Here is a 144,179-nt window from a genome sequence, read left to right as displayed (position 1 = left end):
TCTGAAAAGGAAAGTGACCCCTTTATTCTGGTCATTAGTTGAAGCCGAGGCTGCATGCGCTCGGGGCTCTGAATTCAAAGCGCGCAAAGACACTTCTGCACTGGAGACTTCGATGCGGATGCAGGTTCCTTTTTGCGGGATCGGTTGTTCAATTTGCTGTTATTCATTTAGTCTACCACATCGTAATTAAAGAGAAATATTTCTCTTTGTGGAAATACAAAATAAAAGAAAAATGATTTTAGAATTTATTACACGATTGAATACATAAAAAATGAAGGCGAATACGGTAAATAATCAATAATTAAAATGCTTCCATTCAGCGTTGAAAATAGACAAGAGAGCCAATCAGCGCAGTATAACACAGAGTTAGCGATTATGAAGACAGGCAAGGATTGCAAAAAATAAAGAAAAGATATGAAGGTTTCAGTGAAAAACAAGCCTAAAGAGGACCCAGTGCACATACACTCATTTTAGTTTCTTACACAAACTACACGCCACACTCCAACATAACTTATGCCCACACAGTTATGAATACCCTTCAACATACCATACCACCTCGGTGTGCCAACTCACCATCGCAGTCCCTCCATCCCCGCCTTTCCGGCTCAAAGGGAAGTGCTACTCTGCAGTTCCAAACAGGATGACCAACGCAATATAGTAGATTGTGCCAGGCGGGCGGCAGCCACTGCTGGAGCTCTGGACTGATGAGCCCTCCGGTACGTTTCAGGACTTCTTGTTAGAGTAAAACAAATGTTTTGTATTTTCATAAAAAAAATCAACAAAAGATCAATGCATAAGAAAAGAAGCGATTAATGAAGATCGAGGCGGACGGTAAAAATAAGAGATTTATGTGAAGCTTTGGCGACGGTAAGCTGTTTCATCCCAGTTACTCTACTTGGAAAGAAAAAGAACCCGTAAATCACGTATTATTCCAGAGAAAAGTGTTAATTTTCCGGCACGGGAAAGAAGGCGCAGGTTTCGGTACTAATTTTTACAGCGGCTCATCCAGTTATATGCTGCAGAGTTTGTAGTGGAAGGAGTGGCAGGCAACCGTTGTCCCAATCGTCGAGGGTTTGTGATTACAGTTATTGTTTTACGGCATCATTTATCTCCAAGACTTTCTTCTGACGTAACATGATAGGATGGCAACGGGTTTGTAGCAGCACTGACAAGACTCACCGAAAAAAAATTTAGTATAACATTCAGCACAATTAAATGCGCAGAGAGTGAGAGAAACGGTGGACGAGAAAGAAGAACAGAGGACAAGCATTGTACAAAGTCGACTACTCGAAACATGTGAAATAAAGGCCCATTCAGTCAAAGTACTTCATTTTGTGCAGTACGAAACAGTATCCTGTATCCTGTGTTGAAAAGCGAATGCCATTCCTGATGTGGCCAAAATACCGCGCGGGTCACGCAGGTAAGTAGCCGAGCAATTTCTCTAGTTTGGTTGAAATACCTGCCTGCAAACAGGTCGACTCTATCAGGAAGGTTTGCAGGGATCGATTTGCTAAGTTCATCACCCATTGCTGGTTTAACTTATGCTTAGAGCGCAGCAACTTGAATGTAAACAAAGGCCTGGTGTAGCGACATGAGCCTGTAGAATACAACGTATAAAAAGCAGCGTAGTATAAATTACATACAGCTTCGAATACATAACAAACTTCATGCTACACTTCTTGGTTCGTATTGGTTGGCTGCGTTTTCGGAGCGCTAGGAGTCGACACACTTGACAGAAGAGAAGGCTCGGTGTCCTGTAAGCGCTTTCCAGCCAACTGTTCTGCTTGTATAGCCCCGTTAGGCTGAAAAAGGCTTTCTCCCTGTAATGCCATTATTGAAAACTTGTCTGATCTTTTTGTCCAGTTGATGGCGTAGTGGCCATGCACTGCCGTGGAAAAGATAATAACCATGAAAACCCAAAATAACGGATAAATGAAGCGAATGTTAAAATAAAAACCGTTCCTGATGTCATTTAGTGCGTTGGAAAGGCTGTCTTTATGGACAAGGACACTTTTTTGCGTGAACTACACGCTCGGGCGCCCGATGTGCCATCAAGCACGTTAGGGGAAGTCAGTGGGTACCCTTAGTATTCCATTTAGGTACACCAATAAAGGAGGAAGGAACAGGTCAAAGACATTTAAAAAACTGGCAATGTTTACGTTTGCTCTCGCCAAGACTGGAGACTTGGGCAGCGTAGCGTAAGAATAATTAGTTCCTCTTTTTTTTGGATTGAGTTTCGCTCAAGACACCTCCATCCAGCTTGTCTGCATGAACATGGTTTGGCAAAGGGAACACCTGCTGAATTTGTGTCTTGAGAATGTTTTACAAACAGCATCGTTAAAAAGAATGACTTGGGTTTTTACGACTTGACAACGGACTGCTACATTTCTTCATTCGACATTAAGCAAATGGTCTGAGGGCAGCGTGATATGGGCAGCTTCCGTTCTTGGTCATAGCGAATCGACCGGTGGCGGCAACAGAACGCCAGCGGCGAGAAGTTTTCGAGAGGGACGAAGCAGCGCTGGTTACCTATTTTAAAAAACCGTGCATTTGTGTGTTATTTGGCAGCCGTAATAAAACTGTTTGCTCAACTTCATTCATTTTGACAGAAAAGAAAATGTCAAAGCGCTGCAGAATGACACGCCATGAAACGACAGGCCGGCGCTTCAATAATCAATGACGTGGCGTTTTTTTTTTACTCTGGGTGGTTGATCAGTTAGTTTCCATATTTTCCAAACGATAGTTCGGCTAATGACTGTCGGCAAAGCCGCACATTCATTGTTTCAAATTTTTATCTGAACAATGCCAACCAATCTTCACTTGCAGAATAAAAGTAGGAAATTTTGTGTGGAGTCTTTCCGGACGTTTTTTTTAATGGAGTAATGTATTAAAGGCACTGTTTCAGACGCTCCTAATATGTATGAATGCTTTGCAAATGAGTGGCGCTTTATACTTTGACCGAAACTTACTTTAGTTAGAGGAAATTAGTATTTGAGGTCCAGTCTTGGTGCTGCTTGTTTGGGCGCTCAACAATTTGGATTAAGTGAAAAAACTTTGTTCACTGTAACAGTTCTGTTCGCGCCCTCGTGTATCAGTCGAATTCTCTAAAAAAAAAGAAAATGTTCCCGAACAAAACAACGCTTTTGCAAACACAATCGTGCCATCCTCGCTTGGTAATTCAAAGCATCGCGACTTCTGAAAATTTGCCGAACAAAGGTCCAAAACACCCGTAAGATCGGCATTTTCGGCGCACGTTGCATGCTGAGGTCATTTAAATTCAAGGCCCTCATAATTCCTAGCCTGCATAGGCCCACTGCAGTACGAAGCACTCTCCGACACCCCTCCAAGGAATCGTGTACTGCGACAGCTATGGATCAACCTTCTCCCTTCAAGCTCAGTCTCATCTGGGCACCTACACTGCCACCTACTGTTACCCTTGCCTTCAGGTAAGATTGACGGTGTTAGCTCAGGGACCATGACTTATTATCTGTTCGTATTACATGACCGACTCAGGCCCATTTTTTCTTCCCGATTTTCATTCTAGGATACCATTAAAACAGGCTTCTTCTTGGAATCACTCTAATCTCTCCGTGTGTTTCGACGTTACAGCTATCATTTTCTTTTCAAAGAATGTTAATGGAAAGCAGCCATGCGAGAATGCACACAATCAACGAAAAACAAACCCAATCTTCCATCTTCCAAATCCTAGCAATATAAGCAAGCAAGTACGCAACGCACCAACTATGCAAACAAAATAATGTCACTAGAAAATACACCCTTCATCACAGATAAGGTATGATAGCTGTTACAAAAGATTTAACAGAAGGTGTATCTGCAACTTCATGCGGTGAGGCGTTGCACTTGGCTATAGCTACTTACTATAGGTAAGAGCTCGGATATAGATATGCATGTAATTTAGTTCTTCTAATGGGTCTAAATTATTTCGAAGCAGTCCATTGCAGCCTTTCTCTCTCACCTGAGCCTTTCACTTGCTGCGTCTTGTCATCCCTCAACCGCGCTATTGAGGGGTTCGCTTAGAGTGAATGGCTACTGTGCTGCTTTGAGCATAATGTATTCCTTTCTTTGTCGGGCACCTCTGTGCTCGCTTCCTTGACGTTGTTGTTTCGGCGGGGTGGCCGGGCCGTCGTACACGGATGATTTATCGTTGTCCTACCGCTCAGCGCCACTAGAGCAGACTCATGCCAAAAGGATAGCTGCTTTCCCGCAGCCAATTTAGTCGCTTGGATGCACGTGATGGCTTTAACGCGCACATCTTCTCAACTCTTTATTTTCATAATTGTTTTCACTCCCTCCAGTTCGCACGCAGCAGTGATAGTGGCCCACTTGATGCCAGTCCATAAGCGCGAGCACGTTTCCCTTCTTTGAGCTAGCTGCTCGACATGTCAGCAGTACCCCATTTACTCATGAGAGGATGCTCAGGAAGGCCAACCAAGCAACCCAAGTCCCACCGAATGCATGCCGTGCACAGAAAAGAAGTAATTAATTCCTTGACCGCTGCACCACTGCGTCAAGAGTGGCTGGAAGTCTCCCAAGTATCTATGAATGGAGAGAATAACCAATTACGTATATATGGAGACTAACCAATTATCGCTATCCAAACAACTGCCATCCGTAAACCCTGGATCTGAACACTGGAACCGAATGGGAAGCCCCAACTTCTAGCGCACATAATTCACATTCTACCTAATTACTCAAGCCGACCATAATATTTTGTCATATGCCAGAAAGCTGTGACGCAGAAATTTGGTGTGTTTTGGGGCATCGAAGTTTTGCTAATGCAGATACTCGTTCAAGCGTTAGCAGAGCTACTTGAGGGTCTGCCTCAGCTGCTTCCTCAGCAGACACATGTGGGACTGGCAACGACAGCAAAACGACCCTTTCTAACGCTCTGCTAAAGAGATAGAGGCGTATCGTGTGGTTACCGAAGCACCTAAACACTCCGAGCAGCGCAAACCGCACACAGCGCTCAGCTGCCCGACATGAAGATGCTGGTTCTTTGGCTAAGCCTGGCCATTTTATCTGGCTTCCTTGGAAGCAGCTCCGGACAAGGAAATGGGTGCGTTTTATTTCGCGCGTTTTCTGTTGGAAAACCTGGTACGACGTATTCGTTTTGACTGCGTTATTCATGTTCAATTTTTCTTTTCGCGGTGGCCAGTTTACGTGAATAAGAAGCAGATAAGTTCCTTTCCGGTCTCTATTGAACAAAATATTCAAACGTTGCAGATATTTTGTTGTGTAAGTTCTTTTGCAGTTCAGCCTAATGGTTGCTTATCCGGGTCATGTGCATAAGGAGTGAACGTTCTCCGTGCAGTGCCATTTTCAGTAAGAAAAAGAAATTTAACGTGTAGATAGGAACCAGACATACATCCTTACGGGTGAACACCACTCAAGAAACAGGGCAATTTTTTTCAGATTGTCCAAAGATTTTCTCACGGCGTTCATTATCAGTTTGCTGTGAATAAACATAACGAAAGTGCGTAAACAGACAGGCGAATATCAAAGGAAACATGAATCTCTGTCGCAAGAATCACTTCTTCATAAAGTACTCACGTGTAAACACATATTCCTTGCAATAGTATATTTAGGCGGACTAGCCAACAGTTATAAGGAGCTGCCCTATCTTGGTCTATGCCAGACCAAGACAGGCTCTTTACCGATGTTTTTCTCTAAAGTTAGCTATTTTAGATGATTGACTTAACAATATGCTCTGTAGGGGTGCGTTTATTAGGCGTCCTCAAGAGACGTATCCGCCGTGCAGGATCTGGCAGCGTAGACGGGCGTAGCCAGCACCAAGAGAGCGGGGGCAACTTCGTCGTCGTCAGGCTCAGCGTAGAGTCGGCGCATGGCGTAATGGAACCTGTCACAGTTGGCACACTATAGTTTCCCCCGGGTGAAAAGGAGCCAGCCTGGCGTCTTAAGGGGAAGGAAGAACAGAGGGGTCGTAGTACGGCTTCAGTCGGTTGACGTGGACGGTTTCGCGGCCACAGCGACGCAAGTCCGCAGCGGGTGCAACGGGCTCAACAATATAATTGACCGGGGAGGTTTGCTGGAGAACCCGGTAGGGACCATGATACCGATGCAGCAGTTTCCACGAAAGGCCGGGAGTTGTGGTAGGCTCCACAGAGCCACACAAGGGAGTCGGCAGGGTAGGTGGTAGAGGCCGCAGAAGTGTCGTGGTCATGTTTTTGCTGCCACTGGGTCTGTGTGGTAAACGAGCGAGCAAGCTGACGGCATTCTTCGGCGTACCTGGCAGCGTCGGAGAGTGGCGTGGACTCGGAAATGTCGGGCCGGTAGCGAAGAAGAATATCCATCGTGCAGGGGGGCTCGCGGGCGTACAGAAGAAAAAAGGGAGAGAATCCGGTGGTGGCTTGTGTCGCAGTGTTATATGCGTAGGTGACGAAGGGAAGAACTTGGCCCCAGTTGGAGTGGTTGGCGTCGACGTACATGGACAGCGCGTCACTGAGGGTTCGGTTGAAACGCTCGGTCAGGCCGTTGGTCTGAGGGTGGTAAGACGAAGCGGTTCGATGGATAGTGCGGCATTCCTTGAGGAGCGCCTGAAGAATACGCGTCTACGGTCGCTGAGCAGTTCTTGAGGAGCACCATGGCGAAGAATCAGGTTCTTTAGAAGAAAGGAAGCCACGTCGCGGGCAGACGCAGATGGTAGTGGAGACGTTTCAGCCTAACGTGTGAGATGATCCACGGCCACGATAATCCAGCGGTGACCAGCGGGAGTGGGAGGGAGGGGGCCGTAGAGGTCTATGCCAACGCGGTCAAACGGGCGGGCAGGGCAGGGTAACGGCTGCAGTGGAGCAGGCGAGGTGTGAGGCGGACATTTACGCCGTTGACAGGATGGGCAAGATCGCACAAAGTGGCGAACAAAGCGGTACATGCCACGCCAGTAGAATCGGAGACGCAGACGCGTGTAGGTTTTCAACACGCCGCCGTGGGCACACTGTGGGTCCGCATGAAAAGCGGCGCAAATGTCGGTGCGTAGAGGGCGGGGGATCACTAGGAGCCATTTGCGTCCGTCGAACAGGTAATTGCGACGATAGAAGAGACCGTCCCGAATAGAAAAGTGACGGGCTTGACGTAAGAGAGAACGGCACGAATTATCAGTCGTAGGACTCGAAAGGAAGTTAATAAAAGTGGCGATCCAAGGGTCTTTCTGCTGCGCGGTTGACATGTCGGCAGTGGCAAGCGAGGACAAGTCATAAGCAGACACAGGAGCAGGCGATGAAGCACTAGGAAGCGGCGAGCGGTAAAGAGCGTCCGCGTCATTATGCTTGAGGCCGGAGCGGTAAATGACATGAATGTCATACTCCTGCAATCGCAGAGCCCAGCGAGCTAGGCGGCCTGACGGGTCTTTGAGAGAGGCCAGCCAGCACAGGGCATGGTGGTCGGTTACTATACAGAACGGGCGACCGTAGACATAGGGACGAAATTTTCCAATGGCCCAAAGGATGGCCAAACATTCTCGTTCGGTAACAGAATAGTTGGCCTCCGCTTTGCTCAAGGTCCGACTGGCGTAGGCGACCACATATTCACGGAAGCCAGGTTTGCGTTGGGTGAGAACGGCACCCAGTCCAATACCGCTGGCGTCAGTGTGGATCTCAGTAGGCGCAGTCGGGTCAAAGTGGCGCAGGATAGGAGGCGAAACCAAAAGGCGGCGCAAGGTGTCGAAGGCGTCATCGCAAGCAGGCGTCCAAGCGGAGAGGCTGGAGCTGCCTGCGAGTAGCTGGGTCAGAGGAGCGATGGTCGAGGCGAAATTCAAGATGAAGCGACGGAAGTACGAGCAAAGGCCAACGAAGCTACGGAGCTGCTTCGGTGAGGTGGGCTTCGGAAATTCGGCAACTGCACGAAGTTTGGCGAGGTCCGGAAGAATGCCGTCTTTAGAGACTACATCTCCTAAAATGGTGAGTTGTCGGGCAGCAAAGCGGCACTTTTTCAAATTCATCTGGAGCCCAGCGTCAGTAAGACAAGTCAGAACGCGCTCCAGGCGGGTGAGATGAGAAGAAAAGTCCTCAGAAAAGACGACGATGTCATCGAGATAGCAAAGACAACTCTCCCACTCGCGTCCACTAAGGATAGTGTCCATCAGGCGTTCGAAAGTTGCCGGGGCGTTGCAAAGGCCAAATGGCATGACGTTGAACTCATATAAGCCGCCAGGTGTTATCAAGGCAGTTTTTGAGCGATCAGTGTCAGCCATGGGCACCTGCCAGTAACCTTACCTCAAATCCAGCGAGGAGAAATACTCAGCTCCCTGCAAGCAGTCCATCGATTCGTGGCAGGGGATAGACGTCCTTGCGTGTGATGTTGGACCGGCGGTAATCAACACAGAACCTGATGGAACCATCTTTCTTTTTTACCAACACAACAGGAGACGCCCAGGGATTGTGAGAGGGCTGTATGACACCCCGACGGAGCATGTCGTCCACGTGATTAGAAATGACGCAGCGTTCAGAAGCCGAGACACGATAGGGGCGCTGGCGAAGAGGGGCGTGTGTACCGGTGTCGATGGTGTGCGCAACGACAGACGTACGGCCCAAGGCAGTCTGAGGAAGATCGAAAGAAGACCTGAAGCGCTGGAGGAGGGCGACGAATTGATCACGTAGCGCGGGTGGAAGGTCAGCGTCAATGGCACGGTGGAAGACGTCGGAGGGCGGTGGATCATTCTTAACATCACAAGAGCTGAGCACATCGACATGGAAGGAAGCGGTGGTATCAAGAATAGGGTAGGGAAGGCAGGAATCAAGTTCTTCAATACGCCCGAGGCATTCACCTCGGAGCACTGCTGACGGGCACGAAGATGGGTTCGAGACGTAAATTGCACTTTGTCCATAGTCGATCGGCAGAACAGCAAAGAGAAGCAGGGATGGCGGCAAGCGGTTTCAGAAGGCGTGAAGAAAACAGTTGAATGAGTGACGCCGGCACAGGAGAGGGGTACGAGGGCAGCAGAAAACGGAGGAATGTCGGTATCAGTCGCGACTACAAGTTTGGTAGACTGCATAGGTACGTCGCAAAAGGGAGCGTCACACAGCGGAGAAAAGGCGATTTCAGCTCGAGCGCAGTCAATAACGGCACGATTGGTCGAAAGGAAGTCACATCCCAGGATGATGTCGTGTGAACAGTGAGACAGCACAATAAACTCGATGGTGTACAAAACATCTTGAATGAGGACACGGGCCGTACATGCGGCTGAGGGATGAATGCGCTGTGATGAGGCGGTGCGAAGCGAAAAGTCAGAAAGTGGGGTAGTCACTTTGCGGAGTCGGCGGCAGAGAGCTTCACTTATAACAGATACTGCAGCGCCCGTGTCGACGAGGGCGAGAACCTTGGCACCTTCCACGAACACTACGATTACATTAGCGGGACGGCACGGAGGACTTGAGTTCGAAACAAGCGCAGTTCTTGCCCCCGGAACTGCGGCTGTTAGTTTCCCTAAAGTGTGGAGCTAGAACGTCGCAGCATCGGAGAAGGGGAACGGCGTCTAGGGGAAGGCGATCGGCGAGTGGTGTAAATTTGGCGATCAGGGGAAACAAAGGGGGGACCAGGTGGCCTTCTCGGCGAGGACAGTTCGGCATCGTACGGGTAGGAGCGCAGATCAGGTCGAGAAGGCAGAAGGCGCTGGCGGCAAAGCCACGCGACATGGCAGGGCAGACCACAGGCGTAACAGATGGGTCGGTTGTCCGCAGTACGCCAGGGATTCGTAGGATGTGGGCGAACTCTTGAGAACGGAGCTTGAGACAGGGGCTCAGACGGCGGCGGAGGACGGAAAGAAGGGGCGGCCTGGTAGGAATCGGGTGCCGGCGTATGTCGTGGCCTGGCCACTGCTTGGGCGTACGTCAGGGGTGCTGTCACAGGCGGGAGCACAGGGCTTGACGGTAGCAGATCAGCGTCTTGGTCTTGCACGACACGGCGAATGGTAGGAGCCAAAGACGGGGTCGAGTCAGGAACTTGGCGGGCGGGGTCTTGAAAATTTGATATGAGGGACAGCTGGCGAGCGACCTCTTCACGAACGAAGGCTTTGATTTGGTTGAGAAGAGGGGAGTCCTCAGGAGTAGTACCGCCCAGGGCCAGTGTAGAGAGGGCCTCGTCGCAGACACCAGCACGCCGTGTAGAAGCGCGCTGCTTGCGGAGCTCGTCGTAGCTCTGGCAAAGCTTAATAACCTCACTGACGGTGGTAGGATTTTTCGCGAGGAGCATGTGAAATGCGCCGTCAGCGATGCCTTTGAGGATTTGGTGAATCTTGTCCGCTTCTGGCATGGCGGCGTTGACACGTTTGCAGAGGTCAACGATGTCCTCAATGTAACTTGCGAAGGTCTCGTCGGTGTGTTGAGCGCGGTCCCGTAAGCGCTATTCGGCACGGAGCTTGCGCACCGCAGGGCGGCCGAACACTTCCGCAAAACTCTTCATAAATACGGGCCAAGTGGGTAGGTCCGCCTCATGGTTTCGAAATCAGAGGTTCGCCACGTCCGTGAGATAAAAGATGACGTTACTCAGCTTGATAGTGTCATCCCACTTGTTGTAGCTGCTCACTCGCTCATACGATGACAAGCAGTCGTCAACATCTTGGTCGGCAGTGCCACTGAAGAGGGCAGCGTCAAGCTGCCGGATAGCGCCAGAACAAATGACGGTGGTTGAACTGGCCGCCGGTGTTGGGGCAGTCTCATCTGGCATGGTTGACACAGGCGGCAGCGTACGGCTCCGGAGTTCCAGGTTGGTAGGGGACGAACCGAGCACCTCCACCAATTGTAGGGGTGCGTTTATTAGGCGCCGTGCAGGATCTGGCAGCTAGACGGGCGTAGCCAGCCCCAAGAGAGCGGGGGCAACTTCGTCGTCGTCAGGCTGAGCGTAGAGTCGGCGCATGGCGGTAGCGGAACCTGTCACAGTTGGCACACTACAGCTCCTTTAAATTAATTGCGCCTGCGAAGCATGAATTTTAATCTTTAGACGTGAATGCGTTTTGTCACGGGCAGCTATGTATATATTTTATCGGATGTTGGAAACAGGTAAACAATGTTTTATTTCATTTCAAAATTTATTTCATTTCTAGTTTACTCTGCTCCGTATGGATTTAAGAAACCGTTTTATTCTGGTACTATAATTACGGAAAAAATATAATCACTAAAGTCTAACTATGCTATCAATTAGAGACTTCTTTCTGAGTTTATATGCTACATGTTACACAAATCAAAATTTTAAATAATTCCAAGCTTAGTTAGACCGGCGACAAACACTATTTAACGCCTTTGGCAAACACGACTTTAGGCCTCCTGAGGGGTGATAAATGAAACACAAAGCAGCGTTAACAAATTGGTATGTATGTTACGTATTAGGACGAAAGATGAATACGCAGACATAGTTTGGGCGCCACACATTTTAAAGCTGAAAAGGTAGCGGCGTGCAGTGAAATTTATTTTGAAATAAATTACGAAGTACTGGCTGTGCGTCAGATAGGATGGCAGCCGATTAAATACAGCGCTCCTATATGAGGTGCAAAATTTCTCAAAAAATCTTTACTTAATCTCTGATTGATGGCGAATTAGGAACATCACCAGAGGCTTGCGTTATGCAGGAAGTAACTGGGAATACCCACAAGTATAATATATCTTGGGCCTATACGTTGCACAGTGAAATGAAATTAAATACCGATATTTCCCGCTATTACGCAATCGAACTGGTGCTTGCAAATGAAAATTTTGTAAATCTCTCCCCGACATTATATAATAGTCGCTTCCTCTTCATGCCCGTGTTACTCTGCTTATTCGCAGTTTTAAAGAGGAACCATCTACGGTAGCTCCCCTATTTGAATTGTTACTCGAATTGTTTCTCGGCGTTGAGAATATTATCCGTTCCTAATCTTTTACCCAGCCATCTGGGATCTTAAGAGATCTCTAGTGCAATGTCCATAAATAACTGAAATTTAAAATTAGTACCTTCGTTAGGATACAAGCGCCGCAGTACGGAGCATTATATACCAATGTTACAAAATATCTCCCTAGCAATGTGGAAGTACAGCATGGAAGTTGGAATGCAATTGTCGAAATTCCCCATATCTGTATCTTTACAGAAATTTTGTTGCGAGAGAACGCTCCCAAACAATCTCCGTGCCACTGGTGAACCACAAAAATGTGAGTAGTTATCTGTTGTAACACCAGCCAGCAGCTTCGTACCTAAACGTTTTGCGCAAACTCTTTGCCATCTTCTAATCTCAGAGGCGTTTGATCGCCTCGCAAAAATGCCTAGTTCCGTTAAGAGATGATTATCATATCTACGCACTCTCAGAAAGGGAGCCTCCACGGACGCATATTATTCAGACTGGTCAGCCCATGCAAAATGTCTCATATTGGAAACAAAAGAAAGGCGCTAAAGCACCCTTGCTTTGGAAAAAATATATATACATGTACAGGCGCGGACAAAAGTAAAAGGAGCACACAACTGTCTTCGAATATTTTTCACGCGTTACCTAATTGAAATTTCAAGCAGTGGTGCGCGCATGCTGGTAGCGGAGGTTGGTGGGCTTTGTAGTAGACAAACAACGCTTCTTCATTACCAATAGAGAAAGCGTGATTCCACTTGGAAATCATTAGCGTGCTCCGTTTACTTATGGCCGCGCCTGTACTAGGGGCCTTTCTTACCGTACAGGGAAAACTACGTAAAATATTTTCCTTTCGCGAAGCTTTTAGCCTCTGCGCTTCGAAACCCTAGAATCAGTAGGTATAAGGAGATGTGGAATCAGAAACCTAAAAACGGTGCCGTGAATTTTCCCTCCCTACATCATTACGTTGTGATGCCGTAAAGAGGGAGTTTGGTATAAAATAAAGACTTTCGAACTGGTGGGTGAGAATGAACCAAAAGCTCTTGTGAGGGAACCGTGCCTTCGTTTTTAACATAGCGCATAACCCTCGCAAAGTAGATATTATGCTGGCGCCTTCAGAAGCGATGATTCTGTCCTTGGATAATTCTTAAGGTCAATTATGTCAATCGAGTTAAAAAAGAACCTGCACCTTTTCAGAGAGAAATAGCAACACATTTTTAAAAATAAGACTTACCAGAGCAGACAAAACTGATATAATTACAATTTATTTCTCTTTCTACAATTGTTATTTCATATATTTTAATGGTTTTGCAGTACAGACCCACCAGCATCAACTATTTATATGCGCTGAATTGAAAATAATATCATTTCAGGCCGTGGCTTCTAGCAAAGGCTATTCAAACATTTCTGCCATTATTACTGTCAAGCATGTTACCCTTACTACCATTAATACTGCCATTTGAGAGAAGACCTGTTTATTTGGCATGAAGCAACTGAGCAACACCAGTACGTACTACGCTTGGCTGCAGGAAAAAGCTTGCCATAAGCAGTGTTCCCCGACGGCACATGGCCTCGGCGGATAACGGCAAGCAGTGTGTGCACACGGCGCCACAGCAACACCCCGATAGCAGTAAGGCCAAAGCAGTCGCATCAGCGGTTGCCATGTTTAGAAGCGCGTGGCTGCTTGAGCAAAGCTCGGCGGCTGCAGGGGCCGAACCCCTTTAATGTTGACTCCGTGAAATATGGGTTGCCCAGAATATGCTAAAAACATACAAAGCAGCCTGATGGCCATGAAGCTGAGATCGATGAGGACACTAGGCGTGTTGGCAAAGCTTTCAGTAACAGAAGCACGGGAAAACTGACCCGTAAGGCACATGTTCGCAAAGTGAACGGTTTGTTTTCTGGACATTGCCTTATGGAATAATATCAATGGCGTAATTCTGTTTGGTGCTTGAAAAAGTATGATATCGAATGCACCATAGGATTCAAACATCCACGATTGATTTAATAAGATTTCATTATGCTTGTATTGTTATTGAGATCCAGGAGTGGAATTAGACGGGCCAGTTTGTTCATGACTCATATAAATAACCGCGTGACAGACGGGACAACAACAATAGCGAGCGCTCTGGAAAAAGAGACTAGCCATGCTCTGGTTCAGGCTGTCACAGTGAGCTTGATGCAAATAGAAAAATCTTGAAGGGACCACGAAACAGATGAGCTTGATGTAGAAGAAAATAGAACCAAGAGTGGAATTAGCTGGGCAGTTGGTTCATGACACATCAAATAACAGCGCGACAGACGGGACCGTAAGGAAGAGACATAAAACACTAGCGCTCGATTCTTCTGCTTACATAAGCCTCATCGTCACAGGCACATATAGAGCACGGCTACTCTGTTTTTCCACAGCGCTCATGCTTTGTGTCTCTTCCTTATGGTCCGGTCTGCCGCGCTGTTTTTTATATGCGTTGTTTAGAAATCGCGGTTTTCTGCTGGGTACACCTGCGAGGAAGTGCTGGAGGCACCGGTCAGTAGCCCATGCTGTAGTTGTGCTTCTGCTGTCCTCTCCAGGTGACGTACACCACTGTGCTAAAGGTCGGTACGCCCCATCAAGTGTTTAATGTCATCCTCGACACGCTGGGTTCTACTTGGCTTATCGCTTACTATTGCGCCAGAGGCGAGCCTTGCTGTACGTATGTAGAACTTTCTACTTTTTTCCTAATTAAACTTCTAATTTTTTAGCTCCCATTTCCGGCTAACTGGAGCGACCATCGTCTGAAGTGGAAGCAGAGCGCCTCCCCATCCTTAACAGCCTAGAAAAAAAACGTGAAGTCCAACCTGAAAAAGACAGAGAGAAACTTTTTAAAGAAAAGCATAGAATTTAGCCGGCGTTTAAAAATCACTGGCATGCCACTCTGCATGAGAAAGGGAATTTGGGAGACAAAGCGGGGAGGGCAGCACTGCAGGAAAGGTGACATAAAACAAAAAAAATGGAGAAGACGAAATGTGGCCAAAGCTCAAGAACGCACCGAACATTTCAATTCGAATGTGGGGCATAAAAATTTGGCATATTTGTAGCTTAGCTCCGGATACAAAAAGCCAGCGGCGAAATTAGATCACTTTTGCTTCCCGCTACCTTACAAACTCGGATGTTTCCTTTATTTATTTTATGTTTTTGATTTTTATGATTGTCATGACGCATGTGCAGCAGAACAGTAATTGTCGCTATAACTGACGTGTTATGGGTAAAATTATTTCATTACCTGGAAGGATTAAATGCAAGCAGCCTCACTAACCATGTCTTCAACAGGAAGCCTCTCGCGCTGAGGTTTGGATATAGTCGTCAAAACCTTTCATCCATTCGTTCTGCGCCGCCTATGCTTGCTATGGCCGCTAAGATAATACGCAGATTTCAGGAAAGCAAAACAGCAGTAACTCTCCGCCGTCTTAGTGTACAGAGCTCGAAAGCACCATGGGGGATGGGATTAACTGTGCAGTCATTTGCAATAAGACGGTTTTTGACGTCGATGTGGTTTGTAAAATCACCTATGTGCAATGAGAACACACCGGAGGGGGGGGGGGGGGGGGGCAACGGAGCTTTGTACCACACCGTTCAAAACAAGAACAGTACCATAAACGTCGTTATTGTATTGCAAGTACCGGGAGTTGTTGCACAAGAAATCACGATCAAAAAAAGATGTCTATTTGCAAGTAGGGAAGAGAATCGAATGCTCTAGAAAACTTCACGGAAACCAGTTCTCTCTATAATCGGTCATTGATGTTTTGAGTCGTCATGAAGGGTTTACACCAGTTGGGTGACTGCTTATAGGCTGTTTCGGAAGCCGTGCTGATTTCGATGGAGTCGATTGTTTAATCGACGCTGTATCCGCTGGTAACAATTACACGCGACTTCGTCGTGAGCTAGAGCTACAATTAACTTGTTTCCTAGAATACGGATCCCACCTAAATATGGTATGTCAATTACATTGCAACCTTCCCCTCAGGCAGAACGCTGCTTTAGCGGATCGGGTTTAAGAAAATTAAGCAAAGAAACTAGCTTGCTGCTTCTGCATACCACTTCAAAAAGTGTTCGGGATTTCATCTAGACCATTACATGTTCTTTTATTCAAATTCAACAAGAGGAATAATACGCTAGCTTGTAATATCTCTGCTGCACGTAAAACACTTTCCTGACTGTGGCCAGGCGAATAAAGATTCCAAGAACCATAATCTGCGGTGTAAAAAAAAGATTGAAAATACCTTTCACAAGGGTAAGACTTTTTGTCATGTTCCAAAGCAGTCAGAGAGAGTACGTTAGAGTTCCGACTTCAGTAGGACAAGAGCTTTTAGGCGTTTTCGCGATAAAGCTCTGTAATGAAGTTTTCAGGAAAATTAGGATATGTTTGTAGGATTTAACACCCCAAAGCAACTCAGGCTATGAGGGAAGTCGTAGTAGAGGGCTCCGGATCCATTTTGGTGGTACCGTACTTCACTTTTCAACGACAGTTTTGTCAATCTTATTTTAAACTCAGCCTACAGACATAAAGTTTTATTTTACCAAGTCTCTTAATGTTTCGGTCTGCATGGACTATATCACGACACATCTAAGGATTATGTTCTCTTGGTGCCCTTTTAAACCGCGGTACGCAGGTGCATGTACTACGAATGTGAACTCAGCCTGCACCGCATCTCTAGATATGTAGGAGGGGAGAACAACCTGTGATATTTGTAAGCTAGTTCTATCATACGAACAGCGTCATCTGAATAATTGAAGGAGAGCATTGTTTTCGTAGGACCGAACATTCGTACACGATTGGGGAATTGTAGAACTCAGTTATCTTGAGATCATAAAAGCCTTCCGGAGGCTTAATGGCACCAGTATATTCAAGAGATACGAAAAGAGACGTATATCTCGTTGAAAATTGCTTTTAAGTGCGTAGAAAATCATCGTTAGAGGGCGAATATATGCTTTCCTATAAGATAGCTTTGGTAATATATGTTTATAAGTATATACGATTGCCATTACGAAGTAAAACACAAAAGACGAGAAATGTCTGTCACTTCTTGAGATGTAGAAAAGGGTCGCGTGATATGCGTGAAATAGCGGATTTTTATTGTCAACGGCAAGAAAGATAAAAAAAAGAAGCCAAGTTTTCGAGCAGAAGGCAATACTTGTCATGAAAAACGTAGAAAAGGAAGAATTTTGAATATTGTTTCGCGTAAGTGGGAAAAGGAAACAAATGAACAGAGAGCTCTGGCATTCTAGATCCTATCCTCCAATAGAGATTTGCCACTAGGACACTGCTACATTGGCCTTTGTATATTGTGTAGCTTATGAATAAGCCGTTATATCTTTTTCACTCTTACCTCGACGCACGGTAGAAATAGACGTTCAAGTTGAGGCTGTTAATTCGCAGAAAGATTCTTTAGGGCGTCTAGATTTTTGCTTATTAAACCTTTTTTCTTGCATTGCCAAATCGGTCTATTTGGCGCGGGTAGTGTGATCTAAACCTAGACACATTCTTTTCTAGATGGGCACAAGATGTTTCATTGGATGGAATCGACATCGTACAGCACCCAACATGTTCGTGGTTTGGTAGAGTTTGGCAGGTAAATATGTGAGCACAAAAAAACAGCAAACGCAAAGACATTGCGCCTCTTTTGAGGGCTTACAAAATTATGTTCAGATTCACTCCCGCATAACGTCAAATATCGATTGCTGCAATAACTTACAATGCACTTCTAATCATGAATTGGTACTCTGGTTATAATTTGTAGGATGATAGAGGATAAGAAGTTGTGTGAAACTGCTACACAATCCAATGAGGCTGTGCAAAGACCTAAGTGAAAAGCAGAAAGCACTGTCTGGGTGTTATGGTATTGCAGAATGGATACGAAATATATACCTTGCATTGTTAGCAAACACGATGAGAACACAGCGGCGTTCGCCTAACACACAAGAAAAGGCGAAAGGACGCAACGCCTCGAGTTCTTTAATTAGATGAATTTTCGGACGAGTTCACTCATGTCGATGTGAGCCAACTGTTCTCGATACTACGCTAACTCATGTACACAGTTTACCACAAGCTCTAGGAATAGCAGGGAAGCGTTACGTTATTAATAGCGTTCGCAGAGAGAAATAAGTTAAGGATCATAAAAACCTTCTTCTGCAAACGAGAGAACAGGGAGTAGACGTGGAAGAGCCGCAATGGTGACATTGCAAATATAATCGACTTCATACTTTTCGCTGACCCTTGTATTATGCAGGATGTGGAGGTCCTCGAGGGATGCGTCGTTGCTGCCGCACAATTGTAAGGTCTCAAACTAAAGTAGTCTAGACTATGGATTGGAAAAAAATAGTAAAGCGAAAGCCCATTAACGATTAAGCGCTAAGAGGGAAAGTAGAGGTATGCATGCTATCGCTGCAGAACGAATATTCGGCTTTACTGAGAAAGACGATAATGTTCAAACAAAGAACGACAACCTCACAGCATTATAACGGAATGCGATGTGGACGCAAGCGGTAGGATGGCTCGACAGGATGCCGGCGAACTATATCAGCAGACGAAAAATCTTATTGAGAAAAGCCAAAACTTGAAAACGTCTAACTATAATGGCAGAATTCAACTGGCCGAGCTATCAAGGCTAAATAAGAACTACGTATCTGATACCAAGAAGTGCAGCTTGGAGGGAATCAAGCATGCTCTACAGAATGGAGGTAGCCTAAAAGCAGTGAAGACGAAAGTAGGCATCAGTAAAAATCAAATATATGCTTTGAGAGACAATGCGGGCAATGCGAATACCAGTATGGAGAAGATAGTTAAAGAAGCCGAAGACTTCTGCACTAATCTACTTAGTAGCCAATATAATGAAAGCGGTAATAACAGAGGCAGTAGCGCACATCATTGTGATATGCCGCAATTAACGTTAGAGGAAGTCAAAAAGGCCTTGGAAGCAATGCGAAGGTAGAAAGCAGCTGCTGTGCATCATATAACTGCAGATTTGTTGAAGGATGGAGGAGAAATTGTGCGACAAAAAGTAGTCGCCCTGTATATGCAATGCCTTCTGACCTCGAGCGTACCAGAAGCTTGGAAGAACGCTTCCATTATCTTAGTTTATAAAAAAGGAGACGTCAAGGACATGAAGAATTACAGATCGATCTGCCTACTGTCTGTTTGCTACAAAGTACTTAATAACGTAATCGTTAAAAGCATCACGACAACTTTAGGCATTAATCAACCAAGTGATCAGGCAGGCTTTCATAAAGGATACTACTGTATTCACACTACCGATCAGGGGAAAGAAAAACGCTCAAAATATAACCAACCCCTACGTATAGCTCTCTTTGATTACAAGAAAGCATTCACCCAGTCGAAACCAGAACAGTCTTTCACGTATTGAGGAATCAGCGCGTAGAAGAGTCTTCTTTGGAAATACTGAAAGATATCTACAAAGAATGCACAGCTACCACAGTCTGCAATAAAGTCAGCAATATAAAAAAAATTCATGGGGGCCAGGGAGACACAGTCGCAAACAGCGAATCAAGCCAAGAGATAAGAAGCAGCAGAATCACAGTAAGGAAAGAAAAAAGCTATCGCTCCACCATCGGTGCAGCGGAGTTAAACCAATCTCATCTTTTTCGGAGTACTGATCAAACATTCCACACATTGGTATTCAATGGATCCTGGTACGTCCTTGCAGCGGCAACATCACCGGAGTCGAGTCCATGGACACGCAAGAACTAGGAGGCGTGGACATCGGGAAACAGTTTTTCCTTAATGGCAGACGCTTCCATGTGCCGAGCTTCGTAGACTATCCTTTCGACGGTGTTTGCGGACTGCGACTGGGCTCACATTCACCACTGAGAGAAATGGCTCTTTCTGGAGTAATAGGAAAGCCGTGGCTGGGCCTCTACTTCAGCACCAACGAGGATGTTCTCGGGGAAGCCTTGTTCGGTGGTGTCAACAAGCGCTACTATAGGGGCTCACTAGGGTTCGTAGAAGCATTCGGTGATGGCTTCCAGTTTGACATCGACGGGTAAGTAAAATATTCCCGAGCAAAGGTAACTCTTCTTTAAAAGATTTATTCCCGGCCTAACTAAAGTCCCCAAGAAAAACTACGCTTTCTTTCAAGTGAATGCTATGAAAAGGAACAAACTGTTTCACGTGAACCCCGAGACCATTTGCTTAGATGCTAGCGGAATGGTGCCACCTTGAAAATCTCCATCAAAAGCTCTCCTTAATCACAAAACATTTAAAAGTGTTACAAACAAAAAATCCAAGGAATCGAAAAGACAAACTGTTTAAACATTTGATTTTGTGTTTTGTGTCGCGTTGAAACTCTTCTTGGCTTTGTGTTTCAATGTTTAGCTTTATTAGAAACTCGTACTCTAAGCCAAAGTAAATTTCTGATTTTACTTCAACTCACAGCTTAATTTTATCGACATGAGATATGTTTAAACTCCTCGTGATCCTATGAACGTCATAAGAGTAGTATTGTATCAAAATACAATAGACAGAAACCTCCTATTTCTGTATGTTCCTGCAACCTTTGAAATCTCCCGCTCTCACAATACCTGAAAAAATGCGTGTTTCATAGTAAAACGGAAACGAAGTGTGGTAGGGCTTGCTGCCTAAGGTGATAGCAACTCAACGAGATTTAGTATTGGTCTCGATAATTTGCTGAAATTTTTACATCAAATGAGAATTACAAATCCAGGTACCAAGTGGGCACATTAAAGAGAACACTGCCTCCTGAAGACTCCAGGGCTCGGCTGGCTCTGACTGAGCCCTTCTTTGGAGGCCCGGCTGGTGACATTGAAGTAATCAACCATTCTCTTGGCGGGAGAAAGGTGGGAGGCGGGAGGGTAAGTACCACCGGACCAGTGCATGAATGCTAAACCATTATGATAATGAAGTGCACATTAGGATCTAATGCACAGTCTTTGTCAAAAGTTTAGAGCCCAGGGGGTTTGCTTCTAAGCCTCGCAGTGGGACTCCTGAAGCATTCGGGGCAGCCCTACCCATTGGAAGAGGCAGGACTAGAAATCATCTTACCGTCAGGAAATTTGTAGCGCTGGAGATGCATTACGAACCACACAGTGTGGCTCAGAAACAAAATCCCTGGCCTCCAAACTTTGGACAAAGGCTGTACAATAAGTTGTAATATTTTCGCGTGGAGTACAGCATCCTCAATGAAAATAATGCATACAAAACTACAGCAATTTTTTAGACCAAAAAATCAACCACTGGACCACCTACTCGCTCTTACTTTGGTTCAACACAGATTGAAACAACCCCCTTATCAAAGTCTCTTAGCGAGACATTCCAGTGTAATATGTCATTGCATGTGCATATCGACAGCCTTATTAAGAAACTTGCCAAATGTCCAGGTATGCTATAAAGGTATATTTTCTACTGCCCGTTAATATCAACATTTTACTTTACAGCTTTCCAATAATGTAAAATTTTTTCTATTCCCACTTTGCGTGGGTCACGACAATATCTTCAAACACGTACAGATTACAAAAATGCTGAAAAGGACCATCCGCATTATGGCGAATGTACCGTTTTATGATCACAACAAACCCCTTTTTTCATCGAGGAAACCTACGGAAACACCTACGGAACTCTACAGAGCCTTATTAAATTAACGGTATGAAAGAAGACGAAAAAGTCATGATTCCTTTTTGATCGCTCAGCTAACCTGCAATCAAGAAATAAATTTTACCTAACACGAAGCAGCTCCATCTCGCATACGCCATCTCTTACGATCAAATACGGCCCTCAAATGTTTCAAATTGCTTTTTTGAGGACAGGAAATGACACAGTAACTGTCTAACTTATCTCCATGGACACCGGAACCGCGTAGCAAAGGAAGAGATAAAGCAGGAAGTGAAAGAATAAAGGAAGAAAGAGGTGCGGTAGTGGAGGTCTCCGGTATAATTTTGCTTTCAAATTCCTAAATTTCTTAGTTCCTACTGTGAATCTCAAACTGTGGCATCGACCATGATGTGTTGAGAGCCTCCTTATATCAATTGCATGTTCCTGCTCCTTTCATCAGAATTTATGTTAATGTACTGTTCATTTTTTCTATCATTTGTGCCGTTTTCATGCTTGCGGCTTTTCTCTTCAAAAACATTTCTGCCCTAATATATGTCTAGGCAAGCTTGGTTACCTTTTGTTGTTGTCTGTACACTGTTGCGGACGCTGTTTACTGTAGGAAGGGGGCACACTCCTTTGTTAAGACAATCTAAGGCTTTTTGGTGCGCCTCCTAACATCACATGTTAAAATAAAGCCATTTTGTTGGTGCACTAAGTTTAAATAGCAATTCATCGAGCTAGTACTGCTTTCAGATATTCTCGCGAGCTATCCGTTATCATGCATCATGAAGTGAACAGTGCAATATGGGACACACACACACACACAAACAGTGAGACGAAGCGCTCTGTTCATTATCATTCTTCGTCTGACTTTTTGTCTGTCTCGCATTGCGCTTTTCGCTTCAAGATAACCGGCATTGTGCTGGCGCTTTTGCTTTTCCATGCGGCATTACGCCTAAGGCAAGCCACTCAATTCTATAAACCTCTCAACTGAGGGGCAACTTTTTTGTCCTAATGCTGAACTCGCCTATACTGTAACGATGCAGTTAACGCATTTATACTTCCGGAATGAAAAGAAATTGGTAACAATGGAATTTTTATAACTGTCAGGGGAGTGCTATATAATGCGTTATAAATTCCTTTCAACAAAAAAATCTACAGCTTTTACCACAGCCAAAAATCAGCAGGGAGATGAAGCTTACCAGGTATATCTGCAGCTGCTCTGAGCGGCAGGCTAAGAAAATGTTCGCGGTATGCATTGCTCTTGGGGGAAAGCGTGCGGAAATTTTGAGCAGAAAATATATTTGTGAGAGAGAGCTTCAGCGTAAAAGTGTCCATTTAGGATGACTTATTGGCAGTTCCACTGAATATGTCAGAGATAGTGGTCATGCCGAAAACTGAACCGCGACCAGTACGGCTCTTCACCATGAACAACAGAATAATACGAGGTCTGATAAAAACGTATTCGACCTTTGGCCGAAGAAAAAAAAAACTGGCATAACTGGAGCGTCGGAAACTTAATCACGTTCAAAGTAGTCTCCTTGGGACTCCACACACTTCTCGCAGCGGTGCTGCCATTGTTGGAAATATTTCGAAAAAGCCCCTTTCGGAAAGGAGTTCAGCACAGCTGTCGTTGCAGCCATAATGTCCTCCCTTGTCTTAAATCGCGCTCCTTTCAATGGCTTCTTGACTTTGGGAAACAGCCAGAAGTCGCAGGAGGCCATATCAGGAGAGTAAGGAGTCTGCTGAACTACAGGAGTCTGCTTTTTCGCCAAAAAAGTCTTAATCAAGTGCGAGGAATGTGCAGGGGCATGGACGTGATGGATGCGCCAATTTCCTGCTGACCTCAGCTCCGGTCTCTTGCGCCGCATAGCATGACGTAGGCGACGGAGGACATCCCTGTAGTGCTCTTTGGTCATTGTTTGACCTTGTGGAGTGCGTACTCGTGGTGTGCCAGACAGCGGGAGTCAAAGAAAGCAGTCAGCATGACTTTGACGTTGTTCCGCATTTTGCAGGCCTTCTGTGGTGTTGGTGACGTGGGATGCTTCCACGGTGACGACTGGGATTTGTTTTCCGGGTCGTACCCGTAAACCCAAGTCTCGTCACCAGTGATTATGGTGTTGATGATATCGGGGTCACTGTTTGTAGAATCCAGCATGTCCTGTGAGACTAACACGAAGCTGCTTCTGCTCCATCGTGAGCAGCTTCGGCACGAATTTCGCCGCCACTCTCTCCATGGCCAAATCTCCACCTCTTCCGCAATTTCTCGGATAGTCACGTGACGGTCCCGCATCACCACAACGTTCACTTCGGCAATGACCTGGTCATTTCGGCATGTTGATGGACGACCGGAGTGTGGCTCGCTCTCCGCCGATGTGAGGCCATCTTTAAACCAGTTGTACCACTGCTTAATCTGTGTGCTGCTCATAGCATCGTCACCGAAAGCCGTCTGAATATTCCGAATGATTTACACTTGGTTGTCGCCCAATTTCTGGGAAAATTTGATGCAGTAGCGCTCCTCCTGACGCTCCGCGATTTTCTTTGCAATAAAAAACCGACGAGAGCACTGCGCACTGCCTCACTCAAACGCTGCGTCCCAACGACTGACGCCATTTTCAGGCGGGAAAAAATTCGTGCCTGCGCACGAAGGTTCAAGGTCGGCTTATGCTAGCGCGCTTTTTTCATATTCATCGAGTGTTCGCAAAAAAAAAAATAGTCGGATACTTTTCTAACATACCTTGTATTTTCAATATGTTCTTGTCGCGACTGACAGAAGGAAGATAAAATTGCACGGGTCTGCCTACTAAATCTAGCTGAGCCACAACCGCTACCCTGCGCAGATAGAGGAGAGTTTAAAGATATAGGAGGAAAGAGTGTAGGACGCGCGTCGCAACAGCCACGTCCACCGCAGTGACGACGCGGCTGTAACGGATGCCCAGGGCCCGCTCCCTTATCGAGATCCGCTTCCTTGCACTAAGCAAATGCAAGCAGCCCGTAAACATTTGTAAAGACGCAGTAAATCAATATGGATTATGAAAAGAAACGAAACTCCATGCAGATAGAGAGCTAGCATTTACACTTTCGAGCGAAGTTGAAAAGACGGCTTCCGTGCATTCACGCTGACAATCTTTATATATAATTTTATCACCTTCTGCTTAATGGGCTTCTACATCTGGATTTATAGGCACAACAGTATATATCAGGTTTTCACAGGAAACACCCCATGTTTTTTCAATGCGTTGGCACTAAGGCTACCACTCCAACCAAAACCCGATTCATGAAGCAAATTTCAGCTTTCACCTTTGGAGCGCCGACTAAGGATAAGCGGAGGAAAACAGTCACGATAAGGAGGGGCCAATCAGAGGCGCGAGCTATACGTGACGTCGCAGGTAGTGCACCCAATCAGAGAGCGCTCGCGTCACAGGGGGCGTTACAGATGGCGTCACATGTTGGTCTGCCGTAGCTGGCGCACGGGGGTTTAAGATCCTAAAGCGACTCAGGATATGAGCGACGTCGCAGTGAAGGACTTCATAAATCCCCATCGCCTAGTGTTCTTTAAACATGCACTTGCCCCTACATTGCACACTGCAAGGGCAGCTAGCATTCTGTCTCCACCTAAATGCGACCACCATGGCCGAGACCACATAAAGGGAGAACTACTGTAGAATAGCATCAATAAAAACAAGTAATACTCTAACTGCAAGACAGATAATATACCACAAATAAAAGTAATGATGCTTTAACCGCACTGGCTTTAGAAGGAAATCTCGGCTCACTTCGCATTCGCAGCTAGGCGTGTTTGAACACGTTCGGCCGTGCCTCTGCTTCTCGTGTTAGCATAGCGGCTAACCAGGGGCCGTTCGAATTGTCTGAGGAAGAGTATTGTCGGGCTGGACGACGAGAAGAGCAGCGAATATGATATTGGAAGCGGAAACAAAAAAATTGGCAGTGGCTTAGCTCTGGTTAAGCCCGGATATACAAGAGAAAAGCTGCAGTTATGCTTTGGTTGACGTCATGGCTGTCGCAGTTCGCGCACATTGCACTGGGAGCACCAGGGTAACGGTGCAGGCAAGCGCGTTATATAGCCCTCCTTCCGCATGCGTAGTAACTGTGGTAAACACGCGGCTGCAAGTAGCGTCATACGAGGAAACCGAGCGCGCACCGGTGCACACTCCGTAAACACGCGCAGAGCGCGCGCACGACGGCGAAGGTCGACCGGCGGAGCCGCGCTCGGCGGCGGCTCCGCCGACCACGTGCGCCTCTCCAGTGACGTAGCGCGGTGAACTCGCGCATGCGTCGCTGTGGCTAAAATTGATCCCGGTGTTGACTAGCCTAGTGAAGCTTCTCGCTTCAAAATGATGCTAAAGTGCTCATTTACGTTAAACCTGTCTTACCATGCCAGATCGACTGTCAGATTTTTAAAGGGCATTTCGTGCCCTTTCATGCCTTAAGCCTGTTTCACATGCAAGCGAATATGCTAGCGAATCCTGCCGCCGCGACGGAAAAACCTGTTTTGAGTCGTCGCTGCGACGAGCGGCGTGGTTTCAACAAGTTGGAAATTTTCGCTGCGTCGCGCCGCTCAATCGCTCAGTCGCTTGCATGTGAACCAGCCTTTAGATGCGGTGTGAGAATCGCGCGAAGTAACTTAGCAATGCCCGTGAACCGCTGGCACCTTGCTGGAACCACGATGGCTGGAACGGTACCGTGGCCAGCGGTGTATGTCCATACTCCACGACACCCTTTTCTGGAAATGCTGCGGCAGCCATAACAGGAAACATGCCCAATCTTCCTAGGCCGCCAGACAATACTACCAGCTTGCACTTATTAATTTTAGCCTCACCAAAATATATGTGATCAATCACCGTTATTTAAGGCATATTTCAAACACAACTTCTAAGATTCATCAGTGTAATTGAAAGACAAACAGTTTTCTTCGCTAAAACAAATTTGCTAGGCATACCTAGTTACTGTCGTTTTTACATAGATGGCGCCAGCTGCCCCAACCACAGATTGCTGGTCACGCGCAGCACTGCGCAAGATGGTCAGTCGCACAGTCTTACGTCGGAACTGTTTGGCGGAATTGCCGTCACGGACACGCCACCCCTGGAGTTTTACCTTCAATACCTTAAACATTTGTTAACGAGTGTAGTAAAACATGTGTCTGTTGTGCCAAAACTCTAAAACTTTTCTTTATCCTTCGCCTGAAGAAGACAGGGAATTAGCGCCGAATAACTGTTTTTTTTTTGTTCTAATGCGAAAGCACTGTGTCCTCTTGGTACAAAAGCAGGAGTCCGTCGCCTTCCTTCGGCCGAAATTCCGCACTGACGTGAACGTGCTCTCGCATGACGTCAGCAATGGACCGTGAGATAATACATCAAAGAAGAAAAATGAATCATCTTCGATAGGTGCGGGGAATTGAACCAAGCACCTTCAGATTGTGAGGGCAGCACGCAGCCCTTAGGACCCGAAAACCGGGTTAATTCTTGGCGAGTAAAGGTAAACCTGTCTATGAACGTCCTTACGTCTGTATGGTAATCAGGACGTGTGTCATTAAAAAGAAAATAATCTTTAATGAATGAGCCAACAGAGCTTACGATCAGGCGCTACTTTCGCATTCAAAGCACGTAAGTAATATTAAGAGCCCTTGGCAGTTTTTCTGATCCGTTTCTTTAGTTGCCTTAATGATCCCGTCAAAAATCACAACACATCCTTCAAAAAACATATGTTACAATTTCAGGCCAATGGCAGCCAATGTATGAATTTCTTGCTGTTTTCTGAGAAAGATCTTTTATGAACTGTATTGTTCACGCTTTGTGCACTTTTTTTTCTATGCCGCCATGCAGTACGAAGTTGACTGCGACGTCGATGAACTCATGATTTTGATTATTGGGCCCAAGTATTTCCCTTTTGGGCCCGGAGACTACGTAATCAAGGTACGCCGCTAGCCCGTTCTGTGGCACCGTAAAGTTTGCATAAGAGCCTCTCTATGATAGTCTTAGTGGCTGTCACACGGCCACTTTCAAGCGCAATCGAGCTCGATCCTGCTTGACTCGATGCCGGCCCCTCAAGAGTGCTTGAGGTTCCAAGCACAATCGAAAGCACTTTCGCTCTCACGAAGCTATAAAAATAAAGACTAGTTAACAAAGCAAAACTACAACTGTTGTTGTTGTAATTGATTAAAATGCAAGACAGAACATTTTCAGACACTATGCCTGCTTATATGCAAACATATTTATATATAATCTCGACACCACGCTCCAAGCTTCGCCGTCAATGTAAACAACAAAGATGGCCTCCTCCTGCTCGTCGACGCACAAACTGTGGAGCGTGCGCGAGACAGCCGCTCTCATCGACTGCTGAAAAGACCGCCTGATAATTTGCGGCGCCAGAAGAGAAACGCCGTAGTCTACGCAAAAATCGCGGAGGCGTTGCGGACCCTCGGGTTCCATCGCAAAACAACAGAGGTACAGAGGTGCGTCGCACGTCTGGCTGCGGATTTGGCTGCCGCTGCTCCCGACTGCACAGTGTTGCCGGACATCACCTTGTTATGGCTGTTGGAGGAACATTTGGCGCCACCTAGCACACATGAGGGAATCTTCTCGAGGAGCATTGAAAATGCCCGTGTAGCACCGGATGTTTCAAGCGTGCTCGAAAATCTCGATGCAGATCGAGTTCAATGAGCATTGAAAGTGACCGTGTGACAGGGGTATTAGTGAAGTGAAAAACCAGTGACTCTCAACGAAACACAAGCTCCAGTACGCACAAGTGTTGGACTGAGACAGTTCGCATCTAAACACCGCTTTATACTTCCACAATGGCCGACTAGACAGTACGCGCCAAAAACAGATAAATTGCTTAAAACTATCATCCACAGAACAGACTACAGCGCGAAAAAATGAAGATTTAGTTGCGAACTTATAGTAATAAATAGCATATTTAAGAAGTTAGCCTATTCACAGACATACTAATTCCGGTATAATTCTCATCGAGACATTATATTCAATTCAACCTTTATACATGGAACACACGCTATCGCTGTCGCGCTCTTTCCGATCGGGTGTTCCTTATACTAGTCACTAAATATATTTGGCTACGCAATTCGTTACAGATTTGTGGCATTCGCTCTGTTTTTCAGGAGGAGGAGCCATCAGGCACAAAATGTTACAGTGGTTTCGTTGAAGCTGGCGAGATGCACAATGCGACCTGGCACTTGGGGCATGTCTTCCTCAGACGCGCCTACTCCGTCCTCGAGGCTCCCCTGGATCCGTCTGGGCGAGGACGAGTGGGCTTAGCGATCGCACGTTCGCCCAAGTGAAGTACATTCTGGATTATGGAAGCAGCTTTGGTTCTTGAAGCTTAACGTCATTGCTGAATAAATTGTCAACAGTTGCAAGTTGCGCGTCCACAGGAGCGGCCTGTGACTGTTCACTATTGGTAGCAAACAGTCACGCCGTACCAAGATTATGACGGGAATGCGAAGTTTTCCTCTGGTATTCTCTGCAGCGGATAAATTAGAGCGAATGTACGTCGGTGAATGAGATGCTTTAAAAAAGCCAATTTGCGCTGAAAAGAAATCTAGTAGTGTGTGGCCCGCATTGTCGGTATAGTGCATAGGATTCCAACTTTAGTGGAAAACTGTGCTTTCACCCTGGCATTGAAGTGGAGAAAAGCAGCTTCCATCACTATTTAACAACAATTCGAGTTCTCACTGCTGCAGGTCATTCGGCTGAACAGCTCTGTTGCACAAGCGATCTAGTTTTCAGCAGGACGTGAGGCCTAGAAATTCTTAGAACACGGTCCGTGGACTAAAACTTCGAGCTTTGTGAAATATTTGTTCTTCGCAACTTCGAAACCTTGTGTACAAATTACAGCATTGTAGAAAAAGATCTTAGATCCTCATGCTTGCTAGATAAATTGAATTAGTGCCTTTACTCTGATTTTTATCCAGCCTTCATTTTATACCTTCTGTCAACCTTTAACGTGTGTTTGACATCTTCAAATTTCTGATGCCTTGAGACGCCTGAAGTTTATGCGATTACCAAACTGTTGAATAACTTATGGACATCTTTCCGCTTAGCTGTCGGGATATTAGGCGCAAGCACAAAATATCTTTGCATGTTGAAGGCCCGGGTGCATTAATTGTAACTTGACTATCTGCACAATCGACTGGGTTGGCCATTTATGAGGGGTACCTAAATTATGCCTACATAAACCCTGCACAACACTGACGCCAACTGAGAACTCCAGGAAGCCGCACGGCATGGCTTTCTGGACAGCAAAATATTTCAAGACTGGATATTCGGGCTAGTTGGAGTATCATATTTATGCACAGCGCGCGACGTGGACGAGAGAACTGTGTCTGTCCTCTTCCTTCTCGTCGTGCCTTGCGCATTGCATAAACAAAATATCACTATTTATGACCCCGCAGTGTTTTCCCGAACTTCCTTGGATGTATGTGACAGTTTGTAAAGTTAACTAACCCCCACTGGCTTTGTATGGCCTCACTGTAAAATGTCTTCATAATCTGATCTGAAACGACTCTTTCCACTCGCTATAGTCGCGAGAAGCAAAACACAGGGCGCTGTGCCTAACTGCCGAGGACGGGTTGGCCTTTGAAGCTAACCTTCTAGACGACCCCGAGAAAGTCATCGTCGGTTGCTTGTCCTCCACAGCCTGTCGGCTATCTATGTGAGTGGTTCTCGAGTATTCCGAGAGCATGGCGAGATACTTCACTTCAGGGACATAGCAACACTGAATGTTTTGGCTGTCACTCTGTAAGCGGGTGAGGCAAGTTAATTCTTGTGCTTTAGCGCCTCTTCATAAGTTAACGTCACTTTATAGATGAGAGAAATGCATTCCCAGGATGTGGGATAATCCAAAAAGGAGGAGACGCTTGTGACAGAAGCCTGCGTGAAATGCCTCTCATTTTTCTGCTAGACGCCACTTAGGACTGACTGCTCCGCGGTGCTGAAATATAGTAGGCTGCTCGTGAGTGCGAAGAAAGAAACGGATGTAGGGACAGGCAAAAGGCTGCGAAGGTTTATTATGAGAGCGTTTTGCTAATTTCTACCTTTGTTGAGAGAGACGTTTAATTAATTCCTGCTTTCTTAAGTTATTGGACCAAAAAAAAGACAGTTTAAAAATATTTCCTTGTTGGTGTCATAGGCAGAACAAACAAAAAACACAAAATACAGATGCCAGAGGCTAAAGGTAATAAACGTCTTTGCTTGTGGTGTCGGAAGCAGGGAAGTTAAAGCTATGCGGATACCGGAAGCCAGATTAATATTACTGCCTGCCCTTAATAACGGCGCATTTTGGACATCAGTGGCAACAACGGGAAGCAAAAATGTCGAGATAGAAAATTCCAGAGTCATTTCAGAGTAACGCATTTGAATTCTGCCAATTGAAACTTTGTGCACTTCAGAAGGCAAAATTGATCAAACAACTCTCATAAACAGAAGCCAAAATTCCAATGAGATCTCCTTGTGCAGCCCTGTGAAAAGGATTTTAGCACTCGTCGAGATTAGGTGCACAAACAGTTTTGTCATGTCTCTTTTGGCTTTTCAAAGGAAAACTTGCCTGAATAATTTTAAATATATGGTATAAAGTAGCAATGTCTATTTTCGTTCCTTAGTGAGCTCTATATTCGCAACCATAGCTATTATGTTGTTGCTGTTTAAAAACTCAAAGAAAAAAAGGCAGAGTTTATAAAGGCTCTTGTCTTGGAACGGTACGGCCTCCCGGAAAGTGGATGATGCTCGTCTCTGCAGCCCATATCTTTGGTGGGTTTATTGGGGTATAATGTCACAGAGCGATTCTGGCTATGAGCGACGCCGTAGAGAAGGGCTCTGTCAATTTCAACCACTTGGGATTCTTTAACATGCACTGACATATCACAGTACACGGGCCTGTAGAACTTCGCCACCATCGAAATTCGGCCGCCGCGGCCGGGGCCAAACCCGCGTCTTTCGGCTGAACAGCCGAGGGCCATAACCACTGAGCCACCGCTGCGGCACCCATATCATTACGAATTGCACATAACGTTAATGCGCTGTAGCTGTGGAAGTGTACAATTGTTGAAAATCTTCGAATGTTGTCTCTTATTGTGGCCATGGCGGCGAAAATTGACTAAAGAAGGACATGAAAAGACGTGAAAATAAATATAGGCTGTCTGGTATCTTCGTGAACCGAGCCAATTTTTGCCTCGCCTACCTGCTCCGAGTGTCATGTAAAGGATGGCACTCGGGGCCTCGATTGGAGCTTCTGTGTGCTGCCTGTGCGGTCCATGCTGCTTGTAAATGCTTTCACAAGTGCTAAAAAGAAAGCCAGTAATTTATCTGATAAAGCCAGCCTTGTTTCTCAAACAAGGTTTTCAGAACATCGGAGGAAAACAGTTCGTAGAACTCCTCGTCATCCATCCTTTCAAGCCCTTACTCAATCACATACACATTCCTCCTCTCCATACCCCTTCCTGCCACTTTATTCTTCGTCCACACCCTTCTACGCCTCTAGATGAACCAGGCGTGCGGTTTCACTTATTACTTCACACGAGTGCAAATGGACAAATTTTTCAGCGCACCAGAAGAATTTGGAGCTTTCAGTTGCAAACGCAGCGTTGTCAAGTGGCCGGACCATCCGTCTCGCATTCGGAAGGGGCGTGGTTCGATCTGCAGTGCCGCCGGGAACCCACTGGTGATACAACGGACACAAGCTTTCCCCCAGCCTGATGCCCAGCTGATATGGGATAAATACTTAAAAATGGGTGTTATACCCCACATTTTGTAGACGAAAATACAATGTGTAATGGTGTTCTCTGACCAAAGCTACCCTTCCGCTAAACATTTATCATCATCAACTTCTTCACTATGGATTTACAGAATATTCGGTCTAACAATTCGGCAGCCTGTGGTTCCTGCCCGAAAATTTACGATACTGCCATCTCTAAATTAAATTGGAGTGGATCATATCAATTACTTCTCGTAATGTAAGCAGCTTTTATATATGTGTTATTTCATTCGGGGGCCTTTGACTTAGCTATCTAAAGCCTGTAAAGACGGTAGGGGCGCCTGTTATACAATTTGCAATGGTATGAAAACTGTTTGTTTCCCCTTGAATGTGATTTATGCTACAGTTAAGTCTAAAGTAAAAACAGGCTGAAATCTGAAATTCCCTTAGTGGTAACGCTGCATCGAAGGTCGTAGAGGAGTATTAAGTTCGCTCGTCATGTGCTATGTGCGGCTGCGGCTTTGAGCGCTGTTTAATCGTTGTTGGATATAGAGCAACAGCAGTTTAGTTAAATCATCTTTCCTTTATCTCTCTTTGTGCAATATTTGAAACCAAGAGACCATTAGGGATGTTATCTATTCACACACACACACGCGCGCGCACACACACACACACACGCACACACACACACACACACACACACACACGCACACGCACACGCGCACACACACACACACACACACACACACGCACACGCACACACACACAACACGCGCTCGCGCGCATTAAAGGTGGCGTGCTGATATGAAAAAAACGAGGGCCTGAGAATATTTGAAATTGGCTGAAAGCCCTCCGCCAATATTTATGCACGCTATTGCAGATAAGGAGGCGCGAGACTTCCACATTAAAAAAGATCACCTGAAGACGAAATTATATCAGCTGTTACGATAGATCTTTTCGCCGCATTCACAAGGGCTGAAGTAAACTTGGCAAATACATTTCAAGCGTGGCTGGTAGCGCAGATCTACATATTTTTTTTTTCTAGTGAACAAACAAATCGTGCTCGAATTTAAGCGGTCTATACTTCCGTTGACGAAAAGACAGCAGGCTCTTAAACCCAAAACACGTTCTGACCTTTGTATGAAGATGCTTCCACTAAGAATTCCTTCGGATACCTATGAACTTTTGGTACAATTTGAAATTGGAAAAAGTGTCGCCTTTTTCACCACCGTCTGCCTCCTTTCTGTTATAGAGTCCAAGGTACCAAAAACACTGAAATGCAGATTTGGCGTGCTTTCAAACTGCGATGTTTGTCTAGACAGATCGTCGTTCCGCTGCCAGCAGAGCAGCTCGAGTGACGACCTCGCCTGCTTCTTCACGTCGGACATATCGGGCTCTCAACGATAGCAAAACTAGTCCTTCTAACACTGCGCTCACAAGACACAGAGGTTTCGTATGGTTACAGAGGCACATAAACGCTCTAAGCAGAGCAAACGCCACAGACGGCTCAGTTGCCTGGCGTGAAGATGCGACTCGTTCTGCTAAGCCTCGCCGTTTTGCTCGGCTTCCTGGGATGCACCTCTGGAGAAAAAGATGAGTGCGTTGTATTTGGCGGGTTTTTTATAACAGCCGCCGTTTTCGTCGAACTTCTTAGGAATGATTTGGGCGTGCCTAATTTATAAATGTTTCAGCGGCTGGTTTTTGAGAAATAGATATGATGCTTTGTGGTTCTTTTAAAAAAAATATTTACAATGTTGCTTACTCCGCTGGTGCGCAAGCCGCTTTTCGGACAACATATAAGGCGATGGTCAAGGCAGTGTGCAAAAAAAAAAACAATAACTCCGTGCAGAGAATAAGCAAACGACCTGTGCTTCTCTGTGAAAAGTAAAAAAGTGCTGCCAAAAACCGTTTCTAGGTTTTCGAAACTCGCGTCACGCCGTTTATTAGAATTTGAAGGTACAAAGACCAGCAGCATATGACTACCGCTGGCTCACTGTCGCAGCTAACATATGCTGATTTTGGTCCTGTGCAAAAGTACTTGTTTCCTGGAATAAAATTCTTAGACTGAGTCAATGCCATTACTGTGCTCCTTCCGTGCCTTGGTCTAAACATACTGTTTTTTTCATATTCACTAATTTTTTAATGTCCGCTTCACTTTTAGCGTTATTTTATCTTTCAAGTGAAACAGATTCGTAGACTGTTATATTGCTGGAGCTATCAGAGAATGCATCTTAATAAGCACTAATGGGGGCGCCTTTCCACTGGTATATATGGGCTTCTTTAGGATGTAAAAAATGTTTAATAGATTTCACTTGAAGTAACTTTTAGTTCAATAATTATGTGCGTCTAAAGAAACAAGTTGATTTCAGCATAATATTTGAGGAAATTTTCTCTTTACCTTGGCCTTAGTTAGCACCTCTTGTTGCAAAACAACTACATGGCTCGAAGCTGTATTACGCCTATCTGAATAAGCCTACAAGATGTCGGAAAAATTGAATACCAACGGAAAATTGGACAAATCAGCCGCAATCCGCAGTATTATATAGCTTTGTTGCGCAATACCACTCATAGCTGCGGGGAAACTATGCGTTCATGTTAGAATGCCACTCGCGATATTCATCATATCTGTCTTTCAGCAGAGGTGTTGGCCCGGGCGAAAGCTCCAAAACAATCTCCGTGCCTTTGGTTAACCACAAAAATGTGAGTAGTATTACATTGCGCTAGCATAGCGGGACATTGCTTATGAAAGTTCTGCCCAAATGCACTTTCTATCTTATATGCTCCAGCTCCTTTTTTAATCACTTAGGCATCGTGTCTCTATCTGCAGCAGAAAGAAGACAAAATAACTTTATCTCTACACATCTGAGGACCATAGCAAATATTGCCTAATAAATCTATGAGCAATTGTGAGTGAAAATCGATTCTCTAAAAGAAATATCCGTCGGCTGATTTATTTTGGTGCAGCGATAAAAAGTAAAGTTTATTTCGAGAGACCTCTACTCTCCACTGCTCCACACTCATGTAATCAGTGATCTATGTAACCAATGTGCAATACAAATATTATTTGTGCACCACTTGTTTTCTTTGTGCAACATTGCGTTTACAATGCTGTAAAGTGGCAGTTGAGTACGAAGAATATGTGATAAGAGGGCGGGTGAGCACGGAAAACAGCGTTTCGACCGGAACTACTCCTCTGATTATGACGCAACATATAACAGCCAAAAATTAGGTCGCACAATGGCGTCCTCAGAAGCACGGTTTCGTTGCTTCTCCAATTCTTCAAATTAAAACACGGTGTTCACACTTTAGCAACCTGCACCTCTTTGAAAGAAAATAGTCACTTAATTAACATCTCCTACAATTGAATTTACGATTTTTTTTAACTTTTTGGCTTGAGTGTTGCTATTCCTAATAAGAAATTTTGTAGTACACACGGAACCACTATAAAGTATTTCTGCAAAACAATTTCAAATACGAATGTTTCGGACAGAGTAATGCAGCGAATGATGTTTTTGAGCATGCCCTAATGTAAGAAAGGAATGCCGTTTTCTTTTTCATTTCCCATGGAGGCAACTAAGCAATTCGAGTACGCACGCTTAGCGGGACGAAAACTGCTTGCGATAAGCAGCGTGCCCATACGAGACATGGCCGTGAGCGATAACGGCAAGCATCCCGTTGAAACGGCTCACAAAACTTCGTGATAAGCGTACCCTCAAAACATGGGCTGTCGCGAAGGTTTGTGCAGCGTGTGTGCTCGCTGCTACACTCCGTGACAGCTTTGCAATGAAGGGAATGCCACAAGGGCAGAGTGTGCTTAACTATATGTCATAGCGCGAGATAGTTCGGACAGACGGCTGTGACCCTGGCTGTGTGTCGCGTTGCTCATTCAGTGGCACCAGAATTCCGCCGAGAGTGCAGGTCGCGCCATCTGTGCGAGCTTGTTTATTACAAATGTGCCAGGAAAGTACTATGCAGTCGAGCGAGATGTTTTTTTTTTTCATTTCTGACGTCAGAAGTTGAGAGTTTATTGAGGGACACTCTTCATATAACAAATTTTGGCAATGTGATGCATTTTAAAGCAAACTAATTCCTACAAAACAGGACAATATTCCACTCCGTGCGCAGTGAGGGGATGTTTCAACTTTTGAGCTTCCGTTCCATTGCCTGAAAAACTCGATGAATGTGGGAGATGCACCGCGATGACAGGGTTCTCCGGTCGGGGAACGTCGGCTCTGCAGATAGTTCGGACGAGTTGCTCCAAGCACTTTTAGACGTGCGAATGAAACGGATACGGAACAGACCTTCGCTTAGAACAATATACATTATCAGGGTCGTAGTTACGTAGAGAAGTAAAACGAAATTGCTGGGCTAGCCGGTGCATACTGAATAAAGGAAAAGTTTCGCAGACAACAGGACCCGATGCATGTGAAAGAAACGGAGATGGAAAAGGAAGCCGGACGCTTTGTTTTAGCTTTGTATTAGTGAAGCGGGAAAAGAGCGGTCGTGAAAGACAACCACGCACAAAAGTGCATCCATAAGTTGTCTCGACGTTCTCTCGTGCGAAAGTTTCTTTTCTGTCTTTCTCTTCAACGGTTGCAAATGTAGGATGCTGAATTAACTGGAGGTTTGAAATAGGCGAGAGCAACTTGTCAAGATTTAAAGCAAATAATATTATTTTAATGATTGCAAGGGGCACTTAAGGATCGCCTTAATGGTAAGATGATATAGCGTTTTGGATTAATTCCCCGATATGCAGCTCATTCTCTAGTTTCCATATATAGATCCGTGGGAGTCATGATACCCCTGCTGGTGCAGTGGGCAGCAGTTAAGCGATGCGCCACAGCCCTGCAATGGCAGCGCTCCCAGCGGTGGACCTACTGCGGCCCAGGCTGCTCTTCCCGAGAGACCAATCATTAATTCATCTGCCACCTGCCGATGTGGTCATTTCGCTCCCCATCCGGTGGGCAGGTTGTAATGACGTCGCAAGGTCACGTGACCTAGGTGTCCCACCTGCCTCCTAGGTTGCTCTCTTGGCAGCACCTGCCAGAGTCATGCTCATGATTTTTCGCCCACAATGCCGACAGCTAGCGCTGACACAAGGTTTATTGGACAACGGAGCCTTTAACACTGTCCCGTTAAAAGCAGAGCTTTCTGTGGTGCCGACCTGTACATGACTGCCTGAGAGACGGGGAAAACGACAATCTCTGACATCGTCCTTGTTTTTCCCTACCCAGCTTACGTACACCACTGTGCTGAAGGTCGGCACACCCCGTCAAGAATTCAACGTCGTGCTCGACACGCTGGGGTCTACCTGGCTTGTCGCTTACTTCTGCGCCAAGGGAGATCCTTGCTGTGCGTATGAAAACTTTCTTCCTTTGTTGTTTATTAAGCTCCAATTTTTTTTTCGAGCTCATTCTCGGTAAACTCGGGACAACATTACCCGAAGCTGGAAGAGAACACGTACCGGACAGGGCGAAGACCGTTAAAAAGAACGCGGAGCCGAAAAAAAGTTTGAGGTGGCGTGAAACTTAAGGACGATTCATTTGTTCGGACGGGTCAAGCCTTTTTCTGGTTGCAATATGATGACCCTCTGTTAGGCTCAGGCGGCCTGATCTAAGCCTATTTTCATTTCTTTTCTAGATGGGCACAAGATGTTTCAGTGGACGGAGTCCAGCTCGTACAGCACCGAATGGGTCGATGGTGTGGTTGAATTCGGCAGGTAAATATGAACACGCGGATTTATTTGCAATGACGAAATAGAAACGGGAACGCCGTATCGCTCGCAAGGAGCCCTGATTCAAATAACCATATTAGTACTCCGTCGTTTAGGGTAGCCAAATGCATGTTAAGCTTAGTCCACAATTATGCCCATGAATTTTGCTGCAACAGCCCACAAAGAACTTCTATTCATAACCGGATACTCTTGCTATAATTTCACTCGAAGCAGTTAAGTGAAACTATGAGATTGCAATATTGCGGCGAGAGGACCGACAGAAAGCCCTTCACGAAACACTGGACGCAGCCTGAGCGTTACTTAATAATATAAGTATTACCATGTACAATCTTTCACTTGTTGCGAAAACACGATGGGATTGCAGCGCGTGGAGACGAGAACAGCAACCGATCCCAATGCGCTGTGGTATTTGCCAGAATGCGTCTTCGGTCGGGTTGGCGCATTTCGAGATCAGCCAGATTTCATGCACATTACTGATGATCATAAGGCAGACACCGGATGGGGCTGGCCCAAATTACTGCTTCAAGGTTGGGTCAATCCCGTCCTGTCTATTTGAGTTCCAGCTAATCATTACAACTTCGGCGATATCACGCAATCAGACAGTATTAGTACAAACAAGGATACCCTAGTCACGGAGTGAAACATGGCCCTTGAACGGTTGCCTAAAGGTGAGAAGAACATCTAAAAAGCAGCAGACGTAAGTACACTTCATGTAAGAGACAAACATAAGAAAAAGAAAAACTTATTGAATGCTAAAGACCAGGAATGCATCACACATCGAGTCCATAATCCTATTGATACAATGAACACGCTTACAATTCAATAGGAATCATGTATCGAAGCAGTGGCATGTGCAGGTACACAATAAAAGAAAAAATTCAATGCAACAAGCATATAATACAACGTATTACAGAAAAAAGTGGGTAACAATGAGAGAGAACGAAATGAATACGCTTCCTTCATTGAAGCGCTGAGTAATAGAAAATGTATATCATGAAATCGGTTCGTAAAATTTCAAATGAGAGCGATAATAAATAGAGCTTAATATCAGGTGCGAATGCATATGCGGCAGTGTTAGTGGAGTTGTATTAGGCCGTATTATATATTGTGGTGAAACTGCGTAAGAAAAAAATGTGACCGTCAATTTCGTGCAAAGGTCTCCTTACGTCAAAACTTCGAAGCGCAAAATATAAGACGCCGGTTCTCCATTGGAAGCCTAGCATTTAGCTAGTAACGACTTCAAATGAGCATCAAATCTAGTGCAATGCTGGATACAGGGTAACTTCGTGGAGACTTATCCATAAGAAAATTAGATAGTAAGTACCCTATGCAACAATATTTCCATGCTATACCTGAAAAAGTTCGTCATTGTTAGCGCGGGATTCTGCCGAATTAGCTGGCTGGCATTTAAGTGAATAGGACCGCATGTAATAATTCGCATTGTAAGCGTTGTAATAGTTGCGCCGATGGTAGGTAAAAACCGGTTGCGCTACCATACGCAGCGAGCCATAGGAGAAACGAAAATCTATGAAATCGAAGTACAATGAAACGAATCCATCTCCAGAAAAATATCAACGTGCTTTGATGAGTGATTTCAAGCCAAAGGCATTTTTTTTATTTTCGATTGGCAATATGCTGAAACACCTATACGTGGTTATGCAATTTTAGGTTAAGGAGTGCTACAAAATATGAGGTAATTTAAGACATCAAGAGTTATTTTAGGCGAACTAAAGAGAACAGCTGAGCCCACCTTAAGAGCATGATTTTATTTCCTCATCGTTTAAGAACTACATTATTAAAACCACATTCATGAAGTTCTGAATGGGCAATGCTTAACTCTGAAATTAAGGTAGAGGTTTGTCTTCCAAATAAACTGTAGAGCCAGCCGATTTTTCGGGAGTGCGCCAAGGTGTTATTTCAAATTAGGTTCTGGATTTCCCACTACCTAGCCATGCTACGCGCACAGAAATCCAGTATGTTTATGCTAACTTAGCGTGAGTTTGCAGAACCGGCTTGGAATAAATGCATCTCGAAGTTAGCGTAGGTTCAGGGATAGCTGCTCTGAATCGTCTCTCATATACCTTGAACAAAATGTTCACTTGCAGAATGCATCCTATGCAATAAATTTTGATACGTTTGACGAAATTTACACGAAATGCGCTGTGTTGCTGGGTAGGTTGAGGTCTCTATATGCATCCTGCTGAAACTTTGCGGACATATGCTTAGTGGGTCTCATTGTATTTGCGCAGCGGCAACGTCACTGGAGTCGAGTCCCTGGACACGCAGGAACTTGGAGGCGTGGACATCGGGAAACTATTTTTTCTTAATGGCATAGGATTTCATGTGCCGAGCTTCGTAGACGATCCCTTTGACGGTGTTTTCGGGTTGCGGCTGGGTCCGCATTCCCCGCTGAGCGAAATGGCTCGATTCGGAGTCATCGGCAAGCCTTGGCTGGGCCTCTACTTCAGCCCAGTTGAGAATGTTCAAGGAGAAGCGCTGTTCGGAGAAGCAAACAGGAGCCACTATGAAGGTTCGCTAGAATTCGTAGAAGCATTTGGCGATGCCTTCCAGTTTAATATTGACGGGTGAGTAATATTTACGAAACTGTATGGATAACTCTTCTGAAGAAAAAAAAATTATGGACTAACTAGGATCCTCTTGAAAATGCTGCGCTTTGCCTCAGTGAATAAAATTAAGGCTAGCAATGTCTTTACTAAATATTTCAAAATATTTGATAGAGAGATTGCTCCCTTATATTTGCTGGCAAGTATTTACCAATATTTCGGAAATGCTAGCGCAATGCTACCATCTTGGTAATCTTTATTAAAAGCTTCCTGTCATCAATAAGTGTTTAAACGAACTGTAGACCAGAAAAGTAACAAACTTCAAAGAATGAAATGTCTTTCTCTCTTGTCTTTTCTTTCCTGTCGCTATGTTAATCTTCACTGGGTCATTTTGTAATGCAAGTTCGTTTTATGGGTTTGCCTTGGCTTGATTATTATACTATTTATAAACTTTCTCTTCTCACTGATGAAATTTGGTATTTCTTTATTCAAATCACGGGTAAACTTTATTTACACGAAAAATAAAGTTTCAAAGCGCATTGTTCTGGTGATTGTCACAAGGAGATTTTCTTTAAGAAAAAAAAAACTCAAATCAGAACATCTTTCCAAACATTGCTCAATCGTTCTGCGCTGATATTTGTTCTAACAGCTGTAAATACTTGAGAAAAAAGGCGTCACAATCATGACGTGTGGCAGAACTAGTTCCTAACATTGACGAAAACACAACGAGAACTTTTATATGTGCCGCAAACCAGGCTCACCTTTCGATATCAAATGAGTGTGACACATGCAGGTACGAAGTGGGGCCACTGAAGAAAACTCTGGCCCCTGAAGATTCCAGGGCGCGGCTGGCTCTCAATGAGCCTTTCATCGGAGGTCCGGCCGGTGACATTCATTCACTGAACACCATGCTTGGCGGGCGCAAAGTGGAAGGAGGAAGGGTGAGAGGAACTGCACCACTGTATGCAAACAAAATTAGCTTGAGATCAAAAGGTTCAATAAGTTCCACCCCATCAAGCTCAACATGCCTGCGCTAGCAGTTTTGTGTTTCTATCATTTTATATTTGCTAGGTAAGCCACGCCGCTCTACGAGTTTCTGAGCCGAGGAGACACTTTTTTTTGTCGCGATGGGGAAACCTGCTGGGGCACTGTGATGCGATTCACGCATATATGCAATATGCATTCGCACTGCCAAAAACAGTCTGAAGGTTGCATATAATATATGTTTCGAGGAGGGGCCTGCATAAATCAATGTAACTCCATCTTTTTTTTAGAAATAACGCTATAACTCTCCCACTGTCATAACTCGGACAATAAGCTAAGCTTGCCAGATATATTTAGAACTGCTCTTTGAAAGAAGAAAAGAAGATGTTTGCGACATGTATATTTATTAGGAAAAATGTTCCGTTTTTTAAGGAGCATGAATTCCGATAGGAAGCGGCCCTTTGAGTGTCCGGGATTGTTTTATGCTGTCTTACTTGAAAATCTGCTTACTGCGTCAAAAATTATCAAAAAATAAACAAGGATCAGTACAGCTAATTTATACCACAAGTGAATCAGATTTTTCACGAAACATAAGCAAGCAGTCCTTAATCACTAGGAATGACAGCTCAAATCGCGGTATACTACTGAAGAGAAATGAAACGCCGCGCTGCTACAGAACGAGCATTTATGGATGCATAATTTCCAACGCATAATTTCGTTTATAATGTGAACGACTTATTTTTAAATTCAAATCTTACAAGTTCCTCAATTTGGTTGACTTGGTAGAAAGCGCGCATCACGTACTTGATAGCAACCACAATATCTACAGCTACTACTCGATTACTTCCACTCGCGGATTTCGTGACATAGCTTCAGGCAGATAGCTTATTATGCGCAGTGGCAGTTTCGCGCACGACCCACGAAATCAACATGAGCCACTGAAACATGGATACATCAGCACTCATGAAATGAAGATGGTGTCCGTTCTACTAATGTTCTTGCGTCTCGATGTGCTTCGTTATGCCTTGTCTGAAGTTGACCAGGAATTGGAGGTCGCACCCATTAGGTAGTACTCCTTTTGGGATTCTTCAGCTGATTTTGGTTGTCTCAGCAATCAATCCATGAATGATACCAACACGTGCTAGAGAGCGCTCATGGCATAATTTAATGCGAATGGGAGCCAATGTATCCATCCTTTGCGTGTCCCTGGAAACGACCTTTTCTAGACTATTTTTTCAAGCTTTATGCACTTTTGCCTATTGTTTAACGCAGTACGAACTTCGCTGCGAAGCCGACTCCCCACTCATGGTTTTGAAGATTGGGTCCAAGGAAATTGAATTTAACTCTGGAGACTATCTAATCAAGGTACGCCGCAATTCGATGCTCTATTTCGATTGGCCCTTGCATAAGAGGAAATCTATGAGAATGTCACTCAAACGCAACGCAGTTACGATCGCAACCGAAGCTGTGGTACCCAGAAATGTAATCCTGTCAAATAGCCGGGCCTACACTGCTGTTTAATTTTTCCTCAGTGGTCGACACGAAGGTCCAAGCTTAAGCGAGATAGATAGGTTATTAAAAATTTCCAAAGCACAAGAAAGATTACTGAACCTCAGAGCAAAGGTTTAATTTGTATACTTACGATAGAAATAAAAAGGTTTAAAAAACCGCCTATTCACAAGCACACGTGAGAGTATAATTTTCTTTGGTGTGCAGGTAAAATTCAGTCTTGTAATAAGCGGAAACCCTCTATAATGCTCGATTTCACAAGAAATTAATTAGTTAGAGCCCTTTCTCCGTGCATTTCTGTTCTCTTTAAGCTTAAGCTGTAGCTCTTATCTACAGGGCTACACGATATATTTAGCCTACATAAAAGTTGAGTGTAGTGGCTGGATTTGAAGTACATTTGAATAGCACCAGATAAATCTGAGCTACACGCTTCACGTGCGCACTTCTACCTTGCCTTCATTCCTGAAAGGGGAGACGCTTGAACTCAGTGCAGTGCTAGTGTTACCTTACTTGGACTCCACAGGAGCTTCTTAGGCACTCCATTGCTCCTGTGCACGAAGCGATATTTCTTACTATTCTATCTCGCTTCAGAATGCTAGACGGTGATATGCGCCATATCCTCCCCCCTCCCCTCCTCCCTCCTCCCCCCCCCCCCCTCCTCCCGTTTTTCAGGTCGACGAGCCATCAGGCACCAGATGCTACAGTGGTTTCATGGAAGCCGGCGAGATGCACAATGCAACCTGGCACTTGGGTCTCCTGTTCCTAAGACGCGCTTACACCGTGCTCGAGGCGCCACTTGATTCGTCCGGCAATGGAAGGGTGGGCTTTGCAAGCACCCGCTTACCCGTGTGATTCGCAGCACTTAGAACACGCGGGATGCCCAAGGCAGCTGAGCTTTTTGTAGCTTGCCTTCGTTGCTGAATAAATTGACATCATGCACAACGGTGACTTGGCTCTGTACGGCCGGTTCAACCATCGCAGCAAGTTGCACGTACACATCGGCGGTCTGTGGCTGGGCTAAAGTTATCCCAGCAATCGCACCGGCTCATGAAAGTGGCGGGAACATGAGGCGTTCTGATGGTATCTCTTACCGTGGATTAATCAGCACGAACGTGCCCGGCTATAGGCGATGCTATAAAGAACTGAGGCTAAAAACAGCGCTAACGGGGACGAAGCAGAGAGAGGGACACGACGCTGGTCCCTCTCTAGCGTCGTGTCCCTCTCTCTGCTTCGTCCCCGTTAGCGCTGTTTTTAGCCTCAGATCATGCACCAACCAGCCCAAATTTCCGCCCTTTTGAAGTTATAAAGAAGCCCATTTGTGGTGTGCTTCTGGTGCCTTTGTCTTGCAATGTACCCCCTTTACGAAAAGTAACCGAGCAACAGGTTTTGTTCCTCAACCGTACAACGGAAGTGTTACGGCACCCCTAAAGACAGAAAAGTGTCAAAACGTGAGAACAAGGGCTAATTTTAGTTTACACAGGACAAGATTTTAAGGGCTGCCATGAGTGCGTCGCTACGCGGCTAACAAACAAACCACCTGCGCCTGGTTACTTCTGGTAAAGACGGTACATGTAGTGCGCGGCATTCTGAACTGTGGATAATGTCATGTTCAACCCTAACGGATATTGTACAAAAGCCGCTTGCATTATTATTTCTCTCAGCAGTCCGAGCTCTCACTACTCAAGGACGTTCCGCTCACAAATATAATTGTTCATCTAATCCATCTTTCAGCAGGAAAATTTCTGATAAGTTGTCTAAAATTGAAACCTCCGAAGCATATCGCATAGATTGTTGGAAACACTTCGTAACTGTGACTTCTATGAACCCTTGCTGAAAGATATATATATATATTAGCTGAGATAATTTTCGGTCCTCATTTTCACCGTGTAAGGACAATCTCATACTTAATGTAATATTCATTCCAGACATAATTTGATATCTTTTATTTGAAAAGATGGGTTCTATTTTCAAGTGCTCTACCTCCACTCTCAGATCTTTTGGGCTGTTTTAGGTTTTATCTGTTTTCTGAAATGCATTAACTTTGAGTTTACCGCGGCCTGCTCTTTGTGGTCAGTTATGAAATTCCGTTTTGGCCATTTAGCACCAGTCGAATGTCTCGCAGCGTTAAAAGCAGCCACTCGGCCAGCGGTGTACAATCAGTATTGTTCGACATCGCTGGAGAGATTAGGCCCACCTTCTTCGCGCCAGCTTCTTAGGGCAATGAAACTGTTTCGGGTATTATGAAACCGCATTCTAAGTGTGCAAAAGAATACCCCTTCCGTCTAGATAAAAGGCTGGGCGAATGGGACAGGACAAGTGAAAGACGAACGAAAATGACATCGCAGGTGCAGGCTTCCTACTCCTTATTCAAAACCGAAATGCACATGCTATATGAGCGATGAACGCACGTGCATAACCAACTGTCATTTACACAAGACCTGATAAAAACTAGAACACAGTGATTAAACTTTTTGCGTCGCGGAAAGGCTGATACGCCATATAGCACTCAGTGACCAAGTGCCCAGAAACTTCATGTCAAGAAAACCTTTAAAAATCAAGTGAGGAACATAGCAATCAACCTCAGTCAAGATGCGGTGGAAAAATACTCGAAGTCACAGTGCAGGTGATGCAACAGACTCCAGGAGTAAAAAAATAAGACAGGAGAAAGTTTCAGACAGGAAGTCAGCCAATCACAGGCTGCTAAGCGATTCTCTAATACATGTTATATTAACTCATATTTCTTAGATCAAATTTTCCGCAAATGTTTCGACCATGATTCGACATTAGAATACAAATCAGAAAAGAACGCAACCCTTTAGAGGTCGTAAAGAAAGCTGAAAAAACTACTTAAAAATGTGCCCCTCACTAATCCCGATTAGTCGAGTCGCTGGCAGATTTTACTTAATGATGACAGAAATGATGTCAATGTATGTCAAGTAACAAATCAGTAAAAAAGCAACAAATGTATGTATATCTGTATTTGTTGTCAATGTATGTTGACTGACCCACGAAAAATATTCTTGCCAAGTTTCTTTCGTGTTCAAAGAATACCGATCCCTTCCTGAGTGATATCAAAGACATCAAAAATGCTTTGGCACTTTTATTCAGTTTCGTCTATTAATTTTCTTGGTCGGGCAGTCAAAGAGTCTGTTTTTGAAGAATATGCTCCGAACCATCACATTTAATCCAGAAATGCACGCAACTTCGCAAAAAACTTACCAAACAAAAATATGATGATTACGGATCTTTATGACTCAAGGGCACTGTGGCCAAAGAGCGTCATGGCACAACGTATACTTTCTTCTACTGACGGTGGGGTCAAAGGCCCATTTCCCAAGCATTTCACCCGAGAGAAGCCGAGCAGCAGACCTGAGAAACCTTGTACCTATTGTCTCACCGGTGGGTACCCGGTAACACAGGGGATCGAACCCCGATCCTCCCGCATGTGAGGCGGATGCTCAGACCACCAGGCCACGCTGCAGCATCGAAGAAAAATAAGCGCAAAGATTTTTGATGACGCACTAAAACGTCCAGGCACACTTGACCGTACGGCCCTTATTAAAAAAAGAAAAGAGCAGACGCTGCAGTAACCTACTAACCTCGTCCTAACTTATTCGGCATCAGAGCTCAATGGAAGAGATTTTTTTTAAAAACTATCAAAATATCCTAATGCAAAGTGAGCGGCTGAAGGATATATCCCGAGAACCAACTTGAGAAGTATACCGAAGTGCTAAGAAGTTACATAACCTTCGAACTTCTTCCAAAATTACCACTCACGTATTCAGCGGCTATTCGCTTGCAAGAAACCTCGGCGTAAAATTTGTTGACAAAAGACCACATGACAAGTACCGGTTAGCACTACTTCTGTTTGCACAGTTAAGATAAAAGGAAACTACACACGCGACACCCATAACGAATTCTATCTGCTTCTATGTTGCGTGGGCCGCCTTCGGTACATTGGAGAAACTGCGGCGCCTTTTAAGTTGTGCTTTAGTAATCACAAAGCTAATAGCACTAGTCTTCCTAAGTTGCCATTATCCAAACACACAGCCGTTTCCTGTCACTCATTCGTTAAACTAAAAGCTACAGTTTTGGAATATGGATTTCGATATCACTTCAACCGAGAAGTCAGGGACTCGTTTCTAATTCATAAATTCGAAGCTGCGTCGAGAGCCATAGACGAAAGCGCCGGAAAATTAACCTGCCTATCATTATGGCGTCATTTCTGATGGGTTTCTTAATACCAGTGTGGACGTTACAGGCGCCTTTTATTGAAGCGCGTAAAGACAGTGCCTTCGAACAAGTACATGATATATTTCTGTAAGGCGTCGCTCATATCCTGAGTCGCTATTGAACATTAAGCCCTAATAAACCATAGACCATATATTTCTGTAAGAAAGAATTTCATCTGTATTTGTTTATTACCTTGTAGTATTAGCGCATTGCACATGGCTGTATGTCATTCTACTTTTGCATGCATTTTTTGTTGTTTTACACTACTAGTGCGTGCTACATATCGCACTGAGCTACTTTTCCATTTCGCCACGTGGCTTTGCTTTCTTACTTTTTAACGCACCGCATTCTAAACAACTGAGAATGAAATTTTCACCTATATTCACTACATGTAATATTTGCTTGATTTGCGCATTGTAATCTATTTTGTCATTTCGCCGCGTGCCATTTCGCCATGCACTGCCCATTTTGCAGTGCGTCACCGAGCGATTACCACCAAGGTTTGAGTGAAGTGCTTGTGAAGTGCGATGTTCGTCGAGAGCGATCATCGTTCCTTTGTGGGCTGCAGTGCCAACCTCCTCTACTTCTTCCCGTCGCACATATCGGACACTGAACTACAGCAAAGGCAGCCCTATCGCTCCGGCACTCCGGCACAGGAGTATCGTATCGTCACGGTGGAACGTAAGAGCTCGAATAGCGCAAGCTTCACACACGCCTGATTTGCTAGGCATGACGATGCAGCTCCTTACGCTAAGCCTTATCGTTTTACACGGCTTCCTTGGATTCAGCGCTGGACAAAGAGAAGGGTGCGTTTTATTTCGCGCGTCTGCATGAACGAGAATTTCTTATCACTTAATTCTTGTAGTGTTAATTCTTGTAATTTCACCAACACTGTTCCCACTTCGAGTTATTGATCAATTCGTTCTCGCGCTACCATTCGTTCACATTCGTTCTCACAATTCGTTCTTGCCCTACCAGCTGCCTTCCCGGTTAGCTCAGTTGGTAGACCGACTGCTCCGGTGAAGCGTGGTCCCGGGTTCGAACACGGGAACAGGACGAATTTTTCTTTAACTTCCAAGTGTCTGAGAAAGCTGTACAGCTTTCCTCTGCAGCCGTAGGATGCGCTTGGGTGGATGTCAATGAGTAATTATTCCTTTATTATACCTTAATTATTTAAGCATAATTCTTCAATTTTGTCAGCAGACATCCCTTAGCGAAAACTAATGCCTTTGGAATGTACGGAGAGATATTTACATTGTATTTTAAACATGTTTTGTATTCGCGAATGCACTCCAAATATGTAGGCAATAGCTTCTTAGAATTTGATGCTTGGTATTCAAAATGTATTCTTCAAATTTCAGAAAAGTACCACTCTTAATGCATACTTTGAGCATGTTTCAAATACGTGAAAAAATATGCATGCGTTTTTAGCATCTTGTCAATGTATTAAAAGTGTACTTTCGTAAAAATGAAATTAATTCGTCTGAAGTATACTTCCACTCTAAAAAACCGGCAGTCCTTTCCTATGAATTTGCAGCACAATTCTAGCTGCCGCAGAACATTCTAGTGCTCGGAATCGTGTTTCGGGAAATGGCATTCTTGTGTTGGCAATGTATTCAGAGTTTATTTTCGTAAATACGCAGTAAATTCGTGCAAACTGTATCTAAATTTTAACAAATGGGCAATGCGAGTGAGCATATTTGCAGCACGCGTGAAGCCGCCGTTCAACAATCGAAAGCTCGAAATTGAGTCTGGGAAATCGCATTTGGATGTTGTCAATGTATGTTAAAGTGTACTTTCCTAAATAAGCCATTGATTCGTCCAAAGTATACTTAAATTCTAACAAATAGGCAGTCCACATGAACATATTTGCATCACACTTAAAACTACCTTGGAACAATCCAGGGCTCCAAAAGACGTCTGGGAAAGAAAAAGTGAGAACTCTCCCATTCCTGTCGTCCTTTCGTTACGGTAACTTCTGGCAAGAAGACAATCACAACTTTTTTGCGTTATGTCTAGAGAACATGGTGGGATTTTACCGGAAAAGGCGCCTTCGATACATCCGGGCCCGAACATGCCAGCGAAAAGGACCCCGACTGGCAAGGCCGACCGGCTCCCTTAGACGCCCGTGTATTAGTTGGTTGACAGTTCGACTCTTGACTTATGCCTGACGCAAGTTACGACTAGCAATTCGGTTCTAGACCCCCTCACATTCGAACGCTACCAGTACGGCACTTCTGCGACAATTTGGGGGCTCAGAGTCTTTGTGGAAAAAATGCCTCCTCGGACCAGATAATGCGTCGTCGCTCGGTGGGTATATACAGAGTGTTTCACCTAAGACTTTACATAATTTAAAAAAAAATAAGTTTTTTAAGTTAGAAGAGCGCTTTTTTTTCGCATAGCATTGTCAGCGGCATAATTCATCAGAATACAGCAGACATGCTAACTATAAGGTTGGTTAATTAATTTTAATCTTGAATAGTTAACTTTTAAACTAGCGCTGTTAGGCTGTTTAATTATATAGATGGGTGTAGCACATTGTAAGTAATATCCAAATCAGTTTTCAAAATTTCGAAAATGCTATTAATTTCGGTGGTGTGGCCAAACAAATTTGGTCTATTTCGGTGAGTTAATGCACTGTAGAGGTTTCTTTGTCTGCATGCTTCTCGAAAGGGCATGTATATAGGTGCGATACAGCCAAAATTTGAAGGGCCACATAGCCGATGGTAATCGGGTTCTCGAAATTCTAAAAACTGATATGAATATTACTTGTGGTTGGCTACATGCCTCTCAATAATCAAGGAGCCTAAATGCAATAGTTAAAAAATTTAACTATTCAGTATTAGTGGTGACCAGCGCACTGGTCACCACATCTTATCTGTATTCTGATGTACTACACCGCCGACAATGCTATGCCGAAAAAAGGCGTTCATATAACTAAAAACCCATTTTTAAAAATTGTGCAAAGTCTTAGCTGAAACACCCTGTATAAGGCAAGCCAAATATGAGACTTCTCGGAAAACTTCTTGTATGCTGCGTCACTTTCTCACCCTTCCAATTCCGTCACGCGACCTTGCAATGTTGTAGACCGCTTCATTGATGGTAACTACGCGTCTTCTCAGGATGGGCTCCTGATCGCTTATTGCCTAGTCAGTCATTAGTTCAGCTGCTGGCAACATTAACCCGTCTCATCTACTGAAGCCAACAAGTAGACCTTTTTTGAGCCGAAGTGAATATATTTTTACTGCATTAAATGTATACTTTTAGTCTATCTTTAATGTAATCTAATGTATTTAGTGTATGTATTAGTACATTTTAATGCTATATATACTAAGCGGGCGAAAGTGCATTTCTGACGTATTTTAAAGAACGTTCCAAACATTATTCCTAATATATTTAGAAATCATTCGTATTGCAGTTAAAGCATAGGGAGCATACAGTATGCCCTAGATGAAAATTTAGCACATCATTTTTCCGCTAAGGCCTGCAGTTGCCTTCCTGCTGCAGTACTGCAGTACTGCTGCTTTGCGTTGTCCAGGGGACGATATGTCCACACGCACACGCACACGCGCGCACGCACGCACACACACACACACACACACACACACGCACGCACGCACGCACGCACGCACGCGCGCGCACGCACGCACGCACGCACGCACGCACGCACGCGCACGCACGCACGCACACACGCACACACGCACACGCACGCACACACACACACACACACACACACACACACACACACACACACACACGCACACGCACGCATACGCACACATGAAGGTAATGCAGGTGGGTTTAAAAAGGGGGGGGCGTGCAAGAAAGATGAAAAAAGGGAGGGATGGGGGCTGAAAGCAGGGGAGAAGAGTATACATGAATGTGTGTGTGTGTGTGTGTGTGTGTGTGTGTGTGTGTGTGTGTGTGTGTGTGTGTGTGTGTGTGTGTGTGTGTGTGTGTGTGTGTGTGTGTGTGTGTGTGTGTGTGTGTGTTCATGTATATTTTTCTCCCCTGCTTTCAGCCTCCATCGCTCCCTTTATTCCTCTTTCTTGCCCCCCCCCCCCCCCCACTTTTAAACCCATGTGCAATACCTCCATACTCAGTCCTGATGAAGGCCAGCTTCTGGCCGAAACGTTGACCTAACAAATCTTTCGATATGAAGCGGTGTTCCTCCTTTTACTTAACTTATAAACAGCACTCGAGAAAGTTTTTCTTGGCAATATTTGAGCGCGCGCGTGTGTGTGTGCTTTCTTCTTTGTTATGCAATTTGCCCATCGCTCTCTTTAATGAATGGTGATTAGAGCCTAATGCACAGGGAACAATTATTCACCATGAAGTAGCGCTTTAGACAAGAAAAAGATTTGCCCTGCATATACGCAGAAGACATGCCTATGCTTGTCGGGGAGAATGAAACGAGCATTAGCCAAAAGCTTTAGATTTTTTAAACAGTCGTCACGCCGCTTATTCGAATTTCACGGAACAGTGTAATTAAGCACATGACTGCCGCTCGGTCAAATATGACAAATTTGTTACAACCAAAACCTATTCGGGTGTTCCCTGTTCAAAGTACTACTTATTTCCTGAAATAAAGTATATAAATTGGGGTAACGCTAATCGTTTGGTTATTGCATTTGTTGGTCTTCTCGCGTTGTGTTTAATATTCAGTTTTTTTTAAACAGTTTACTCATTGTCGGAACATTGCTTTTTTGCCTTTGCTTAGTCTTGCTTAGACTTTGCTTAGTCTTGAAAAATTCTGGAGATGTCAAAGCATACATTTTATTCAACTGCGGTAGAAGCCGTTACACAGGCGAATGTGAGTAAGTTTTAGTGTTGTTCAAGCGGGGAAGAATTTTCGCTAGGTTTTTCCTTCAACTAATTTTGGTAATGGAGCTCTGCGTGCCTTTAAGAAGTTTATAGTTTTCGGCGCTATGTTTTATGAAATTAACTTTATATACCGTAGCATTAAATGGCGGGTCCTATTTCACTCCAATCAGACAACTCTAAGATCTAGTTGCGGAATCTCGTTAAGAATGCAAGATATTGGAACTCAGAGAGGCGCCATGGTAAAATGGAATTCTAATACTAAGAGTGTCAGTAGTTCGCAAATTTGGCTTTTTGAGTTGCAAGTGCAAGTTCCTCGGCATAACACTGTCCGCTCTTTGATGCATCTGAATACAGCCAAAACTTCCTAAGAAACAAGCTGGTTAACTAATGATTAATAGTTGGTTTGTAGCAGCTAGTGCTGTTAGGCTAATTATTTATTGAGAGTCATGTGGCCCACTGTAAGCAATATCTGTGTCTTTTTTTTTTAATTTCGTCACCTACTGTAATATATGTAGATTTGTTGCAATTTCGTAAATGCCGCTGTTCTGAACGCTGCAGTGCAAAGAATTTTAGGACGCACATAGCCTAAAGCGAAACCGCGCAGCCAGGTAGAGCGCTAGCCGCGCCTCCAACAATGCGGCTGTCACGTGCACCTTTTGCAGCGCCCGTCTAGGAACAGAGAGCTGTCAGAGTGCGCGTCACAGGCGTCGAATGTGAGCCGCGCTTGGTGACATGACTAGGAATATTCTTGGTCGCGCTTTGTCGGTTTGGGCCGTGTGCTGCCCCCCAAGTACTGACACTGCGAAAAACTGACATCTACATGGTCTGTTCTGAAAGTAGTAGGAGTAATTTTTTTTAACTAAATATATTCAAGAGAATAGTACAAGCGATTACAATTTTTCAAGGTAGCACACTTCCGCACCAACACGCTGCTGCCAATGAGTTTCACAGCTTTCGTACGCCTCCAGGAACGCCTGGACCGGAATGCTGTTTAGCTCCCTCGTCATGGCCTGTTGAACCACCTGTACCGATCCGTGATGTTTCCCCGCGAGCGTCGATTTTATTCTCGGGAATAGAAAAAAGTCTGGCGGGGACAAGTCGTGGCTGTGGGGGGGCTGAGGCAGCGTTGCCGCCTTGTGCTGGGCAAAAAATTGGGGTCCTCATTCACATCATGAAGAAGATCCTACCGGTTGGCCTTTTCCTCCTCTGACAACACTCCCGGCACCAACTTCGCGCACGCTTTCCTCATGGATAAGTTTTCTGTCACGATCTCAAAAACTTGGGTTTGAGGAATGCTCAAGTCATCAGCAATTATTCTGATACTCATTCTACGATCACTGTTAAGTAAACGTTTCACTCGCTACACATTTTCGTTGGTCTTGCTGGTCGGAGGGTCGGTCGTCTTCCTCCACTCTTTCCTTACCTTCTCGGAACAGCTTGTGCCACTCAAAAAACACCTGATCTACCCATGGAAGCCTCACCGTAGGCCTCCTTAATCATGCTGTGAGTCTCTTTGCCGGTTTCACCAAGATTTACACAAAATTTGATCATGTATCGCTGATCCAGTAAACGCTCCATGATTCTGCGTGACGAGACGTTTCGCCAGGGGTTCACAGTACAAGCGACCTCCCCTTTTAAACAGCCGAGAGCCGACTGCCGATTTTCCCCAGCATTCCAAATATCCCCCTTCAACGATCCTGCACGCGCAGACAACCTCTTGTCGGCCCATTCGCCCAGAAAAAAACCAGTCCTACTACTTTCAGAACAGACCCTGTATATAACTTGCGATAGACTACGAGCCCTTATTAAAGAGCTGAACCGTAATAGTTAAAAGTTAACTACCGTATTTTCCGGTGTATAAGACGCACCCTTGTATAAGACGCACCCCCCATATATGCAGGCTGTCATTGAAAAAGTTATTATATAAGACGCACCCGTGTATAAGACGCATCCCAATTTACCAAGTTAGGCTAGTGAGGCTTAATTAAACATGCTTGTGCGACCATTGCAAAATGCACCTTACCTGTGAGAAGTTCTTAAGCACCGCTAAGTGATCGAGAAAGGCAACACTCACGCCATACCCACCCACGTTTTAGCAAAAAAAGAAAAAAAGAACGAAGGAACTCTCCTTATGTCCATAAGAACATTTTATATTAACTTAAAACCTTCGAAGTCTTGATCTTAAGATGTGCTATCAAAAAGCACGCCCATTTCTGGAGGCGACCCAGCTGAAACATTTTCTTCGCACTACGTACTACTACGTACACGGAGCAAACAAAGTTTCAAAGGGTGACTGAAAGAAACGCCGGCTTGTCTTGACAATGGCGAGAAACGCGATTGTCACCATCTTTTGGCATTTCACATTACTTTTGCTTGGGGCCTGCGAAACGGTCGCGGGTTTATGATTCCGGAAGTCGTCATCCCCACCGTTTAATAATAAAGTTGCTCTCGGTGGTCCCCGTATTGAAGTATTAACCGTGTTAAAACCGCGTTATTGGTAGTGATGTTTTTTCGATGAAAAAAGCTTGAACATGGACCTGAGTAATTTCTGAACTCGCCAAAAAAAAAAAAACAGAAAAAGTCGCATATAAGACGCACCCTTGTATAGGACGCACCAGCAAGATTTTTGAAAAAAAGCCGCGTCTTATATACCAGAAAATACGGTATACAGTACTGTAGTTAACTATTCAATTCAGGTTGGGCATCTTGCCTACCAACATTGCAAGACATATTTTAAAGCAGTGGGGAAGTTTGGGGATGTGGTTAAATTGGCAATTTAAAAGTTAACAATATGTGTATTTGACAGGAATGTCGGTTCACCAGCCGTCGGCCGAACAATCTCCGTGCCATTGATTAACCACAAAAATGTAAGTATTTGTCTACTGTCACAACGTTCTGGTCCTTGGTTATACTGAAAACCGTGCAAAATAAATTTTGACCACTTGGGGTTCGCTAACGTAAACTGATATCGAACAGTACATGGGCCTCTAGAATTCCGCCTCCACCGAAATTCGATAGCCGCGGCCGGGATGCAAGCCGCCATCATCATCAGCCTGACTACGGCCACTGAAAAACAAAGGCTCTCTCATGTCTGTCCAATTAACCCTGTCCATTGCCAACTGTGGCCACCATATCCCCGCAAATTTGTTAAATTCTTCCGCCCACCTAACTCTCTCCAGCACCCTGCTGCGCTTCCCTTCTCTTGGAATCCATTCCGCTACCCTTAAGGATCTCCAGTTATCTTACCTCGGCAGTACATGCCCTGCCAAAATCCACTGCGTCCTCTTTATTTCGACTACAATGTCATTAACACTCGTTGATTCCCTCACCCACTATGCCTGCTTCCGGTCTCTTAACGTTGCACCTGTCATTTTTCTGTCCATAGCTGGCTGCAATGTCTTTAACTTAAGCTGACCTCTTTTCGTTAGCATCCACGTTTTTCTGCCCCATAGGTGAGCACTGGCAAGATGCAGTTGTTGTACACTTTTCTCTTGAGGGATATTGGCAAACTACCATTCATGATCTGGGATAACCTGCCCAGTGCGCTCCACTCCAATCTTGTTCTAGTTATTTTCCTCTCATGATCCGTATAAGCGCTCACTACCTGCCTTAAGTAGACGGATTCCCTACCACTTCCAGCACCTTGCTAACGATTGGGAACGGCTGTTCCCTTGCGAGACTGTTGTACTTTACTTTGGTTTGCTGCAAGTTAATTTTTAGACCCACCGTTCTGCTCTGCCCGTCTAACTAATTGATCTTGCTTTGCAGTTCACCTCCTGAGATAGAAGCAACGTATTGGCACCCAAAATTACGTAGAGCCCTGGCATCGACAATTTAAATGCTGGTTTTAGTGTTTACAACTTTTACACGTTAGACCTTTGCCGTACGCAGGAAACCGACAGCAGTTATTTTCAAAAGTACATTTGAAATATCAATGTTTGTACAAAACGACCTAGGAATACTTTTGTAAAGATCTCTGGCAATACCATTTTCAAACAAGCCTGTCTTCAACGAAAAGTTATGCCTACTCCTATGTTTACATGCCAACACGGTAACTAGGCAACCCGAATGCACATGCTAGGCGGCGTGAAAAATTAGCCATCACTGCGGCGACCCGCATTCTCTATTTGTTGGTTAATAAACTTAATTACTGAATTATCGTAATTATATTATCATTTAATTAAAGATCGATTTATTTACTCTCAATATACCTCCTTTTATCTCAATCAAACATTTTGGTTTTTCAAATTTGGCGCCGTGGTTGCTTTCCCGTCCATTTACAATACCCCCCCCCCCCCCCCCGAACCTATTCAACTGTCCAATGGTTTTCCCTGATAATAAATTAACTAATTATTCTCTGCCAATAAAACTTTTTGTTCTATGAATTATGACTTATCAAACACATTTCAATTCATTACAAACTTTATTTTCACTCCTTTGCCTATTTGTCTACTGTTTTGCCGAACACGGCTGTTTTCGAGTCCACTCACAATATCTACAACCGCGTTATTTCGGCTTCTTTTTGAAAATCTTTTCTCTAATTAATAAACATAATCTTCTATCAACGGTGTGTTTTTTCCGCAGCATCCTCGCACCGTCCTTTATCGATCGCAACCATTCGTTCGATGCTACCTATTCTGAGAACGTCACAACTGCTGCGGACACGTTTTCCGAACGCGTTTTGCTGACACCTTTTGGGGACACGACCCCGCCGACAGAGCCTAGAAAGGCTTTCGCATTAAAAAGCTTGAGAAAAGCTCTGTATCCAGACGGTGCATGGCCACAGGCAACAGCGGAAGCTGTGCGTCAAAACGACTTCAACACCTCAGTAACCATGGGACCAGTAGACGAGCGGTCACCACGGTTGACGGTGGGTGGCCACTGCCTGTTATATTCGGAAATCCGGGAAATCCGGAGCCACAACATATACGCGAATTTCTACCGCGGGAAAGCTGGAAAGACGAGGCGTTCTTTTGGTTTGGCTGACGTTACATTAAAAACGTGAATTGTACCCCGAACAGGTAGGGGCGACGCAAGGCTCTCCTCTGTGGGCTGATGATTTATTTCGATACTGCATTCCTCACTTCTTGAATAGAGTGTACGCAAGTGAAAGTTCGGTATTAGGCTGGGATGCAAACTTTCAAAACATTTCCCACAGGTCTGCCACGGGAATAGTCGTATTCTTACGGTTGAATTCACGTTTATGCTCTAAAATAGACAAGCCAAGTAAGAAACATCTTATGTGTCATCTCTTCTGTGCATCGTCCGTTTTTTGCGCTGACTTCTTCACAACATGCATCACCAGCTAGCCCCGCAGCTTGCTCTTCTGAAAAAATCTTTTTTTGCCGGCAGTTCTGCGCATCTTCATGGTCTATGAAGTGTACCGCAGCAAGCTTTCCTACAGTTATATTAAAAACTCTACGCTCCACGGTACCTCCTTTGCGTCGGTGGTGTAGATGGCGCCATCTACTGAAGCTTCCTCTAACTAGTCGTGAATAGACAATTTCTTGCAATCGAGGGAAATGTTTTTCTCTTACATTTTTAACGTGAAACTTTCCTACATTGTATTTTAAGGGGAAACGAATAACTGCAAACGGTAACTATAATGCTCTGTGTATTAGGAAAGGGAGTCTTTAGACTCTGCAGCTCCGTCTCTATTGCCTGAAAAAGCCGCGAAATATAGGCGACGGAACGGAATGAGACGTTTCGCTAGCCGTGGAACGTCGACTACGCTAATTACTGGCTATAACCGTTTTCACGCCCTGATCACTTCGATATAGCGGATGTTTCCCTGGTTGAGATATATGTCATGTGAACGGGGCCGAATCACCAAGTGGAATTAAAATAGAACGTTTGTTGAGTGGCTGTTACTTACTACAGTTTATTGTTCGGAAAACAAGGGATAATAAAGCGGACACTGGTAAGAACAATGCACGCCCATTGTGATTGATCATCGGGATTGTAGTTCAAACGCAACTTACCCCCCCGCGCAAGTCAAAGATACTTAGTTAAAAATGAAAGCTGAGCACTCTGCTAAAACTTTGTTGCATGCCAAGAGCCAAAACAATGCACGAGGAAGACAAGTATGCACATAGTGCCTGAATTTGTTGTGTGGACGTCGTCTTGTATGCAAGTGAATTTATGTGTTCATCTTTCACGCTTGCAAAAATATGATTTCGATCTAACTGGACGAGCTTTGCATTAGGCGACATCATCATAAGAAGTTTCAGTTGTACTAATATCGTTACATAGAACCCATTGCTTTTTGTTGGGGAAATCTGCGCATGACTTCTGAACACACCAGTAATGAACGTACGCTGACATCGTGCTCTTTCCTTCCCTTCTAGCTCACGTACACCGCTGTGCTGAAGGTCGGTACGCCCGCTCAGGAGTTTAATGTCATCCTCAACACGGTGGAGTGCAGTTGGCTGATCGCTTACTACTGCGGCAAATGCGAGCCTTGCTGTACGTATGCAAGCCATTTCAGAGTTTGTTATGCATTGCGTTCGAATTGATTTTATCTTCCATTCTCGGCGAACTTTTGCACACATCGTCCGCAGCTGAAGGACATGTACCAGAACTAGAGGACAGAGCAAAAAATAAACCCACACCTGGAGAAGAACCCGCAGCGGGACTTACCCAAAACCCTTCGAAAATTCTCTTCCAAATTACATGCAGTAAACAAAGAATAGCGGGCGGTTTAGGATTGTTAAGCACGAAATATTGATGAACGTACAATTTTTTGCAGGTAGACACCAAAACCACGTACTACAGAGCACGATTGAGGTCTCCACAAATCCAGGGAGCCAGTCCTCAAAATCAACAGTCTGAGCCTTCCACTGGTTTTTAAAAAAACGAAAGGCGCATAACTGCCCCACTTTGTAGGTTGACGCTTCAGAATACTCACAGTGCGACTTGAGGTGTCCACTGACCCAGTGAGCCAAGTACACTTGCTACTAAGAAGCTTCACACACATACACAGACACACACACGGCTGAAACCCGGGGAGCGCGGCTACAAGTGCTTTCAGTAAAAAATACCCTTATTTTTATCGCCAGGATCGATGCGAACAGACCTCTTTCCGCTTGTCCAACAGTGGGCGTCAAGTGGATAACTCCTTCTTCACCACGTCTATTTAAAGCTTTGAAATTGAACGATGGTCAGGAATGGTCCGTTCTGCTCCATCAGGAGCGCTTCTGCAGGAATATCACTTTCCAATACGTTGGAAAAGACCTGTACCTTCATTTCTTCGTGAGCCTTGTGACAGTATTGTTAACTTCCCTCAAAACCTGTCAACACGAGGTGATTTTGACTAGCATAGAGTCCAAGATGACGTCGTAGCCTTTCACCGACCCTGCTGATCAGCGGCGGCGCTCATGAGTTTCAGAAGCATCGGCACTTTACTTTTTAGATGCAGGTGCAATTATGTGCGAAAAAAATGACGTTCTCGTCTTTTTTTACTTCGCACAGAGGTGACTGCACCGCCGAGGCTGGAAAATCATTAAGTGCTTATTTGTATAGCTTTCGCTTGCGCCGTTCCCGAAGAAATTCGCTCATTCAGAGCCTGTTTCAAGCGAACGGGCATGTTCTAAATGTTTCCGCCGTAGCAGCAGTGTAGCAGATTGAGTTTCGCCAAGAAAGCCGAAGGGTCAAGCTCTGTAATGCAGTGGCGAGTAGCACAAAGCTGTTGGCAAGAGAAATTAATTTTTTTACCGATTGTAAATGTTAGATGGAAGAGTTCTTAACTTTGCGTACAGGTTGCTGATATAATAGGGTATAAAAATAATTCTGAACAATATTAACAACATAATTAACAACAACTTTATTCATGGTAACTTTATTAATTACAGGCTGATTTGAATCTGACGATTTTTTTTCAGGAATATTTGAAGTAATTACGCACGTGTTATGATTTTTTGTGCTGAAAATACTCTCATAACAGAAATCAATACGATATTCTAAAACACCTATCCACGGAAACGCTACTGCTGCACATTAAGAAAAAATTATTGGGTAACATTGGCAACAAGCTGTACACAATATAAGTAATTCTCGACCTACGAAAGGCATTTCCCTTCATTCATACTGCCATTGATATCTTGTTGCAAAAGCTAATTGAGTATGGCATTAGAGGAACTATTTTTATCCTAGTAAAAAGCTGTTTTACAATGCGGCTACCGTGCAGAGACTTCAGCGATCCGTACCAGAAGAAATCAAATTCGGCGTCCCACAAGGTACATTCTTGGTCCGCTTCGTTTTCTCTGATACAAAAACGACATCACAAATGTGACTCTAACAACGAAGATCATCTCATATGCTAATGACACTAACGTATTTTATACTGGTCCACACATAAGCGCTCTTCAAAGGGAAGCAGTTGTTTGGCTCTGTAACCTTTTCTACGACTCAGAGTAAATAAATTAGAATTAAACACTAAAGGCGAAAATTAATTTGTTCTCGGCCTTGTAATAAGCGCATTGACTAAAACGGAGCGTTGAAATACCGCAATGAAGCGGTCGAATGCTCTGCAAGCAATTGTTGTTTTGTTGCAAAAAGATTTAAATTGATCTTATCACATCTACTGCGTGAAATCTAGCATTGCGAGATCCATTTGTGTTAATAATAAAATAAGAAACCTATTACCTTCTCGACATAAAAAGCAATTGCACTGTAGTGCATTCGCGCCTTCAGTACTGTCTGACTGTTTCCGGAGCCACGACGAAACCGAATATCGATAGCTTGAAACCTTTACAGAACCGCATTATACGAGTAATCCAGAACGCATCCTTTACTCACTTTTTTTCAAGACGAACAACGTATTAACAATACAAAACCATATTCTCAGAAAGAGCCATGGCTACCCTTCTTGAAATAAGGCTTAAAATATCTGCTTTTTTTTTCAAAATACCTTCCAAAGGAACACGCCTACAATACAGGCTACACAACTTACAGCAAGGACAAGCTATGCCCAAGCTATGGTATGCAAATGCATTCATATATTTTAGAAGATTTTCTGAATCACAATCTTGCTATCACCTCCTCTGTGAAAGAATTTTCATCCATAACAATCGTCAAAAAAAAGGTAAATGTGTATTTGTTGTCACTACAAACAAAAAATTATGTCGTTATCGCATCCTCTCACAGTGCCTGCCGCATTTTATTTACACTATTATCGCGTTTTGCTTTCAGCGCTTGTGTAATATGCATCGCTTTCCCTCCTGTTACAGTGTATTTTAATCATGTTTTTCTTACACTGTAGGTTTGGGTGTCGTGTTTTTTTAGGAAAAGAGGCCTAGCACTTGTTAGACATTCGTACCTTTTTGTCAGCCTTTAGACAGACCACCTCGTTCGTATTTTGTCTGTTTGTATAAACATTCATTCATTCATTCATTCATTCATTCATTCATTCATTCATTCATTCATTCATTCATTCATTCATTCATTCATTTTACAGATTTCATATTATCCTACGTTTGGACTCAATATATTTAATATTTCGGTGATTTTTTCGCGTCTCAGAAATTTTTAAATAATGTATTGGTTTTCTTCGTAACCAACGGTTATTTTATTGTTGCTTCACTGAAAACGGAGTCCTGTCAGGAATACAAGCTTGTATGCTGCAATAAAAAAATAATTTTAAGCACATCATGAAATGGCTCTGTTCTCGCGGTAAGCAATTATTTAAAGCGACAATATTTTTTATAGCGTTAGGTTTATGGAGTAATTATTTATAGGCGTACACGATTAGCGTTGCGTTAGTGCTGCAGATGGTGAAAGATAAAAGGACAAGAATGTTGGTCGCTTGTTCAGAGGTTCAAAGAGGTTACAAAAATACTTGCCAACGCACTGGTGTTTTTGTCATGCAAAAATAAACGCTAAAATACATTACAACTACGTACAGGAAGCGAAAAGCGACAGGAAGCGAAAAGCGAGAGAAAATCAGAAACAAAACTTCACAACTGATTGAGGAGCTCAGAAACAAGTAACCAGTCAGTCTGAGGTGACATCCTAATCTTTTTTTCGTGAGTGACGCAGCTTTTATTTGCGAATCGTAGGAAGCGGAGAATTCGGTCCTTTTAATTACATTGCGTATGTATACAAAGGAAACAAATCTCTAAATCGCACTAGCATATTGAATCCGAGCCTTCATTGCTTTTCACTTAGGCACCACTACATTTCCCTTCATATGCCATGTATTTTATAAATAACCCTATATACCTGCCTCATTGCTACCTCAATGTAAGCGATAATTGATCATGTAGTCTGGCGCCATTACATTTCAGCCAGACATATTTGTGAGACTTCACTTCGACTTGTTAAGCGTTCTGTTGTTTGGAATGTAAGTGTTCTCTCTTTGGCGCAGTTGGACTGACCTAAGCTAAATATAATTTATTTTGTAGATGGGCACAAGATGTTCCGGTGGACAGAGTCGACTTCTTACAGCTCCGCATGGGTCGATGGCATTGTTGACTTCGGAGGGTAAATATGACGACGAAGATATATTTTCAATGCCACAATGAACGCGGGCATCACATTCTCGATTCTCCACTACGTAGCACTACTATAACACTGGTGGGCAGTACGGAAGCTTGCCTATGACGAGTTTATAAACCAGCTTAGGTTTAGGCTTAGGTATATGGGGTTTAACGTCCCAAAGCGACTAAGGCTATGAGAGACGCCGTAGTGGAGGGCTCCGTAAATTTCGACCACCTGGGGTTCTTTAACGTGCACTGACACCGCACAGTACACGGGCCTCTAGAATTTCTCCTCCAAAGAAATTCAGCCGCCGCGGCCAGGATCGAACCCGCGTCTTTCGGGTCAGCAGCCGAGCACCATAACCACTGAGCCACCGCGGCGGCATAAACCAGCTTAGAATCGACGCAGCTGGCTGTTGGTTCAGTGAATGGAAACAGAATGCACCGAACTTCAGATAATACTATTTCTACCCAGCGTTCACTGGCAAAGTTGATAATGCGCAATTAAAAATTGACAGGGGGGGGGGGGGGGTGCAATTTATGCCAGAGTCGGGTTCATGCAGCAAAGAAGACATTTGGTCTAGTTGGTGTGAATTCATGGTGGAAAAAAACAGCGCAAACTTAGACAGAAAACACAGAAAAGAGGGGAGACACTACAAGCGCTGACTCGCAACTAAGGTTTATTAGAAAGAACAGAACACAATATATACAAAAACCACCCACGACTGCGAACGTCATAACAGCGTGCAAGCGTGCAAGATAATCTAAACAGAAGCATCGCGCGTGTGCACCCGGTTATTTAAGTACCTAAATTCCAATTCTGACAAGGCCACTGAAGGATCACTCACGCACCGTTTGCCGGTTTTTCGGATAAAGAACGCTTCCATCAGCTCCCGGGTCACCTTATCTTGGTGGAAAAAAAGCACGTCAGTTTTCGGGAAAAGGGGTGTGCATTTGCAAACCCGGCAGTATGTGGGAAGGTTGTCTCGCGAGTCACTGCCGAGTAGGTTTCGGTGCTCAAAGAGCCTTACATTTGCACAGCGCCCCGTTTGCCCGATGTGCACTTTACCGCAAGACAGTGGCAACCGATATACAACACCCTTTTTGCAAGGAATGAAAGGCGCCACATGTTTTGTTGTACAGGCCTTGCGATTCTTGTGGACACCAGCCGCCAGTTTTTTGTCCACTTGTGGGCAAATTGCAGCGAGCTTCTTAGGAGCCGAGAACACCACCCTAACATCGTACCTCTTTGCCACGCTCTTTAACCCATGGGAAAGCCTGTGAGCGTACGGAATGACGGCTGGCCTACGGCGCTCACTGTCAACACGGCCTCTTCCGTTAGCTCCTGTCTTAACCCACCTCAGAACTTTTTCTCCTGCCCTGGAGATGACGTGGTCGGGAAAACCGCTGCTTTTCAATCGTACCACTCGCTCTGACACACTTTCCGCAACACGGTGGTGGCACGACCTTAGTTGCGAGTCAGCGCTTGTAGTGTCTCCCCTCTTTTCTGTGTTTTCTGTCTAAGTTTGCGCTGTTTTTTTCCACCATGGGTTCATGCAGGACAGATTGATGTTTCGAGGTAGGCACTGCTTACACGTTGAACGCACATGGTGATAGTGAGTCCTATTACATCTTTGCAGTGGTAACATCAGCGGAATCAACTCCATGGACACGCACGAACTAGGAGGCGTGAACATCGGAAAGCACTTTTTCATCAACGGCATTCGGTTTCAAGTGCCATGCTTCGTAGAGGAGCCATTTGACGGCGTTTTCGGACTGCGGCTAGGGGGCCCGCTTTCGCCACTCATCGAAATGGCTGGTTCCGGAGTCATCAGCTCTCCATGGCTGGGTCTCTACTTCAGTCCTGCAGAGAATGTTCAAGGTGAAGCCTTGTTCGGAGGAGCTAACGGGAGCTACTTTCATGGCCCCCTACGCTTCGTAAATGCATCTGGCGATGGCTGGAAGTTTAATATTGATGGGTAAGCGGATTAGAACCAACTACGGGTTAGCTTTTCTTAACTAAAACGCTTCGGACTAACTGGCATCTTCTTTAAAATATTTACCTTTGTTCCAGTGAATAAAATTAAGGCAAGCAAACTGGCACTTGTAAATAAACCTTTAAGAGCTTGCTGGAGATTTAAGCTCAACTATACCCCTTTAATAATCTCTATCGGACTAACTCACATCTTTAAAATATTTCTCTTTGTTCCAGCGAATAAAAATAATGCAAGCAAACTGGCACCAATAAAACTTTAACAGTTTGCTGGAGATTTTAGTTCAACTATACCCCTTTAATAATCTTTATCGGACTAACTGGCATCTTCTTTAAAATATTTCCTTTTGTTCCAGTGAATAAAACTAAGGCAAGCAAACTCGCACAATTATACTTTTAACAGTTTGCTGGTGATTTTAGCTCAACTATACCCCTTGAATAATCTCTATCGGACTAACTGGCACCTTCTTTAAAATATTTCCCTTTGTTGCAGTGAAAAAAATTAAGGAAAGCAAACTGGCACAAGTAAACCTTAAACAGTTTGCTAGAGATTTTAGCTCAACTATACCGCTTTAATAATATCTATGTAAACTTCTCAGTAATAAGTAAGCGTTTTAATGAAGCGCGGATCGAAAAGCTAAACGAGCCCAGAATCTTGCTGATTGATTTTTTTTTGCATTATATTTTCGCCTACCAATAAAACTTCCGCTTTCTTTAGACATTTCAGCGGCAAAGTTTATTCAGAGGAAACCAATGCGAGATTATTTTCCAAATATGAGAGATAAAAACGCCTTTCGATTTGATCCTGTATTGCTTTACATCTCTCGATATCTGTCACAATACCCGAAAAAGGTTCGAGCGCAACGGCGCAACAATGACGTAGTGCGGTAGACCTAGGTAAATTAATTCATACTAACGCAACTAGACCTACTGTAAGCACCAAAAACCTTGCTGAAATTTTGGTATCAAAGAAGAATGGCACACGCAGGTACGAAGTTGGCCCACTGAATAAAACACTGCCCCCTGAAGACAGCTGGGCCCGTCTGGCTCTAACTGAGCCTTTCATTAAAGGCCCGGTCGTTCGCATTCAAGAAATCAACGCCTTGCTTGGTGGCAGGAAGGTGGTGGATGGGAGGGTAAGTGGAACCGCCATTCGGCATACTGAAACAACTAACCTGTGTAGGAAACGCATAATAAGTTTTAATAATACGAGTTCACCGAATTCACCTTGCTTGCGTTAGCACTTTTACATTTCCATCCTGCATTGCTTCCTAGGCAAGCCACTTCATTAAAACTTCCTGTTGGGCGAGTTGGTATTTCATCTTGAATTAGAAATGTTATGGCGCAAACAAAGACACGGACAAGAGAGACGAAACACACACACAAGCGCTTGTGTGTGTGTGTTTCGTCTCTCTTGTCCGTGGTTTTGTTTGCGCTATAACATTTCTAATTCAAGGTAAGCCACGCCGCACTAATTAGTTCTGAACCGAGGGGAGACTTTGTAATAGCGATGAATTCTCTCATGCCACACTATTGGGATTCTGCTATGTCTGCTATAGAAAAGAAGAAAAAATGGGTTTGAATGCACAGTATAAAATTCCGTTGGAGAAGGCCATATCTGTGTTTTAAATTATTTTCAATTTTGATTAAAGTAGCTTTTGAGTTGGCACAAAACACCACCTAAATTGAGCTTGCCAGATATATTTAGTATTCTGGAAGCAATTTAATAACATTTATGCGGAATACTTTATGGTTCAGCAAAATGTGCTGGACTTCGAATACATTTGGTCACGCCTCAAGTATCCCACACCGTTTTATGCTGCCTTATTTGCACTTCCGCTGAGTGTGCAAGAAATAGTAGTCACGCCGAAAAATAAACTAGGATCAGTAAGGCTCATCCTCAGAAACAGAGTATCATATTTTTCACGGCGCGAAACCGAGCAGACCGTAAATATTTTCTATGACAAACGTTTGTAGAAAACCACAATTTACTTATTCCCAATCAACATGGCTTCCGAAAAGGTTTGTCCACGACAACGCAATTAGTAGAAACTGTCCACGACCTAGCTATGACAATAGACAAAGGGGGGCAAATAGATATGGTATTCCTTGATTTCTCAAAAGCATTCGACCGGGTATCTCATTCTAAACTAACTACAAGCTAGTTCACTTTCTTGGAAACGGCTGAATAACTAATTGGATAAAAGCCTACTTAACTGATCGACATCAGTTTGTCGGTTTTGAAAACAGCCAGTCGGATTTAGCAGCAGTATTATCTGGCGTACCACAAGGGTCAGTGCTCGCCCCAATTCTTTTCCTTCTCTTTATTAATGATCTGTGCAAGAATATTGATGCAACAGTACGTATGTTTGCGGATGATTGTGTGATGTACAAAGAAATCAATAGCTCTGCCGACCAAATACTGCTTAACAAATCCCTGCTGTACATATCGGAATGGTGCGACAACTGGCAGATGGCCCTCAACCTGGAGAAAACCGTCTGCATGACCGTCACAAGAAAGAAACAACCATTAAACTTCACTTATGGAATTGAACAGAAGTCCCTTACAAAAGTAGAGCAATTCAAGTATCTTGGTGTGATTATTAGCTCCGATCTACGTTGGAACAAGCACGTGACACACATTGCCACAAAGGCACATTCCGCGCTTTATACCGTAAGACGTTCCCTTCGACTTGCTTCACCTGAAACAAAACTGTTAGCCTACATTTCACTTGTCCGCTCAGTTATAGAATACAGTATTATTGCCTGGTTGCCCTACACTAAACAATATATTGATAGATTAGAAAGTGTTCAGCGAAAAGCTGTCCGCTTCATTTATAACAAATACAGTCGCCATGACTCTCCCTCACTGCTTTTACAAAAAGCCGGCCTATCTACAATTCACACACGAGCTAGACTGTTGCGGCTTAAGTTCTTGTTCCTCCTCTTGAATAACGACAGAAAACTTGATAAAACTAGATACCTGCTTACGCCTAATACACGTGTCACAAGAACAAAACATGAAAAACATCTATCTGAATATAGATACCACAGTGATGCATTCAAATTTTCATACTTCCCGCATGTAATCCGTGAATGGAATATGTTGCCTTCTGAAATTGTAAGCCAGCTCACTCCTGAAGCATTCGTGTCGAAGGTAGCAAACCACTTTCAAAACGGTTAACATTGTCACCATGTGTCATTTACCATGTTTCTTTCTATGTGAGTGAAAAGTTCCTTCTCTGCAGTCTTTTATTGTCTACTTTTTCATGCATATGTGCACCCAATCCTGTTACGGCCTCAAAGAGAGGCCAACAGTATGTAATAAATAAAAAAATAAAAATAATAATGATACACTGTCGATGGTTAAGTAAAAACCTACGCCGCTACAGAACCAGCATTAAAACATTCGGGTCAAGCACAAAAGCTTTTTCCCAGGCAGCATAATTTTTATGATGATGTGGACGACTTAGTCTTCTGTCTTAAGCGTTTAGGCTCATAGATCGAGATGACGGGGCAGTAAATCCGCTTCTCCAATTGCACATGAACAACAGGTTTGCAAACCACTTCCGTTTTTCGTGAAATAGACTATCGCGCCCAGACTAATAAGTGTCACTGGGAGATTAGCAGTACCAATTGCGCCCCCCTCCTGGGCATGGCATATATCCCGCTGGCACATGCCTGATGCAATGAATGTACCATCATGTACGTCTTTACTGTTCTAAAACTGTTATTTATCACCACGTTATGGTATGCCTAGCCTCAGAATGACGAGACGCCGAGATGGCACTCGAAAATAACATATTCCTCCTGAGTTTTGAAATAATTTTGTCTGTCAGTGTGGAATCATCCATCGAAAATATCACGTCCTGCCAAACACACAAAACGCAACTTCGCGCGAATGACAGAGAACGTATGCGTCTTTCGCGCGCCCATCAAAATAATCACGCAGAAGGTTCGTTCATCCTTGTACATACACTTTTGTCTGTGGCGTAATGCAGTACGAACTCCCCTGTGAAGCCGACCCACCAGTTGTGGTTTTGAGGATTGGGCCCATGAAGTTCGGATTTAAGCCGGGAGACTACGTAATAAAGGTACGACGCATGCTCATGCTGTAGCCCGCGAGGGCTTTACATGGCGGTGCTCTTACCTCTGCCAGATTTACACTCAAGCGCACAACAAGCAAATCTGCAACAGCACGGTGGTTTGACGAGTTGCTTCCTGTCCATGGTGCAGAAACATTCATAGCACAAATGGAATGCAGACGCAAGAGCAGCACAGTCTTGATGTTTTTCTTCGTGCTCCCGCGTCTGCGTTTCATTTGTGCTGTGAAGTTTTCTACATCATGGACAAGCAAATCTCAATGGAACAAAGCCTGATTTAAGCACAAGTGTAAGCCTGCCATAGTGCCGGACCTGCGTACCGTTTCGTCCTTCCACAACGGACCACTAGACAGCGGATGCGTAATAGAGATAAATTGCTAAAAAAATGTCGACCTAAATGAAATAACTCAGTTAAGGACCGAATAATAATTTCCGATACTCATCACTGATTTTAATCATAGATTTTAAGAGTCCGCCGGCTGACAAACGCGCCTCGCTAGCTCAGTGGTTATGCCGCTCGGCTGCTGACCCGAAGAATGCGGGTTCTATCCGGGCCGCGGTGGTCGAATTTCGATGGACGCGAAATTCTAGAAGCCCGAGAACTGCGGCATGTCAGTGTACGTGAAAGAACCCCTGGTGGTCGAAATTTCCGGAGCCCTTCACCGCCGCGTCCCTCATTGCCTGAGTTGCTTTGGGAATTTAAACCCCAATAAACCATGAACCAGATGCCGATTGACAATCGTACGTTAGAACTGTAAATCTTATTCTTGTGCTTTGTGCAATGCACACTTTTTGGAGTGAAAATGTGCAGTTTGGAGAGATTGCATAAACTTACCAGTAAGAGTTACTTGTTCATGTCCTTTTTGTTTGTATTCTTTTCCCGCTGAGCTTCTCCTTCTCAGCCATTCCTCCTACCAGCGCTCACACAACCACTTCGTCTCTCTCCACCTTTCTGGCTCTCCCATTCCTGTCGTCACACAGTGCAAAGTTCTTGGCTTCCCTTTGCATGCGGCTAAGAATGTGCAATCCCTTCACCGCGCTGTCACCACCTGCCACTCTGTAACTCACCTCCTGCGGCGCGTGGTCACTCGACGCTCAGGTCTCCACGAGGCTCACGCGTGCCGAGTTGCCCACGCGCTGGCCCTCAACAAGGTCTTGTACTTTGCACCCTACGCTTCCTTCACTCAGACTCAACTTAACGCTCTCGAGACTGCTCTTGTGGGCCTCTACAAGGCAGCTCTCAACCTTCCTATCACTACCTCTACCACTAAGCTCTTTGCCACAGGCCTCTTCCATCCTCTTCGTTCTCTTCTCAGTCTCCATCGTGACTCGCAGCTTGCCCGGCTTTCCCTTACCCGTCAGGGTCAGTGGTTATTGACTCAAGCGGGTATCTCGCCCATTCCAATCTCCCCGTTTACCTCTCCTATTCCCACCCCCGCCCCCAATCTTCGTATCCTTCCCCTCCCGACCAACATGTCCCCCGTCCTGCACGCCTGACGTCGTCATGCGGCCGCACAGCACCATTCCCCTCTCTTTGATACCCAGGGTGTAGCTTACACGGATGCCTCCTTCGTGGCTCCTCGAGGTTCCTGCGGCTACGCCCTGTACCATCCACACCTCCCTGCTCCTGAAACCCACACCAGCGGGCCGTATCTACACCCTCCAGACGCATTGTCCCTCGAGGTCCTCGCCATTGCGCATGCCCTCCAGTCATTTTCCCTCCTTCCCTCTCTCCAAGAGTACACAGTCTATTCGGACTCACAAGCCGCTATACACCACATACAGAAACGCACCCTGACCCCTTCTCTCCAACAGGAGGTCGAACGAGCGGTCTCCGCACTGCAGCCTTCCATCGTTTTCCTCCGCTGGGTCCCTGGGCATTCAGGGATTGACGGCAATGAGCTGGCCCATCAGCTCGCCCGCGACACACTTTTCCGGGCACCGTTGATCCCCTGGCCCAAGCCCTCGGAGGACGGTGGGAGACTCACCCTTCGCCGCACCATAAAAGAGGTCTACCTTGAGCTCCGCCTCGACAAACGCCTTTACCCTCCCCCTCATCCATCACTCACGGTGCCGGAGTCTCGCCTTCTTCGGCACATTCAGATGAATGCAGTTATCACCCCGTCCCGCCTCTTCCTCTATCGCTATCGATCGGACCCTTCCTGTCCCAACTGCCCCTGTATCTATGCGGACCTGGCCCATTGCCTATTCTATTGCCCGGCTGCTCAGCAGTCGGGTTCCTTCCCCCCACCCTCTCTATCCATCACCACCTGGCTCGACTGGCTTGGCGCTGAAGGGGAAGAAGAACAGCGGCTTCTGGTCGCCCAGGCGGTCGAAATGCTCGGCCTGTAAATTATGGTTGATTAAAAGTCTTTTACTACTACTACTACTACTACTTTTCCCGCTGGAATTCGCTACTTGCTTACACCAAACTTTTAACCCAGTTATACGTTGACTGAAGCCATTTTTTGGGAGCAAACTTTCATAGCATTCCATAATTCTCAGCTGCATGCTTCACATGTGCGCTTCTGCATTGCGTCTGCGTCTATTCGAGGAGAAGCTTGATCTGATTGCTGGTATGTGTCATATCACTCTTGCTGTCAGCGCTTCATACGAACTCCATCATTCCTGCTCACCAGCCAATGTTAGTTGTAAATCTTTCTCACTTTGGAATATTTTTTAGTGATGTGTACGCACGCCCGTTTTTCAGGACGAAGAGCCAACAGGTACAAGGTGCTACAGTGGTTTCGTGGAAGCCAGCGAGATGCACAATGCGACCTGGCACTTGGGACTTGTATTCTTAAGGCGCGTCTACACCGTGCTCGTGGCTCATCCGGGGCCATCTGGCAATGGACGGGTGGGCTTTGCCAGCGCCCGAAGACCCTTGTGAAGCGGAGCAGAAAGTACACGCGGGATGCCCAGAGAAGCGTTGTTTTTGAACCTTACCTTCGTTTCTAAATAAATTGGCATCATGCACAGCGATGACTTGGCTGAACCCTGCGGGAACTATCCCAGCAAGTTGCACGTCCCCTGCAGCGACCTGTGGCTCAGCACAGTCTGTATCAACAGGAGCACCGCCTGAAGAAGGTGGTCTCCAGGGTGGCGCGTAACATGAGCCGGTCCAGTGGCAATCCCTGCCTCGGATAAATAAGCTTGAATGCACACCGTTGTAAGCAACGCCATTAAGAGGCCCACGTACACTTATAGGTATTCCAAGAGGTGCGATGCCTACAATTTCAGTCCAGTGTTCTGAGAAGTCTGCACAGTAGTCTGAGCTTCAGTTAAAAAAGTTTGTCACCCTACCATACACTGTAGAAAAATTTGCCTACAGTGTTATTTCATATCGGTTGGAGTTTGAACAGCAGTGCTCATTAGAGTCAGAAATGTAGTAGATGTTGCTTGTGGAAGCCATGTTTCAGGAGGACATGCGTCATGGGTGTTTTCTGAACGCGGTCTATAATAAAGAAATCCTAGATATACTGTATGGTTGTTGATCAGGTTGTGGTTATTGATAACAGGATATATCAAGTGCAGCGGTGGCCACAACGATGAATAAAGTACAGCGCTGTCATTTTATACAGTTGGTTTCTAGATTCCCTTTACACTTGCCTTGCAGTTGAATTTGTGTACACCTCACGTGGACATGTATGTTCTCAGACAAAAAATACGTTACCATTTGTTGTATGTCTACCTCCGTGAAATGCACCCTTTGTTTATCCGTTGTTTATCCTCTGCTGCGAGCGCTGAGCCACTGAAGTTAGAAATGTATTGCTTTTTTAACGAAATTTCTTCAGTGGGCTAAATAGACGGGCTTTGCATTGCCACAAAAAAAAAATAAAGCGATGCAAATATTTTATGCGGAATAAATTACTTTTCTAGGGCCTCTAGCAGACCTGTCTCGAAGAAAATGAGCACTTCACGTAAAGTAATCAAATCATTCATTTCGGTTGAAAAAGCAGAACAGTGTCGATAACTGAAAAAAGTTGGTAGTAAAACGCAAAATCGGCAATCTGCGGCACCAAAGCTATTTAATAGTTCGTGCGCCACTACAGCTCCTTACCTGCCAAGGTCGTCTCTTCCAGCACAAAATATCTTACAATGTTGAGTCCATCATAATGGTCCTTGCACAGCCTGCAAAACTTCGGAATAATGCGCACTTTAGCTGTATTCTTAACAGCTTGCAATGCACTCGTGGCATCGGGAAAAACACGCCGTCAAAAAATAAGTGCTCTCTCCATCAATACATCTTCACTGACGTGTCCATGGCTAAATGAGGCAGCAAATAAAAAAAAATGTTGGCGAAAGATGTCTTCGACAATCTCCTGCTTGACTTCTATGTGACATCTAACTTCTGCGTAACAAGCTGACGCAATGCCAAGAAAGTGTAAGATACTGCAAGCATGCAACTTTTCCCGCTGTGTCCGGGAAATTTCACCGCTGTGTCGTCCGTTTCCTTGTCTTTTGTGCTCGTCTTCGTTCGCGCTGTTCCATCAAGATGCATCTTTCCACTATTGTCCCATTCGCCGTCTTCATTTATATAAATTACCTAAGTTTGTTACGCTGTCATCATCTCTTTTTCACTGTGCTGATGACGTGTTAGTAGTTGCGGAAGCGTCGTACAAATCCGGCTTAGACAAAAATGTAAGTAGACTTAAATAACATCGTTTCTCTGATGACTGCGCACTATATTTGTTAAACCAAACTAAAACCCTGATTATGTGTATTGAAGCACACGCTAATAGATAAAACCTTACTGTAATCTCTTTCTTCGTAACAAATGTAGTGACAACTGCTCACTAACTCCACTCGGGATGACTTCAGCTGTTCAGTATTAGCATGACAGCGTTAATAACTAACGCGTTAGAGCAGGCTTCCTGAAACCACACGGAATGTGGCGATCGTGGAAAAAAAGAAGGTACAGCGAGAGCTTAAAAAGGCGGAACCCAACGGTGGTTTCAACGGGAATAATCCGCATTGTTACCGTGAAAGGAGATGGAAATGACAAGAGCGTAAGGCGCTAGCGGAGGTTGGCTGGTCCGGGAACCACCCGTATTATTGTGTTCCCGGAAAGCGGATAGTTACCGCGCAAGGAGCAGGGTTTCATGAGAGCGTAGGAATGCTTAACCGGACATCGTTACTCCGGGAACCACCCGGTATGTGGTTGCTGCGTTAGGAAGAGGAATAGTATGGCGAGAATGGAGAAACGTAGCACGATCCATCTGCGGCAGCTGCTGCGAAAGGAGCTACACGAGGAGAGGGTCGTCGGTGGCGCCGTGCACCCAGAGAGCGTATCCCTAACAGCTGCCGCTAATTTTTGCGCTACACATTGCTGACCGTCCAGTACATTTTTTTCTTGCATGGTTAGATCGTACTATTGAGTGCACTTTATGAACTTTGCACTGTGATCCTTTAATTTAAAATGTCACTCACGCCTCTGAACATATTGTCACGCGCTACGCACGCCCCCTGAGGAACAACGAAGAAATGCGCTCGCAGAAAAAGAGGATGGAGGCGAAATTCTAGAGGCCCGTGTGCTGTGCGATGTCAGTGCACGTTAAAGAACCCCAGGTGGTCGAAATTTCCGGAGCCCTCCACTACGGCGTCCCTCATAGCCTTAGTCGCTTTGGGACGTTAAACCCCATAAACCAAACCAAGTCCTGTATCCTGCCGCTGGCGCACCAGGCTCGGGTCGACCTGCCTTGTAAATAGCGTTTGTGAATAGAACCTTTAACAGTGTAGTGGAGGTGCGGAGCCAATCGCCACAGACCCCTCTCGACTTCCTGAAGCCGAAGAATTGCCAGATTGCCAACGTTGCCCGTGCAAATGCACAAGGAAGCCGAAGCATGGCTGTACAATATATTCGATCAGCGATCATAAAAAAGGGGTTGTTTTCTTTCATTACGCTGGGATGTTTTTTGTTGAAGAATGCACCGTGAAGAAAGCTGTACGGCGCAGATATGGAGAGTCTTTGAACTGCGATGTTTTCTCGGAACAGATCCCCTTTCCAGAGTCAGCACAGCTGTTTAAGTGGCGACCTCAACTGTTTCTTCACCTCGCACATATCGGACTCTCAAAAGTAGCAAAGCTAGACCTACTACCGTTCCGCTGACGAGATACAGGCATGTCCTGTGGTTACTGAGGCACACAAACGCTCGAAGCAGCGCGATCTTCACACACAGCTGTGTTGTCAGGCATGAAGATGCGTCTCCCTTCACTATGTCTCACTGTTTTCTTCGGTTTCCTGGGAAGCAGCGCTGGACAAAGAGATAGGGGCGTTTTAGAGCGCATGTTTTTTTTTATCTGTCTTTTCACAAATTGTCTGAGGGCTTCATTGTATGCGCCTATTTCTTCTACTCAGCAGTGGCCAGCTTTTCTAAGTACGAAACATGCATGTTACTGGAGGGTTTCCATCGAAGAATTTCGAAATGTTGCAGATGGCTTCCTCGCGTAAGTTACTGCTCAGCCCGCCTAAACAACTGCTTATCCATGCCGTGCTCATAGGACAAAAATATTCCCCAGCAGCGTTCTTTAAGAAAGGACAGGAAAGAAAAGAAAAATTTATCATAGAGAGAGGCGAGGACGGGTCTATGATTTTGGGGTGAAAAGTACACGATGGCCAGAAAAAAACTGTTTTTTTTTTCTAGAACATTATAATGTCTTTATTGAGATATCTGGGTTAATAAACTGCGCGAAAACTAAATTACACAGAGAGAAAGAGCCCATGACCACAGCTTAGAAACTTAAAATTTTGTCGCAGAAAACAAAATGACACGAAGCCTCTGGATATAAGTACGTGTTTTCTGCAAAAAAGTCTTTAGACAGCCTGCGAGAGGCACGTGCTTAATGCGTGGCTTAGTCCCATGCCGCTATTTAATTCATAATGAGTAATTTAGAAACGTCTACTTAACGCCTGGGAACTTTGTCTCATCCCTTTTAAGGGCTGCAAAGCGCTTCACTGCTTCTAAATATGTGGAATCGGCGGAACATGCATTGTAGTCAAACGAAGTTGGTATGTTATGTACTACGCAGTAAATATTTCTATTGTTAATTTCGAGGAGGCACAAATTACCTATTCAAAAAACTTCCTTAGGTTTACACCTTATGTAGTTTTTACTTACATACTTCTATGTGCATAACAAACCGCTGCATTTTGGCGCAATGGTTTTAAGAAAAATATTTTTCAATTAATCGCTTTGTGTTCCAGCTCATAATTAACTGCAACTACGTAGCTTTAATAAGGCCATCTGCTTAAGGATAAGTGTGGCATTGCTCAGACACGCCATAGAAAAATCGGCTTAGGAACCGCAGTCAGAGCATTAAAGGTGCACTCAAGTAGAATCTGAACTCGTATTTTTACCGCCGGAACTCTGTCTACACTTTCCAGGCGTTTTTAGAAACCTCGAATTTGCCCTGTGCGGCCGATTTCCCTAACTTAAATTCGATTAAACGTCCCGGCTCCCACCTTTTTTTTTAATTCCCCGCAGACGGTGGGAGGAGTAGACCAATCTTTCAACCAGTCCTGTGGCGGTTTGTCGCTCTATCATCGGTGGAGTTATCCGTAATGATCACCGAAAGCAAAGAGTACACGCATATTTTTATTTCTGTGGGCCTAATTTGCAGCTATGTAGTCTCTGACAAGATTTATTCATTCACGGAAATCTAAAAAACAAAATAAAAGCGAACGCAAAGCCGCCACACGACTGCCTGAAAGGCACTCCATGCGTTGGTCGACTTCTCCCATAGTCTGCGGCGAGTTCAAAAAAAAAAGGTGGAAGCCGGACGCTAATTCGATATTAATTAGGGAAATCGACCGCACAGTGCAATATTTGGAGGTTTCTAAGAATGCTCGGAATATGTAGATCGAGTTCCCGCGGCAAAGAGATGAGCTTAGATTCCTGTTCAGTGCACCTTCGAGAGTGGTCTTGGCTTTAGAAAGGCATTTTAGAAACGACACATTTCTCTGCTGACAGAACCATTGGCCCAGAAGAAGGCTTCAAAACAATCTCCGTGCCACTGGTTAACCACAAAAATGTGAGTAGCTTTATATTAAAACGATGGTACAGGATTTCCTTACAAAAGCTTTGTGCAACTGACGCTCTATTTTTCTGGGCTCCGGAGGTGGTACATTGCCACTTATGCATTGTTGCTCTCCATATCAACAGCGCGGAAAGCCGAGTTCAGTTCAACGACCGAATAAAATTGTCTATGCATATCTCTGAACCGGAACAGCAAGCTTATTATCCAGACAGGGCAGCCGTTGGAAAGGGTTTCCTGTCGAACAAATGAGCAATGGTACTTGAAATTGCAATTGAAAGATATTTCGAAATAAAAGAATGTTGCAAAGAGGCGAGGTAAAAAGCTATAAAAAGAGGCGGAGGAGACCTGACCGCCTTGCGCACACAACAGCCCAACAGCGAGCGAGGAAGGCGGTACACATGTCGAGATATATAAAGGCTAAGCTACATCACGTCACAGAGCGAGCGGAACGAAAAAACTGAGCAAGTGGAAAAAAGCAGACAAACAAAATTCTCAAATAAACATGGCGCTCCATTCTTTTGACGAGATTGTGGATATGTCATTGTCTCCATGATGATCTTATTTACAATCGTCAGTAAAAGTTATTCCAGCACCTGTTTTCTGTAGTTGGGCATAATTGTGACGTTGCATAGTTCCAAACAACGTAGGCTGTAAAAGGTGGATTTTTTCCGCTGTCCTGCGAAGTGCCTTAAACTACCATTACAATCAATTCTTAACGTTGGTATTAGGAAAGAAAGCGGTATATTGGGTATCTACATTGTTCTACGGCAATAGGCAGCAAAATCTTTAACACACTCTTTTGTCTATGTCCTTCAAAACACAAGTCCGCTGCACTCTGCCGCTGTAAAAAGATGGGCAAAATAAGAACACTACAGTTAGAGCCGAGATTTTTCTTTACTCTTAACAGCGCTAAGATCTCAATGCTGTTAAGTACCACTTTTATGGGAACAAGGACAATTAAGAATTGGAGAAAAAGTTCTACAGCGCTGAAGAAACACGAACGCACAGACAGGCAGCAGACAGGACTGCCATCTGTACTGTCGATTATTTATTTATGCGTGTCGATTATGTATATGTGTCTTCTTTCATCAGTGCTGTAGAACTCTTTGTAATGAATTTAGCAACTAGTTCAGCAAACTTGTTTTATTCAACTCCTAAGCGGGTATGTGAAAACGGAGCTACAACTTTTCTCGTCGAGACGTCACTCCACAGACCCAACAATTCTGGACAAAGGCATTTTTTAGCGAGAAGCCTTTATGAACGCAATTTTTTTCATAAAATAATTACCTATCAAACCAACAGATCTCCAGACCACTCGAAGAGAGTCCTGAATTTTGTTTTCTACTAATGTTTTGCCATCATCAAGAGCGTTCCCCATTGCTTTTCTGTAAGAGTCAAGTATTCGATGCACTTGTTGGAAGAACTTTAAAAGAAAGATTCCGATGGACTATTTCCTTCAATATTTCCTTAAAAGTATCTTACAGTTTTTGAATTTTCAATTTTTTTTCTGATTTTGATAAACATGTTTTGACAAAACGTCGAACACCTAGTAGAGCTGCTTTGCTCAGGTCCAACTCTAAACAATATATATGTATCACTATTCAGCAAATACTCATCTCTTTCTAAAAAGGTATAACAATTATAAAATAAGGCCTGTCAGAGCATTCAAGGCTATAAGTAAAGGCTATGAAATTGTGTTGTGGTTGTCCCATTGTTTGTAATTTGCAGTTTTGCAGGAGTGTCACATGCCACGCCAAGTCCTTCATGTCTAGCGCACTTTAAAATATCACTTTTCTGTACCAAGTCAGCATGTAATATCAATAATAATAAATTCTATTTTGAGGATGGAAATGGCGCAGTAACTGTCTCACATATCTCGATAGACACCTGAACGGCGTCGTTAGAGAAGGGAGGAAGGTGGAATTGAGAGAAGTGAGATAGAAAAAAAGGTGCCGCATTGCAGGTCTCCGGAATAATTTCGACCACCTCGGGACTTTAAACGTGCACTGACATCGCACAGCACACCGGCGGCTTTTGCGTTCCACCTCCATCGAAAGGCAGCCGCGGTGCTCTGGTTCGAACAGCATTTGTACCTTCCCAGTTTTTCCAAATTACTATTTTAAGGCGAAAGCCTGTAATGGCTCATTCTCCCGCCCGTCCGTCCGGCGTTACATCCAGCGCCTGGGGTGACTCATCGACGAGCGCAGCTGCCAAAAGGTGACGTCATCTTCGCCGACAGGTGGAGCTGTCGGCGCGGCGGCGTCGAGCGCTGCCGTGTCGTCAGTCGGTGGGCGGCAGCTAGTGGAGGAGGATGGCTCCCAAGCGGTGCAGCGATTCAGCGCCACACGTGGTTCTGCTCAGCAGAGGAAGGGCTGCTCTCCGAACACGAAACAGCGAAAGATCAACGAACCCATGCGTCGGCGGCTTTCGCCTAGCGCACTTTAGGCTGCCCAAGTGCCCTCATTGTTTTTGAACACGTTTCCTAGAATGAAAAATAAGCCCTTTGTGCCCAAGGTGGTGTGGGCGGCGCAATTTCCTTTCGCTTTTATTTTCTAGCCCAAAACAATATCCGTAAGAACAATTGCAAATTTCCGTATTTTATGATTTATAGTCTGTTGACTAAACATGTTTAATAGCTGACATTTGACATGGTACGTACCATCTATGGGTGTGGACATTAATTCTTTATCAGAAAAAGGCTGCCGTGGCTGTGTAAATAAAAAAGAAACAGGACCCCAAGTGGCGGCGAAATTTCCTCATTCTAAATCACACAGCAAAAACAGTTCCCATATGCCGTCAACTTCGATATGAAACCAAATGACACTGGATGTACAGGCGCGGCCAGAATAATACGGAGCACACGAAGGGTCGCGGAGCAGCGGAAACGTGCTTATGCGCGCTGCCTAGCAGTGGCGACAGGAACTATCTTAATTTGGACGCGGCGAGATGGCGCCGGTAGCACGGACCCACTATTTCCGCAGGCCTATCAACATCACAGCATATAGCATGCAATCCCTTGCTCAATGATCAACTGATCAGCTGACAGCGCTATGCGCTTCGTTGCCCCGTTTCTCGCATCGAGGAGCGGCGCGCGCTGTAAACGGGCGCAAGACGGCCGTTTTGGCATTACGTGTTATCTCCGCCCTTCAGTGATAACGGCAGGGTTGCAGCAAAGAGGGGGGCTCGGCGGCAGGCACTCTCGCTGCGCGCGGTTAGCCACGGGTGTCTTTGTTGCGCTGATAGGTTGCGCTTAGATGCAGTTTCTGCTAGCTTGGCCGCCTTTCGCGTGCTCCGTATTATTATGGCCGCACCTGTACTTAAGAGTGGCTGCTTTTCAGTGCTTGTTTGCGAGCCCATGAGAAGACCTTCGAGGAATAAGGCCAAAGGCGTCGTAGTCATACTTGAATCGTTTGCGATGGCTACGAAATGAAGAGCCTTTCCGCCGGCATTCATACTCTGTGTAGTGGAGCGTGCGCAAGCAGTAGGCTTAAACCGAGCAGGGGAGAAAGAATTTGAAGCTCATAAAAATAAATTCACGGAAGAAAATCTGGGCTGCTTCTGTTACACACTAGTTGGCAAGCGATAAAACTTTTCAGCCGAAGTTTGTCCCCGAGGAATATAGAACGGGTGCGGACTACCTGCGCAAAAATCTTTACCTTTGGCCAAAATTTTCCCCTCCGGGCTGTACACCGGGTTCGAACAACCTTCGCGAAAATACGGTATTGTGCAGCTAAGCTACGCGAGTGCGCACGTTGGGCAGCGAGCAAAGAGCCGGCGATAAGCGGCGTGCCCAGACGGTGGATGGCCATGGGCGGCAGCGGTAAGCATCGTGTGCACACGGCACCAGCATCAGCGCGAAAACATTGCGTGCAGTGCAGTCACATGAAGCGTAGCCACTGCTGCCGGCGTCTAGCCGCTCGCTACTAGGACGGAGGCGATGTGTACCTGGCTGCCGCTTCGCCAGCTCAGGATCGTCGGTTGAGCGGATTATTTAAGTATGAGAACACATTGAAGAAAAATGGTTTATTTGATAAATAAATTTTTTTATCGTTCTTAATTATTGGTCATACCATGTTGATGCCACCAATGAGTGTGAAGGTAAGAAAAATGTTTACTCTGGCTTTACTTATAACTTCTTACTTCAGAAAATGCTGAAGTCTCTTAAAGAAATCAAAAGAAGTGAAACTGACTTTGGCTATAGTTAGCGCTGAGCAGGAAACAGCTTTCTCTGTATTTCTTAAACAGTTTGAGTATGAGTTGGTGCACAAGTTATTTTTGAACAAATTACAGTGTGGCTCGGGCTTGTGAAAAAGGAGTACCTTAACCATTTGTGCATGCACGTTCGCACTGTCGGACGTTTAATGGGTTGAAATATAAGCAGGATTAAGTGGACCGAATCAATAGGTCATAATGAGAGTCGAAATAATTGCTGTACCTTAGAGCATTTTAATCTGCGAGAGACGAATGCGGAAGACATTCGCCAGGAAAATGAAAACTCATTTTATCGGTTATCCGTATACTAGTTATTGTCAAAGGAAGCAGTTCGATGCACATACAAAGAACAAAGTTTGAAATAAAGCCTGAGCACGTTGGTAAAACATCGTAGTGTTGGGAGTGCGATAGAGATGGACAGCAAAGATAAAAATGCACTAAGCGCACTGATTTTCTTTTGGCGAAAGTGTCCTTCGTGTCCGTGTTGTGCTATGAAATTGTGCGGAGGTTTGGATTAGGCGAGATTGAGTGACCAAGTACTCATTCTCCTGATATTGTTATTGATATTGCAGCGATTGGCTTTGTCACCTCATGATTTCACAAAAATCGTATGTGTATACCTCATGATCGATCGGTGAACTCTGCATTATTGCTGGAGCCACCGATTATTGACGTACCATGACGTCGTGCGCGTGCTGCTTTTACAGCTTACGTACACCACTGTGTTGAAGGTGGGCACGCCCCGTCAGGAGTTCAATCTAATGCTGGACACGGACGGGCCTACTTGGCTTATCGCTTACTTGTGCAGCGAGGGTGAGCCTTGCCGTAAGCTTGTGAAATTTCTCGCTTTGCTCTGTGTTCTGACCCGATTTTCTTCTGGCGGATTGTTTCTTCCTTCTGAGAGTGTATGTCTTCAAGCAGGCGTAATGCAATTTGAATCACGCGACAAAAATGTCTTTATTTCGCATATATTTGTGGCCAAATATATACTGAACGCAGCAGGCGCCAGAGTAAAATAGAACGACGTTCAAAAAGAGATTTCTTCAACTCGCCCACATGTACGTGCGAAGTACCGTAAACGAGGCCCTTTAGGGAATCTCTACTCGGCCATAAGGAACAACGTTATGTAATATGTACTTGCAAACGTACTTCCTTAAGGTTACGTTAGTGTTGCAGGTGGTGAAAGGCAAACGATGAGTGTGAGTTTTGTTTGTAGATATACTGAAAGGAGGTTGAAAACATGTACGTGAATTCGACAGTTTCTATATAACACAACAGTTAGTACAAGAAAAGACATTACGTCGTAGAGTGGGCGCCGAAAACTGCATAAACATATGAAAAACGCTCCACATCTACTCGAGAAGCTTGGTGGTCAGTATGAAGTTTGGGGGGCCATTCTACACATCTTGCGCGCAAATTGGTCATGCTCTGAGGTATTCTGACTGAACATTAATTTTGGAACCACAAGAGGTGGACGGTTAGGTGCTTTTCTATATTTCGTGCATGTAGGAAAACGAACCTAATTCTCAAATAACGCAAGTAGAGTGTCCTTTAAGCGCACTGAGCACCCTTACAAGCACCCTGATTTTTTCCCTCCTTTGTTCACTTTGTGGTTACCAAGAACCATCTGACCAACCTCTCTCTACAAGTACAGTGGATCCGAACGCCCCATATATACCAGGGGGGCACCATTGCGTTTCTCACTGTACACTGTGTAAATCATAAAAGACCCTATATGAAAGGCTGATTGTTACACAATGCACGGCACGCAGGAAAGGTCACTTACGTGCCTTTTAAACTTGCAATCATTTCTTTGAAAGCATCGCTTTCCGCTTGTTAAACCTTCTTCTTTTCATTATCATTGCTAGTGCCGTCTGTTCCGCACAGGCGGCCGTGTCTAAACTGGATTTCCTTTCTTTCCTAGATGGGCACAAGATGTTCGATTGGACGGAGTCGACTTCGTACAGCACCGACTGGGTCGATGGTGTTGCAGAGTTCGGCAGGTAAAGAGGAGCTTGGTGATCAAACGAGAACTGGCGCGATGCATCGCTCACCATATAATTAGGGTTGTTCGTTTTCGGGTAAAACCCAATTTTACCCTATTTTTGCACCCCGAACGTGTTCCTAAAATATCGGGTAAAACCCGATTTTTCCCGATTTCTGAAACAATTGTGCCCACGGAATTGCTGTGCCTCTAGTTGGCGCACAGGCGAGAGGCAGCCAAGGCGGCCGACAGACAGACAAGACAGCGCCGAAATCTCCACAAAATGGGACTGCTCATTGAAACGGAACGTCTCAGACAAAGAAGAAAACCAGTTGACATTATGGAAGCTCGGAGCCGTACTACAGTGGTGTAGCCGTACTCGATCCGTTCCAGAAGCGGCTGCTGAGTCAGTCGTTTGGTGACTACCGACCTCTCTTTATTTCCATGATGGACGATGTAGGCTCACTTCGCGAAGAGTTTAACCAGTACTTGCTGGAAGCAAGCCCGACAAATGAAGGTGTTGAAGTGGTGGACTATTGGAACGACGCAACTGTGCGTTACCCAAGGCTAGCAAATGCAGCGTTGTCATTGTGCCTAGCTAATGGCAGCTGTGACGTTGATAGATCGTTCTCTCAGCTAAGGTACCTGCAGAGACCAGACAGGTCTCGGATGGAAACCGAGATGTTGCGCATGCAGATGACTATGTATGGTAATAAGGACGTGTAGAACTTCGATGACCAGCCCTCGTGAATAAAATGTTTTTTTTTTCTCAAAACTGACCGTTGCCTCTCACTGCGAGTAATAATTAATTACCAAAGAAACGCCAAATTCTTCAATACTTTCTTCAAAGCAGCCCAAAATATAGTCCTAATTGTTACCCACCGGATAGAGCAAATCGAATAAATTATTAGTTTCCAAATTTAACCCGATAAAACCCGAATTTCGGAGTTTTTCCCCGAAAAACCCGATTTTTCCGCATTTATCAAGCCGAAAAATAACGACCGATTTTTACCCCCCGATTTTGAAAAAATATAAAACCCGAAAACGAATAACCCTACATATAATGGAGGGTTCGAATGTTTACTACATTTTTCTTAAGAGCCTACCAAAATATTAGGGAACACGCTTTGGAGTTCAAAATTTTCTCACGCCCTCCGTAGAGAAGATACGCTTTGTGCTTGGGTTCACAAGCGAGCATAAACGTGGCATCTGCTGTCATATGCACAGTTGAGGGAGAAGTAAGCCACCTCCCCCCCCTCCCACACCCCATTCCCCTGTTCCGAAGCTTGCCTACATGCGCGTTTTTCCGTGTGTGCTTTTTAAATTTCGCTACCTAATGCGTGATAAAAGCTTGATAGCCCAAGAGCGCTCCGTAATATTACGGCCAGGACTGTACAAAAGCATTTTAAGCTATGCCGACATTGTGTGTCAAGTATATATTACAGAAATAGTCTTCGGTCAGTTTATAATCACAGAGGGATACTCGAGCTCTAATTTTGATTCACGAAAAGCGAGAGAACGTTTGCTGAAATTCCTCCGTAGCTTAATAGGGCCGAACGCTAACCACATTATCGACGGAAGAACACTGCTTTAATTTTGTGGTGTCTAAGCACTAATATCCTTATGAAAGCCTTATGAGAGCACAGCGCGTTGACACTATAGTCATAATAATAGGGGACATGCCGCAGCGCATTGTGATGTTAAGCAATATGCGTGGAAAAGAGCTAGCGCATATTGAAATCTGTCGGTTAAGATATGTATATATATGTATATATATATATATATATATATATATATATATATAGCTTCGCCTTGTCCTCCCTTTGATTACCTCCAATACGAACTCCGGATAAGGTTCAGCGGTAGAATGCACCCTGCCTACATAAAAAAAAAAATATCAATAAGCACAGTTGTCCCCCAAGATCGATGTTATGCAGACAGTTTTTCTGAGACATTTGGCGCATATGTGGTTAGAGGGTCGTGTACATCTTCGCAGTGGCAACATAACCGGAGTCGAGTCCATGGACACGCACGAGCTTGGAGGCGTGGACATCGGAAAACTATTTTTCCTCAACGGCATAGGTTTCCATGGGCCGAGTTTCGTGCAAGATCCTTTTGACGGTGTTTTCGGGCTGCAGCTGGGCCCCCATTCGCCGCTCAATGAAACGGCTCGTTCCGGAGTCATCGACAAGCCGTGGCTCGGGCTGTACTTCAGCCCTGACGAGAATGTTCAAGGCGAAGCGTTGTTCGGAGGTGCCAACAAGAGCCACTATGATGGCTCGCTGGGATTTGTGGACGCATTTGGCGATGCCTTCCAGTTCAACATTGATGGGTAAGTAGAATAAACACAGGCTTAAGTTTGCTCTTCTGAACTAAACAAATTTTGGAACGATTTGCATCTGTTTCAGAAAGGGGCTGTTGGTGTATGTGAATAAAACAGAGGGGATGGCATCGGTTTAAATAAACTTTAAACAGTCCACTGGCGGTGCGCACAGATCGTTGTCACCTTAATAACCTCAATTCAAAGCTCTGAGCAGTGACTAAGGGCCTAAAAAATTCATGGACCAAACTCTCAAAACAGTCCAGTGCAGAAACTGTATGCCTTTTATTTTAACGGGTGTTTTAGGTTTATGCCATTTATTTTAGAATGTGCGAGAGCTGTGGTTACTCGGTCTGTTCAAAGGGGGACGTTATTTAAGCGGGGACTCTGAACTAAAAGGAGATTTCTTAAATATAATTGACTAAAAATTTTTTTTTTTGGGTGGAAGCTTATATTGCGGAATTGAAGTGCGTCAACGTCAAAGGCCCGCCCAGTTTATAAATTTACTTTATAAGCATTGTGGTTCTAAATATTCGACGCCAAAAAATACTCATCTGAACCTCGCAGAGCTCCCTTTCATGCTTTGCTAATTTATAAAATGATGGCGCTCTGCTTCTTCATGCAGCAAATGTTGACGCCATATGGGTATTTTATTGCGTAGCGACAGTAAGCGCCATTCACCATTGTACAAATATCCAACGCTGGAGAACCAACTCAGCCAGCTTTGAAATCCGTAATTTTCAAGTTCGATACACTTAATCTCCTCCTTACCGTACAAACAAGGTAAAGAGACCGCACTGAGGTATCCTTGATTGTTTTAAAAATAAAAATCCATGCACGCAAAACAAATCGCTGCGCATATTATCTGTCGGGCTCAAATCCTGAGAGCCTCATTTTACTATTCAAGGGCATTCTACATTTTTTTATTAGGTGATATTTATTGCTTTATTACTATATCTTCGTTTTCTGTTGAAGAAATTTGAGTTTTTCATTCAAATTTAATATAGAACTGCAGTAGGAGTAAAAGCTATGTTGAAACGCATTTTGCACCTCTGAAACATTCATGAGTGATAGTGTATCACAAAACTGAGAGAAAGAAACGTATTTACGTATATACCTTACGAACGTATTAGGGTTCTATCTCTATCTATGGTACAGTATCTGCAAAAATTCTGTAGGAAAACACGCGAAACTGTCATGAAGTGCGGTGAGGCTCGTTTCGTAAATTCGTATTAGTGCAACCAGACGTACTACAGGTGCCGTTAACTCTAAGAAATTTTGATATCAAAGAAAGTTTTACGCGCAGGTACAAAGTGGGCGCATTCAAGAAGACACTGCACTCTCAGGATTCCCGGGCTCGGCTGGCTCTGACTCAGCCTTTCATTGGAGGCCCAGCTGGTCATATACAGGCACTCAACACCTTGCTTGGCGGGCGTAAGGTAGACGGTGGCAGAGTAAGTGCAACCACGCTCCTGCATGAATTCAAAATCGGTCTGGAAGAAAAAAACCCCTTAAGTTCCAATACATACAAGCCGAGCAGTCACCCTAATCGAGCTTGTAGTTATGCTGAGCTTGTTAAACGTGTCAGTCGAGGCTGCTCTTTTTTGCTGCAGTTAAAAATCTGCAGCGGTGTAAGGAGTCGATGCAGTGCATTGGGTGGTTGAATGTATTATCTGCAACTCTCCCGGTGCATCCTATAACCAGTTAATTGTTGTAACAGAAATGCACTGAGTATTACAATCCCAAGACCACATAAGACTGGACGACGCGTATCCTTCAGTCCTGTCTCATGAAAAGGAAGCTAAAAAGAACTTCGCGGCATGCCTTATTGATGATCGAAGCCTTAAAGATTCTTAAGGATTAGTATATTTGTGACCTGGCGCCGTGAGTATTGAACTGGTTTTCATGATAGCTTATTTATATTTCCGCTGAGGTCCTAAAACAACAATGCGCAAGCAAAAAATAAACTAAGCACGGCTTATGGCCAGAAAAACAGATTTTTTTCCTGAAAGAAAAGCGTACAGTCCGTATGCAGTTTAAATGACGCCCCAAACGATGCTACACTACTGCAGCGAAGGTGGAACCCACGCCGAAGTAGACCCAGCACTTGAATATTCACTGGATGCAGAAAAGCGTCCTTCCATCTTCTATTCGTACGAACCCATTGCGGACGCCTAGTTTTTCCAGCCTCAGATTGTTAGCGTTCTCGGCCCGGACTTCGGTGCAAAGTATAATCGTGTATTTTGCAGGAACCATATGTTTTTTTAAACAACTCCGTGTTCTTGATCAACTTGTTCAAGTATATTTTGGTGCTCCAGCTGTAGTGTACCATCTGCAGATGCGCAGTGCCAGTTTCTCGCTCTAGCTCGTCCTGCACATGTGGCACTGATAAATCATGTCGTTGTGCCTTACCTGAAGATTACCAGACGAAGGGGTCGCGTCCGGGAAATAAATCCTTCCTCCTTTGTAAAATACTTTGTAGCCACTGTAATCTCTTGGTCAAGGATCACGACTTGTGGTCTCAAGCGCAGATGATAGAATTTCACACGAAACAGAGTCAATGTGTGCAGCTTTTGTGCGCAGCACAGAGCGATCTCTTCTGAACTGCTTTGCTCCCTTTTTGCGTACTTTTGCTTGTGGCGTAACGCAGTACGAACTTCGCTGCGAAGCCGACTCGCCACTCCTGGTTTTGAAGATTGGGTCCAAGTCGTTCCTGTTTAAGCCTGAAGACTACGTAATCAAGGTACGACTCATGGCTACGCTATAACGCCCTCCAGGTTTCGCATAACAGCATCACTTGCAGCGTCTTACTGAAAAGCAAAACAAACGGGTTTGAATAAAAACTAAGCTTCGCTAGGCGCAAGCGAAATCCTGCCCCAGTGCTGGATCTACACGCATGTGTAATCCTTCTACAGTGGTCGACTTAAAGAGAGATAATTTGTTTAATTACCAAGAATAAAAATCTTAACCTGAGGCCAGACATTACTTCCACAGCATGACACTAAATGGCTTATTTCAAACATACCCTGTTCTCAAGCGTAAATGTGTGACTGCAATTATATCTGTTATGTACACCACGTACACTTGTTCTCCGCTTGGGGGCTGCGCTAAATAGTTGACCTAATGATACATTTATCGAAGCGATTGTTTTGGACGTTAATTTACACAGCATCCATTAATTCTGAGCTACAAGTTCCACGTGGGTACCTCTACTTCGCTTCAGCTCCTCTACGAGGAGATGCTTTATCTCTACTGCAAGTGTTCGTCACTTCACTCCGGCTTTCAGAGCTTCATAGGCAATCCTTAATTCTTAAGCATCAACCCAACGGGGACTAACAATTATTAGTGACAAAACTGTCACGCTTTAGGGCCCTGCACATCAGTGAGCACGCTAGTATAGTTTTAAAGTGGCAGCACTAGAAGCCTCATCAGGTAAGCAGGACTGTCGTCGGTGACATAATTCCCACTATTGGAAGTGAAGTCAGCAGAGTGGAGGCGACCAGGATGCGTTTCGATTTATTTTTATTGCGTCCGTGCCGTAACGTCTGTACGCCTTCGGAGAACATTTAACCTCTTAATAGATGCCCAGTTATGTACAGCCTTTGCTAAAAGTAACCCGACACAGGTGGTCTGTTTCTTAGCCGCGTAGAGAAGCACTCATGGCAGCCCTTAAGCTCTGATTCTGTGTAAAGAAAGGCGAGACCTGGTGCTTACATTATGGCACTGTTCGGTCTTTAGGGCTGCTGTAAATGCTCCGTTATACGTTTGAGAAGCAAGAACCTGTTGCTCGGTTACTTTTGGCAAATGGGGCACATAGAAACGTATAGAGGCTCACAAGCAGAACTTTAAAAGGGTGACAGAAAACTTTATGTACGGGAATCAACCGCTTCTAGTAGCTTCTAATAGGTGTCATTGTGAATTATTTCAGGTCGACGAGCCATCAGGTACGAGGTGCTACAGCGGCTTCGTGGAAGCCGGCGAGATGCCCAATGCGACCTGGCACTTGGGGCTTGTCTTCCTAAGGCGCGTCTACACCGTGCTCGAGGCGCCGCAAGAACAGTCGGGCCATGGACGGGTGGGCTTTGCAAGCGCCCGCTTACCCGTGTGAATCCTGGCAATAAGTACACGTGAGATGCTGGGAGCAGCGATGCTGTTTGAAGTTCACACTCATTGCTGAATAAATTTACATCATTCACAACGACGACTTGGCTCAGTCCGGCGTGCGCATCTACAGGAGCGGATTGGGGCTGTGCGGCACACTAGTGGCAGCACACTACGAAGAATTCAAGAATATAAGGTTACCCTGCGGTATTCCTTCCACCGGATAAATAACCACGAGGGCAAGCCGCTATAAATGACTGCACAAAGGGGCACATTGCAACCAAAAGTCTCTTCAAGCGGGGTCTTGCTTGTAATGCCGATTTTGTGCATAGGACTCTGAACTTCAGCGGAAAAGGCGGTAGTCTCTCTACCGGATACGGTATAAAATGCCGCTTGTAGTTTTATTTCGTAACTTTTCTAGATACGACGGATGCACCACTGTCAGCTGACCATTATCGTTGCTACGTGTGGAAGCCAGCTCTCAGCATGCGTCTTGGGAATTGTCGCAGACAGGTTTACATAAACCACTTGTAGGTATATTGTATAGTTGGGCACAATAACTTTGTGAATGAGGCTTCGTTGAAGCTTTATATAAACGTATTTACCATATAAAACACAATCTTTGGTCCTTGTTCTTCACGCGTAAGCTGAATACCACACTTCGAAAACTCTGTCGGCGACTCTTCATTTCATTTTCCTTTTTAAGCCTTTATTTAATTTCGTCTTTCTGTCTTACTGCTTTCGTGGCTCTTCTGACCGCCTGATGTTTCGGCCGTTATTTGCAAGAAAGTAAATTTAAGTCAACATTCTCTGTCTTTGGGGGTCATCTTAGGCACTTCCTCGTTCTTTTCTATTACTTGTTTATATATCGCTGTGTTACAAGCAAGCACTCTCCTAGCTGTCTCTGATAATTCTTATTACATCGCTGGACAGCCTGAAGCGCACCATCGATCAGACGCTTCTTAGTGCAACATACGACTTTTCAGTTCTGCAGAGACGCATTCAAAGTGTGTTACAAAATATCTTTGCACTCGCGTTGTCTTCAGAGATGAATGAAACTACGTTGCTCTTTCTCTTGAAAAGTGGTTTTTCTGATTCTGTCTAGTCGTCTTGCTGGGTTTTGTTTTGTGCATAGTTCACGTGGCGAACTAAACACTGTTCGCAAAGCATAGGAAGGAAGATATACCTTTCCACTTGTGAAGACGAAGAGAACCTTCAATGTGAAGAAAAGGTGGCGTCCGGCGTTGTAGTATATTGTACACCACCTGCCACGACTCGCAGGTTTAAAAGTGGGGTGACGGTAATCGTACTCTTCATTTCCAGGGAAGAGGAGAGAGAGGCGGGAAGGTGGCGGCCTGTAAGAGCTGGAAGAACTCCCAGGGGGCTAGCGTGGAAGGTGAAAGGCCAACAATCCAATTCCAGGCAGCTTTCGCCGATTAATTTTCTTAGCTCTTCAAGCAAGGAAAATATATGATGCTAACGAAACCCTATCGCAGCATGTTAATTAGGCAGGCCAGTATTTTTTTAAAGGTCTACGTAATCGTTTTTCTCCGAACCGTTGAATTAGCTGCAGGAGGTGGTCTGTATTTTTCTTCTCATGGTTATACTTGCGTTTGTGACAATGCTCAGAGAAATTTAAAAATGACTAATAACTCCTCTTTGAAGCGTAACAAATATTTTCGGTATCTGCACTAACGGGAGCCCGTACTTTTGGTTAAGCCAGATTTGCGATAGGCGTTGTGAGCGGTCCAACGTCGAATATCTTATAATAGTATTTTGTGACCGCCGCACACGTAGTCTGCAGGCAACAAATGCGGACGGTTGCCTTTGGCCTACGTGTACAAAGTTTTCTTTTGTTCTTACATGCAAGCGAGGGACCTCACTGGATTGTTGCGCAAGTTTTCATGTGCGAAAATGAGGACAGGTTTTGCATATATAGTTGTTTTTGCAGCGATCGTCGTCCTATGAGAGCAGCAGTATACTGCCCGAATTTTTTTTTGATTACTGCACTGATGATGGGGCAGTATTCGATGCCACGTTCGCAGCCAGTCTGCTGTCAGTCGAAGGCTACTGCGGCACTGGCAGAATGAGGGCTGTCTAGCTGTTAGGCTGCTCCAGCTCTACCATGCACTGTCGCTTCTCTCCTATCTGTATTCAGCAGCGCAGAATGTAAGTGGCAGCCGTCACTGCCCTCCTAGATGACAAAAGCGTAGGGCGCAGGCGCTACATTCCATTTTTTTGTAGCGATAGCTACACTACGCAGACTCTTCACGAGGCCAGCGTGGCTGCGCGCTGAGCCGTGGCACCACCGCTCCGCCAGCTGAGCGCATGCGCGAAGTGACGTCATAGCCCGCAGCTGGTGTGCGCGCCGCGCGCCTCGCCACTGCGCCGACGGCGGAGCAGACGCCGCCCGCCTCGTTGTGCGCACCGCGCGCTTACAATATGCTAGCATTTCGGCCATCAGCGTGGCTCGCCGTGGCCATCATGACGGTGCCGTGGTCGGTCACGTGGTGTGCAGCAGCTGCCGGCAGCGCGGCTTGCCGGCGAAATTGAGTGGGGGGAGGAGTAGAGAGGGGGAGAAAGTGAATTTACGACCAGGGACGATCACGAAGAAGGTACGGCAAGTGAAACGCAACGTCGAAAGACTGAATTTACAATTCGACTGAGCGAGTTCCACTCGGCCAGCTGTAGCTGTCGCGTCACTCCAGGTTTAACCAGAGCTAAACCGCAGCCAATTTATTTTTTCACTTGTTTGTAAAAAAACCTGCAGAAACCGCTTGACTGCCTTCGATACCTGCGCCAGCAGGTGTCCACAGTTTCAGCGAATATTGGTTGGGCTTCAGTGGGAATCTCCAGAAACTTCCTAGATGGCTACCAATAAGTTTTGGGTTTCAAGACAAAAACTATATTTATTTTGACCCCCAGAAAAGTATCGTTTCTTTCAGAGAACAAAAACCGTAAATTCTGAACAATATATTGTTGCGGGAAAGAATATATTTACAGATATTTACAAATAGACAAGAACAGCTGCGAGCGGCACCGAGAACACAGTCCGAACTTCGTTGTCCTCTTCTACTCTTCCCACTCGTGCCATCGCTCTTTGTCGTCGTCGTCTACCCGCATCAGGACCCCCGGCTGCTGAAACGCCGTCTCGGCGTTAGGGCGGCGACGTATGGGCGTCGTGGTAAGGTTTAAGGCGACAGACGTGGACGATGTCGGTGGTGGCGCCAGAGGACGATGGCGAGGTTTCAAGGGGAGCAATTTCATAGTTCACGTCGGTAACACGGCGCACGACACGGTAAGGGCCACGGTAGTGCGAAAGGAGCTTCTCGGAGAGACCGACGCGGCGAGAGGGCGTCCAGAGAAGGACGAGTGATCCCGGGGTAAATTCGACGGCCTGGTGACGGCGGTCGTAGGCTGACTTCTGGGAAACTTGAGAGGCTTGGAGCCTACTACGTGCTATTTGGCGCGCCAGCGTGGCCTGGGAGATGGCGTTCCGAGCGTAAGCAGTGGCGGGGGCTGAAGAAGGCGGCAAGAGTGTGTCCAAAGGCAAGGTGGGATGCCTACCAAACAAAAGGTAGAAAGGAGAATAGCCTGTTCTGTCATGAAGTGAAGAGTTATATGCAAATGTCACATAAGGCAAGGCTGCGTCCCAATCTCGGTGGTCTGGCGATACGTACATGGCTAACATGTCGGTGAGCGTGCGGTTGAACCTTTCCGTAAGCCCATTGGTTTGTGGGTGGTAAGCTGTCGCGAGCTGGTGCTGCGTGTCACACGAACGAAGAATGTCGTGAACTACTCTGGATAGAAAATAACGACCGCGGTCGGTGAGCAGTTGACGAGGGGCGCCGTGATGAAGGATGACGTCTTGCAGAAGAAAATCGGCAACATCGGTAGCGCAGCTCGACGGCAAAGCACGCGTGATGGCGTACCGAGTCGTATAATCAGTTGCGACAGCGATCCACTTGTTGCCGGAGAGGGACGTCGGAAAAGGGCCAAGAAGGTCGAGGCCAACACGGTGAAAAGGTTCCGGAGGTATGTCGATGGGTTGCAGAAGACCGGCAGGCAAAGTGGAGGGCCTTTTCCGACGTTGACACAGGTCGCAAGCGGCCACGTAACGCTTGACGGAACGATAGAGACCAGGCCAAAAGAAGCGATCCCGCAACCGAGCGTACGTGCGGGACACGCCAAGGTGACCGGCTGTCGGTAGGTCGTGCAGTTCTTCAAGGACAGAAGAGCGTAGATGTTGGGGTATCACGAGCAGGAGCGGAGGGGCATCGGAGCGTAGGTTTCGGCGATACAAAATGCCGTTCTGGAGCACATAAAGGTTCAGAGACGGAGATCGGTTTGCAGAACGGATGCCATCAAAGATAGGACGTAAAGATGAGTCGTGGCGCTGTTCGTTGGCAATATCGGCAAGATCGGAGATAGCTAAGAGGCAGGGCAGGGTCTCAGCGTCCTCTAGGTCAGGTGGTTCCACAGGGTATCGGGATAAACAGTCAGCGTCCTGGTGATGGCGCCCTGACTTGTACACGACGGAGTATGAGTATTCTTGGAGGCGCAATGCCCAGCGACCAAGGCGACCGGTGGGATCTTTTAGTGAAGACAGCCAACAGAGAGCGTGGTGATCAGTAACAACAGCGAATGAACGGCCGAACAGGTAGGGTCTGAATTTAGCCACTGCCCAGACAAGGGCAAGACACTCGCGCTCAGTAATGGTGTAATTTTGCTCTGCGGCTGAAAGTAGGCGGCTGGCATAAGCGATGACTCGATCTTGACCCTGTTGACGTTGGGCAAGTACGGCGCCGATGCCATATCCGGAGGTGTCCGTGCGAACCTCTGTGGGAGACGACGGGTCAAAATGTGCTAATATGGGCGGAGTGGTCAGCAAATGGACGAGGGATGAAAATGTGTTCTCTTGAGCAGGGCCCCAGGTAAAGGGGGTGTCGTTCTTCAGAAGATCGGTGAGGGGCGAGTGATACCGGCGAAATCTTTGATAAAACGGCGAAAATACGAGCACAAGCCGACAAAGCTGCGCACATCTTTCGACGACCTTGGAACAGGAAAGTCCTTCACAGCTTGAATTTTGATGGGATCTGGGCGTACACCAGAAGCGTCAACGAGGTGTCCGAGAATAGTGAGTTGGCGACGACCGAACTTACATTTCGATGAATTCAGCTGAAGGCCGGCGTTACGAAACACTGTCAGAATATTGGAGAGGCGCTCGAGGTGCGTGGCAAAAGTAGGCGAGAAAACCACAACATCGTCTAGGTAACAGAGGCAAGTGGACCATTTAAAGCCACGAAGAAGGGAGTCCATCATTCGTTCGAAGGTAGCCGGGGCGTTACAGAGGCCGAACGGCATGACTTTAAACTGGTATAAGCCATCAGGCGTCACGAAGGCGGTCTTCTCGCGGTCCTCTTCATCAACGGCAATTTGCCAGTACCCCGATCGAAGATCAATTGAAGAGAAATATTTGGCGCCGTGGAGGCAGTCTAATGCATCATCGATCCTTGGGAGTGGATATACGTCTTTTTTTGTGATGCGGTTGAGGTGCCGATAATCAACGCAGAAGCGCCAGCTGCCGTCCTTCTTTTTCACCAGGACGACTGGTGAAGCCCAAGGACTTGACGAGGGCTCGATGATGTCTTTTGCGAGCATCTTGTCCACCTCTTGATTTATGACGGTGCGTTCGGCGCTGGACACTCGGTACGGGCGTCTGCGGAGAGGAGCGGAATCACCGGTGTTTATGTGATGCGTCACCACAGAGGTCCGAGCCAAAACACGGCTATCAAAGTCGAAGATGTCGCGGAAAGATGATAAGAGACACCTAAGATCGCGAGCTTGCATTGGCGGTAGGTCAGAAGCCATCATGGCGGCGTAGTCGTCGGTTGGGTTCTCAGTTGATGGGGCCGCAGGCAGCCGGCATTGCTGAGTGGAAGGTAAGCAGGTGTCCACCACTGATATCACACATTCGGCAGCAGGGCACAGCGTGGCGAGTGAGATGCCTTGCGGGAGCGGTTGGATGGATGAACCAAAGTTCAGGACCGGAAGGTACGCTCGGTTGGACGACATTGTAAATACAATGTGTGGAAGTGCAATGTTGCGCGTCAGGGCGACGTCAAGTTCCGGAGTGACTACGTAGTGACCATCAGGTACAGGGGGAACAGATGAGAAAGAAATGTAAGTTGCGGCTTGAGGCGGTAGACGGACAAAGTCGACAGCACAAAGACGGTGTATAACTGGGGACGGCGTCTCAGCAGAAAGAGGAAGGTCAAGCTGAACAACATTAGTGGCGCAGTCAATGAGGGCTGAATGCACAGACAGGAAGTCAAGGCCAAGAATGACTTCATGAGGGCACTGGTCCAGAACAGAGAACAGAACGGATGTATGGCGGCCGGATATGGTCACACGGGCTGTGCATAGTCCAACAGCATGAGGCGTTCCGCCGTCGGCAACGCGGAGAACGGCTTTGGGTGCAGGGGTCAGTACTTTTCGGAGGCGGCGTCGTAGGGCTGAACTCATGACGGATACGTGCGCGCCTGTATCGATCAGGGCTCGCACAGGCACTCCATCGACATGAATGGCGAGCAAATTATGGTGTGCGCGAAGGGCTAATCGAGGATTTTGGGACTGGGGCGGTACTGCAGCATCACCTCCAGACACTGCAGCGTCTAGTTTTCCGCTTGCGAGCGTCCGTAGGGGCCAGGAGAGGAGCGACGGCGTTGGGGCGAACGAGACTGTCGACGCAGGGGGGACGGGGAGCGGCTGGAGCGGGGAATCTGGCCGTCGACTGAAGCACTGTGCTGGGCTCGAGGGGGCGTGTAGTGGCTGGGCTGTTCGTCGTCGCGGTGGGAGCTGAGAGGACGGTATGTGCTGCGACGGGACCTATAATTTCGACAGTGGCGGGAGATGTGGCCAATGCGGTGGCAATGGAAACAAATGGGCCTGTCGTCGGTTGTCCGCCAATCGTTAGGGTTTCGCCGACGTGGAGTGAAGTACGAAGGTCGTCCAGGAGCAATCGCAGTGATTTCGGGTGGTGGTGAAGACCGTACAGGGCTGACGGGCTGGAAACCAAGGTTTGCAAACTCTTGGCGGACGACAGCTTGTACCAGAGAGATGGTAGGCAAGCGGTTGTCGCCATCATGTAGATGCAGGGGGGCAGGGGACATAGCTTCGAGCTCGCGTCGGATGATGCGGGTCACATTTTCTGGGGGCGCTCGAGTTTCCCGGTGTCGCAGGTCTTCACATGAAGAAGTCGCAGCCGTGTTGGGGAGGCGTGTGTACGGCTGGCTAATACGCCTGCTTTTGGCTTCCTCGAAGCGTCGACATTCCTTAATAATTCCGTCGACTGTAGTGCAGTTCTTGTATACGAGCAAGTTGAAGGCATCGTCGGCGATTCTCTTCAACATGTGGCCGACTTTGTCAGACTCGGGCATGTTGGCGTCAACTTTGTGACAGAGGGCCAGCACATCTTGAATGTACGACACATAGGACTGCGTAGATGTTTGAGCTCGGGAGGCGAGGTCCTTCTTAGCGGCAAGCGTTCGGCCGAGCGGCCGTCCAAACAATTCGCGGAGTTTCTCTTTGCACACGTCCCAGCTGGTCAGATGGTCTTCGTGCGTCTCATACCAGACCCGGGCGGTGTCTTTTAGATAGAATATTACATTTGCGAGCATGAGGGTCGGATCCCAGCGGTTGTAGGTACTCACTCGCTCGTACATGTTGATCCAGTCGTCGACGTCAGTGTTGTCGGTACCAGAAAAGGTCCCAGGGTCACGAGGGGGAGAAAGAACGAGTGATGTCATGGCCGGGGCTGAGGTTTGCTGGGCGGCGTCTTGGGTCATGATGAGTGAAGGCAACTGGCGGCCGCTGCGGAGCTCCGTCGTCGGTAGACGTAGGGGAAAGCCGCACCTCCACCAAATATGTTGCGGGAAAGAATATATTTACAGATATTTACAAATAGATAAGAACAGCTGCGAGCGGCACCGAGAACACAGTCCGAACTTCGTTGTCCTCTTCTACTCTTCCCACTCGTGGCATCGCTCTTTGTCGTCGTCGTCTACCCGCATCAATGTAGTTGCAGAAGTTAAGTCTGTCATGAAAAATCTCGTAAATCATGTTATCGCTCCGCCCTTATCGCTCCGCCGTCGCATTGCCAGCATGTCTTTATTTCACAAATTCTTCCACAGCCCTATGCACATCGCACCTTATATTCTTCCACCCGCACGCATATCTCACCGCACTAGCCATCACCTACAAGTTTCCCGTCCACGATCACGCACCGTCACTTTTTCTAATTCCTTCTTTCCTCGTGCAGCCGCAGACTGGAACGGCCTTCCAAACAACGTTGCCATCATCACCTGCCCACGACTTTTCACTGATAATGTAGAAACTTTCCTGTCATTGTGAATTTGTGCTTTTATTCTTTCCACCGCTTATGTAACACCCCTTTTAAGGGGCCTTTAAGGTAATAAAATGAAATGAAATGAAATTGCTCACTTACTGCAGCAGTTTTAATACCTAACTTAATGCTTAAAGCTACGTGCCCTGTTGTAATTGCAGACTTGTGGGTGGCCGTTACTATTAGCTGCACTACTTTTGAGGTTGAAAAGCGCATTCACGTTCAGTGCTGCGGCCGGACTTCTTTCTGTCGTGTTGCTCTTTTTAGAGATCGGAAGCAGGTGGAGTGCGCACAGCAACGCTCATCTGTAAACATCACTCGAAGGTGGATGTGTCATGTGACCTTCTACGTATGTGCCCCCAAGAAGCTCTACCTCTCCCCCTGCTGAGGATAGACACAGACGGTTGCGTTAGAGCTGTGCCTCCTAGTGGCTTCTACCGGTAAACGCGGTAGTTTGTGCCCTACTGTTGAGCGGCTTTCAAATTACGCACAGAGTGACAGAATTTTTCTCCTGCAGCACCGAGTGCAACCTCAATATACAGATGTATAACGCTCATTTTTCTTGTTTAAACCGGAGAACTTGTGACCGTAAGCGTTGTTCTCAATGCATTTCGCAACTGTGCATAGTTGGTCCCATGAATATAAATGCAAAATTTCGCCGCCATAGGTCCGATGGTTCTTATTTTATGAGCTTACTACACGCTCTCGCAAGGGCCTTTGCGCCTGAACAAACTTGCTGACAACGCTTTCTGAGGTGCATTTACTACACGCACGACACCGCGTGTAGGTAAATCGAAGTAGGAAAGTAATAGATAGTATGGGTGTCACATGATGTTCTTCAGAAGTATTTTGCGGCGGCGAGCGCACATCCTTTGAGGAAAATAACTCAACTTGGCCGGCTGTTCAGTGCGACCTTATTGCTACACGGTTATTTAAAAAGAGGGCTACAAGAATGTGCAGCAAGGAATGCCTGGCTTCCTATAGTTCATAGGGTGTCTAAGTGATGTTTTTTTTTAAATCCGCTAAAAGTCAAATGCGCATTCAGTGTACGGAGATTGTGGTGTGCTTGCAGCTATTACTAACGTCCAGGTAAAAGTATCCAACTGTACCCTGACACCAAACTTCAAGGGTAAGCATTTTAACAGAGTACATTTCGTTAACCGTCTTTCTAGTTAACCAGCTTTACGTGTGGCTTCACGTTTCCCACAGCTGCTACTACGCGGGCACAAATTCTGTTTTTGCATGAAAAAGTCAGTTTTTAAAAATTAGCACCGATATTTGCTGAAACAGACATTATATTGTTATGCTTTGAACGCGAAAAGTGACTGAGGGTTATTTACAAAGAAGATGCAGGTTTCAACTCCTTCTCTATCTCGAGATAAACCTTGTTTTTAAAAGTGTGCCTTCGTGTGTCTCCTATGTTATCTCGAAGGCAACAGTGGAGGCCAAGTGCCGACCTACTCAGCTAACTCTCTTGCTGTTTTCAGCAGATGCCCGAGACCGAAACAGAATATTCAAAACCAGCGTTGGAATGAGATAATCTCCTTTGAAATGCCTCGTTCTGCACAGTGTCTAGTATTCCACCCCGTAGACTTCAAGACGAGTGCTTGGTGGCGAAAAGATGAGGTTCCTTGCTTTTGGCCTCTTGCTGGGTGCCCTAGGGTGCTGCTTGGGTCTGAGGTACGGTTCCTTTTGGGTTTCAATCCAAACTTTGTAGGATGAATTTATGCCACTTCATAAGTACTAAGGATAGCAGAAGTATGAATGCAATGAAGAGTTTAAGTGAAGGTTGCATGCATGTTCCAATGATTAGTCGTCAGAGGAAAACTAGGTCATGTCTGTTGCCGAACTCAGTAACTGCTACGTATAATTTTGTTCTTAACAAAGGCTCATAGAGTATGGCTAAATATGTAGTCGCGTTTCTTCGCCATAGTATGAGCCTAATTTTCCAGACTACCCAGGAAAAGAAGAAAACGGCGATACTGTATGAAAATAATACTTCTTTTTGCAACAAAAGAGAAATTGGTTGCACTTTTTGTTCTGACACCGTGTTACTTCAATATATCATTAGAGATCATCGCTTGCTGCACCAGCATTAGATAAATCGCTTCTTGAAGCATTTCTCGGTGCTTGTGGTCAATATTCAGCATTACGTTTCTAACGTGTTAACCGTTCTAGTTTATTAAAACATGTCTGCTTAGTTGCAGCTAGCAAAGCATCCAGGCAGCAAGCTGCAAAATAAACAATCCAAACTTTCATTTTCTCGCAAGTAAATCTTTTGCAGTGTAGATAGTAGAACTGCAAAACTTGCCGTAGCCTCTTCAGCTGCCCATGGTCCGTGTCTTTAATTTCATGGGTACTGCCGTACCCTATTTGTCACACATAACCTCCTGGAATGCCATTCTATCTAAAGTCTAAAATTTTCCACTCTAAACCTTATTCTTTTTTTTTCAGCATGGTGTATTGATGAAGCTACATTTTTGGTGTCGTAGAAGTGATCACAATGAAGAAACCTATGAAAACTACAAAATTCCATGCATGCCAGGGGATTGTTTTATTTAGGCGTTCTTGATTTCTTTCATAAGGAATGGACCATCGCAAACCAGGGCACATGAAGGTGAAGTTTCAGGAAGAATCTCCGTACCGATATCAAACCACAAAAACGTAAGTCTTTTGCCGCTAGTATTAATCTATAAAGTACGAACTCCTCGGTCAAAAATTCCCATTCTTAACTTTACCTTGCGCATTCACGTATATGAGCAAATTTTGGCCGGCCGGCGCAACTGACGTAACTGACATATTTGTTTCTGAGAAAAAGCCGAAATGTCCATATTTCTTCGAAGTTATATCTGAATGTCATAGAGCGATAAATAATATCAGAGTATTTCGCACAATTTCTGCTTTGCTATTGCTACCTTATTTCTCCTAGTTCCATCAGTGTCATTTCAGCTCGCTATAGGCGCGTATAACGCGGTCCTAGTATAGGGAAAAGATTGAGCTGATAGGAACCTTAAAGAAGTGTTTGTATTCGCAAGAGAAAACGAAGTAAATGAATACAAGTAAGCATTGCTAAACAAAAACATATGCCTTTTGCAAATGGCATTTTGAAGGGCTGAGCGCCATCGTAAAAATTTTTGTTCGACAGGGTAGTGATGATGACGAGAAATAAATACTTTAACACTGGCATAACCATTCAGTAATTTCACCACCCGACATTGCTTAAAGCTGCCTATGTTGTTTTTTTCTGGTCAATGCCGGAACAAGTAAAGATAGTTGATTGAAAAATTGCTTTCCTAAAAATTATGTATTTATTTTCAGTGCGATTAGTCATGTGATTTAAGGGTAATGAGCTCATAGTACCATACGACTCCAGAACGGTCTTGTGGGGGTTGGTTGGTTTATGGGGTTTAACGTCCCAAAGCGACTTAGGCTATGAGAGACGCCGTAGTGAAGGGCTCCGGAAGTTTCGACCACTTGGGGTTCTTTAACGTGCACTGGCATCGCACAGTACACAGGCCTCTAGAATTTCGCCTCCATCGAAATTTGAACGCCGCGGCCGGGATCGAACCAGCGTCTTTCGGGTCAGCAGCCGAGCACCATAACCACTGAGCCACCGCGGCGGCCCTCGGTCTTGTGGTGGAGGAAAGTGCATAGATCGTTCCGCTACGTCCATAATAGAAACTTTCACTAAGTTACCTCGAATATCGGCAACGAGAACTATGGGTGAATCCGAAAGGTATTTGTTACAACAAATACACTTCTTTGACGCAAAATTATAGTGTACAACATGAGGTGTCAGCAGTATCACCAATAGGTTAACCTTGTTTAAAAACCATGAGATGTGGTAATACCGCAACGGAGGATGGACAATAGACGTAGAAGCCTCTGACATGCATACGCCATTGTCATTTGCTGAAGAACGGCTTTTTTTTTCAGGTTACGCATACAATCCTGCTAAAGATCGGTACACCTCTTCAAGAGTTTAACGTCTTGCTCGACACGACGGGGCCAACTTGGCTACCGGCAATCAGCTGCACTCCGGCAGAGTCGTGCTGTGCGTAAGCGATTCATTGTAGTCCTAGCATTACGTAGACTAGGGAAACAAACGTTTCCTCCGTCAGAAATGAATGCCACTGGAGGAGTGGCGATGTCAGAAGCATAAATAAATTCAACCTGGGAAATTAACGCCAGTAAATAGAAATACTACCAGTACGAGGCTTAAATAGTGTTGATTTCGGAAGTTCATTTTTGGTACTCTTTCAATGTGATTACCTTGAATGCGTTCACCGCAATACAAGGGCTCCGTTACGAAGCCTTCGACTCCTTCCTGCAGTGTCGGCTCTTCGTTTTGAAAGCAGCTGTATTTCACAGATAACGACTAGCGCGATAGACGGGACAATAAGAAAGAGTACCGTGAGGATTGTCGCATCTGTCGCGCATTTAGTTATCTGTGCCAGAAACCAAATATCCTTACTAATACGACTCCTGGAGCAGTATTTCAGTTATAGCTGCGCAGATAAGGTGATGCCTGGACGATGTAAGCAAAGCGAAAAATAAGCCCTTTATTAAAACAATTTTCTCATTGCAGCGCTTTCAGAGATTAACTGAATTAATTAATTAATTAATAATTATTAATAATTAATATTACTTTATAACCTGGGAGGAATAATTCTCACACATTTGTAGAGAATCAGGGATTGGGGTGTAGGCGCAGTAGCAACTTGAAACAGAAATGAGAAATCGTTCTTACGAAAGGAAATGGCGCAGTAACTCTCTCACATATCTCGGTGGACAGCCGAACCGCACTGTAAGCATATGGACTAAGGTTAGGAGGAGCGGGTGGGGTGGAGCATTCTTCAGAGGTCGGTTTTACTTTACTTAGTTTGACAGACTTCAGATAAAGGAGGGATGGACTGAAAGAAGAAAGAGAGAAAGAGGTGCCGTAGTGGAGGTCTCTGGAATAATCTCGATCACCTGGGGATCTTTAACGTGCAATTACGTCGCAGAGAACAAGGGCGCCTTTTGGGTTATGCCTCCGTCGAAACGCGGCAGCCGCAGTCGGGTTCGAACTCGGGTACTACGGATCAGTAGACGAGCGGCTTAACCAATGAGCCACTGCGGATTCTTATCGGATGTTTTCGTAGCCTTCAAAGCTGCGCGTCGTAACTTAGTCGACCTCTCCTATATTGCTGGAAGCAGGCCGCTCTACCACAAGACGGGAGGACATTTTGTGCTTAAGTATGGCAAAAACGAGCTTATTAACGTCGCCTCTATTAGTTCCCTGGAATTATTCACGCACTGTTGAGATGGTTAAGCAAGCAAGCGCGAAAGTGCGCGAATAAGGTTTGTTGAGCGTCAACAGCATTCCATGCTCCTGTATTTCCTCTTGTTCTTTTTCATATGGCGGTAGGAATAGAAACAAATTTACTGGGGCATACCAGGCGAAATGGCATGTAAGAATTTTTTTCGAAAACGCGTTTCAGTATTTCGCCAATATACAGTACGCAATATGGTGGCAATATGAAAAAATTACCACGAAAAATTCTCGAAATTTAAATCGTGGCGTGAGCATCATCTTACATGTATTTAGTTGTTTTAACTTTATGTTATTTATTATTCAACTGCTTACCGTGGCTGCTACGTATTGTTACACATAATTTTACGCCACCGCTGTGGCTTAGTGGTTATGGAGCTCGGCTGGGCGGTGGCTTCGCGTTGGGACGCGGTAGTCGCTTTGAGATGGAGACAAAATATGAGATGCTGGCGTACTCTGAGGTGTCAGTGCACGTTAAAGAACTCCAGGTATTCTAAACCTAACCGGTGTTCTCCATTACAGGTGTCCCTAGAAGCCTGATTCGCTTTGAGGCGTTAACTCCTGTAGTTTATATGACACATGCTAAAACATAACAATGCTCCACGGACGTATTAATTGGGGGCCGGTCTTTGCATTATAGTGCTTGTTCATATTGCCTCTTTCTCAACTGTGTTCTTCTTGGGAAAATTTTTTGTGTCGAGATAGGGCAATGTTCGGCGGGTATTTTGAAAGCGTTAAATTTTTTTTAGCTGCTGATTCTGCGGCGTGTGTTACTTTTGTGTGCTGTGCTCGTTTTGTCGTACCTAATGGACCTATATTCAAAAATTCTCTAATTCGCATTCATTGATAGCTGGGAGTCATACTACCATTCCTGGCGCGTTGGTGCAGCTATTTAGAGATACGCCACTGTCCTGGCGGATTGCTATAATACACAGCCATCGATGGGGCTTCTGATATACAGGTTGCTTTTCCCGAGCAACGTTTCGGTGCGAATCATTAGCCCAACTGTAAACTACTACGTGCGGCTTGTAAAATAGCACTTCAAGGTTCGCGTCACGTTGCTCGCAACGCTTCACGCGTGACGGCGGTCACGTTCCTATCGCACGGACCATTTTAATGCTAACGCAGTTATTACTGATTGCTCCTTAAACGTTGTTCATGAAGATCAGCATGGGTAAAAAGTTCGCTATATCCGAGGTAGCCATGTGCAACGAAAGTTAAGAAACGCGCTTGCTGAGATCTTTGTAATGTTAACGCTTTGATGTCAGTTGATGTACAGTACGGTCCACTGTTAAAGGGAACATGCGATCGCGTGGCCTCCGCGCTTCGCGGCGCGCTGCCGCCGAGAACTTGCGCGAATTGTCGGCACAAGACGCATGCGCAGTGAGCACACCGGCTGTTCTTACCACGCATGCGCTTCATGCCACATATTCTCGCCGCATCTACGCAGCAGTGCTTCGTGAAGCGCGGAGACCACGTGATCGCATGTTCCCTTTAACAATGGACCGTACTGTACATTCGGATGAGCATACTTTTGGATGTCATATGGTGATCAATTTAATGGCAAGATAGTGCTTTCTTATCACCTGTTATATACAAAAGACATCTGTCTATATATAGTTGGCGGATATATGATGTGTACTAAGACAATGAGTAGACAATGCAAAAGGCTACCTCTTAACCAGTGTGCTGGTGCCTGGAGGCTTACAAGCTAGCTAGAAACCAGGCTGAGAGAAGCGCAGTTGCGAAGGAAATGTTCAGTACGAAACAAACAAGCAAAAAGTCAGATTCACAGGAGCGCAAATGAAATGGCAATGTTTTGTGAAATTTTAATAAAGAAATGAGCATCGACGAGGTTCTCAATGCATGGAACTGGTTAGCGGTTAGTCTATAATTGTGAGAGAACGTGTTCAGTTGGAAGGAAGTCCAATGAAAGGCCGTTCAGATCGAGACGCAGGGAGCGGTTTATGAACATTGCTAATAAGGGAGTAATTACTCATTGGCATCCACCCAAGCGCAGCCATACGGCTACAAAGGAAAGCTATACAGCTTTCTCAGAAACTTCGTAGTTAAAGAAAAATTCGTCCTGGTCCGGGGTTCGAACCCGGAACCACCGCCACACCGGAGCAGTCGCTCTACCAATTGAGCTAACCGGGACGGCAAGCTTATGGTAGGGCGAGAGCGAATTGATCAGTAACTCGAAGTGGGAAGAGTGTTTGTTGGTCAAATGTTTTAGGGGAAACATTCCCCTAAAACATTTGACCATGAACATTGCTACAACGTGCAAAGAAGGGAAATATTTCGCGTGTTCAACAAAGGTCTTCAGGACGCCATGAGTACCACTCAACAGGGTACGATGATTATTTAGGTGAAAATACCTTTAAATGCTTTTGTGTGTTGGTGTGACATGTATATTTTTCAATACAAAAGAGTGAGCCATGTAGCTTGACATAGACAGTTTCGTATCAACCCTTCACCGAGAGCAGGCGCTGGTTGTGTGTATAGGCAATACACAATATTTCCATCAGGTGCCGTCCCGCACCAGAGCCTAGCCATTTTTGTCATACAAAAAGTGCTAAAGGTGCCTTACCTATGGACGCTAATGCCACCAGGAAATGTTCGAGACATGCGTCAGAAACTTACGATATGTTTCGGCTTGACTGAAGCACGACTTTTCTCCCTTCGAGTTTCTTCACTTATTTTTGTTTCCATCTAATTTTCAAAATGTAAGAGCCGCCCGGCATTCCGATATGTTCCTCTTTCATGCAGTGCATTGGTAGGTTGGATGTTAACCACGGTTCTCGTGTTGTTATGATGCTCATTTGGAGTGACGCCTACCCAAAAGTTTGACTGAAAGGAAAAGTTGAAAATCGTACGGGCGCCTCATCGCCTTTTGTAGCTTAATTTTTTTTTGTAAGCCGTTTTCTTTTACAGCTGGCCGCAAGAAGTTCAACAGGATTAATTCCACATCCTATAGCAGCGGAAGAAAAGACGACACTGCCGTATTTCTCAGGTAAACCACTTTATGCAAGACATTGACCACCATGATTCTCAGCAGTTAATGGACATTGAACGTGGAAGAGCAGTTATATCCATGTTAACAATGATGCCTTCCTGCCTCACCTTCTCTTCATATGAACGAGAGTCTATGTCATTTACTGCGACATCACCTGAGTGTTCGCTTTGTAGAGCGTCAAACAACAGCTAAACCGGCCCAGTGCCGAAGCGGATATGCCAAAAGGTTAAAGCTCCTCTCTTGTCGCCTTTTATTTATCATTTGGATTTGAAAGCACGCCGGGTGCTCAGAGTCAGGTTTACCTGCGGCATTTGGCCGAGTATTGCGCATTTGCTCTTTCTGAAATGTTTACACGGTGTTATCCATGCAGCTCCGAAGAGTATATGGTAGGAAAAGGTAGCTGCTGTAAGCAGGTAGGCTAATAATACAGATCAGTTGCTAAAAGAAGCCCTTTTGCAACGCATATCTTGCTGAACATTCTTCATTGCTCCTTAGGCATGAAGGGCACAAGGTTTCGGAATCAAAAAACGAGACTCACATAACGACTAGGGGTCCACAATCGTGTTCAATTACCTTCTCAATTTTTCATTGTTGTAGAAATGTTCCTTCTTGTTACATTGGCTGTATACTGATCACTGCGCTCGCTTTATACTAACTGACTCTGTAAGAGATCTGTGTTGTGTTGTGCAATGTGCATCTCATGCCGCACATTCTGACGTCTACTGTAACGTTTCACAGTGGCAACGTCACCGGGCCGCTGTCGCGGGACGTACACGAACTGGGTGGAGTGGACATCGGACAGCACTCTTTCATCAATGCTTAAAGCCTGAATGGGGTGCCTAGCTACCAGGAGTACCCTTTCGACGGTGTCCTGGGGCTGCGCCTGGGACCGCACTCTTTCCTGAGGGAGATGGCTCGAACGGGAGTTATTGCCGAACCTTTACTTGGACTCTACTTCAGTTCTGATGAAAACCTCACAGGAGAGGCGCTGTTCGGAGGCGCCAACGAGCACCACTACGAAGGCTCGTTAAGCTTTTTGGACGCAGAATCGGACAGATTCCAGTTGCGAATTACAAGGTGAGCCATGTTTAACATTGGTAACGCCTAAGAGTAGCTGATGTGACTAAATGAGAAGCACCAACCGTAAGCATTTAGTTTTCATAAGAAGTGTCTACATCTTGCGACTAGTTTTAACTACATGGCTCAAATTTAAAACAATATGCGCATAGATTATGGACGCCAGAATTCACCGAAACTAAGGAACGCGTAGAGGAATGTAGCTATGGTTTTATGTTTCTGGTGGTTTATCATTTGAAACTCAGTTTTTTAATCAATTTAGGGATGAAAGATAGTTTATTAGGAAAAAAGCAACCACACACCGAAAGTGGGATCTGATATCAGAACATCCCTATGTACCGCGAATAATAGTTTATGCGCAGACCCAGCGTAATAAAATGAATTAATGCTCATTCTTTTCACGTTTCAAGGCATATAACAATTTCAATAGTTGTATATAACTCGCGACTATTTTTGTTCAATGTTGTTCTAGTTAGCCTGCAAAAAATTCAATTTGTTTTAAAAACACTTCGCTAAACTACGTGCTTCATATGATTTCTTGTCAAAAGTTGTTGGCACATGACCAGATTTTTGCTGCTGCCTTTCCGGGGCGCTGGGTGTTCCTTCATTCAGCCCATGTGCCTATTTTACCTTTATGTCAAAAACCGCATGGCCTCCTACTACGCTTAAGTGGGCGCATATAAACGAATACGGTTTCATCCTGGTATCCTCGAATTCCTTTTAAAGAGGAAAAGAATTCCACGAAATGCTATTACCGCAGGTATGACTACGCTGGAATCTCCCGAATTTTCCCGAGGGAACGTCATGTATCGACAGCCGTTCTTGCACCATCCGATCCATTCATTCGAGGTCCCTGGGCTGAAATTCGCCCTCTGAACGAGTGGCTCGGCGGCATATTAAGATCCAACGGAAAAGTAAGTCCGGCGGAAGCTTTCATTAAGTTTCTTGAACATTCATCGAATTGCGTGTGTTCTCGCACTACATTCGTAGAGGCCACGCATGTCGGGCTCCCTGCGCCTACTGTGCCTACGCAAGGCGATAATATGCTCGTATTGTGTGTTGCGGTAGAAAGACAATGCGGGATGTCCTCCTACGCCTAAAACACGAGCTTGCAAGAACCGTGGCATAGGGCAGACGCTTTAATGAACATGTTCTAAACATATAAGCACCGTGGAGCATATTGGGCTGCTTAACAGTACTTCGGATAAACAATACAATGTATTAATTAGGCGGCGCTCATTCCAAAGCGAGAAGTCCGCATGGCCGCTTCACGCCGCAGTGCAACGATGTCCTGACCGCGCACTCACTCGAGTGCGAGGAACGAAACCGGGCCACTCTGTAAATGTTTGGCGGCCCGTTTAGATCCGCGGCACAGGGTAAGAGAGTTTACTTCGTCAAAGTATACTTAAGCACGCTGCCCGGCGATCCCTCCCCCGTGAAGCTCAGAGAACTTCAAGACCTAGCAGGACTGCGAGAACCTGCTGCACTCGATGGACACAGCCATGCATGCAGACAATCGCCACCGGCCGGGTTGCCAGTGTTATCGACCTAAGGAACACATATACACTTGAGTGTAGTGGGGTCGTGCGGGAACCCAGGGGCATGCCCCGAATTCATTTCTTGCAGGCTTAGAAAGGAAGCTTGTCGACCTAGAAGACCGGGGCAGACGAAATAATGTAATCGTGTTTGAAATTCCTGAAAAACTGAATGAAACTTACGACGAACTGTCACAGTTTGTTGAAAGGCGTGTTCTGTGACAAAATGGACACGAAAGTTGTTTCAGGCGAGAGAATTCATAGAATCGGTCGCAAGCAACCTAACAAGCATCGACCTGTTATTATCAAGCTGATGGATCATCGTGAGAAAGTTGATATACTGAAAAACTGCTCGAAACTAAAACACACCGACTACTCTATTTCAGAAGACTTTTCGTATACCACGGGAAAGCCCCGCAGAGATTAGAAAATCCGGTCAGAAGGTTAAGCTAATCTACAACAAGATAAAAATTGGTGACGATCTGCTTGTTTGGGATGACACTAGCAAAGATAGAGTCCTAGAGCGTAGCAGCCGGAACCGAAAACAAAGTGACCAATGAATCGAAAACAGTCAAACTAAATCACTAAAATGAATTCAGTTTAACGCCCGGAGCACTGTGAACAAGTCTGAGTATTTGGAAAGTATAGTAGAACATAAACCACATATCATTATAATCACCGAAGCCTGGCTGCACTCTGATATCTCCAACGAAGAAATTACACCACCAGGATACAAAATTATGCGCAAAGACATGACTTATAGCGGTGGTGGTGTTGCAATTCTTTTTAGAGAATCTTTCCAAGTAATCAGGCTACCTGACGTACAAGTAATTGAATGCGTCATTTGTAAACAAATTCTAAATGAACTTAGTCTTGTTATTGGCGCTTTTTACCGCCCACTACGAAGCGACGGTGTTTTCTTTGAGAAACTTAATGAATTCTTATGTACTGCGAAAGCACAATCAAGCAATGTGCTGTTGGCTGGAGACTTTAACATGGCGCTCGTCAATTGGGACAAACAGTTTCCGGAGCCGCTCTGAACATCAGCCGAACTTCTGGTAGACATCGTACTTGAACACGATTTAACACAATTAGTAAAGCAAGAAACGCGTATACAAAAGGATAAGAAATTCATCCTTGATCTTTTCTTCGTAAGTAACGGTGTCTTTTGTCGCGGTCCTCTGCTCCAATATCTCGAAGGCATATCAGACCATGTTATGGTATCTTTAAACGTTCCATTACTTCTTCCGAAAAATAGAAAGAAAGAGGTACGTGTTGTGCCGAACTTCTCGCGTGCTGATGATGTTGCAGTCTTACTTGATATTTCATTCACAGATTTTGTGGTTCTTTACGAATCCTGTGACTGCTCAGTAGGAAATCTCTGGGTTTTCTTGAAGAACCTTGCTCTGAATTGCATTTCGCGTCTTGTGCCTACCCGAGCAATTACCCTTCGCGCCAGCAGCCCTTGGATGACGAGGGAAATCGTACGCATGGGACGAAAGATTAAGAGAGTTCGCAAAAAACTTCGGCGAAGCCAGTCGGAAGTTCATGCAGCTAAACTGTCTGATATGTGCTTGAACTTAAAACAAAGTATCAAGAACGCAAAAGAGGGTCGCTTTAGCGTATCCATGAAAAACTTTCTTATTTCGTCCCTTGCAAAGTTCTGGCGGCAGTTATCAAAGAAAAAGAAACCTGTGTACAGCGTCGTCGTTGACGGCGAACTGATTACTGATGTGACACAGATTGCTTCGTCTTTCAACCGTTTCTTTTCGACTGTGTCTACGCACGATGATGGTAGAAAGCCTCACTTTAGCTCAGCTTGTCCGCCTATTACTGATGTTTCTATAACTGAAGATTGGTTTGATGAGGTTTAACGTCCCGAAGCGACTAAGGCTATGAGAGACGCAGTAGTGGAGGGCTCCGGAAATTTCGACCACCTGGGGATCTTTAACGTGCACTGACATCGCACAGTACACGGGCCTCTCGAATTTCTCCTCCAAAGTAATTCAACCGCCGTGGCTGGGATCGAACCCGCGTCTTTCCGGTCAGCAGCCGAGCACCATAACCACTGATCCACCGCGGCGGCCTGTAACTGAAGGAGGTGTTTTCTCTCTGCTTCTCAGTTGTGACGCAAAAAAGACGCCGAGAATTGATGACATACCAAATACGTTTCTTGTGAGATATGCCGAATGGTGTTCCAGGTACTTAACGCTCATATTTAAGAGGTCTCTGTTTAGCGCCGAGCTCCCAGAGGACTGGAAGCACGAAAAATTATTCCCATTCTCAAAACTGAAAACTTATCTCTACTTAACTCATATAGGCCAATATCTTTATTGTGTACGTCTTCAAAAATACTTGAACTTATACTTTTTGGGCATATATCAGCCTTCCTGGAAACCAATCACGTAACTGACGACCGGCAACACGGTTTTCGCAAAGACCCAACTTCTGGAGACGATTCAGGATTTTGCCGCAGCCATTGATAATCGGTGTCAAATTGATGTCATTTTTTTAGATTTCGAAAAAGCATTTGACCGTGTCTCACACAGAAAGTTCATGATAAAGCTAAAGAATATCTTGAAAAACGATCTACTGTTGGCGTGGGAACAGGCATATCTATCGTCTCGATTTCAGTCCATATCAATCGGCAATGCATGTTCGAGCCCAGTTTTGGTAAGCTCCGGTATTCCACAAGGCTCAGTACTTGGGCCACTGTTCTTTTTAATTTTTATAAATGACATTGTTAAAGAAATTCCTGTCAAAATCAAGCTGTTTGCCGACGATTCTGTATTATATAATGAAGTACGAACTCCTGCTGACCAGCTTTTTCTTAATGACGCCTTGGCTAAAATTCATGACTGGTGCTCAACGTGGCAGATGAGTATTAATACTAAAAAAACAGTTTCAATGTCTATCACACGGAAGAAGCAGCCATTAAGTTTTGCCTATACTATTAATAGCCATCCTCTGTCTACCGTGGACAGCTACAAGTACTTGAGATGAACGATTAGCTCTGATCTACGGTGGAACAAACACATTTCTAATATTAAAAATAAAGCTATGAAAAAACTTGGCTTTTTAAGAAGATCTTTCCGGTACTCCACGCAGCAAATTAGGTTACTAGCTTACAAATTTGTATCCGACCTGTTTTAGAATACGCCTCTGTTGTGTGGGACCCTTATACTAAACAAAACATTAAACCACTCGAAAATATTCAAAGAAAGTCAGTGCGATTTATGAATAATTCATACAGCTGGCAGACGTCCCCTACCATGCTACTTGAGAAAGTAAATTTGGAGTCTTTACAGCTCAGGAGATACCGCGAGAGGCTTAAATACATGTTCATGATTGTTCACAACAAATTAGGAATTAACAGCAGCAAGTACATTGAGCCCGTCCCGGGTCGTTCGACACGATCCTACCATTCTTTAAAAATGAAGGAGTTCTCATGCCGCACTGAAACATACAAGAATTCTTTCTTCCCCCGTACTGTGCGGGAAAGGAATGTCCTCAAAGCGAATATTGTAGAGGCTTCTACTGCGGAGTCGTTTACGGCGTCGCTTAGGAATTCGTAACAATTCTTTTTTTTTTATTTCTTTCCCCCAGTGCTCATTTTGACGCGAGGTGTCGTCTAATATTGTATAATGTTGTTTCTTTTCCTCGTTGGTTTCTTGGGTATTGTGTGCTGAGTAGCGTGTACTACAAGGAGGGTTTCTTTTAATCAAAGTGTATTTTACACCCACTCCTGCTTAAGGCTTTGCAATAAAGCCAGCAGACTTCTGTAAATAAAAAAAATAAAAATAATAAGAGTTTTCTCTCTCTCTCTCTCTCTCTCTCTCTACGAGGACCGCCATGCATAGCCCCCCAAACCACCGCAAACTATGGAGAAACGAAGCTTTATCCTACTGCTAGGAATTGATAGATAACTTCCCTTTACCCAGAGCTGAGATTCCACACAACCGTTTCTAGAACACCGCTGTCACTCGGTTTCTCCAGACGTTTTGCAATAGTTTGAAGAAACTGCAGATTAACATCCTCAGCAGCCGCTTCAACTCCCAGCAGCGGGGACAGAGTTGTTTATTTCGAGAATTCTCCTGCCGTCAGTTTTGCAGTTCCGAAATTGGAGAGTTTAATGGACCGTACTTCCTCCCTAAAAGGAACTGCGAAGTCCAAAGTGAAATGCAAAGAAAGTGGCAAAATCCTAACAAAAAGTATCAAAGCTATGAAATGTAATATCTTGGCTTTGCACTGGGCAACTCAGTGATATGACATTGCATTATCAATAAGGGAAATATTTCTCACTTCCAGCAAGTATATTACCGGAAAATAAGGTAGCACGAAGTGTACAGCATGCCTTATTTTTCTAGATTTTTCGCGTCCGCGTCAATGTGGGTGCTTCATTTTGTGGATCATGTCCGCTTTGTACTTCGCTATTGATCCCGTCGTGGTTCTACGTCAGTAAGACGTTTCGCTATTGGCCTGAATATCTAGGATTCTGAATCCCAAAATATTCAGCTCCTCAACTAAACGAACAAACTAGTGTGGAAAAATTCTTTCTATAGAAAAAACATGTCTAAGCGCTCAAATGTAGGAGGAAAACGGCGCAAAAAACATTGACAAAAAAGAGAGACAAACACGACAGGACCAGCGCCTCGAAGCTCTCGCACCGAACCAGCCATTGTGTGTGTCAACCTCATCGCCGTGTCTACATGCCAGTCCCGAGTTGGCGCTGGTCCTGTCGTGTTTGTCTCTCTTTTGTCCACGTTTTTTGCGCCGTTTTCGTCCTGAATCATGAACAACTAGCCCAAACTAGAGTTCTTCAATCGATCAAATACTTGCCTAATCGCTACAGCTTCTTTTAGTACGTGTGTTCACGCCTTTTTCAGACGGTTGCTTTCGTTTTCTTTTTCCGTTGGAATCAGAGTGATTCATTTCTCAACGAAAACGTGGCTAACCAGTAAACACGAGAAAAACAAGTCGCTTATATTTGCCGTAATATTTCTTGTTTATACTCACTGCACTCTTAGGTGTCAATGCCGAAATTCACTCAGAACATTTGTTCAATTTATAGTAAGATTCGAAATGAAACTCTTCTGTCATTATGGTTTTTTTGAGCCACTGTGTCAGTTTTCGACCCTGAAAACCGAGTACTGACTTAGCTGTGCATTCCTCATAGTATGAAGCAACCAAATAAAGCATATGATGCTTTATAGTGTACCATGCACACCAATACCAAGATTAAGTTAGCGCCACTGAATTGCGGGAAATATTTTCATCGCCAGCTAGCAACAATGAGCATTTGCCCCTTTTTTTGCGCATAAAATTCGCGTTGTTAAAAAGACCAAGTCCATGGCGTCGCTAAGAGAATCCAAGGCTGTGACAAAGTAAAGAATATATTTTCCAACAAGTGTCGTCTATTCTTACCTGAAAAGCGTTTAAAAAATGAGAAAAGAGTAATTGTTTGCTACCGTCTGGAGCTGGCATAGTGGGGCGGCCGCTCACATTTCACAGATGCGTTTGTCGAGGGTAGGGCAAACATTTTGTCTGGAAAGCGCTGGCTATGGAGAGTACGTACATATCAAAATTTATGTGGAATACCAGTGTAGGAATGTCCGGAGAAGAGGGCGAGATTATAACCCGAGTTACCTCTCTAGTGTTTTTAACGGTATGCCGTCTGGTCTCTGTGGCAATGAGAAAATAGCCTGAGAATGGTACTCGCGAATACGGAATTACCGGGCTAAGTTATTGATCCACGCTCAATTATTCTATGCTGCAACTAGTGTGTCCTGGCAAACCTCGAAACCGAATATAGTGTTCTGGAATACGTTAGACCAATTTTAAAATATGCATAATCTCAGGAAAAAAAAAACATTTTTTTCTCTGCAGTACGAGTTCCCCTGTAGCTACACACCAGTTGATGTTGTCTTCACCGTTGCATCCAAGCAGTTTGTCCTCAAGGCCGAAGACTACGTTATGAAGGTAACGTTTCACTCAGGGCTTATATGCAGTTATGAACTTTTTGGAAAACGACCTGTGGTGTAAAAACAAATGAGTAACGAGAAAGTGATGATCCCAAGACGAAACATTGCTAAATGCTCGCCTGTACGGTTCGAGCCATCGCTCAAATGGTGTTTTTTTTTTAATCTGGTTCAAGTAACGCTAAATGGCCGCGTAGTGGACAGATGCTGAAAACGTGGGTGAAAAGAGCCCAACTTTTACCCCTAGCAGGGGATACAGGGCACCAAGTATTGAGCGGCCGCATCTTGAGGAGTTGATTCTCTGTACACCTTTTGCCTTTTAGCAGTGGCCTATCGTGCTCCTCGGTGAAGTAACTCGGCTCCTGTATTGCAACGCAGAACGGTGCAAAATAACTTCCTTCCATCTCGTAATGGAAATACAGCTGCGCACTTTATAAGTAGTACTCATGAGGATCGAGGTAAACGTGCTTAGCACATAGATCCCATTGACGCATTGAAATGAGCCTGCTAGTGTTTCTAAAAGCTGCTCCTCCATGCGGGCACGTCTCCTGTATGGATGAAAATACAAGAAATTTTGGCTTTTAGATTCACACGACATGTCGTGGGCTACTGTGACTTAAGCATCGGCCATTACAGATAGGCATAGGTATCACTTGGTATGTGCCGCTTAACTTCGCGAACCCGCATATGGGGCTATAAGAAAAACTAGATGGCAGTCGGCAGTTCGATTGGTCGTGAACGCGTCAGCATGGCTCGTTTTTAACCCCTGTGACATTCCGTTGTGGACACGAACGCGTAACCCGCGGGCGCCGATTTTGTTTCCCCACAGCTGCCACGCCCTGCCTTCATCAAGCTGAAAGTCACGCCGCTGCAGCGCTTTTCTTTCTAAGCCGACACAATCTCTAAGTCGGTGCGAGCCTTCAAATTTTTTCATCATGCCCTGTTCCATCCTCTCTCTTCATTTCTTTTGCCACTCAAGTTCTCCGGCCGCGCACGTCCACACTGATGATGATGATGATGTCCTCGGGCTGAATGGCACATACCCACGGCGGGGGATTGGCCAGGGTGCATAGCGGATACAAACGCACTCATGTACAGGGAATGGAGTATAATTAAATCTAAAATTTGGGACACAGAGCTAGAATTTGTACAATACAAAAACTACGGAGAAAGAAAAGTTGTGAATTCCCATTCTAGCAGAGGAATCTACCAGATGAAATTATATAATTGTGAATAGAATCGAACACTGGTTTCAAGGCATGTCCCTTGGCGCTTGCCCCGAAGGATAAGAGAATCGGAATAGATAGAGGAAGCCCAAGCCGAGCGAGGGGGATCTCCAAGCAAATTCTACGGAGAGCAGCAAGCCGCCGGCAGGAGAGGAAAAAATGTTCTATAGACTCAATTTCGCCACAAGACTCACAAAGGTTGGATATCGAAAGCCCCGATCGGCATAAATAAAGATTTAGCCGCGGTATCCTGCAGCGCAAAAGGGTCATGGACACCTCACATTGCCTCGAACTGCACATCCGCACACTCCAAGGAAATGCCAGGTGTTGAAAATCCGCTGCAGCGAGGAGAGGCTCATGGCTCAAGGTGTGGAAACGCTGGAATCGCTGAAAGCGTGCTAGAGTCAAGTAAATAGTATTTGGGACGAAAGGGACAATAGGACCATCAAGGGCAGACTTTGCTAAAAAATCAGCCCTCTCATTAGAAACAATGCCACAGTGCCCAGGGACCCAGTGAAAGCGAACTTCTGAAACATGTGGAGGAATAAAAAATTGAAGAGAACGGCTCATAGGAGTATCACTCGAGGTTTCGAGCGCTGCCAAAACAGAAAGGTTGTCTGAGAGTATAATAACCCGAGTGATACTGCAGGGAATCCTTATTAAGGCCAACTCAATGGCCAGAAACTCAGCTACAAAAATAGGGGTATAGTCAGGGGCCCGAAATGAGTAGCTCCAATCAAGAGCCCTTGAGTAAATACCAATAGCGGCCTTTTCATTTTGCTGGGAGGCATCTGTATAGACGGCAATATGGTTAGGAAAATTGTCTAGGTACTCCTCTATGAGCCCATTTAACATATTGGCGGGCAGGTTCTTAGCATTCCTTGGGAGGGTGTTGTCAAAGAATACCGCCATGTCAGCCCGCCTGTGGTTGACCAGTACTAAAGATCTCACTGATACAGAAATATTTGACAGCAGGGAGTTAGTGAACACCACCTGAGGGAGCTTATACCGAGGCCAGGGAGTACCAAAGAAGAGAGTTGGGTTCGTTGTAAATATAGGGTTAGCCAATCCAGGAACAGGCTCCAAAGACCTTAAAAATGTCCGCACAGTGATAAGCTCAAACCGGGAATTGAGATCAGGTACCCGCGCCTCCAAGTACAACACAGCATTAGCTACTGATTTAGGCAGACCTAAGCAAAGGCGCAGAGCGCGTCGCTCCATAACAAACAGGGGTTCACGCTTGTACTTTGGGCACCCAGAAAAGAGAACGGAGCCGAATTCAAGGATTGGCCTTACATAGGTCTTATAAAGAAGTAGTAGAGTGTCTCATCACATACCGAATTTTTTGTTGCTGATCCTCACCAACCGGCCGAGGGCACGCTCACCTTTAAGCGCAATGCTTCTAATGTGTGGCCGCCAGTCTAAATGCGGGTCATATATTATACCCAAGTATTTTGTTGAATCAACTTGCGGGATGAGGATAGAGTGATACGACAGATAGATGTAAAGAGGGGTTGCTTGTGGGAAAACAAGGACGGCACACTTGTTCACACTGGATCTTCTCGGTGGTGCGAGATGTTCTTCGTCCTCTTTTCCACATTTGTCGTCATCTCTCCGTCTACCATTCTCCGTCAGCGCGCGAGCACTATTGCTCCATCTTCCTCTCAAATTCCCCCGCCCTTCTTTCTTGTGCTGCCCGCTGTCTCTTATTTCTCAGCGCTCCTAATCTCCGCTGCGCATCTTCACAATAGTAGGATACAACTGAAGAACAAAGCGGCTTTTTCCGGTCAAAGGACATCCTTCCAGCCAATGGCGTCAGCCGATTCTCAAGAGCCTGCTGGCGTGACAATGCAGGGAGCAGCAGATGAAAGGGAATAGTCCCCTCCATCTATAGTCGCGGACAGTAACCTCCCTGCATTGGCTGTTTAACAGATTGATGAGAATTGGCCGACGCCGTTGGCTGCAATGGGATCTTTTGTCGGGGAAAGCCCGCTTCTTTCTTGAGTTTTAACCGACTATAACACAGGTTAGACTCTTGATGAGACCTCTCTAATACTCGCGCAGTAAAAGTTTCGGTGTGCAGAAAATAAATACGTGGATAAATTAATTAACTCTAAAGATATGCCTCATATACAACGCAGTCGTGCCAAGTTTCGAAGTGCGCTATAATTTTCAATACGCTGCATCCTTTTACAGCTTACAACGAAATGCGTGGCTTTCTGATCTTATTTGTGCATATGTTAGTTCAGAACTTTAGTACTCCTCTATATTAGTTAACGCGGTCAGGTGGATCCCTAAACTTAAAGAAATCTCAGGGTTGGGCCCCATATTATTTATATATGCCCATATATAATAATATATGGCTTCAAGAATGGCCTTGAGTGGCTATGTTAGCAGAGATATGAAGAGATTTAGTCATGCTAAAAGTTATATGTCCACGTATGCTGCTCTATAGCATCAGACTCAAAAAAGACGGCCACTAAATTTTAAAAATTGGCTTTTGAGTTATAAAGATGGTTTCTGTGGCAAAATAACACCAATGTTGACCGACATCAGAAAAGAGATGATAGAAGTCAACTAGACAGCCGTTATAACTGTTGTAGGTAGACATCTGGTTGCCATCAGAGATTCTTAGGCGGTATTTGCTGACAGCGCATTCGTTTTTGGGATTCAGAAAACGCGATTACTCACTTATAGCGCCTAGTTACGTGCAGTGGAGAGGTGCTGTGCGCGAATGCTTTTCGAATGGGCATGTATTCTGGCACGAAGTAGCAAAATTTGGTGCGGCAGGGCGCCCGGGGCAAAATCTTTTTAGAAATTCTCAAAAACTATTACTATGGTGCTCCGGCGCAATATATATATATATATATATATATATATATATATATATATATATATATATATATATATATATATATATATATATATATATATATACACTGTGGCTGAGTGATTATCACGCTCGGCTACACTCTAAGAACAAAAGGAGTGCGGGGAACTCCTTTCGATAGAGTATACGCTTCTCCCATATTTCACTCCTTTTTCCAGAGTCGCCGCACTCCTGCTAGGCGCACTCCCTCTGCAGGAGTAGAAACACTCCTTTATTACGAATGGCTGGGAAAAAAAAAGCTGCGCCGGAGGGAGGATTCCAACCGGGAAACTGCATTGCGTGCCGAGTGCGCTACCTCTCGCCTATACTTGGGACGAGTGGTAATGCTTTTCAGTAGTTATATATGCTAACATTTTGAGTTCAGCGGCAGTTTCGTGCGTATATGTCGCGAGTTCTGTTCTCTAAATTGGTAGATCGCTGGCTGGTTAGAGTTGGCACAGCTCAGTAAATGATGAAAAAGTAAAGGCAACATCTGAACGCCACAACGCCACGGTAAGTCTTTACTCGACAGCAATTTCATGGTGCACAGTACGTTGACTCGCCCTTCGCGAACGAGTTAACTGGTGTCCTGATGCACTATTATTCGTATTAAAATGATATGTAGCTTCCCTAGAGCACTCGTCGATCATTCATACCGTAGTAGGAAAGCCATATAAAGTGTTTAGACTAATGTTTCGCCGTCGACCGCGCAGGTTTACGGGATCTGACAGAAGTGTTTTCCTTTAACAGAAGCATCGCTCGTTTCTGCGAACCGCTTTTTCTTGGAGGTTGTTGTGCTGAAATAGATATTGCAAAATGTGAATGGCGGTTCCGAAAGGCGTAAAATATATTCACACAGCAATAAACTAATGTTTAGGATAAATTGCGACAGTTACCATGACAGTCTCTTCTTAAACGCATTCTACGGAAGTGCATGACTTCGCTGAATGGTATAGATTATTCAGAACCCCGCGGCGGTCGCATTTTGATGAATGCGAAACTCCAAAGCCTCATGCACTGCGCGATGTTAGGGCACTTCGCTTTGGGATGTCGCGATGTCAGTGCAGTTCCTTTGGGACGTAAAATCCATTGAAATCAAATCAAATATGCTGTATGAATGCAACGCAATAATCTCCGAAGTGTACACTGCACGTATCGGTTATGTACAAGGTCTGGCACTGTGGGCGGAGCACAGCGCACTTTTTCTTGTTTGGTTGTTTTTGCTTATCACTAGTTTGCATGAGATGCGAGTCACAGGTCACTATATATATGGCTCCGCTGGAGTACAAAAGCTAAGAAAATAAACAACCTCCAACTCCCTCAGGCCCTAGAGGGAGTGCGCTCGCAGTTTTACTCTTTACCGAAGGAGGCGTTTCACTCCTTAGGGAATTTAGGCGGAGTAAACTGCTGCTAAAGAGAGTGCAGTAGCCGGTATACCTATCAAAGAGAGTATCAGTTCTTAGAGTGTACAGTGATCCGAAAGACGCGCCACAGTGTTCGAATTTCAATGGAGGCGAAAATTATAGACGCATGTGTACTGTGCGATATCAGTACACATTAAAGAACCCGATGTGGTTGAAACTTCCAGAGCCCTTGACTACGTTGTCCCCCAAAAGCCTGAGTCGCTTTATGACGTTAAACCCCCATAAACCATAAACAATATATATACACGCGGGGCAGTATACAGACTCTCTTCAGTCACAGATATAGATTGTTATTCAGAAAATCAGGTATACATGATCGTATATTCATATCCCACCCAATTTAACCACGCGCCGAGATGTAGAAAAATAGGAGTCTGTGCAGTGATTTCCATAACTCGGCATTAAAAATCAAAATACGATTTGTTTTACAAATGTGGTTACGTAGGAAGCTCGGCATATGGGACCATATTTACATGCACTGCCTTAATATCGTATCATATATATATATATATATATATATATATATACGAGCAGACAAGCAGGTATGCCCAATTTTCACTATTTCCATACTGGTTTTCCTGAAACCTAGTTATGGCATGAAATTTTGAGGAGGGATAAAAATTTTCAAGCCATTAAAAAATGGCCTGTTTGCGGACGGGTTCCCCTCTTTATTGCGATTGCTTCATATCGTATTACCTTCGAACTTATGGTTTTGCAGGTTAATACACCAGGGGGAACCAAGTGCTACAGTGCCTTCGATATCTCTCGAAGATCCAGAGAAGACGACCCGGCATGGCAGTTGGGCCTGCCGTTCCTGAGACGTGCGTACACCGTACTCGAAGCGCCACTAGGAAATTCAACTAGAGGGCGCGTGGGCTTCGCGAACGTCCGCTGAAGATGATGGCATCGCAGCTTTAGAGTCAAGGCCTACCTGATAGGTCTTCTATCATTCTTCCTGCTTGGTGCTCTGAGAGTTTCAAAAGCGAGCGTCTCATGCATTTCTACATGTTGAATAAAGTGACTATAGCAGCGCTCACGACTACCTTTGGCGAGTGAGACTTTACGATTGCATGTTGAGTGTTAATAGTTTATATATGTTGTGTCCCCTTATTGCTTTTGTGTGTGTGCGCCCCCGCGTCCTCCTCCTAACGACAGTTCGCATCCTCCTCCTAACGACCACTCAATCCTCCTCCTAACGACCACTCGCATCCTCCTCCTAACGACCGCTTGCCCCTCGTCGCACGCTGTCGCCGGATGCCCCCCCACGGTGCGCCCCCGCACCCTCCTCCTGTTCTGGGAAGCCACTCCCTGCCGTGGACGCTTCTCCACTCCCTCCTTTCTTCGGGCGGCCAGTTCGGCTCCTGCCTCGGTCGACGCTGGTCGCACCCTCATCGGCTTTAAATAAACGAAGTCTAAAAGTACCGTGTGCGTCTTTCGCTGCATTCAACACAGCGACCGGACACGACAATATATGTGCAAGCAAAAATAAGGAAGCCTAAAGGAATAGTGTTCACACTGCTGACCTTAAAAAATGGGCATTGAAGTGCTCATATCATTTTCATATCATCATGGTGAGTCATCAGAAATTAATCGCATAGGCCACATATGTTGTGTTTTCGCATCATGATACTAGAAATCATTGATTCTTAATGTGTCCTTTCATTACCTTAATGTTCCAGACTGACATCATGAATACTTGATTAATTTTCGCAATAACTTTTAGGGACCGAAGTGACAACATAAATTCTTGATGAGTTTTCGCATGAACTTCTCTGATGAATGCAAAAAAATAGTTTTTGTGATGCGTGAAGACATCAGAGCAGTATCTTTTTCAAGCACCGCCCCGTGCACTTTTTTTTTAATTTCTCGTGCAGCAATGATGTACATCAACAGAACTTTGCAGTTCAGTCTTCATTTTTACCTGCTGGAGGTTGCGTATATGAAGGCTAAATTATCTTAGAAAACTCGGCTTATTAACAGTTTTTTACTAACACTTCTCAGGAGACGTCTTATTGGAAGTACAGAGGAAGTTTCACTTTAGACTTTCTATAACTTTTAAGAACAGGGTTTTTGCTTAGAAGAGCGCTTTTTCGGCATAGCGTTGTCAGAGGTTTAGTACATCAGAATAAGCTAAGACGTGCTAAAATAGCAGGCTAGTTAATTAATATTGGTAAGTTAACTTTTTAACTAATACTGTGAGGCTCTTTAATTATTCAGAGGTGTCTAGTTCACAGTAAGTATTTTCCATGTCAGTTTGTAGAATTTTGAAAACGCCGTTACCTTTGGCGCTGTGACCAAACAAATTTTGGCTACATCTGCGAGTTACGTGCACTGGAGAAATTGCTTTGGCTGCACGCTTCTCGAAAGCGCATGTATTTTGGCGGAATGTAGCCAAATTTGATGGGCAACTGTCCCGAGAGTAACCACGTTTTCAAAATTCTAAAAGTTTGTAGGAAGTTTGCTTATTTATTTTTTGTATTTATTACTCATAGCGCCTTCATCAAGGCATAACAGTGAGGGGGAAGAATACTACATGCAACCCTGCAAAAAATTTCAGGTACACTACACACGAAGCTACGCACAAAAATAGAAAAATCCGAGCGCTACAGCCTTACGGAGTGCTACACGCCTCTCTATAATTAAGGAGCCCAACAGTGATGGCTAAAAAGTTACAATTCAGTATTAGTTAACCAGCCTACTAGTTAGCACGTCTTAGCTGTATTCTGATGTACTATACCGCTGACAATGCTATGCCGAAAAAAGCGCTCTTCTAAGTCATACAGCTAATTTTTTAAAATTTTGTAACGTTTTAGGTGAAACACCCTGTATAAGGATGAGCCCGTGCTATGAAGTACAGAGTAGATGAGTGTACCGGTGTGGCATCTACTTTCAGAGATTGTAAACCCCTGATCTCGATCTTGTTACTAGCTCCTTTAAGAGGCTGGATGGAAGCTGTTTGCCGGAATGATGGGTGATTGTGGTCCTGAACTGTTCTACGTTTCACCGAAAGTAGCAAATAGAATAGTCTAATATATGCTTAAATTACTCTAAGAGGGCGTCACCGCAGCGGTTCCTCTGTGGTTGTGAAGTGTAGTTAAAACTTTTTGGCCAAAACACTGGTTTCAATGCATCATAAACCATTAAGAATTGCATCATGAATACGCCATGTATGAGAAAGGAATTAATGAGAATCTTAACAGGAAAACACACATCACGTTTGAATCAGGAAATCGCTGGGAAATTTTCATCACCAATGCGTCGGAAACTCAACACGGAAGTCACCAGATATACCTGATGAGTGTGATGCCTGAAACCACTCATTTTTATCAGAAACTCATGACAAATTTTTGAAAGGGTAACGTCGACTCCTTCGTATGGTGACGCCGCCGCGGTGCCTCAGTGTATTATGGTTCTCGGCTGCTGTCCTGAAAGACACTGGTTCTATCCCGGCCGCATTTCGGTGGACACCAAATGCTAAAGGCCCTTGTGCTGTGCGATGTCAGTACACGCTAAAGAACACCAGGTGGTGGAAATTATCTGGAGCCTTACGGCCCCCCTCATAGCACAAGTGGCTTTGGGAAGTTAAACACCATAAACGAACCTTCGTGTGGTAAGTTCGATCAGTTTTCGATATTTATAAAACACGTTCAATTTTTAAAGGAATACCAAGTGCACACCAAGTACATACCGAGTACACACATACAAGTGCATAATTTTTACATACAGGCGGGCAGGATGTAAAAGGTGGACGATACGAAGCATCCGTCTTTCGCACCGCATATGTTCCCCTGCGTAAGCTCAGTGGCTTTGGCATCCGATGGCTCAATCGGTGTCCACGGGATCAAATCTCCGCTACGGCGCCAACATTTGAAAGTGGCAGAAATGCAGAGAAAGCGCTTGACCAGTGCGATGTCTATGCACCTACCACGAGCAATTAAGTTTAACCGGGAGCTCAGCACTACAGCAGTGCCAACAAAATATGTCGACGCAAATTAGTGCCAGCAGATTCCTGGAACGCTCTCCTTATGGGTGTATATATGAATCTCAGAAAAAGCACCGCAGTTGCACTTTTGCTTGGTTCTGCATTAATATCTCGCTCGTTATTCCCATCTTTCATTTATAAAATCAAACCTTTTTGAATCTGCCATCTTGAATTTTAAAACTTTGGTTCACGCTTGCGTTCAGGTGAGGAAAAATACATATACTATTCCTGCGCATCGCTTTCCAGAGGCCACTTTTCTAGTTCACTGCTGTACTATTTATGGGAACTTTCAACCTTCCGGAGAGCAAACTAAATGCGTGCCGAGTTGGCGGCGGCCCACGGCTGTTTGGGTGAGGGCAGTGGATGGGAGGGAACGATACCTGTATATAACTTTTTTGTGGTCATTAGAGAAAGTATGTAGATACTGCTGACATTTTTGGTCATCTAACTAAACGGTCTGACTTTATCAAGGGTAGGGTATCCGAGCGCCTACCTATTGATTTGTAGAGTTTTATACGATTACGACTGCACATCCTGTGAATTGTGTCATCAGGAAGAATGCCTCTTCTGGGCCAAAACTGCTGGCGCTGGGCCAATTTTTTGGTGTAACCAGAGATTACAAAGCAAAATTTAGCAGATTCTACTCGTAGAGCTAACTACTCTAAGGGGGCGCACCTAACGCGTTGTTGTGTGGGACGGCACCTCATTTCACGTTAGTTTGAAGCGCGATATTACGCGCAAATGAAAGGAGCCTGCAATGCAGAGAAGAGCTTAATCAAAAAGAAATAGAAGGACATTGAATTCGATCGTTCAAATCATTAATTCGCCATTAATTGTGGCAGCCTTTTCAGCCTTTTCGGGAGGAGCCAACTGTCGCGTTAATGGCTTGGGGCCTCAGAGATGGACTGATTGAAAGTCATGAAATTTCTCACTTTTACTCACATTTACTGTGCATAATAGAATGGCAAGACTCAGAAGGAGCCGGAAAAAAATGTAAAACCGCACTTGCGGGTTTCGTCATCCTGCGTATCGACGAATGAACTCAATTTGGGTTCCCAATCAAACTCTCCAAACCGGGAACCGGGCTCCAGATGACTTCGTGTAGCACACTTGCTGGCGATTCGTGGGGTGTATATGGACTGAGAAGGGGTTTCGATCGACGAGCAACAAAATAATGAATAATGCAAAATCATCGCTGAGAACATATTCTACAAGCCAGAAGGAATAATGCTAAAATAATTCTGTAAAGTTTGAACAGCACTTCTTCACTGGCGCGCAGTTCCATCCTTTTGCAAGTTTTTCTTGTATATTTTCAGCTTCTGTATGCTCTTTTTCTGTTATTTTGCTATAGTGCTTACATAATAAAGCTGTTGGTTTATTGGGTTTGAAAGCGTTCTAACCATATTGCAACAGTATAACAGGTTCAATGTAATAGATTTCGATCAATTTAAACATTTAAGAAAATAAAAAATGGAAACCCCAATTTAGCGGCTTTGTACCAGCTTGGTACCTGTCAGAAGCTTGGAAACAAGAGACTTGCAAAAGATATAGTCTGCACATATATATGTTCTTCGAAAGCCTTGTTATTATACTGTGTCATGACTTCTCGGTTCGTCACAAGTCTTGTGATTGAAAACTGCGAGAACGCCGGGCCACTTTGTAAGCGATGAATTCTTCTTTTCACTCGAGCCAGACACCAATAAAAGTTCTTTAGGACAACCAGGCGTTGGCCCTTGGTCTACTATAATATGAATTAAAATAAAAAGGCTATGCACATTCCTTGTTCATTGCATCCGGAATGCGTGGCACCACATTGCCAGGTTAGCAATCGAAGACAGATATAAAGTCGACGTTGCCCCAGTCCCCCCTAAAAGAAGAAATTCGATTGAAAACCCTTACTTTTTGCCACTCTTCTGGTATTCACATTAGCGAACGCTCCAGTGAGGACGATTCTTACAGCGCCGACAAGAAGCATTCTAAGTCATAAATACGAATGCCTTATGGGGAATAATAGTCATGTGCTGTTGTGTTCTGATTCTGCAGGATGACGCCACAAGTTCTATCTCTGTCAATCCTGCACATGCAAACACATAAGCTTTAGCTAAGCGTTCCGACTCGGCGCTCGTTGTCTAGAGAAAGATCCACGTTAATTCCGTGAAAAGATGACGGAGGGCTCCATGCAATCGCACCTTGCAGCGCTTTTTTAAAAACAGCCTCTCCACGCGCTAACACGGTAATGTGCATGGCATTGAGGCCAACTTCCTCACCCCTATTTGTATCTTGCATTAGGTCCACTCACAGCTTGCCGTGGGAATGCCCCTAGCCTCTGGACACCAAGCACCCGTTCTCTGTTCCACTTTAACCTCGTGGTGGGCTGCTCTGTCCAGCTCAGACCGACAAGACCAGCAATGGCTGATCAAGCGGGCGCGCATGATAGCGACAGCCAACCGAGTCCTTGATTAAGGACATCATGCGAAGGGGTGGAGGTGAACCATTTCTGAAAAGAAAGCATTTCGTCCTCATCCTCCGTATGCAATGAGCCGTAAACTTGCCGCCCAAGGTTGACCTGCTCTCCGCGGTCACCGAACCCGGCCAGCTTATCGCCGACAGTCTCGGTGTCGGCTGCGTATTCTGTTTCTGTTGACCCCAAGTGACGGCTATCCACGTGCTCTGTCGCACAAAGTTTGCTTCTATTTTCAGAGAAATACACAACGCTGAACTCTGTCGCATCCTTGAGCTGACACTTGTTTTTAATCGCAGCTCGATCTTCTTAGTGATACCCTGTGCCCACTCGGAGAAAAACACTCAAGTGCCAGCTATGTAACTCCCTACCCCTCTTCGGCGGGAGCTCCGCAAAACCGCGACACCGAAACCTGATACTTGAAACGAAGATGTTTGATGGAGATAACGTCGTAAAAAGCGCCGCGTTGGATATAAACTCCAGCATGACGCTTAGGTGGCTTTGAACAGAGTGGATAGTTGTCCGAAGATGTGGTTGTTAGCTCCTGTCCTTGTTTTGGGCACCCTATCGTGCGGCTTTGCTCAGAGGTAAGGCTTTCTTTGAACCTTTTGAAGCTTACTTAGTAAAAGAAACAACTTGTCTTTGTTGTATGTACGAAGGGTGGTGTGTACCTGCAGCAGTAGTCGGCGCCCGTGTCGTCCTACTCGTTCTTTCTTTCTTCCTTTTCTTCTGTCGCCGGCTTAACCCTAACCTAGAATTAAGGAACCTGTGTCGAGTTTCGCTGAAAGTAACCTACATGTCCTGAACCGATTCAGTAATACAGAAATACTCTCACGCTCACCGCTTAACTGAATACAGTCTTCGTGGAATTAATGTTTTCTTTTGCTCTCGCTTCAAATGCTATGGAATGCATAGCTAAGTGCTGTTTCACATCGCGTTAAAGTATCCGAAATTGGTAACATGCGTGGGTCTTAATTCTCTGAACGACAAATATTTTTTCCTCCTCGGAGCTTTTGCGCTTTCCAGTGTTCTATGAATGAAGAGGTATGTTCATATAATGTGCGCCATGTTTACACGTTACTGCATACAGAATTGCTACATTATGGTCGCAAGGTGGCTAGAATAATTTTGTCGCTCGCAGCACAGCAAGCACTTCACCATTATTTCCTTCGTATCTATACCGCTGTTTTGAAATCTAGATGCCATTTCAGTGACAGTCAAAACGAGGATCCAGACGATTGTCTCATCAGGGGAGGCAACACACAACTGTTGTTTGTTAGAAAGCAGCTTGGTTAGTGTCTCTTCTCTCGTGAGGTGGAGCTTGTTTTATTCTGCGTTAAGCAGTACATATATCGCCTTGCGCCATACCCTCATTTATATTGCTCTCTCTCTTTCCAACAGTCACGTTTTTCCATTTATTGTCATCACCACATCTGCTGGCTTGGACTACAAGTAGTCCCTACTTACCCTAACTATTCTACCGTATTTTCCGGTGTATAAGACGGGACTTTTTTTTCAAAACTTTCGCTGGTGCGTCGTATACAAGGGTGCATCTTATACGCAAATTTTTCGTTTTTTTTTGCGAGTTCAGAAATTACTCAAGTTCATGTTCAAACTTTTTTTACCGAAAAAATATCACTACCAATAACGTCGTTGTAACACGGTTACTACTTCAATACCGGGACCGCAGTGCACAACTTTTCTAGGTGAACTTTGTCATGAAACGGCGGGGATGACGACTTTCGAGAGCACAAACGCATGGCCGTTTTGGAGGCCCCAAGCAAAAGTAATGTGAAATGCCAAAAGACGGCGACAATCGCGCTTCTCGCCATTGTCAAGACAAGGCAAGACATGCCGGCATTCTTTTTTAGTCCCCCTTTGCAACTTTGCTCCGTGTACGTAGTACGTACGTAGTGCGAAGAGAATGTTTCAGCCGCGTTGCCTCCAGAAATGGTCAAAAGTTTTGATAGCGCATCCGAAGATGAAGACTCCGAAGGTTTGAAGTAAAAATAAAATGTTCTTATGGACATAAGGAGAGTTCTTTCGTTTTTCTTTCTTTTTTGCTAAAACGTGGGTGGCTATGGCGCGAGTGTTGCCTTTTTTGATCACGGTGCATTTCGCGATGGTCGCGCAAGCGTGTTTAATTAAGCCTCACTAGCCTAACTGGGCAAATTTCGGTGCGTCTTATACAAGGGTGCGTCTTATATACTAAATTTTTCAATGACAGCCTGCATATATGGCGGGCGCGTCTTAAACAAGGGTGCGTCTTATACACCAGAAAATACGGTAAGTCCAATGAGTTTGGTGGCCCTGTTGTCAAGTAGTTCATGCTTTCTCGTCCCCAAAAATATTGGTAACAGTTTTTTTTTGCAAGGAAAGGTTACAACATTCATGCCAAGCGACTGTTACAAACACTTTGTTTTCAAGCCCTGGGGAGTCGGAAGCCAGTGCCCATGGCGCTCAAACCGGAGGAACCATATCTGTGCCGATAAAAAACGTCGGAAACGTAAGTCCTTCGCTTGAGACTGTAGCGCTTTCATATCAAAACATCTCAGTCCTCAAAAACGTATTCTCCTAAGTGGTTAACATTTTGAAGTGAAGGTTACTTGCCTTTTGCTAACTAAATACACACTTGTCTGTTCCTTTTGCATCCTCCGAATTATGCTTACCCTCATAAATACTTTCTGAGAAAATTAAAACAATTAAATTATTAGCAGTTAGTTATATTATTGCCTCAGCAAATCAGTCTTCTTCCTCCGATAGAGTGATTGGTTTAGTTTGGTTTATGGGGTTTAACGTCCCAAAGCAACTAAGGCTATGAGAGACGCCGTAGTGGAGGGCTCCGGAAATTTCGACCACCTGGGGTTCTTTAACGTGCACTGACATCGCACAGTACACGGGCCTCTAGAATTTCTCCTCCAAAGAAATTCTAGCCGCCGCGGCCGGGATCGAACCCGCGTCTTTCGGGTTAGCAGCCGAGCACCATAACCGCTTAGCCACCGCGGCGGCCCTCCGATAGAGTGACTTTAGAGACGTAGAAGTATAGTAAAAAAAAATTGCTGCAGCGTGCCTGTACAAAATGATAGGAGAGCGCCTTGTCACCAAGGCCACTGTGCTTGTGCTGAGAAAATGAAACGAAATGAAATAAATACGACAGAGACAACGCAATCGAAACTTAAAGGCCCTTCTAAGACCATTAATGTCACGATGACAGTCACACAAAATCAGAATCTGATAGTGATTAGAATGATCATGATAATACTAGTGAAAAATTGGCATGGCGGTTTAAGAAATTCTTGTGACAAAGATACTGATAATACAGGTGGTTGTTCTCGATTAACAATGCCTAAACTACGAGTGTATGGCTACTCTGAAGGAAGTGCCTTTGCAGCGATAATTTCAATGCTGTCGGAAAACGCGGGGTCATGGAAGATCTTATGCGCTGAATGTTGAAAGCAGGTCGATGGTGTGCAGCCATATGTACCATATTTCAGTGAAGTCATTTATTTTTTTTCTCTCTTCTCCACATGCAAGTCAACAAAGCGCGTTCTGAAGACGTGATTTGGGATATCTATACAGAGTATAATTTCGGCCAGAACGCAAATGCCCTCTTAGTCAACCTTACTATCAAGTAAACGATTAGACCTGGCATCACGATTATTTCGCCGTAACTTCATCTTGTCTCAAAACTGCGAAACACCCCCGCAATTACCGAGGTAACTTATTATTACTTATTACATCGTTCGGCTGTTTGAAATCTTTGAGAACCAGTAATTTTGCTTTGCGTAGTAAAGAAGAGATTGAAAAGTGTCGCTCGCATATACAGCAAAGGCTGCGCCTTGAAAATCATAATTTTTCTTTTTTCTAGAATACTTACACCATTCTGCTCAAGGTTGGCACACCCCGGCAGGAGTTCAAAGTCTTGCTGGACACGACAGTGCCTACATGGCTGACGTCTTCAAGTTGCACTGAATTGGGTCCCTGTAGTACGTATACGAAACATGCTAGTCTCTATTGCTGAGAGACAAAGTTGGTGCCTTGTGAAAGACAGCATTTGTATGGAAAGCATCAACATATGAACAACTGGCGCGAAACATTTAGACTTGTTGTCTCCCAGAGATATGAGCACGTAGTTCGTTTTCATTTACAAAGCAGTCGGGGCATTTAGAAGCGTTAAACTCTAATTTGCGTGTACAACTGAAACACAAAATATGCTTTGCGATTGGAAGAGATTACAACGATGATTGCGGCCCACATGACTTTTCCTCAGAATCCATCACATAGTTCGGCCAGTGAGGAGCTGTCTTTTAAATACCGGATGACTATTAATGTATTACCTGTGGGGCAGGCTTCAGTTATGATTCCCTTGATGTTAATACCTAGCGACTGCTCGGAATATGCGCTATTACTTAATGAACTCTGTGTAACGGCGGGAAGCATTTAGTAATTCCCAGCTTTGAAAACCGTTTCAAGTGGTTTGCTTTGTGAGAAAGAAACATTTAATTACGTCGTTCGGGGCAGAATGTAGGAAACATTTTCTACGGCTGATATTCTTACTGACACATCATGTGCACGGCGGCGCTTTCAAAAAAGGCTTGAAGCGATAAGAAATCATGTTGCTGCAGATAGCCTCAGCGCCCATTGCCCCAGCACTACAGAGCGTGTGTAAATATTACTGACAAAACTGCGGCTCAACGAAGACAAAACAAAAAAAGAAAAGCACAACACATGCGCACACCACTCACAACTGTTTATTGGAAGAAAACGGACCTATTTATAAACGTCACTCAGCATGTAACAACGCTCTATTACTAGATTATAACAAAGGTTATAAAATGAACCAAACAAATCTGAGCAATCGTAGCCAACAAATATTTGCTATGATTAACTGACACCGCTATTGCTAAGACCTGTTTGGTTTATTTTTATAACCTTAGTTATATGATAGTGCTTTAAGAGCAAGGTAGAAGAAGCGTTGACCTATTTGTGTTTAATCTGGTCATTTGCAGATTATTGTTACTGGTTATGCTGAGAGCAATAGAGCGTTGGTACATGGCGAGTGAGGGTTATAAATACGCCCACTTTTCTTCCAATAAACAGTTGGCAGTAGTGTGCGCTTGTGTTTTCCTTTTCTTTCTTGTGTTGTCGTCGTTGCGAAGTAGCTTTTTTCTGTCATGCATCCACTCGACCCACTGGCCATTATTCTAAAGTGTAAATAATAAGGCGCTCCGATCACGCGGTGTTGATTCATTGTGCGCTGGAGCTCACTCAACGGTATTGTCTAACTATGGAAATGTTTTAAGATACCACGAGGAAAAAAACTAAGTATGTTATTGTCGGGAGATCGCTTGTGTTAACGGGACGCTTAAAGTTAGCGGGATTGTTCTCTTTTTTTTTTGCGGGACATACAAATTATGATGTCTCGCAAGACAAATGTAATTTTTTTTGTTCCTATGCGGAACATAGAAATTATGACGTCACGGTAGTAAAAAGCATGAACTTCACTTCTTTTTTACGCGCTTTCTGTCGGTGATTTCAGAGAAGTGTTTCCGTATGTAGTAAGCTTTTTAGCTTAGTCACTTCTGGTAGCTCTTCATCTCGTTAATTGTTACTGGTGCGAGATTACAATTAAACATTGCCGTTTTTATGCCGCCTATAACCTGTTTTGTTCAAAGAAGTTTGAAACATCTGAGCTGGCGTAAATACTGCGGAAATACCGCGTAAATACTGCGTAATACTGCGGCATGCGCAAATACTTTGTGTTTTGAAAATTTAAGAATACGCACACTTTTAACCGAAATTCCGACAATAAGCGGGCGCTGCAGTAAGCGTCCTTCTAAATGGCATGAATCAGCATATAAAAATATAGGGGCTGTAAATATGTCATAAAAAAAGGGTGTGTTTTACACGAAAGCCATTTTTCTGCATATTTTTGGCTACCAGGAAGACGCAAATTAAGCGGTTAATGGTCGTGATCAGTCTTTTAGTGATATAAAACCCACCAATAAGTATTTCACGGCGCTAATGTAAAGCCATGTATGCCGTTTCACCATCACCACTGCATGTGCGCCGTGCTAGCAGCCCGTGGAAGCCAGCCGTACCTTGCGAATCACAAAACATTTTTTTTTTCAGTTAGTGGGGCCCGTGTTCGCAAGACACCGCGACACGGCTTTTCTTGGGTGAAATTCAGGAAAAAAGCGTCTTGGACCAAATTGTTGGGAGTCATAAGGCTTTAAACGTACTCTCCAATCCCTGCTCATCTATTTTATAAAGTAGAATACCAGCAATCATTTTAGGAACAAGACTAGTATAATCTTCTGCACTGGAAAGCAGTCATTCATAGAGCGCTACCATATCTGCAAACGTTATATCCTAGGGTGTGCGCAACAAACTTTCTGAGAAAGGCCTTAACTCTTTTGCATTGTAAAGCAAACATGCGACGACGGAACGTCTCTTCTGCACATCAGCCATATGTGTCTTCCAAAAGAAGTCAGTATAGATAAAATACATCGGAATATTTCACATAATATACACCAGTACAACAGACGAATACAAACGAGGTGAACACTTGTATGTGAAGTAAAATGAAGGTATACGATGACATTGTTATATGGGAATTATGGAACAAGCAATCAGAGTTTTAGTTCGACTAAGTTTTAAAAAATTGAATTCAGAGAAATCACATTAAAAGTTACTTTCCGTATGACCGTTTCTAAGCGACTACAAAGAAAAAAAAAATCCGCCTTTCAAATACATGCACGAAGTGTCTGACTTTAAAATTATGAATGAGGTATACGAATGGAAATGATGAAAACAGGAGGCAGTTGGCCTAAAGTTTACAGTTGAAGCTTACAAAATAAGATAAGGCAAGCCGAATTGAAACTTACCATCGGCCTGCTTTCCGCTACTCTCTAAGGCTATCTCGACTCTGCGCCCCAAGGGAGGATGTCCTGCCAATGAATGAATAGGTTTCTTGATAAAGCGGACCCATGTGGACTTCATGAGAAACATGACTCTGAATTGGGAATCAATGGGAGCTCAGTCTTACTACTATGCTCAAGTGACGAAATAATTGCTTAATTCAGGCAGGGCTATGATTCTTTGAAAGTTTAAAGCGATCAGCGGTGGTCTTCTCTAGCATTGTGTCATTATAAGACATGACGATCTTTTCAATATCCTTCCATGAAAAATCACTCCATAGGCGGGTCATGTTAGTATTTATGAGCTAGTACACTCTGAAGGTAAAATAATTTTTTTGTTCGCACTGTGCCGTATTTTCTACAGATTATTCTTATCATACCTGCATTTTTTGTTTTCGTCGCACACTGTTAAGGTTTTGCCGAGCGTTGTGAGGGCGGACATTCCAGTTTCTCTCTAGTGAAAATCGACAATAGAATAGGTTAGTTGTTTGCTCTGACAGAAAAGGGAGGAAAATACTTAAGAAAGTTTCTTTCATCGCGCTATGCAGAAGTGAATCTGCTGTCTATTTTATTTTGCAGCTGGCCGCAAGAAGTTCGACCGGGACGCCTCCACCACGTTCACCAGGGAACTCCAAGTGGAGGAACTGCGCAGGTAAAATTCTTTTTGTACAAAGTTGCCAACGTTATACCGTAAAGTCAGTGCAATGGGCATAGCTGAAGAAAATTGCAGTATTATACGTTTTGCTGCCTTCAGCAGCCTATATACTTCCTCCCTGTCGGCGCATCTGTTTAAACACGTGAAAATACCGCACAGTGTGATACTCATTAATTCTATGAGTAGAATGTAACTTCCAGCCTATATCCGCTATAATATATTCCACCACCCTAAATTGAGACTGTTAGAAAATTCAGGCTTTCTAGATTTGAACATTTAGTGCCGGTCAGTCCCCCAGCTCTTGAAACAATAAATCTGGAATTTAAATCTATGTGAAAGCGGAACTCGCGGTGGATCTCAAAGGCTACCCTGCGAAGGTTTAATTATAGGTAGATGTGCTCTTTTCACAGTTGTAACAACTTAATGGCGCATTTAATTACGCAGACAAAAAGCGTCATTGATTGAGATATGGTATAAAAAATTATTTACACGATTACAGCAAATTTACATTCTTATAACTGAAGCGAATTGCTCGATGTCGGCGTCGGGGTCCGTGCTTCATGCAACTATAGTGATGTTGTTAGAAAGATGATGCTAAATCGGCACGTGTTACGCAGAGCCATGAGTATGCAGTTTATTCGTCCAGATGTGTTAGTTTACCTGCTGTTGTCATTTTTGGATTTCGTTCTTATAAAGACTGATGGCCACGGATATCAAATTGTTCTTTCGTGTGTTTTATTTACTTATTTACATCTTTTGTTTTGTACAAGGTGAATGGTTAAAATCAACCTGTCCAAAGCAGGATGGATAATCGTACTGCGATATTTCGCAAACCAGACTGTTTCCAAAAACCTGTCTGAGCTGCGAGGCCTTTCTATCGATAACATATACGGAACAAGGAAACCATTGACCGCACATTATGCCACCTGAGGCAGAGAAGGCACTTTCAGTGCTTCTTACTAATTTTTGGTTCTCAATTTTTCCTGAATTTTGTATAATTTAGTCCTTCGTCCTGCTTTCTACATAATTGCTGTGTTTGCCGTCAATATGCGATGTGTTAAATTATTTTAAAGAGCAGCTCTAACCTGTGCACCGTGGTTTGGCATGTGCAGCGTCACGGGACGTCTGTCGCGTGATGTACATGAGCTCGGTGGAGTCGACATCGGTCAGCGTTACTTCATCGAGGCCGAAAGCCTGCATCACGTACAAAGCTACCGGGACAGTCCTTACGATGGAGTCCTGGGACTGGTCATGAGACCATTCTCCTTGCTCAAAGACTTGTACCAGCCCAGAATCATTGCGAAACCGTGGCTTGGACTCTACTTCAGTTCTCATGAGAACATCCCAGGCGAAGCGTTGTTCGGAGGCGCCAACGAGGAACACTTCGAAGGACCACTCAGCTTTGTGAACACGACAGGCATCTATTACCAATTCAACATAACGAGGTGAGCCATCGTTAATGGGTGCACAATGACGCCACTGATCAGACACCATCTTCGTTATTCTCATAAGCTTAACGACTACCTTCATAGGATTACAGTGTCTCTCCCTTTTCTTTAAGTTAGTAAAAAGTGCAGTAAGCAAGAACTTGATTTTAGAACACATCCCAATTGAACAGCAATGCCCTTCCACGAAGGTGCGTTCGCATGATTTCAAAGCGGAACGTCCACCTACTTCACATTCAGTGATTATTAACCTGAAAGCATTAAACGTCCAAGTAGCCCAAAAGCTGGCTTCCGCCTCCGTCCATGGCGTGAAATTGTCGTTCATGTTTCTTGGATTACTTCTTCTGACATCGTGTGCTGAGCAGAAGAGACAAGCCAACCTGAGTATCGCTCCCAGAATTAGGAGGCTCTTGAAGCGAAAGTTCTATTTTAGTGGAACCATCTTATTGATCACTCTGTTACGCTGCTATTGAGGCGCAAGAAGTGCTCTCTCTGCGAAGCATGCTAGTAGGCGAGTGCGAATAGTGAGTTCTGTGAGTTCTAGCAGTTAGATTCGAATAAGTGATTATGAAGCATACAGTACAGTGTCGGTTCTGTATTAAACGCCGATCGGGTCATGTAACTTGATGTAAGTGCTGTCGCCATTTCTCTGCATAGTTAATAACTTTTTTGCAGTTAAGCGTAGTTGCGCCTATGCTCCAGCATCATGATTCTAGCATAACGAATGATAGGGGTTGATCACTAAAGCGTTGCATGCCGGTACAAGTAGCGTTATTAAAGGATATTTTAATGTCGACCTCTATTTATCCTCTTTATGACGTTCAAGAAAGAATTAAACATGGGTTCAATTATTGTAAACACTCACCATTACTCTGGAATAATCTACACCGGATGGTTGAGAAGGGAATTACTAATATTTAGCATTTTCCATGGCGCAATATGAATGCGAATTACTAGCCATGTTTTAATTAGACTGGAAAACCTGCGGAAAACTGGCATCATGTGCCGGCACTGTGTGTACTTTCAATAAAATCCCAATTTAGAAAATATAGTTTTCCTGAAACGCCGTGGTAGCTCAGTTATCGTGGTGCTCGTCTGTTGACCCAAAAGACGTGGGTTTGATCCTGGCCGTGGTGGTCGCAGTTTCATGGAGGCAGAATGCTAGCGGCACGAGTTCGGTGCGATGTCAGTTCACGTTAAACAACCCCAGGTGGTCGCAGTTATCCAGAACCCTTTAGTATGGCGTCCCTCATAGCATGAGTAGCTTTGGAATGTTAAACCCCATAAACCATAAATCAGAGTGTTCTTCATGAGGATTTTTGTGACCAGACAGACGTAAAAGCCGAGTAGAATTCCGTCTTGTTGCCGTCCCTTTTAGCGCTAGTTTTCATCGCCATTTTAGTGTCAGAGCAATACATAACGAATTCTAACCGAGTCATCAAGTTTGTGCGAAACTTAACCTTGTACGGTGACCTTGGGAAAACCTTCCATAGTAACAGCCCATGCAGAAATTAAATAAATAAATATTGCCGTGACTGGGTATTGAACCCGCGACGGCACGAACAAATTTGCTTCGCTGGCAACTGCACGAGTGAACCATACTCTAACCACAGCCGATCTCGCCTCGTGTTAAACTGCAACGTGCTCTAGCGCTATGCACTGTACACCGTCGTCTTCACAGCTTCCATCTGCGCCGGAAACAGACCAGATCAGCTGAACCTCGATCAGGCGTAACCTGAGTCTAATGTCGTCGCCAGACGTGCCGAAAAACCAGGAAAGTAAAACCAGCAAAACCATGATCCATCCAGGCAAAAAACGTGTTTTCCAACGTCTCCCCGGGTTAGCTACGTTAAAACCCTACCAATATTTTACCTTTTAGGTCACTTCGATACTGCGTATAAAAGTCTTTACAAATACCGGCGGCGCATTGAAGGATACTTAGCAGCTATGGAAAACTTTTCAAAATGAAAAAAAAATAGCCTGCGTTGATGGCGCGTGACCGAGGGAATCGAGGAATAAAGCTACTCTGTTTGCGCCTCCTCTGGATCAAATCCCTCTCGAGGCTGAGGTTTCTTTACGGAGATACCTGCTCGGGACGAGTAAAATAGTTCTGCAACATTACAGATCAGTTTAGCCTATTATTCAGCTTAATGCTAACCATTGTTTCCGGATATTGTTTGTCCCAGTTTGCTTAGAATGGTAGCTAAAAAGATTCCATGCTAAAATCAAAGATGATTTTGCATTGTCAGCTGGCCTCCTATGTTATGCTTCCAATTCACCGCTGTACAAAATAGACGCCATGAGGGCCTATAACGGTTACGTCACTTATATGCTCACACGCTATGACAAAAGAGCATGTTATGGTCAACAACAGCTCGTTTTACTTCCCATTTCGCGCAAATCCAAAATACACTGCTCAGAAATCTTGCTGGATCAAGTGTACAAAAAGACTGCAAAATGTGCGGATTCTACCTTTTTTCTGCAATCATATGTAAGTTATCAGAGTTCATGCCATAAAGGTCCTGTCTGTCCTGCGGAGCATTCAGGCATGGCTGGCTGCACTGTAAGGGCAGAGGCACAGAAAATGTGATCAGATATAGGTTTCTTTTCCAGGCAACGTGTTGTCATCACTGACCAAGTGGCCTGGCTCCCAAGTTGCCTCAGTAGACCTGATGGGTTTGGCCCCACACCCAAGAGTGTGCAAATACCGTGCCTTCCCTCGCGATTTTAATCATAGCCTGTGACATCATTAATGATGCTTTGGTTGTGAGGTGGGCATCACATCTTTCGAATGAGACATTCGGACTTGATATATTTTGCCTTCAATAGAACCGAATAGAAAATTTTCTCAGTGGCTATGAGAGGCTCTCACTGAGCGTGGCGGCATTAGTGACATGCTCCGAAATTCCAGGCCGCATGTATCCAATACAGAACACTGAGGAGATTATTTGGACACATCACAGACGTTACTATTGTCTGACTTGAAAATCTTAGATTTGAGTGTTGCAGCATGAAGTCCTCTGTTAGGTAAGCGTCTTACATGTACATACTGTCCGTCGAGTAGAGGAGTTGGGTCCGATCTGTTTCATGCGGAATACTAAAGGAATAAAGTGTGCTTATTACCCTGCATCTTGTTGCTCACGAGCCGCAAGTCGCAGTCTTCAGACTGATTGTGCTGCCGTTAAGTTGTGGTCAGCGGTATTATACGCGTTAACGGCCGATTTTGGCTTTCGTCATGGCTCATCTCGCAAGGTCGAAACAGTAGAATTCCGCGCTTCGCCTGCTGGTACTGATAGGGGTGATAACGCCACCTTGAACAGTAATATAACGCTTAAGATGGCTGCACTCTATAATTGTTCCTTAAGTTATGAATATTGTTACGGGGTACCAAGTGAAAAGAAAAGACGACATGATGCCACGATGAAATAAAATTTAAATTGTAGCGGGCCTACAGGGAGCACTCCGTCCCACGCTACTGGCCGCTTCGTCGTCTTCTACGTATAAATATGTTCAATTTGCTTTTGGTTTGGTTTGGTTTATGGGGTTTAACGCCACAAAGCGACTAAGGCTATGAGAGACGCCGTAGTTGAGGGCTCGGGAAATTCTGACCACCTGGGGTTCTTTAACGTGCACTGACATCGCACAGTACACGGGCCTCTGGAATTTCTCCTCCAATGAAATTCAACCGCCGCGGCCGGGATCGAACCCGCGTCTTTCCGGTCGGCAGCCGAGCACCATAACCACTGAGCCACCGCGGCGGCTCAATTTGCTTTTGAATCGGAATTTCAACTGGCAACTGTCCATCAAGGAGAGATTTTTTCATGAGTGGCCAAACAAAATGCACACTCGGTCGCATTAGGCGATAGGAAGTGCTGCACTACAAGTGTACATATTTGTCACTTTTGTGTCACGTGAGCGAAGGGCCATGTGACACACTTGTCGCGTGAATGATGGTCCAAGTGATTTTTTTTATTGTGGAACGGAACAAAGAGCTCTAAAATAGTACACAAAAGTGCAGACTGTCTCTGTCAAGATGTCGTTGTTGTCGTTCGAGACAAGAACTCCTGTAATTTTGGTTACTGTAAGCTCAGCTTCGAAGCAAATAAAGACTGATCTGGCAACTCTTCTTGTGGGCCAAAAATAGAGTCAGTACAATATGCCCGATGAAGATAAAAAGGCGTTATTATCAGGCTAACCTGCGAAGAATTTTGTAATTTTTTTTCGACCACTCTTCTTGGATTGCAGCTTCAAAAAGAAATAGAAAGTATGGTACAAAGTTAAACGTTCTCTTAATAAAAGTGGTTTCTTTTTTTTCACAATGATGATTGCTTTCTACTGGGCGAGGAAGACAAGAAGCCACAAGTGTATTTTCCATCTACGTGTCTATCTGAACGAAATGTTCCTCTCCTACTTCGGCATTTTTGGTATTCATGGACGAAACTAACACAACCGTTTTTTCCAGAAGCAGTGGACATCTTCACACTTGTAATATGTGTTGTTGCAGAGGCTGGTTTCTTTGAGAGCGTTTGTTTAAGGACATTGGAGATGTTGCACCACTTCCATTAGTTACCCCGCCACGGTGGCTCAGTGGTTACTGCGCTCAGCTGCTGACCCAAAAGACGCGGGCTCGATCCCGGCCGCGGCGACCAAATTTCGGTGAAGGCGAAATTCTGGAGGCCCGTGTACTGTGCGATGTCAGTGCACGTTAAAGAACCCTAGGAGGTCTAAGTTTCCGGAGCCCTTCACTACGGCGTCCATCATAGCCTGAGTTGCTTTGGGACGTTAAACCCCAATAAACCAAACTTCCATTAGTTTCGCAATGCGGATATGTGGCGCAATCCTTAGAACAAGTGTTGCCGTAGACCTTAGGAATCCAAGCGCTACCACATAACCTTTTGAAAATAAAAACTACCCCTCGGGGTTACATAATATTTCACAGCTACAAAATAAACACCTCTATGTGAAGAACCGAACGATCATTGCTCTCTGGTGCACAACAGTTACTTTGTAGTCCTGAGATGTTAGTAAAGTGCTATGAACGCAGGTACGACTACGGCAACCAATCCCGAGTGTTTCCCAGAGACGGTCATCAAGACAAGGCAATTATTGCTCCTTGGGATCCCTTTATTCATGGTCCCAGTGATGAAATACGCACCATGCATCAGATACTCGGCGGGTTCACGACGGAAGGAGAGGTTTGTCTTCAGGCTTTTTCATTGCTTTTATCCATCGTTTACTTATTTGCGTATTTTCTCAAACGATGGAAGCAGTTTTGCCTCTAATGGTGTTATTCATTTATTTATCTATTCATAATACCTTACAGGGGCCCCGAAGGGCATTCACTAAAGAGACAAAAAACGACAAATGTTCCAGAGAGACTAATTAATACAATGTGAAACACAAGGAGATAAGTGACAAGAATAAATTGTACAGGGCAAAACTGAAACGCGTGAATATACATAGATAGAAGGCGCTTATTAGCAGCATGATTACAGGACATAATGCAAATACTAATCTAAGGAAAAAAATGCAGTGGTCATATCAGAAGTGTCAGTCGCTTTAAAAGTTGTAAACCGCAGAAAGAACCAGAAACCTCACAAATTTTCTCAATAATCTATTAGGTAGCTAAAATACAGCTCTGGTATTATTGCAGTGCTCGCGTGCGTTGCACGAAGCATCACTGTAGTCTAATTGATTACTTAGCACGTGCCTTCCTTCCATTCCTCCGTTGAGGGTAGACTGCTCCTGGGAAATATCTTTGCAGCCGGTCCCTTCCGCTTGCATTGAAACAACATTGTTGGGCTGTCTGTGGCTGGACGACAGCCTACTAAGTTTTGTTCTGTATTTTGATTATATTACATTCGTGTTTTGATAGCTGCTAATATGTGAAAATTAACTCTAACCAAATGCACATTTCGTCGTCCTTGGAACGCCCAACCCGTGCTTGAGCCTGACGGCGTCCCTAAACACGTTAGCCAACGCGCCTTTCTCAGGAGATGCTAAAAGAGGGCCTCAACGTTCAATCCACAAGAAGCCCTTCAACTGTGGCTCCTGATTCTATATCCTATATGTCACACTATTTCTTTATGAATTGTTAATCTGCATTTCCATACTTTCTTCGTCAGTTGTCAGCTCTCCTCTCTGTCCTTTCCGTATTTTTTCCCTTGTGCGAAACCAATACATTCGCACCTCTGCTTTTGGTATGTGTTTGTATGGCAATATGAAAAAAATATTTTGATGATAAATCGCCTATAGGCTGAATACCTTTCCCAAGGATTTCATATTTTATGCCATAGTAATCCCGAAGGAACTAGGCTAAGCAGATTACCCTTCTGTAGCCTGTTTATAACCCCGCAGCCTCCAACTTCCTATGAAGCCTTCGTACTGAAGAACATCGCAGACGCGTGCGTCAGCCAACCAATATTTTTAAACTCATGCACATATGTTATCATCTGCGCACGACATTGGGGAAAATCCATAAGACCTCCCCTATGTGCCTTGGAAAGTATGCGCTCAAAAGTCTGAATAACAGAACAGGGAGAAGTGAGTCATGATCTGAGCAATTCCTGTGTGATAACCCATTGTAACGCTCACGAGTAAAAGATTGCGCGCTAGATTTAGGTGTATGATAGGGGACGCTCAAATGTGATCACAGTGGAGGATGCAGCAATGTACCCTCCTCAGCCATCGTGTAACGTTTAAAAAGCTCCTGTGCTTTTATTGGGCGTGAATGTTGTTTCTGATAAAGGCAGCCCATGAGAACACTGAAAGGGTACATCCACCTGCCGTCAAGATGCTATTCTTGAAACGTAAGGCCAATTTTGTCAGCAGTCGAGGGTAAGCCGATCGTTTTCCCTCCTCTTGACTAGCCCACTTAATCTCTTTCACGAAGTTTTTTTGTGCTAAATGTCTTATCTCTGGTAAAATAAGGGGCACTCAGTGTAAGATCGAAGACGTGGCCCCTCGAAACGAACAGTGCAGTTGTGTTTGCAATATATTATTTTCTTTGTAAGTGCTTTATTTTAGGACACAAACTATGGACCTAATTACACTACAAGGTATGTGTTACACTGCGGGTAATTATTTTGAGTGTTTAGTCGCCTGTAGGCTATTCTTAAATCTTACCACATGTTAAGTCACATACAGCATTCAACTGATTGAAAGCTTAGTTGATAACACTCACTTCAGGCCGCCTACGCTTATTTTTGGTTTTTGTAGTTCACCTCCAGTAGACTGTGGGTTCCTGGACAAACTAAATGTTATTGAATGCTTCCATGCAGCACCAGTTCGACTGCAACTTCAAGCCAGCTGATGTGATCTTCACCATCGCCTCTAAGCAGTTCGTCCTGACAGCTGAAGACTACGTGCTGAGGGTACGAGCTCGTAGAGAAAACCCGACTTGAATTTGGGTTGATGAAACGTATTTGAATGCGCATTCAAAAAAGTGCTAAGCGATGGTGTCCTCAGCAACAGGTTTTCACTTGATTGGTGATCAGCTTGTGATCAGCTTTTAATAAGTCTGAAGCTTCAGTGTAGTCTCATTTAGGTTGATTCCTATAGGAGTCACTGCGTCGTGTGTCCTCGCAATAATTAAAGCGCACACCAAAAAAAAAATACGCGTGTTCATATTCAGTAGGCATCTTGCCGAAGGGTGTCACTCACGCACTCACCGACCTCACATGATGGGGCATACCTAATGCCTTTTCTGCTGATAAGCCCGAAAATGCTAATAAATAAGTTCATCTACTGTTTACCCGCGGTGTGCCGCAGTGCGTTCTGTGAATGTGCTAACGGTGTTCCTGTATGCTAGGTGCACCTAGAACCTTACCTGCCGCCTGGTCTGGGCACAGACTATTGAACTAATGCTTCACATTTACAGCTGGAGTGGTCAGAATTTGGCCACCTTTTTTCTCATATTGTGACTAAATCGTTGATTGCAGTGGCGATCGTTCTAAGAGCAGGGGATTGTCAAGACAGTGCACTGCCTGAATGCACATGATCTGACCGGTTTACTTCTTATGTCTGACAAACTTTTGTGCTTGGAGGAACAATCCACAAAATGAAATGGAGAATTATTATTCGAAAATGAATGCAATTTGTTTATAATGCACGGTCTTCTTTCGAATCATCTCCAACGATATAAATGGAGTGAAGGTGCAGGAATTTACCATGCAAGCGGTATTCTGTCCGAGCCCACGGGATGTGCGAAAAGTTAAACTGAGGTATTATTCGGGCAGGCAAGGGGAGGGGAGGTCAAGGAGGTTCGGAGACACCTTTAGCGTACCGTGTACCGTGTTCCCGTTACCGTTACCGCAGTACCGGGAGCCCGCGCACTGCCAATGAGCATGCGCAAATCTCCTTGATGTCGCCAGATGGCGCCACTACCCGGCAACTACGCGCGCGCCTGCACCATCGGGCCAATGAGCACGTGCTCACCGGTGGTGGGCGGGCTCTACTCCGGTAACGGTAACGATAATATGGTACACGGTATGCTAAAAGAGTAATTATTTTTGCTGAACATTCGGCAAGACGACTAAAAAGCCGAATTTTTGAAAAAATTTGTAAATCATGCCCGAAGCCATCAGTACCTTCTAGCTAGGACTGGCTTGACGCTGACATACCCAGTACAATAAC

At 44.8% G+C, this 144,179-nt stretch overlaps 5 protein-coding genes and 1 pseudogene across 5 annotated transcripts in view; all 6 read left to right on the top strand.

The window, feature by feature from the left end:
* Positions 1 to 5,000: 5,000 nt before the first annotated feature.
* LOC149333147 (lysosomal aspartic protease-like) lies at positions 5,001 to 28,756 on the top strand. Its single transcript, XM_089557660.1, has 8 exons — positions 5,001 to 5,077; positions 12,092 to 12,152; positions 14,411 to 14,528; positions 17,371 to 17,449; positions 19,541 to 19,876; positions 20,558 to 20,705; positions 27,285 to 27,374; positions 28,577 to 28,756. Exons 1-8 carry the CDS (start codon positions 5,001 to 5,003, stop codon positions 28,754 to 28,756), a joined length of 1,089 nt encoding a protein of 362 aa, XP_089413786.1.
* Positions 28,757 to 33,692: 4,936 nt separating this feature from the next.
* On the top strand, positions 33,693 to 43,809 carry LOC149333146 (lysosomal aspartic protease-like). The gene is made up of 8 exons (XM_089557659.1): positions 33,693 to 33,763; positions 34,806 to 34,866; positions 37,401 to 37,518; positions 37,807 to 37,885; positions 40,150 to 40,485; positions 41,258 to 41,405; positions 42,721 to 42,813; positions 43,630 to 43,809. The coding sequence occupies exons 1-8, from the start codon at positions 33,693 to 33,695 to the stop codon at positions 43,807 to 43,809; spliced, it is 1,086 nt and encodes a 361-aa protein (XP_089413785.1).
* A 3,908-nt stretch (positions 43,810 to 47,717) lies between these two features.
* LOC149333145 (lysosomal aspartic protease-like) lies at positions 47,718 to 71,475 on the top strand. Its single transcript, XM_089557658.1, has 9 exons — positions 47,718 to 47,871; positions 49,096 to 49,171; positions 54,821 to 54,881; positions 58,362 to 58,479; positions 62,415 to 62,493; positions 64,130 to 64,468; positions 65,471 to 65,618; positions 68,484 to 68,576; positions 71,296 to 71,475. The coding sequence occupies exons 1-9, from the start codon at positions 47,718 to 47,720 to the stop codon at positions 71,473 to 71,475; spliced, it is 1,248 nt and encodes a 415-aa protein (XP_089413784.1).
* Positions 71,476 to 80,628: 9,153 nt separating this feature from the next.
* On the top strand, positions 80,629 to 89,246 carry LOC149333144 (lysosomal aspartic protease-like). Its single transcript, XM_089557657.1, has 7 exons — positions 80,629 to 80,720; positions 81,542 to 81,659; positions 82,759 to 82,837; positions 84,815 to 85,150; positions 86,445 to 86,592; positions 87,789 to 87,881; positions 89,067 to 89,246. The coding sequence occupies exons 1-7, from the start codon at positions 80,694 to 80,696 to the stop codon at positions 89,244 to 89,246; spliced, it is 981 nt and encodes a 326-aa protein (XP_089413783.1). The 5' UTR covers positions 80,629 to 80,693.
* Positions 89,247 to 99,264: 10,018 nt separating this feature from the next.
* On the top strand, positions 99,265 to 121,017 carry LOC149333143 (lysosomal aspartic protease-like; annotated as a pseudogene).
* Positions 121,018 to 127,027: 6,010 nt separating this feature from the next.
* The window catches only part of LOC149333142 (cathepsin D-like), a 19,468-nt gene continuing 2,316 nt past the window's right edge, over positions 127,028 to 144,179 (top strand). The window contains exons 1-7 of the mRNA XM_089555994.1: positions 127,028 to 127,112; positions 128,953 to 129,031; positions 130,394 to 130,511; positions 134,025 to 134,097; positions 135,213 to 135,545; positions 140,590 to 140,740; positions 142,826 to 142,918. Coding sequence (XP_089412120.1) covers positions 127,054 to 127,112; positions 128,953 to 129,031; positions 130,394 to 130,511; positions 134,025 to 134,097; positions 135,213 to 135,545; positions 140,590 to 140,740; positions 142,826 to 142,918 — 906 coding nt within the window. The 5' untranslated portion in view covers positions 127,028 to 127,053. The remainder of the gene's footprint in view (positions 127,113 to 128,952; positions 129,032 to 130,393; positions 130,512 to 134,024; positions 134,098 to 135,212; positions 135,546 to 140,589; positions 140,741 to 142,825; positions 142,919 to 144,179) is intronic.

The sequence above is a fragment of the Amblyomma mixtum genome, chromosome 8 (genome assembly GCF_055824585.1).
Source record: "Amblyomma mixtum isolate Tamu chromosome 8, ASM5582458v1, whole genome shotgun sequence".
In the NCBI taxonomy this organism is placed as follows: domain Eukaryota; kingdom Metazoa; phylum Arthropoda; class Arachnida; order Ixodida; family Ixodidae; genus Amblyomma; species Amblyomma mixtum.
The sequence above is the reverse complement of the archived record's forward strand: the minus strand, read 5'-3'. Positions and strand labels throughout refer to the sequence as shown.

Coding starts and splice junctions, on each gene's coding strand:
- LOC149333146 (XM_089557659.1), top strand. CDS start 33,693: ATGCGACTCGTTCTGCTAAGCCTCGCCGTTTTGCTCGGCTTCCTGGGA. Junction 34,867..37,400: donor CTTTGGTTAACCACAAAAAT/GTGAGTAGTATT, acceptor TTCCCTACCCAG/CTTACGTACACCACTGTGCT. Junction 41,406..42,720: donor GCAAAGTGGAAGGAGGAAGG/GTGAGAGGAACT, acceptor TGTTTAACGCAG/TACGAACTTCGCTGCGAAGC.
- LOC149333144 (XM_089557657.1), top strand. CDS start 80,694: ATGTTGATGCCACCAATGAGTGTGAAG. Junction 86,593..87,788: donor GTAAGGTAGACGGTGGCAGA/GTAAGTGCAACC, acceptor GGCGTAACGCAG/TACGAACTTCGCTGCGAAGC. Junction 87,882..89,066: donor CTGAAGACTACGTAATCAAG/GTACGACTCATG, acceptor GAATTATTTCAG/GTCGACGAGCCATCAGGTAC.
- LOC149333145 (XM_089557658.1), top strand. CDS start 47,718: ATGTTCGTCGAGAGCGATCATCGTTCCTTTGTGGGCTGCAGTGCCAAC. Junction 49,172..54,820: donor TTTCGTTACGGTAACTTCTG/GCAAGAAGACAA, acceptor TGTATTTGACAG/GAATGTCGGTTCACCAGCCG. Junction 65,619..68,483: donor GGAAGGTGGTGGATGGGAGG/GTAAGTGGAACC, acceptor GGCGTAATGCAG/TACGAACTCCCCTGTGAAGC.
- LOC149333147 (XM_089557660.1), top strand. CDS start 5,001: ATGAAGATGCTGGTTCTTTGGCTAAGCCTGGCCATTTTATCTGGCTTC. Junction 14,529..17,370: donor CGCCAGAGGCGAGCCTTGCT/GTACGTATGTAG, acceptor ATTCTTTTCTAG/ATGGGCACAAGATGTTTCAT. Junction 27,375..28,576: donor CCGGAGACTACGTAATCAAG/GTACGCCGCTAG, acceptor TCTGTTTTTCAG/GAGGAGGAGCCATCAGGCAC.